We start from the raw sequence: 142,143 nt of genomic DNA, 5'->3' as shown, positions 1-142,143 counted from the left end.
CTGTAAAACGTCAAAAACATATGCAACATAAACTTAGGCAGGTAATCAGGACTGTGTAGGCTGCAGTGATAATAATGCCCACTGATTCAGTTCCTCTGTTGTTTATGTTTATGCTATGTCCTCCAGAGCACAGTCAGGATAACTCCTGAAGGACTCAACTGGATTTTCTTCTTTGCTGGAATCCTCCAGATTTGGTTTTGCACAGTTTACTTTCATCTTTGGATTTAATTCTTTTCTTTTTGTTTCCCCCCACAGTGGCATGACTTTACTTTTGGCAACCATCAAACTGTGATCTTCTCACCTTTTTAGACTTTTAGACGCCATGAGGTCATTTCAACAGTCATCTTTGAAACTTTCTCACTGTGCAGCATGAGACTGCTGTTTCAGAGCTGCGACCAAACACATCACCGCTATGCTTTCACGCTGGTCATCTTTTATCTTGGACATACAAAAATTGCACACTATACACCGGACATCATGCCAAAGTCCGCCTTAGAGCCAGGAAACAGCTTTGTTACAGGACGAAGGTGAAAGGTGATTCAATCACTTTGGTCAATTTAAAGATTCAGTGACATTTTTCCAAAAACTTAAATCCTAATTTCCAAACACTCAGTGTATGTTCAGCGCACTGTGCACTTGCAGGGCTGCCAGGCCTGTGTGACTAAACCAGCCAAATACCCAGAATTGTTTTCGGGAGGGAGCATTTCAGCATATTGTGTGTGCTTAGCCATGTTAGTGTGTGCGCTGATGTGGAATTGCTTTGGTAGAATTTGAGTATAAATACATGATATATTGTATAAGATGCTAAATTGATTCAACTTGCATCAGCTCACCAAAGCAGCCAATTTCCATGGGAAAACTGTGCACATACACAGCCAAAATTACAATATTTGACTGTTTCTGTGGCTCTTTGCTCAATGATGCTGGTGATGGTTTCATTCAGCAACATAAAATCACATGCTGAACACCTCTAAGAGCTAATTTAAGCTAGTGGTCTGTTAGTTCAGTCCCATTACACCCTCAGACATCTTTTTCTTTGCACTCTTTACTTTCACCTTTTGTTGTACATGATGAAAATTTAGCTAAGTTTATAATCTTGCTGATTTTGGCTTAAATATGACACCTTGTTATCCAGTTTTCTTAAAAAAAAAAAAAAAAAAAAAAAGCTAAAGCATTTACTGCAGGAAGCTCATTTAGATGTGAACACAAATTAATAATTTGAGTCCTTAATCAAGAAAAGTCATTTTTTACAATACGTTACTTAATCACTTGCTAGAAAAAGTAATTTGTTACGCAATCCGCTGTATGACGTCTGCGTTACTCATTGTCATTGTTGAAATTCATTGTCACATAATTGCCAGTCAACTATAAAAACCACACACAAATCTCTGAGGACAGAAACAATCTCTCTTTTAGTTTTTAAGCATGAACAATAAACTGACAACACAAAGCAAAGATCAAAATCAGCCACAAGAGACTTCAAAGTGTTCACCACAGTGATTCTCTTTTACCATTTTCCTCCACCTGTGCAAGGGAAGAAAAAAAAACCCCATTCTGCTGCCCTGCGTGCAGATAACTAAAGAACTGCTGCATTATTGTAACTGTAACATAAGTGCTGAATTTTGTGCAGTGACACATTACCGTGTTACTAATAAAATGTAATGTTACAGTCTTCAGTCACAATCTAAATTTCTCTATTTTCCTGTCATAAGTGCATTAATTTGACAGAAACAACAAACCGAAAATCATTAGCATGAAAAAGCTGTTAGCATCACCTGTGTAATGTGAACCCCGACTGCTCCCCCTGGTGGTGGGGATGTTTTACAGCCCAAATAACACAACCTCATCGGCTTAGCTTGGCTCATAACAAAACAATAAATTCTCACTTTATTTAAAAACGGCTTAATTCTGTGTCCAAATCATAGCTGGTATAAAAGATGAACATAGTGACTGTGATGTCATGATGTATGAAGCTATGAAGCCTCGAGCTTGGCGATGTCCACCTTGGTGTTTTGAAACCAAAGAGCGCACCATCATCGTCTGACTCTGAGAATGACCAACTTTTATGAAACTGACTTAATGCTCAATATGACCTGAAAGCAGACAGAAAAAAAGGCAGAGGCGTCTCTTTTCAGATGTGGAAGCTACATCCATCTTTTACCCTGCTTTTATTTACTCCAACAGAAGCAGTTTAACTGGCGACAACAGCTTTCTCTGTTCAAGGCTGTGGCTCTTCATCCTCTTAAAAGCATATATTCATGTTAAGTTAGCTTTGCACGGAGGAGTTACATGTTTGTGCTGGATTTCTCAGCACGGTATATGAACTGAGCAGTCATTGTGCCTTTCTTACTGTAACACGTCTAAACGTCTGCCGTGAGACGCTGCTGGTCGCATAAGAAAATAGGTGGCTGCTTTGTTTTGGTCTGTATAAAGGAGGAAAGTACTGGTTGTTTTCAGGCCCATGCAGGCCTCAGCATGGCTGAGGTGAGGCCAAGGTCATTAGGGTGGAGGTGCTGCAGTGCCATCCATCAGCTGCCAGGGCTCCAATTATGCAGCAGAGTCCTAACCAAGCGTGAGATGTCATTACACAGATGGAGCTCTAGAGGAGAGAGAGTGAGTCTGCATCTGTTTGTCTGTCAGGCTGCATCAGTGTTCATCTGTGTGTGTGTGTGTGTGTGTGTACACATTCATTATCTGAGGGAGGATAGCTGGAAACAGTCTTGTCTATAGTATTCTTTATGTGTGAACAGATGCTTCCAGCTGTGGGCTGGCATATGATAATCTGTGTTGCTTTTTAATGTCACCTGTGAATTCTTAACATGATAGATGAATCTACCTCTGCATTACTTACCGCGCAGTAAAGACGGTGCTCCACCAGGCTGTGTGTGCACAGTGTGTGGGCAGCTGTTGTCAACATTCAAACAGTGACAAGAGTTTGGTGTTTGGCAAACGTAAATCTCTGTGGACTTTCCGAGTCAGGCGTGAGCAACAGCAAAGTTAAACCAACGCCAACAATTAGCTTGCTGACAATGACGTTTTAAGGGATTACTCTGACACGCGTAAAGTCAAATTAAAAACAATGCTCCCCGACCTTCGTGGCTAAAAGGAAGTGTCTGTCTGTGATCTGTAGTGACCAGGTGAAGTAAGTTCACCTAAGTAAAATTATACAGTTACTTTAATATTTGTAATGTGTTTTTCCTTTTCCTCTTTTGATAGTGTCACTATATTAAACATTTTAAACTGTATATTTATGTATTACTTAATTATTTTACTTGTATAGCTGTAATATCTATCTATCTATCTATAGCTATATCTATATATATATGCATGTATATATATATATATATATATATATATATATATATATATATAATTATGCATGTTTTTTTGAACATGGCGCTTTTTAAAAAGTAGAATTTAACTGCCAAATTGCAAAGCAGTGTAATTACGGTCATACTATTTATTTACTTATTCAAATAATGTAACTATCAATGTTTCTATAGACCAGGGGTGGAGGAACTCCAGGCCACAAGGGCCGGTGTCCTACAGTTTTAGATCCAACACAGCTGATTTAAATGGCTAAATTACATCCTCAACATGTCTTGAAGTTCTCGTAAGGTCTGGAAATGAACTAATCATTTGACCCAGGGTGATATCTAAACCCTGCAGGACACCGGCCCTTGTGGCCTGGAGTTCCCGGCGCCTGCTATAGACTTTTATGGACAGTACAGTATATGTAGATGTATATGATGGGATAAGACCTTTATGTACACCAAAATCAAGGTGCCAGTTCCTCTAGTGGCCACTTGAGGCTGAGAAGATGGAAATAGCTTTGAAACCTTAGGATGAGTGTTTTCACCATCATCATCTTGGTTTCCAAAAATGGATGCGACGATGTCATGAGATGCTCATTAGCTAAAGAGGATATGACGGAACCTCCATCTCAAACCACAGCATAACCAAGACTTACAAAACAGATTTAATTTTGAATACATGACTTTTATATATAATAGGACCCAGAATGAGGGACTAAGCCCATAAACAGGTAAATGTCTACAGAGGTCCTATCAGAAAGCTGTTTTCCTATAAACTTCTATAGGACCAGAAGCCTTTTTGAAACCGCAACTATTGCCATCTGGTGGCCTTCAGACCAAACAGTGAGTGGAAGTGAAACTTAAAAATCCATGATGGGGCTCAAACTCCAGTGTGCTGGTCAAAATTTGTGTTTCTGGCTCGCACCAGTTGTTTCAGAGGGCAGGAACAAACAAACGATGTCACTGTTTGGTTACAGGACTTATTAGAGGGAAGGGAACAGTAATTGTGGAGGAACATAAAAATAGTCCAGTGGAAAATTCCCCACTGTGACTCTCAGGAGGCTCTGAGGCGACCAAACGCTGAAACAGAAACAGAAGATCAGAATTATCATAAAAAAAACTCGAAAAGGTTTTTACATCAGTGGAAAACACTCAGCTGTCTCCAGCATCAAACACCAAACTCCCACTTTCACCTCCTCACCAAAACTGACTCATAAACTTCTTCTAATTGCTGCTTTCAGCGTTTGAACTCGGCACCGTGAGCGCCCAGCGTCCTCATTATGAGAAGAGGTGAATTGTGGGTAGAATCTGCGGGTGGTTTGACAGCCCGCTGTGAGCGCTGATGTTTCAAAATGCGGGAAACAGGAGGAGGGAGACGAAAGAGAGGACGGACGAGATGGAACAAAAAAAAGAGATTAGAATTGGGGAAAAAAGCTGGCGAGGGCGAGGAGCGAGGAAAAAAAAGACGTGGGAAAGGAAGGAGATGACAGCGAGGGAATGGGGAGAGATTTGAGGAAACATACGGCAAAGATAGACAGAAACAAAGAGAGGAGAAGGAGGGGGGAGAGGAACTTTGGGAGGACGAGGTGGATAAAACTGAGAAGAAAACCAGGTGGAAAAATAAAGTGGTTGAAGAGAGTGGAGACAAAGTAAAGAAAAGTACAGGCAGGTGAGGAAATAAAAAAAAAAAGAGTAAATACATGGTGACTTAGAAATGGCCCTGCATGGTTTTCCAGTGATCATGTGTCTGGGAAGTTCTTACTTTGGAGTATTAACTAAGTTAACTTTCATCTCAATAGTCACCAGGACATTAAAATTGCATGTCTCTTCCTCTTTCAGGTGCTCCCTTGTCAGGGGTCGCCACAGCAGATCATCTGCCTCCATCTCACCCAATCACCAGCATCCTCTTCTTTCACACCAACCTCTGCATGAATCTTCTCTGTGGTCTCCCTCTTCTCCTCCTGCCCAGGTGCATCCTTTGTCCGATATACCCACCGTCCCTCCTCTGCACAAAACTGCATGCATGGAATAACAAGTCATATCTGTTAAAACAACCTCCTTAGAACGAATTAGCTGACTTTGACCCCTCCACACATGATGTTTTAAAAAGCTTTTTTTCCTCCCCGATAATCCGAGTACCATGTCTCTCTTCTATAATATCAGATAAAATGAGGTGATGACATTTATATCCAAAAAAAAGTGAAAGGTTGCTTTTACCGTGGCATCCAAATGTTCAGCAAAAAGACTTTTCTGGACATTCGGCAGAAATTCTTCCATGACTCAGTGACAAAAGGGGATACTGTGACCATAGTTCATATTTGGTCAGATACTGACTCGGTGACACTAATCTTTATACTTTTGTGACTGCACAGCTCTTCTGTGCAGCTGGGTTGAAAATGTGTTAGAATTTGTAGCTTTGAAGCGGATTTGAAGCACTGTCTGCTGTCTGTGTTTGTTTCCACTGGCCCAGCTTTGATTAAATATTTGGATTGTTTTTAGATTTTTATATTAGCCTCTTGTGTACTCTGCATTGTCTCTCCCCTGCAAAATTGCTTTAATGCTAAAGCAGAAGTGCCTGAAATGTCATTTTTTTTAATGGCCAGCAGAGGGCGACTCCATGGTTTGTAAAAAAAAAAAAAAAAAAGTGATTTGTATTGAAATCTACCAGAAAATCAATCTTTTGTATCCTTGGTCTGTGACTTCAGGAAACACTTTACCTATTGATTTATGGTCTCAATCAATAGTCTCAAGTCTTTTTGAATAAAGCATGACACTTATTTGTAAAACATGATCTCAATTAGAGTAAAAAAGCAGGATAATGTAGAGTATTTTTAAGGGCGGGCCTATCTTATAATCGATGAACTGCCACTGCACAGTGTCCCTCGACTTGTCAGTCAACTCTGCTCTGCCCTTTTGATTCCTAAGTTAAGACAAAAAGAGGGGGATGACAGAAAGACTCATGGGTGAGGTGCCTGTGGCTTTGTCCATCTTGTGCATACAGTGGGTGAGGGGGAGGGCAGCGAATCAGACGGGAGTTAAGTATTTCTTTAAATATACAACTCTCTGCAGTGACAAATGACAAGTCACCTGTTTGGATGTACGTTATTACTCTCCAGCTCTGCTCTCAGCTCTGCATGGGTTAGAAGTGGGACTGTGCGGGTACTGCAAGCTGCCTGGTGGCTGTTAAAATGCTGCTCAGGTCTGCAGCAGGCTGAGATCCAGTGAGACAGCCGGCAGCAAAAAGGCAGACAGCCTGAATCCCAAGCACTCATCCTGCCTGCCTCAACGGAAAACATCTTCATCCACACAGCTCAGCTGGCAGCAGGAATTTTGCAATCAGACTTTTTAGTTGGAGGCAAGATTATTGGAGGAAAGACAGGGCTGATGGGAAATGTGGTCTTAATTTAACCAAACACAACCAGCAACAATGCAGAGCGGCTCTTCGTCTTCTTCCGTAAAGGCCCGTGGTGTCTGCCACAGGCCTGCATATTTCTGCATAAATTAACTGATTTTTGGCTCATTTCTCCACTCGGCATCAAGTGTTTCACATAACTTGCTTGAGGGGGACCAGATCTTCCCAGTCATATGCAGTCATATGAAGAATTATTATTTCGTAGGCGTATTGTAATTGAATAAGAGGGAAAATATCTCCGGCGCTGTGTGAATTTTAGCTTCTTCTCCATGTGAAAGTGCCGTTAAAATGAAAAAGGTGAAATATGGGGGTTTCAGACTCCACCAGTGAGACATAACAATAAATAAACAGTCTTCTTTTGAAGTTGCACTCTCTTTTGAGTTTGAATTCGACTAATCGATCACAGAGTAATTTCCTGAGGTTGCTCTTTTACTCATCCAGTTGGCAAATCCCAAATAAGATGTGCTCTTAAAGCTGCTTCAGCCTGCCCAAAGTCGACTCTTTGAATACAGCGCATGGCAGTCTTACTTTTGACAGCAAACCTTCATTTATAGTCACAGTCTTTTGACTAAAACATCATATTTTAGGCATCCACATTTTTTAGTTTTTGTCACACGGTTTACAAAGCATCTCATTTTTGTTGACATCAAATGCAAAATGTGTCCATATGTGTTCTTTTCTCTAAGCGCTGACATTTTGATGCGTTTGCATGAAAAACAGGGAGCTACAGTTAGATTTCCTGGGGCGGATCACAAGTTAATACATTCTGATTGGGCATCATCTCTTTAGAATATTTTCACAGTTATCATGTTGTTTTTGTCAGAAAAAATCATAGTTGTGCGTTGGTCCTACAAAGACCCTACAGAGTGTTGTCCAGTGCAGCTGTTTTCCACCATCAGCAACTGGTCTGTGGGCTACTCTTGGGTTTTCTCTTGAGAGAAACTAAAGTTCTAACAGTGTAAGAAGTGAAAATCAATTGTTTAAACCAATGAAAAGGTGGCACCCACCTGGCTGAGCTGGCGCCGAAGGCTAGAATCCCCAGACCGTTTCCTGTGTGCCATTCCCGCTCAGCATTCAGCCTGTGCACAGCATCACCTGATTAGAGATAAACATTCTTTGTTTTTTGGGGAACTGTGTTATGGTCATTACTCAAGTCAACATGCAATCAGCTTTAACATCATTCTGAGTTCTTCACCAGCTTTGTGTTAGCATGCTGTCTTTTCTTTCCACGTTTTCATGATGTTCTCGATCTTTTGTGGAATAATGGTAAATGGTAAATTGCCTGTATTTGTATAGCGCTTTTACTTAGTCCCTGTGGACCCCAAAGCGCTTTACACTACGTTCAGTCATTCACCCATTCACACACACATTCACACACTGGTGATGGCAAGCTACATTGTAGCCACAGCTGCCCTGGGGCGCACTGACAGAGGCGAGGCTGCCGGACACTGGCGCCACCGGGCCCTCTGACCACCACCAGTAGGCAACGGGTGAAGTGTCTTGCCCAAGGACACAACGACCGAGACTGCTGGAGCCGGGGCTCCGCATGATAATAGTAAAATCATCATGCAAACCTGCACTGCAGTTTTAGACCACTCTATTATTTTTCTTCTCAATTTAACACAAGAACTCAAGTCAGCTGATTGTAACAAAAGAGTGCAGGAACAGAAAAGCATGTTTAATTTTTTTTATCCTCTTGTTATGCAAATAAGTGTAAAACGTGTTTGACTCAGGAGTGTAGTCTGTAACTGTAACTGTAATGTGTGTGTGATGTGACTGAAGCTCCTCCTTATCAAGCCGTTTCTCACTCAGTGCCATATCTGTTGTCCCTGATGGCTGATCTGTCCCTGTGCTGGAGTCTTGCTGTTAATCTCCTCATGTCTGGCTTTCCATGTACACATGTGGAACGTCGAGGAGGTCCCAGAGCACAGCCATGCCACCAAATATAAATTACAGCAGATGGAAATGCTGATCTTATTTTGACTCGCAGCCCTTGCTGATATTTTGGGGGGTGAGGAATTGAGCCAAATATTTCTAAATTATTCTTTTTCTGCTTTGCATATTTCCACTGACGGAGACCTCAGCGTATGTAGAAATCATCCGCAGACTGTGCAGCAATTTTTATGTGTTAACAAAGAAAACAGACATTTATAGATGCTTCAGAGTCTCTAATATGTTTTGATTTTTTTTGTGTTGCTTTGATTTTGTGCTTTGTTGAAATCCTTTATAGGGACTAAAATGAAAGGCATTAAGAAAACATCAAGCAAGGCTGTGAGTTCGGTTTCAGATCCAGTTACAACTGCTGTGTAAATCACTGCAGAAACCCAGCCTAATAAATTATTGTAATTTAGTGTAGTCATGACTATAAAAAGGTATGTCCCCTGCACTTCATGTCTTTGGAGAAGAGTAAGTGAAAATAAATCACTTTTAGTCAGAATTCTTTTTATCTTAAAAACAAAAACTTGAGTGGAGTCTGTTTCTCAGGCTTCACACAGCCCAGACAACCTCTTTAAATAATCCAGGGTGCTCGGGAGAATATGGCTGTAAGCATCCATAAAATAAGGCAGGGCAGCCTGCAGATTGCCTGAGAGCCAGAACTCAGGGCAACAAGAAAAGTTATACACTGAAGTTTCCATGCAAATTAAATTCTGATAGAAGTTTCAGAAAATCCTCAAAAGAAAGTGATAATTCATGTAAATACTGCTGTTGGTTAATTTAGATTACTTATAACGTCATTATTGTTCTAACAGTTAAGGAGGCTTTCAGTCTGTGCCAAAAGACTGAAGCAGGATTGTCAAACCAGTAATTATGGAAAGATCATATTTCACAGAAATATGGAATTTATGTTCATTTTATTGATTTACTTTGATTGTCCCAACTATTGTATTGTCATTGCACCCTGGCAACCACTCTCAACCAGGGAAAAAGTATTCCCAAAACAGCTGATGAGAGGCTGCCGGAGATTTTTGGTTGTTGCTGAGTGAAATCGGTTGAAAACAAATCGCTGCACCAAAAACCAATTTGTGATTGCTTTGGTCACTGGAAGATTGATGGGGTTGCCTGTAGTTTGCATCAAAGATGCCAACTTTTCTGCAAACACTTGCTAACTAACCGCCAAACAGTAGTGAAACTTAGAGTGATGCAAATTGGAATTGGACACTGTCTGCCTTCAAAGTAAAAGTTGTGTGTTACTGCTGAATCCTACATGTTTCAAACAGCATAAATGAACTTCTTCATTGTTCCACACATGCTTAGCGAGTAGTTCACAAGTATTTGCACAAAAGTCTTCCATTAAAACTATGGGCAACCGCACCAATCTTCTAGGTACCAGCAATCACAAGGAGGTTTTCTATGAAGCACAGTATACCACTGTGGTACCAGTTTGGCCTAATATAAGCTAGCAACCTCCAGCAACCACTTTCCAACTGCTTAGAGAATACACGTTTTCACTAGTGGCCAGAGGATGCTAGAGAGTCGCCAACTGGCGTCTAGGTCTGTGTGACTGAGGATAAAATGATGATTTTTGGAGCAGTAGTGAGAACACAACCTCCAGCTAATGACACATTTTGATATTAATGTTTCCAAAAGAATGCATTGTGATTAGTTGCGTTCATCAGTGCATCAGTGGAAATCAAAAGTCTACGCTTATAAATTAGACTGCAGACTTTGCCAAACTGTCTGAGAGTGACTGCAGACAGTCAGAGTTGGACCATAACTGTTTGGAGGCAGGTTGCCTCTAACCAGGTGACCCAATCATCTGATTGAAAGGGGTCATCCAGAGGTTGAGGTTGCCATTGTATAGGAAGAGTTGGACCTCCTCTAGTCGCATGAGTAACGGGGACCCAGCACCAATAAAATGAACTCTGCTCTGCTCAATATTCATTGTACCTCTGGATAAAGTGCCTCTAGTCAGAATAGATGTTATATCCCACAACTTAGACATTCACATTACTCACACTCTCATAACACATACATATAGGATCTTGGGGGTGGGCACGCTACACAGAATCCAAAAGACCATCAGGGTGTACAACCTCACCCCTGGCGCCGTTGCCCACCTCTCAATTTTAAATACATGTAGATATTGAGGGCTATCAGGAGGGGCTATGCGCTTACCTGCTGCTCTCTGGCAGGTAGCTCCATGCCCTCCTGGGTTTTAAATGTACCTTAGAACACACATGCATCAACACTACATATGAGCGGAGGGAGGGAGGTTTGGAGTCTTCACACACCCCCATTCTCTACGATCTGTTGGAGCGGGGGGGCTGGGAGGAGGAGTTGGCCGTCCGATTGGGGTCTGGATTGTGGGGCCTCCCTGCTGCTGCCGAGTCGGGGCGGTCTGCTTCTCTCCACCCCAGGGAAAAGGGTAACACCACCTGGGTCTGGGTGCAGTTTCCCCCTCCAGGGGCAAGGGTACCTAGACCTGGGGCTTAGAGTACGCTTGGGGAGTGTGATTGTGTGTACAGTGTCTATTTATGTCTGTCTCCACGTTGGGTGAGTGCTGAGTAATTGCATATGAGAGCATGAGGGTGGGAATGGATGTTTGTATCTGTGTGTGCCTGTATGTCTGTGTCTATAGGTCAGGTTGGGTATCAGACGCCACCTCTCTGGGGACATCTCAGGCCCTCCAAGGTATGGAGGCCCATCTCCCCCCACCACTTCCCCTGCCAGTGGCAGACGCCCTCAGACATCGGTGTGTTGGTGGTTCTTTGTGTCCAGGGATGGGCTTCCAGGTACATACCGGCTCACTCCTTGGTGGCTGCTTGTCGGGGCCTGGAGCCTGGGGCTCTCTCGGGCCACTTCAGGGGGTGGGGTGCCCTCAGCCTCTCGGCCTGGGGCTCGGTCACTCTGGAACAGCTGGCTGCCGGCGGAGCTCACGGGCACGTCACTGCAACCCCCCTGGCTTCTGCTCCGTGGCTGCTGAGTGACCCCTCATCTGGGGCTCTCCTCAGCTCTTTCTGGGATAGTGGCGCGGCTGCCCCTCTGTTGGTCTTCCTTGGTCTCTTGTGTTCTGAGGGTCTCTGGATGTCTGGAGTCTTGATCTCCTCCATACCTGCTTCATGCCCTGGAGGACGGGGCAGTGGCCCCCCACACCCTCTAGCAGATCATTACATGAAGGAACCTTTTAAAAACAAGCGCGTTCATGCTCACAGGTGTACACACGGGTGCTCACACACACAAACTACACCCTCTTTGGCTCCTACCTCAAAGCACACTGTGCGCTGTCGATCTTACATGCTGCACAATAATGTTTAATATTTAGTATTTACTGTTATATTCCCATAGATCATCGTGATGTTGTTTATTATGTTGCTCTTTTTTTTCTTCTCCTTGTTTTCTCTTTTTTCTTTCTCAACAGGTGATCCAGGTGATTGATATATGTATTTTTTGTCTGCTTATTCTGTTGGTTTTTGTTTTTTGCCCTTTATCCCCGTCCCTTTTCCCCGCTGTTTGTCTTTCCCTCTTTCTTTCTCCCCTTTCTTTCCCCAGTCAAGTCTGTCCCGTATTTAGCAAGTGAAAATAAAATAAAATAAACAATAAAAGGTGAATCAAATAGACCATTATGGCAAGGCTGCACTGTAAAAAAATCCTAATATAAAAGTACTTTACTGCATATTTTACAGTTTTGTTCTGTTCTTCTAGAATATCATTAAATTTACATAAATAGTCTGTGATTTCACATTTCAAATGTAAATTAACGTAAAATCACTGTAATGTAATAAAACATAATTTTCTTGTTTTTTAAATGTATTTGTCTGTACATATGCAAATGTATCATGATTTCACAAATATGTGTCCGTTATTTGAAAGATTGAACTGTTAAATTCAAATGTAATGCTATGGAAAAATATATAAAATGATTCTCATAAACTTTTTTAACATCAAATAATTATTGTTCTTGCTATCTGGGCGATCGTGGCTCAAGAGTTGGCAGTTTGCCTGGTAATCAGAAGGTTGTCGGTTCGAGTCCCGGCTCGGACACTCTCGGTCGTTGTGTCTTTGGTCAAGACACTTCATTTACTGGTGATGGCCAGAGGGGCCGATGGTGCGATATGGCAGCCTCACCTCTGTCCCAGGGCATGCAATCCATTATTACTTAAACCAACTGTTAACTGTATATTTCTGTACGTTTAAGTATTATTATTCATATTGCCACATTCATTGACCTTGTTTATAGGTAATTTCATTGTTTAATCACATTGACATGTTCCTAATTTAATGTTTAAAAGCACTTGAAAAAGGCAAAATCCCATGTAAAATTAGGGCAACAAACTCTATTGTCATTACTGAAAATAACTGTATTTTTATGAGAAAGTTATTTTCTGTTATTTTCTGGTATTATTTTGGCGCCCCAGCTGCCAGAATATTACTGTTTTTCTAGGATTTTTTTTTTTTAACAGTGTGGGATGGTCCATTTGGTAAAGTAAATCCGTTGGGCATCTTTCTTCACCTTTAGACAATAATTCTGATGGCAAAAGAGCCAAACGGGACAGGCAAAAAGAAAGAAAGAAAAAAAAAAGAATAGATGTTATAATTAGGCAATGAAAATGTGATGTGGGCATAGTAACACCAACAATTTATCACTATTTAATCAACGTTCCCAAAAACAATTGTGAACAAAACGAATGAATGTTTAAACTTAAAGACTTTTAACTTACAAACAATATGCTATTGCTATTTGGCTTGTGGTTTAATTGCTTAATCTTTAGTTTTTCAGTTAATTTTCTCGTTCAGTGAGAAAAATCTGGTTGGTTTTGGGCTTGAACAAGTGTATTAAAGCCAGGCTCCCTTCCATTCTACATCTGAGAGCCCTGGAATGCCTTTCTTCTCACAGAACTCTCTAATTCCTGCTCTCCACATTCTTTATACCACTTTGCCCAGTACGAGTTGGTTTTTCAGCTGAAGCTCCAGATTTCCTGCAATGTCCTTGATCTGTCTTGTTACAGTTCGCCAGGAAAGGGACACAGTTCTCAAATATTTTTTTTTTCTCAGGGCATATCAGTGGGGCACAGTCCACCAAACACTCTTTGATAACTCCCCATCAGAGAATGATTTACTGGTTTTTGTGATTTTGTGGGAAATCGCCAAGCTGGTCATGACTGCTTCTGAGTGTGTAAAGCTGAGTAAAAAGTCCTTGTTGCTTCTGCAGCTCTCCTGGAAAAGGTTCAGATGTCTACACGCAGCCTGCATCAGTCAAGTTCTTGTATTCCTTTGCATGTTTAGTCTCACAATGGCATTCAAACAAACTAAGCACACAGTTTTACCTTTAACTTACGTAAGTAAATAAACTGCTCAAAAAGGGACACATTGAAAACACATAAGATTTCAATGGGAAAAAAGTCATCCTCCAAATCTATACTGATATGGATTCAGCAATGTTAGGAACAAAAGGATGCTTCATCATTTGATGGAAATTAAAATTATACAGCAAAACCTTCTGCAATGACACGTATCGATGTGCCATTGTGGAGGAGTTGGGCTACTTATGTAACATCTGTAGGGTCCAGCTATCACCTCATGCTGCCAGTAGTGACCCTGATGCTAACCAAATGCAAAACTAGTGAAAAAAAACAGTCAGAAAAGATGAGGAGGGAAAAACTGATTAACAACCCCCTCTGCTACTTACTGCTACTGACCAGACCAGAATGTGAGGGAAAAAACATGCAGTCACCTTCAAAAATAAAAGGTACACTGTTAAAAAAAAAACATCTTAAAAAAATGGTAATATTCCGGCAGCTGGGGCCCCAAAATGCTACCGTAAAATAACAGAAAATAACTTTCTCTTAAAAATACAGTTATTTTCAGTAATGAAAATAGAGTTTGTTGCGCTAATGTTACATGGGATTCTGCCTTTTCCAAGTGCTTTTAGACATTAAATTAGGAACATTTTAACGTGATTAAACAATGAAATTACCTATAAACAAGGTCAATGAATGTGGCAATATGAATAATAATACTTAAATGTACAGAAATATACAGTTAACAGTTGGTTTAAATAATAATGGATTGCATGCCCTGGGACAGACTGACAGAGGAGAGGCTGCCATATCGCACCATCAGCCCCTCACCAGTGGGTGAAGTGTCTTGACCAAGGACACAACAACCGAGCGTGTCCGAGCCGGGGCTCGACCCAGCAACCTTCTGATCACAAGGTGAACTGCCAACTCTTGAGCCACGATCGCCCTAAACAGCAATGATAATAATACTTATGTGATGTAACACAAGCTCATATCATGTTATATATTTTTCCATAGCATTACATTTGAATTCAACAGTTCAATCTTTCAAATAACGAACACATATCTGTGAAATCATGATACATTTCTGAATGTATTTTTACAATCTAAATATGCATATGTACAAAAAAATATATTTAAAAAACAAGTAAATTGTGTTTTACTATATTTACAGTGATGTCATGTTATTTTACATTTGACATGTAAAATCACAGTCTACTTGTGTACATTTAATGATATTCTAGAAGAACAGTACAAAATTGTAAAATATGCAGTAAGATACTTTGACATTAATATTGTTTGGAACAGTGTACAAAGTTGTATTGTAGTTTCGAAGAAGTTTACAAAAAAGCACTAAGCCATTCTCTGATTTATTAAAGACTGTTTGGTGTCTGAAATGGGACAGACTCCATACTGATTTATGTTTGAATTCTGATTTCCCACTGAGCTCCTCGGGGAGAATGAAAGGGCCGGATGTGGTCCGGAGAGCGTCCGAGACCGCGGTCTGATCCAGTGTGACAGAGTCGTAATCAAACAGCGAGTGAAATCAAACGTCTGACTAATCTTTTGGGCAAATGTTCTTTAACTTATTCCACTGCTCACCCTCCTGCCTTCATTATACTTCAGCATGTGATTGTTTTTTGTGTATATAAGTAGGTGTATTTTCACAACTATTTCACAAACTGCCATGGGATTGTGTGTAATTCTTTCAGACTTTATAAAGCTCATTCAGAACAAATGTAGTCACCGTCGTCCTCGTAAGAAGCAAACTCTACTTCGTGTTGAAAGCTGGTGGAAGGTCATTCTAATGTCACAGATATACCGAAGGTCAGTGTAGTGAACATTAACCGTTCTACCAAAGCTGCACATCCTGGCCTTGTTTACATTTACGTACAATGATGTTAAAATTTTTATGTAATGATCAGCATTCATTTATTCATTACGTGTTTCATCCAGAAATCACAAGGCTTCTCAGTGTTGTGATGTTTCCCTTCATTTCTGGCAGCTTGAATGAATTCCTTCAGTAACATGGACAGCGCTGTCTCACTCTGTCTGTCTCTCACTTGTATTAAATGTTAATCAGCCTCCTGCAGACTCAGCTGCTCTCTCTGGATTTGTGTTTCTTAATTCAGCTCCAAAGCTTCTCCTCATTCTTTATGCAGAAGTCTTAGAGAAAAAAAACCCTGCAGAGAGACAAACCGCACTCCCAAATTACAACACAGAAAGACTGACAGAGAGCTATTCTTAGAAAAAATGTGAAGTGTGTCCCCGGGGAGTTACCAGCAGAAAGGTTGAAGGGTCATCCTCTGGGGAGGTTAAATGCTGTCAGTAAATTTTATGCTAATTTTGTCCACAATTACTGTAGATTTTTGACATTTCTTCAATACAGGTGCAATATGTGCCCTGAAGTGGTGCAAGAGCAAAGGTCAGAGGGTTGCACAAATCATTAAGATTCAAACCCCTAGGGTAGAAAACTATCCACATGCACATTTCATGCTAATTTCAGTGCTAATAGGTGATGGGAGATTGAAACCGACCGCAATAAAAATGCAAAGGCTAACTGGCATTAAAATCCATAAGAGGAAAATTAAAGCTGTATCAATAAATGTTTTTTCTACTTGGCTGCAGAAGAGCTGTAAAGCTCTCTGCTCTCTCATGTGTTGCAGAGTTGCACAAGCTGTCCTTTAGTATCCGGACGCACTGGGTTAAGGCAGGAATGAGACAGCACTCACTCCTAACTAAATAACATGGCATCGCATGTAAAAACACTGAGCTAGCTACATTTTTAAATATGCAGGGTTAACGCTGTTGGGGTAAACTGTAAACCAAATCTTGATCTTTTACCCATCGGCCACCAAGAGCACGAGTTTGGATGTATGAACTGCTAATTTCATCCAAACCAGAGATCTTGAGCCATGCACACGTTTATCTTAATGTTTCATCTTTACACTTAAACTATGTTTTAACTCACTGTTTAATTTAGTTTTCATGCTGTTTTGATAGATTTGGGCACCTGCTTTGTTAGGCTGAAGAAAAGATCATAGGGAAATACGCTTGGCCATCCACTTTATTAGGTACACCTTGCTAGTACCCCCTTTGGTTTCAGAGTTGCTTTAATTCTTCCTGACATGGATTCAGCAAAGTGCTGGAAACATTTCTCAGAGATTTTGATCCATGTTGACATGATAGTATCACACAGTTGCTGCACTGAACTCATTGTCATGTTCAGGAAACCAGTTTGAGATGATCTGAGTTCTGTGACATGCTGCTGGAAGCAGAAGATGGGTTCACTGTGGTCATAAATAGATGGACAAGGTCAGCAACAATACTCAGGTAGGCTGTGGCACTGAAATGATGCTCAGTTGGTACTAAAAGGCCCAAAGTATGCCAAAAAAATATCCCCCCACACATTACACCAGCCTGAACAGTTGATGCAAGGCAGGATGGATCCATGCTTTTACGCTATTAATGCCAAATTTCTGAGTCTACCATCTGAGTGTTGCAGCAGAAATCGAGATTCAGAGTCTGAGTAGCCTCAGCTTTCTGTTCTTAGCTGACAGGAGCGGCACGCAGCATCCTAGAGTCGGTTGTTTGGGAAAATCCTGCAGTTTTTAAAATACTCAGACCAATAACACCAGATGACGTTCAAAGTCTGAAAAATCACCTGTCTTCCCAATTCTGATGCTCGGTTTGAGCTTCAGCAGGTCATTCTGACCGTGTCTGCATACCCTAATAGACTGACTCGCTGAAAGGCACTTCAGTTATGCCACAAGAAAAATCAAGAATAACTCGTGGTATTGCACACAAACAAAAAGATGACATTTTTGTCGTAGTTGAATGAAATGGCACGAGAACTGGCCGCTTCACCAGCTAGTCTCTGACTGTGTCTGCTGCTTGGTGCTGAGCAGACAGTGTGCAGCAGGTTAATCAGAGCTTGTTTTCTGTAAACACCTCCTGCTGCTGGACTCAACAATCAATGTGCCTTAAAGCCCAAACCATGAGCCACCAGTTATTCTCTGAAATTAGTGGGAATGTCATACATGTCAAAAATTTTTGAAATTGTGGTTTGATGGTAAAAAGCAAGTTTGTCATCAGCTAATGTTCTCAATTATTTTTAGAAATTTTTTGATATATTTAAAAAAACAACAACAACAACAATAAAAAAACATTTATTTTGTGTACACTTAAGATGAGAGTCATGAAGAAAATGTATTTCTTTGCATTCAATCCCACGGTTTAACCATGCACACACACACACACACACACACACACACACACACTGTACTCTGTATGTGTGTCACAGCTCATATCAGAAGCCCTGTCGCCACGGGGAACCACAGTTTGATTGATGGCAGCCGCATTTACGCCATCAGCTTCCCTGTGAGAATCCAAAATGGCTGCCTGTTTCCACGGAGACAACAGACGTGCCCCCCTGCTAAGGAGATGAATGAAAATTCTCCGTCTTCCAGGAGAGGCAGACGGAGGGAGCGAAAGAAAGGGAGGTCACGGTTTTAGTCGATCTGTTTTATTGCGAAAGAAGCCGTCGTTAATGATGATGCATATGTTGGGAAGTCCTGGATGGTGTCCAGCTGTTCCGAAATCCATCACCGAGCTCGTGACGTCCTTCCTCTGCTTCTGTGTGATGTTCTGGCGTTTATGCAGTCCTGACCACTCAAGACGTTTAGACTACGAGTCAGATCCATACAGGATGTTATTATGTACACTTCAAGCTCTTTATCCAGCTCACATCCACAATCAGTTCAGACTCATCAGTTAACCTAACATGCATGTCTTTGGACTGTGGGAAAAAGCGCAGTGGAAACAGAAGCAGGCACAGGGAGAACACGGAAACTCCACACAGAAAGGCCCCAGACTGGATTCACAGCAGGAATCTTCCTGCTGGGAGGCAACAGTGCTAAATGCTGCACACTGTGCCACTCACAGTAACTTATAGAGTACTAAACTCTGTTACATCCAATGTAAAAGATGTCTTAGCTGATATAACTGTTCTTCAGCCGGGCTACCTGTGCTCCATCAACCTCATCAGCAACTGTATGAAAGGACCAGCTCCTGCTCCGAGTCTCTGCCAGTTCATCGGCCTCCTAAGTGTGGTAATCAGGCTCTTTTGTAACTCCTTTGTGAATGTACCGTCCTGTTCCTTTGTTTCCAGTGCCTCCCTGCTGGCTGAAGAAGTGCTTTCCTCCCCTCGTGAACCAGCCTGTTTCCTCTGAGCTGGTCAGCTTCCACCAAAATCCTGCTTCCCCGTCTGCCTGCTCACCCCCCATTGACAGACATCCCTCCGCATAATTCCCCCCGAGATCCAAGTGAGCATTCTGTTTCAGTTTCTTTTGCGGCAAAGGACAATTCTAGTGGATTAACTGAATAGACTCGTCTGGACTATCTCCTCTCTCCCAAAAGACCTTCATCTGCATCCCTCGCACCTCCCCCGGGTCCCCTTAGTGTCTCCCTCAGTTACCAATCTTCTTCTGGTGTTTGAACTTTACCAGTTATTTTTTCGGTTCTGAATATTGGTCTAACTGGCCTTTGACACCAGGTGTTTTTTTGAGCATTTATTTTCAATCCCTTATCTAAATGAATGCGGATAGAGCCTCAGCATTAGCATGACATAAAAATGGTCCAAAATATGGAGTCAAAAAGGATTGGCTCCTCAAAGGAGTCCCCTGAATAAATGCTACAATCTAACCGGAAAACATGAAAAAGTTAACTTGCCAACATACAGCTGAAAAAGTTGTAGCCCTCCTCTGTGCATGTGTGAGCGCAACAGCACAGTTGGCTAATAAGCTTTTTGGGGGTGAGGGTAGGGATGGGGTAACCACCATGTTTGCTGTTAGTAAATTTTCCAGATTTGCAGTGCAGGGTCTCAGCAACTATTGGAAATGAGACTGGATGCCCCCTGGAGTCTAGACTGGTGGTGATGGAGATGAGGAGGTGAAGACTTGGATGAGGCTCCCTGACCAGAGTGATCGGAATGAGGTGGAGATGGGGAGGAGGTCAGATACAGAATGAAAGAAGAACAATGAGGTTTAAAGTACTGGGAACAGAGGTTGATTGGCTTGCAGAAGGTGGCAAGAAAATTGTTGGACCACAGTGATGATGACAGAATTGAGTCTAACAGCGTGGCAAATGCTTAAGTGATGTAAAGAGCTCAAACACCCAGCAGGGCACAGATCTTGTACAGGTTTGCTTGAGCTTCATTTGATCAGTTTTATCTCTAGTCCATTTCCTCTGACCCGCAAAGGATATCCAGTTGTACAAAGTTAATGGAAAAGAAGAGTCACTTTATACAAAATGGTTATCATTTAACAAATTATGTAAAATAACAAAAAAACAACAACCAGATAATGCACAGGGTATGATTTCAGGTTCAGATCCACTCCTCATCAGTCACATTTCATTTAAAAACACGAAAACGCCGATGTTTAAAGATTCAGCTTGAGACCCTTAAAGCAGTGCCCAAGTCTTGTGATATAAACAAAAACCCAGCTTCACAGCCAAGTGGTTATTAGAGCAGGAATTTGGCTGGGGAGGAACACTGCAGGGACATAAACTTTTCCTAACCTAAAGTATAATAGCTTCTATAATAGCACATCAGGCTGTTGTGGAATTAAATGCATGAACATTAGATATAAGTCAACTAGCAACAGTGTGTTTGTGTCCAGACAAGCTCTCCTTTTATTTTTTATCTCAGCAAAAGAATTGAGAATAAGTAAACTGGAAACAAAAGAAAAACATATTGTGTATTGATTCTGTTCAATCAATAAAGACATTAAAAGATTTTCTTGTGTTTTGGATCATGTAAAATGGTGCTGTATCGTTTAAACTTCAGTTTTATATTGATTAAAATAAAACATGTCCAACATTTCAACATCCCTCTAGTTTTACTTCTTGTTCTTTGTTTTTTTGATGGCTTCGTCCCTGCAAAACATCCTTGAATGTGTAGGAAAAAGTTCATGAGAAATATTTAAAATAAAACAGTCAAGTAACTCCAACATTATCTGGGTCCTCTCCATGCCTAAAGGACAGAAATGCAGATGAAGGAAAACAAAAGACATAAAATCCATAAAAAAAACGCAAAAGGTGGGTTCGATTAACTGGGTAAGACCAGGTGAAAGTAACAAAGGCAATCATACAGATAGGATTTCATACACAGAACACAAGGAAAACAGGAAACAACTCAAACATCATATACTGAAACACGGAGACAGTGGAACGCTGACTGGAAAACACTGTGGAGGTTAGAATAAGGAATACAATTAAAACAGAAAGCAAAGAATTAATCAAAACAGGAATATAAAACTGAAAAGATGACTAAAAAATATAAAACTGACAACATGACCTGTCTCCATGATAAAATATCCACTTTCTAATAAACGTTTCTGCGGCTAAATTCTCTATAAACGCCTCAAAAACACACTCCCATGAGCTTATTATTATTCTTTGACAAGTCTTTTTTAAAGTAAGTAAATCTGTAATTTCTTATTCACACTGATATTTGCATCTCTGAGAAAAACCAGTGAAGAGGACTTCATCTCCATCGATACCTCCACCTTCTGTCAGTGGTGATTTTCGTGCTTCACTGATTGGCGATTCATCACCCGGCTGCTTCGCTTCCATCCCTCTTTCTCTCTCTCCTCCAGCACAGAGGCCGCGCAAGATAGGAAATGACCTACATAGCGTGGCGGCTCCCTCGCCTCGGCTGTCGTTTGCATTTCAAGGGGTGATGAATAATTTACACACACATGCACACACACGCTCGCAATTCCCAGACCTCCCCATCCGAACATTGAACGTACATCCCACCGCAACATGACAGGCCTCAATAACGTTAGATAACTGAATTCAAATATGGATCCGTGTGTGTGTGTATGTGTTATGGAGGAGGTGGTAAGCTCTTTGAGGAGGTGTTAGGAGGAGATGTGCGTGCAGGAGAGGGGCTGAGAGAGCTCAGGAACCACAGGTGAAACTTTCCGTCTGGAGTAGGAGCAGAAGACGAAGAAAGAGGGGGCGGCAAGAGAGGTGAAAAGTAGAAAGGAGGAAGAAGAGATGACAGGAGACGAGGGGCAAGAAGGAGAGGAAAGAGTTGGATGTGGCAGAGGAGGTAGTCATGCAGTTCAGATGTTTCTTTACTCATGGCTTGTTGTTTGAAAGACAGAAGTTTGGGGTGTTTGCACTGGTTTTGCAGACATTGTGGGGTCTATCCCCTGTTTGCTCTCACATTTTGGGGATGTGGGAACAAAAACAATCCCTACAATGAATGTAAAGATAATGTAAGTAATCATAAAATTAAAGCCATGGCTCTTTTTAGGTTATGGTCCAGTAGATGTTGTAGTTAACATTGAGGAAATAAAGGCAATCAATGTAATGTCCTATGAAGTGATAAAAACATGACTGTGTGTGAGCCAGCTGAGTGACCTACAGAGAGGACACCAAAGCCTGGTACTCGCCCCAAACAAACACAAGTATGATTGCACTTCTATATAAGTATGATGAGCCTTCATGTGTGATGCACTTCATGCCCTTTACCCCAAACTAAACCTGACTGTTTTCAGGTTCAAAGCCCTTAAACAACTCCTTCAGGATCGTCTAAGAATGAGGATCAGCCAGAAAACTGTTGAGGCTGATTAAGCCGATTGTTACAAATAAACTCAAATGCAAATCCAATAAAGATGACGGATTAAGTCTCACACTCTTTATTTAAGGAATCATTTAACAATGGAAGGGACAAAAGGTGAGCTTTCCAGGTCTCAGGGGAGTTCACCGAGGGAAAAGGAGAGTAGTTAGTCCTGGTGCGTGATTTCCAAAGTTTCCACAGAGACAAAAGGACACTGTGGACGAACTGGAGGGAATCCACTGGGGACTTCAGCAGGGAAGCACTGGGAACTAGGAGAAAGGGAATTAAGACAACAAAAAAGAGAGCAGTGTTTACCACACTTTGGGCGATATCTGATGGATACTGGATACAGAAGCCGGTTCTTTTGTGCTGTGGCTGATAAGGTTGATGATAACAGGTGGAATTCCTGAAGGACTGAAAACTCCAGACTCCAGCTGACTGCTGGACCAAACCTTCTGGAGGGCTCTTAGGAGTTGTTCATCGAGTTCTAGTAACAAACAGATCTGGTAGGGCATATGTGGGGTACACTCTGAGAGTAACAGGTTCTACGTCTGTTGTTATAGGCCACCAGGTCTTTGTATAACTACAGTGAGAGCTGAGTCTGTGTCCTTTGCACAAAGTCAAGCGTGTTTTGAGTGGGTCTTGGACTTTGTCATGATCACCCCTTGAATCCGATCATGTTTCTGATGTTCATGAACATGATCTCATGGTTTAATGGGGGCGGGGAGGCTCTCCATTTTTTGGGAACTTCAGATTATCATTCCGTGTTTCTGCAGATGATGTTATTCTATTGGTATGCTTCCTCATGCTTTTAAGTGGGCTTTCTTCTGATTGGCTGCCCCTCATAAACAGGGCGGTGGGCCTTTTGTGCTTATTGGCAGAACTACGCAGCTTGGATGGCCGTGCTTATCCTCTCTTACTGACATCATACAAGCCAAGAGTAAAAAAAAGACTCAAACTGAGCATTTAAAGCAGCCTGAAGTCTGAACTTCTGGCTTACAGAGATTACTTGTGAATAAACTGACCTCATTATTTGAAACTTGCTTGAGATGTGCATTCGCCAGTGTAACAGTGTGAACATATATATGCATGTATGGCCTTAAATAAAGAAAGAATAGGTCCCTTTTATTCAAATTTGACACAGATAAAGTTATTTTAAGGACCATTTTCAGGAGTAGATTAATCCACACTTGATTCACTATTGAGTTTTTGATGAATTGAATAAGAATAAAATCTATTGTGTTTTCACTGATGTATTTTTGAAGCTCTGATAGACTAAAAAAAAAAAACAATTCAGAATTTGCCTACATGTTAATTTTAAAACCTACACAGTATCAAGAGTTACCCTTTGAGTATTAAGAAAATAAAATTTGTTTAGCTATAAGGTGCGGGAGTGTCTATAGTGAGACACAGGGGTGTAATGTGGTGCTTTAAATCGCAGGAACAAACATGATTAACCCTCTAGTGGGTATGCGGTGGGTTATATTTAGGTATAAAGTGTGTTGGGCTTTATTTGAGGGTACATTGGTGTAATGGGAGGTGAATGGGGGGTATATGAGGTATAATGCTGTAATCAGTTCACTGCAGGAGGAAAACCAGTGGAGCTTATTAGCTTCTGCAGAGACAGAGAGAGAGCGCGCTCATGAGCCCGGCGCTCTCTCACAAGACTACTAATCCTGTGCAGCGAGAGCTTTAGGCTTTCAGATGTACACACACAGACACAGACACACACACACACACAGACACACATGTTGTATTTATATCACTGTGGAGACCTTCACCTGATATAGACACATTGGCAGTGTCCAATATATCTAATTATACCTCAGCATTTTCCTGATAACAGTTTATCAAATGCTAACATGAAACTGATATGAAATCAGCGATAGTGAGAGCCTTCAGAGGATTATCAGCTGAATCTGCAGCTTTACGGTGACTTTCAGTGCGCTGTTTGGCTGCCGGGGCCCTCAGCTTTACTGTTTTGGTTCACTGCTCTCAGAGCATCATTTCTGGCTGCAGCAGAAGCTTTGGTTGCTCCAAACAAACATGGCAACAAACAACAAAGCCTCCGAGTTGCGGGAGGTGGGCTGCAGTCAGAATGAGGATTTATTTATTAATTTTCACACAGAGTTCAGCTTCTGGTTTTGTCAGACCACCTTCTTTTAAATTAACCTTCAAAGACTTTACAGTTGTTTAATCCTGAATGTGTCTGTGGAACTCTTTATACACAAGATATGCACTGCATTGGAGATATGCACGTTAAAAGATAGGCTATGTGTATTTCTAGATATAGTTGACTGGACAGCTTTTATTTCAACAGTATTTATACACCAGTAAGTAAGTAAGTTATATCTTAAATACACGGTGAGATATTACATTACAATATATTAATATTATAATATTACAATACTAAAAACCTTAGTGCATAACTGCACAAATCCATCCTCAAAAGACACATCGTAGAATGTATTTTCTTCAAATCTAGATATGATTTGTTAGTGAATGGGTTCTGTGGACATCTATCCTAGTCTGCTGGGGAGAAGCCACAAAAATATGTATAAAAACAGGAACACACTGCGGCGAACAGTAAAAAAATAAATAAATGAATCAATAAAATCTGGTGCTTCTCTTTCCAACATCCAGGGCTTCCACTCTTCAGGAAACAGGAAGCAGGTAGGGAATATTTTCACAAATCCCTCACACCCTGCTTGCACACAGCCTTTTTCAACTCCTCCTCTCCAGCAGGCGGTACAGTCAACACATTCTCACTCGCAGCTCGTCAGATGGTGACGTTTGGTCAGAAGCCCATTCTGCTCACATTGTAACGCAGGAGTTACCCCCCTTTATTGTCACTGATCTCAAAAGTGAGCAACAACAAAAATCTGCCAAAGGCCACATTAGGAGAACTGTGTTGAGAACAATGCCACTGTCCCAGGTTCTTTTATGGTATTTGTTGAGTTCTGGTTTCTGTTCTGATTCAATTAAAATAGTTTGTTGTGTTTCTACATTCATGTTTTTCTGTTTTCTATGTTGTCTTCCATATTTAAACTTCCAGTTTTATTTTGATATTTTCTTTCCTTTTCCTTGCCTGTGTCCTTTATGCTCCTGTTGTTAATTTCAAGCACATCCACCCAATGCTGTTTGGACCAGTAAAGCTGATTCTGTTAATTTTAGTGAGTATTTGGGGCTTCTGGTCATGTTTCAGCTCTATTTGAGTGGTTAGCAGTTTAATCACAGAAACATTTCCCTGCTAAAATTCTCACATGGTTTCATTTCTATAACTGTTTGAAAAGATGAATAATTAATAGTATTTCACAAAGAGATATGCCTAGGATAAGAGAGACTTGCAAAAAATGAAAATGTTTCCTTTTTTTCTTACCAGTTAACGACCTGAAAACACCTCCGATTTATATTCTGACGTGCTGCAGGGGAATGCATTTGCAGATAGTCTAAACTTAAGCAGTAAAAAGTGATGCATGTCACAAATCAGTGACAGTTTCGCAGCTGCAGAATGAATGCTTATACTTTTAATACTGTATTTTTTTAGATGATACTTATGTACTTTATAATAATAGATTGCATTTACCTTCACCCCTCAAAGCGCTTTACAATACCACTATTCATTCACCAGTGAAGGCAAGCTACAGTTGTAGCCACAGCTGCCCTGGGCAGACTGACAGAGGCGAGGCTGCCATATCGCGCCATCGGCCCCTCTGGCCAACACCAGTAGGTGAAGTGTCTTGCCCAAGGACACAACGACCGAGACTGTCCGAGCCGGGGCTCGAACCGGGAACCTTCCGATTACAAGACGACCACCCAAGTCTTGAGCCACGATCGCCACGATCCTGACTTGAGCAGGATGCATATTGAGCAGGCTGTTTCTGTTGTAGCAATGTCACCTTGATTTCAACAGTGAAGTTATCATTACTGATGCAAATGATAAACAAAACTTAGGAAACAGGCATCAAGATGCAGTGAATCCCTATATATTATTAAACTATGTGAATAAAGTGCAGTTTTACAAGGCACAAAATTAATGATTGGGCGTATGGATTGATACAGCTAATCAATAAATGACTCGTGTAACCATATGGATGTGAAATCTTAAAGTTTAAGAGTCACCTCACTTCCTCTCCTGCCTTCCTCAGAGGCTGTGCTGCAGCTTTCTGGCTCTGCGTCTGGAAAGATGCAGCAGGGCAAAGTGCAGCGCTCGCCGCCCATACGTGCAGCTGGGGGAGCGCTCGTCGGCAGCCATCTTTATGTTCTTATCTTCCTCCCATACGCCCCCCCGCAGGCCAGGCTCAGCCCTGCTGTAATTGACTTTCTCCCACTGAGCCCAGTGGAGGCTTCAGGCTGCAGAGCTGCACTGAAAAACCTATTACACACTGCTGCACACCTACACACTGCAGACCTATAGAGAGGGAGAGGAGGGAGGGAGTGTGTGCCTGAATTCATCCAGAGGAGTCGACAGCGTGTGTCTTGGTACAGATCCAAACAGGTAGGAACGACAGAAATCTGATTAACCAGCTTAGATCAGTGTGAGGATGATGGATCTGTGTGTGTGCGAGTGTGTGCGAAGGTGTGTGTGTGTGTGTGCTTTCAGACAAACCCATCTGCAGAGGTCTGAAACTTGCTCAAGTTTGTGTGATCTATCAGAGTAAAAATCCTGTCTGCTTTTATTGTCAGAGTTATATGAAGAAAAAGTGCACTGCAGCCGATACCAGAGAACAAGGTCACCTTCTTCTGTTTTACTGTAAATTTTCATATTATTGATTCAGACAGTATTCAGGCGCCTTAACTTTTTGCACTTTGTGTTTGTGTTAGAGACTTCATTTACAATTCATAAAGATCAAGTGAAAGTATTACAAATAAAAATCTGAAATGTCTTATATTTACACCAGTACCTTGCTCGAGCACGTGATAGAAGCTTGTTTGGCAGCAGCTGTAAACGCTGCCAAGGAGGCTATCATAATGTCACCTTCTCATGCACCTGGGGACTGTTTCCACCACAACTGCTATGTTTAGGGTGTTTTTACACCTGCGGTGTTCGGTTGGTGCACTTCGTTTGTTTCGCAATTGGACCAAAACAACTAAACTCAGAGACGTTGGGGTGGTCTAAGTCCAGTTCCAAATGAACTCAACTGTGGTTTGTTTGTGAAAGAGGTGTCAAACAAAAGGCCTGGGGACCAAAATTGGCTATGCAAAGACTCCAATCTCACTGCAGAGCTTTGGAAAATGTAAAGGACGACATAGATTTTGGACTTTTAACGATATTTAAACTTTTGAAGCTTTCCCTACTGATAAAGACCAGTTTCACTGGTCCGGCCCACTTAAGATCAAAGTGGGCTGCATGTGGGCCATGACCTAAAATGAGTTTTACATGCCTGATTTATGGTGTGAACGTGATCAGACCGACCCAACTACCAGGTTTACGTTTCAGGTTTGAGCTAAACACCTTCCTGTAGCCACATATTCATTGATGTGCAAAGGTGAGCTAATGGGCTAACAGCTAGCTGTGAAATTAACGTATATTCTTCATGTTCTCCAATAATCCAGAACACAGACACTTCTTCCTGCATTTACTTGTTGATCTCAGCTCAGACACACCTGGCCAATTAGTGGACTTAACATTCTCACATGGTTTGAATTCACCTGGATTTTGTTCTATGTGTAAAGAAAACAAACCAGAGGAATAAAAACGACAGGTTCACAAAGTCGTCAGCTGATTTGGACCAGAGTAAATGGATTATAGATGTGAAAGTGCCTTTAGACAATTATTCTGACTGCATGGTGGATGGTGAGCAAGAAATGTTTTGGTGCATTAGTACATGACAGTAGACCTGGGAGACTTGAATTCAAGGTGCACTAGCACCCGGTGTGCTGCATTTGGGTTCAGAAATTGTGGAATCGTCTCCTGAAAACCTGCTGTTTGGTCTCCCATTTGCAGCTGAGGCACTTATGAGACAAAAGTTGGATCATTTTAACTCTGAAAATTGTCTTTTTATTAGTCATTTACATAATTAAAGCTGTGATGCTGTCAGTGAGGCTTGCAGCTAGCAAATGGGATCATAAAGTCATCAGGAAAGTTTTTACTGGGGTCATAAGTCAAGGGAACAGAAGTATTATTTTCCCATGGACTTTTAGAAAACTGGACAATCAGAGGAGTCGCCCCCTGCTGACCATTAGAAATCATCACGCCTATTTCTGCTACCTCTACATTGGTTCACTTTATAGAACCAGACGATATGTCCATCTTTTAGATAAAGTCCAGGGTCTTGACAATTTGGAGAGTGTTTCATTCTAGATAGCATTTATTTTTCTCCTTCAACAACATAATAAAGTTTGTGAAAAGAGAAAGGGGGCTGAAATCTTCCAGAATTCGCTTTAAGAGCTGGTATAAAAATAACAGTTGGTAGTCAAATAAATGCAAAAATCAATAAAAAAGCAATATAAAAAATGGGACCCTCACTCACTCTGCTGTATTTACACTGAGTTTCTTTTTAAACAGAAATATTTTCGAGCCTCTGCTTATTTCAAGTTGTTTTTTCTTTGCCTAAAGTCAACAAAACACAACTTCTTTTTTTAAATTAAAAATGTGCAGACCAGTAAAAGCTTGTCTGTGGGCATGAAGGTTAGAGGGAACATAAATATTCTGTAAGTGTTCATAATGAGGAATATTTCACAGCCAGACATTATGTTACATAACCCTGATTATGTGAAAGCAGCTGGCATCGAGGTCATTCTTGAGACTATTAGAGGAAGAGAGGAACTTGGAAAAAGGACTCCGAGGGAAACTTTTTGGGGTTTCAGCACTTAAATGAAGAAAATCCCAAGGTTTAGTCAATATATTGAATTAAATCCAGAATTTGTAAATGGAAAAGTTTTTTGGTGGAGGAGTTCCTCAGGTTGAGTGAATTAAACCCCTGTTAGGTAACTTTTTTGGATGGCTTCATTCTTGCATATTTCATTGTGAAAATGCACTGGAGGAGTCGATGGTCAAGCAGCTTTTTTGTTTTCCTGTTGGATTTTTGCAGCCTCTCCTTCATTTTTGGTGCTTTATTTTTTCAGACATCCTAATGAATACTTTCAGTTTACAGTTTCTCTCGGCTGCTTTGTCTCAACTCTCTAAACAATGTGTGAAATCCTTCACAGTTTGTTACTTGTGCACAAAACAAAGACCCTTTTCTCATTGTCAGTTGTTTGCCCAAATTTTTAAGCACAGTTGGGCAAATAACTAAGGACAACTGTCTGCACTGTTAACAAATATTGTTGGGATGTCTTTGTGAGAATGACAGAGCATGTTTCCTCTCTCCAAAATTCAGTCACTGGTCACTTTATTAGGTACATTACTCAACTGTTTAGCTGTTAATGCACTTATTTAATCACCCAGTCACATGACAGCAACTCAGCTCACTTGGACATGTAGACATGGTCAAGACGACCTGCTGAAGTTCAAACCCTGCATAAGAATTAGGAAGAATGAGAAGAAAACTGTGAACGTGGTGTGGTTGTTTGCGCCAGATGGGCCGAGATAGGTCTGAGTATTTCAGAAATTCCAGATCTCCTGGGATTTTCTCACACAATCACCTCTGAAAGAGGGAAAATATCAAATGAGCGGCAGTCCTCTAGGCAAAAGTCCTCTGGTCCCATTGATGTCAGAGGTTAAAGGAGAAGGGCCAGATCGCTTCAACATAGTGGTATTCTCTTGGCAGTATTGTTCAAATGAGACAGCCTACCTGAGTTTTGTTGCTGACCACGTCCATCATTATGTGGCTGCAGTCTACCAGTTTTCTGATGACTACTTTGAACACGATAATGCTCGATTTCACAAATCTCAGATCATCTCAAACTGGCTAAAGTGGCCAGCAAGTTGTTAGAGGAATGATGTCATTGCCTAAGTCATCAACAGTAGAATATTTCATCCAATTGTCATAACCTGCCCTCAGAGCCCAGAGTTTAAATGCATTTACAGACTTGTACCCACAGCAACAATTGAAACAGCAGAAATTTTCAGAGATAAACACGATGCTAAGGAAGGTAAGATCGATGGATAACCTCAGAATACATGAAGCAGAGCTGGAAAACTTTTGTTTAAACATTTTCTGAGAACATTACCATCTGTGTTTGATTAAAGTTTGGAACAGCAGGTTTTATTTTTGTTCCCAAACAATATTTGATGATAACCTTAACAATGTGTATCAGTGGTAAGATGGGAATAATTCAGAAATATCATTTAAGAAACCACAGCTATCAGCGCTGTCAGTTTTGAGGGTGAGGCTGAGGTGGAGCACCTGACGCGACTCAGTTCCCACTGATGCTGATGGTGATGCATTAGGACTACAGAGAAAAACAGAGGAAACTTTTCTCTTTTAAGAAAACTTTGCATAAAGAGAAGAAGGTTAATCACGCTTATGAGGATCTAAGCTGATTTGAGGATTTTACAGGAGCAGATGATACATCTCTGGGTCATAAAAGAGCCCAAACTATTTTTCCTGGCTATGTGGAGAAGGTTTTGAAACACCACTTACAGCACTTTCATTTTTTCTCCACTTTTACAATAATTTAATTTCAGTCTTTTAAAGCCTTTCATATGTCTTTTCATGGGGCCCCGTGTTTCTTTTTTATGTAAAGATTTAAACTAAAGGAGCTGAATGTGCTGCTCTGCAGAGAGACGCTGTGCTCTCTTGATGAGCTGCTTGAGCAGACGCGCTGCCCTGATGCTTTTTGCAGCTAAAGTTTTGAACTAAATAGAAACCTGGCCTCCATAATGTATGAGAGATCTCAAGAAACATTAAAGATTATAAAATAAAACTCAATACAAATAGAAAAGTTAAAGCTAACCTAATGCAAATTTCAGAATTGTTCTGATTATGAATCGTAGTAGTAGCAACATTAAACAGACGTTCTTAAAAGCAGCTGTATTAGTTCAAATCAGTGACACAACAGCTTAGATTTAAATTAGATGACTAAATAATTAAGGCACTATAAATGTTCTAGTCTAATTTAAAGGATAAAGTCTCATAGATCACACAGATTAACAAACGTGAACCTCATCATCTACAACAAGCCAACATTAAGGACTCCACCTGCTCTCTGATTAGGATAAATCTACAACAGGAGAAAAAAACCTTTTCTTCTACTGGCTGCTGCTTTCACTCACAGTGGGCTATCTTCCTGTGCCTCTATGTACCTTACCTCACATGTGTAAAAAGACATTTTTGGCAGCCGCTCTTTGTTGATTTTCTAACTTTTATTAGAGGTTATATGAATTTCCAGATTACTGCCCAAAGCAGAGTTCGAATATCGCTGGATCTTGTTCCAGGATCTTTGCTGGAACCACAGTAATGTGTGTGTTACACTGGACTGTTGTGATGGTCCTGGAAGTGAATCCTAAAATTTACCAAAGGAGCTATGTTTTAACCCTCATCATGAGCTCAGGGTGGAAGAATGAGGTCAATGAGTTTCCGCTGTGGGGTGGCTGAGTTTAGAGACTCTGATATTTGGAGGGAGCTTGGGGTAAAGATGCTGCTCCTTTGCATCCAGCTGAGGTGGTTGTAGTTTCTGATTGGGGTTCCTCTTCAGTGCCTTCTTTGGAAAGCTTTCAGGAAAAGCCCAATTGGATAGAGACCACCCCAGATAGACCCAGAATTCCCTGAAGATAGCCGACCTGCCGGCACAACCTAACTTGGAAGAGGGTGGATGGATGGATAGATGGAAATAGTAGATTATCGACTCCAACATTAAAGCCGTGGTTTGATGAAGTTGCAGAAATTGATCATCTGATGTTACAGTGAATTTCAATGTGCAGAGGTGCTTACTAATCACAGCCTGAATATTCCCCTGTTGGAATATTACAGAGACCCAGTGACTTTGACCCAGGGTCCTAGCTCCCCTGATCCTAATTTAATCAAACCTCCATCCACTTGGAATACACCAGCACATGTCTATCCATCTCCATGACTCATAGAAGCTTTTGGCAACATCCTCATGCCAGTCAGCACATGACACCCTTAGAGGTACTGTACCCATTCTCGTACAGCCCAGAGAGAGCACAATATTCAGTAGGTGGATTTCAGGTTTTGGCTTTAACAGCATCCATCCATTTTCCTAAATGAGCTTCATTAAGCTGATTTCTAATAACATAGTAGTTTCACAACATTCCCAATCCAAATGAACGATTATGTTCATAATACTGGGTCTGGGCAGTTGATCTTATGTCCGACTCAAGGGATTTATCTCCTCTTCTTTTAGCCAGTACCTCTCAACTGCTGGGTGGGCCATAGGGATGTGGATGCTCAGGGAAAACATATGAAGGAAAACTAAACTGAAATGCCCACTGATTAAAAGTTGTGGTGAGTAGGGTGTGGCATTTGAAATGGAGCTTGAAAAGCTTGCTTTAAGCTATCTTGCTTCTGATTGGCTGCCTCTGATAAACAGAAGGTTTGATTAGGAGGTGGGTCGGGCATTCAATGCTCACATATTATCATAACATATTAGCTCTCACTGACATCACACAGATCTAATTAAAGAAAAGAAAGCTTCTGGCTCATAGTAAGTATTTGTACACACTTAATCTCTGACATGTTTAATATCAGCATCCATCATTGTACCAATAAAAATCATAAAATATACACTTAAACTGCTTCTCTACCAATTAGAATTTGGCAGCAAATGGAGAGAAGAGGAGGCAGTACTGGGTGTACATGGAGGTTATGATGTAGGGCAGCTGCCGTGTTAGTGCCCATATGTGGCGAGCCGGTCGAGAAGTAAAAATTTGGCAAACAGCAGATTTCTGCAGTAATAACTGAACGATACAACAAAACCAGTCCAGCAAACACTGAAACTCTGCAGCAACATAAACTGTTGACTCCAGTAACTTCATAAGTCACAAACCATGGCAACAACAGCCGTATCCCAGTCGTGTCCAGGCACTCCCTAGTTTCCCCTGGAAACAGCCGTCTTATTTTCTCCTCTGTGCAGGATTTTTAGTAAATGCCACGCAGGTGAAAAGATGTTTTTCTTTCTGGTTTGCCACTGTTTTTACTTTGTGTTCTCTTATAAGTTGCAGTTCTTGGAAATTTCAAGGCCACTGTAAGTTTTAATATTTAGTCAAACTGACATCTTTAACAAGCATCGCAGGAACTGTTTCACAAGTTTCCAGAACTAAACCTTGAATCCAAAACTGAACTCTCCAAAAGAAGTCAAGGTAGAGAGAGCTGAGGAAGCAGAGACAGACACTGAGAGAGAGAGAGAGTGAGGGAGAGAGAGACCTGTGTGTTTCTTTTCTCAGGCTCAATGTTTTATTGAAAGGAGAGTCTAACTAGGTCAGCCTGTTCAAACCAAGCTCTCTCTTCCAGCCTCTCTCCCTCCATCTCTGTCCTCAGTTCACTCTGTCTGCTGTCAGAGCAGAGAGACGAGAGAGGGAAGAAGAAGGGATCACAGAGATGTGCAGGAGGACACGCAGCAATGGAGAGAAATACAATGATTCAGTTAAAAGACAAAGCGGTGGATCAGGGGAAAGGTGGGAAAAGAACAGAGTGGAAGTGAAAGTTTAAAAAATGGGAGGGAAGGAGGGAAGTTTAAAGGTGTGGGGGAATGAAAAGATGAGGTTAAAATAAAGAGAGAATTTAAAACTAAAGAACAAAGGTGGATTGGTGTGGTACTGCTTCCAGGAAATAGCCCGAGTGTCTAGTAGTGTCTAGCACTGAGCAAGCTTCTCCCTCCTCGTGATGTCTGTGGAGGCGAGGAAAGCAAACCGAAATGACTGACAGCTCAAGGGGAGATCAACAAGATGTTTTTGGTGTCTTAAACTTCATAAAAAAGGTCATGTTCAAATTCTACCATGCAGCTCTGAGCTAATTGGGTCTTTATACTAATACGCCAGCATGCATTTAAGGTTTATAAGCTCTATTTCTGCTACTGTTTTCGATATTTTTTAAGTTTTCACTCTTCTGCCACAAGGTAGCACAGGGCTATGCAACACTTTCAGCATAGCCCAGTGCCCAAACAGCATTACAGTTTCCATCGTTCATCATGTGACTCACACTGGCCACAGTGAGCATTGCCAAACCTGATTATTCCTAATTCCTGTTATTCCACTGCCCAGGAAGCCTATTGCTCCAAAGCTGGCTGTAGTTCATCTGAAGCTGAGTTTAGTTTTCACAAATACAGCATTGATTATTTTACAAATAATAAATAAATAGTGCTTTTCCTAATCCAAATGTTTAATCTATAAATTCAAACCTATGAAACAACTAAGGAAAGGAGAAATTAACAATTAAGCTAAATGTTCATACCAAACATGAATGTATTTTCTGAACTTTTAGTGTAATGAATGATTCATCCAAATATCCTTAGAACCAGTGTTTAGAGAAGCTGTCGCAATCCACCCCCACCCTTCATATCAGCCCAGATGCATTCAAAGGATGAGTTAGAATGAAATCTGTTTCCATAGGATGTAAAGTTTGTGTTTGCAGTAATTTTGTTTCTACTTTTTCTTCTCAGATTGGATTGAAAATGAGTTGTCAGTCATTTTATTTGAGTCCAGTAGCTTTTATAAGATAAGAGGTTTAATGCATTTGAAATCATGCAGGTAAGTAGAGGATGCATGTAGGACTCAAACTGGTACTCTGGTGCTGGCAATGAAATGCCCCCTTCAGCCTCCAAATGTGGCCCTGACTGCCTTTCAAAAAAGAAAAATGTACATATCAGTGTGTACATGGACACTTTGTTTTTGTTTTTTTTGTTTTTTACATATGGGGTGATCGTGGCTCAAGAGTTAGGAGTTCGCCTTGTAATCGGAAGGTTGCCGGTTCAAGCCCCGGCTTGGACAGTCTCGGTCGTTGTGTCCTTGGGCAAGACACTTCACCCGTTGCCTACTGGTGGTGGTCAGAGGGCCCGGTGGTGCCAGTGTCCGGCAGCCTCGCCTCTGTCAGTGCACCCCAGGGTGGCTGTGGCTACAATGTAGCTTGCCATCACCAGTGTGTGAATGGGTGGATGACTGGATATGTAAAGCGCTTTGGGGTCCTTAGGGACTATTAAAGCACTATATAAATACAGGCCATTTACATATGAAACCAATCTGATGAAAGAAAGCAGTGTCCAGAAACACATTTTAATAAAATAAAAGTCATGAATATTTTACAAACTGTTGCCAAAATACAGAAGAAAATACGTTAAATATTAAATCCTCCTGTCAGCAGATTTGTCTCTTGTTATTTCCCACTTATTTTCCAGCAAACATAATATACCTGTACTGTAGAATATCCAGAAACCACATATACAAGTTTTAATGCAAGCCTGCTCAACTTTGTGCTTACATAAATGCATTTAGACTCTTCTCAATTATAAATTTATATACAGAGAGAGCCTTAAAAAAATGTACAGCACTAGACAGCAGAAACATGATGAGCAACAGCTGTAAAAAGTGGTGCTCCTCCCAAGCCAACCCAGCATGCCATATCAGGTGTGGATAATTGGTGACTAAGGAATTAAGCCCATGCAACAACCACAGATTCTTGCAACTGCAAGGCAAGTAGAGGCTAAACAAAGAGCCGATATCCCACAGCATCTACTTTAGATGAGCTATAGGTCATTTATTTTAGCAGCCATCCTCTAAAATGACATTTGTTGAGCCTTGTCTTTTTGCCTCTTTGATGCACCAGGGAAGCAGTTCCACTGGACAGTCTGAGTGCTCATCCTCTGGAAAAGCTGCAACACATCTGTACCAAATAAAAGCTGGAGGAGGAGAAAAGGACACTTTCACAATGTGACACCCCAAAAGTTGTGTTAATGAACATTTTACTCTCAAAATAAAACTGCAGTGTGAGTAGTGGCCTACTCCAGCTACTACTAATGAAGAGAGTCTAACCTCTTTGTTCACACGGAGCTGAACAAAGGGAATTACACACTGACACATTTCAACGCCTATGGAGAGACTTTTGTCTGTGTGTGTGTGTGTGTGTGTGTGTGTGTGTGTGTGTCTGCAGGGTGCAAAAACAACACACACACACACACGCTCTCAGAGTCTACAGGCTTGAAATTAATTCAGAAAAAAAGCGAGTGAGAAGGAGGGATGAGGAGGTGGAGCGGTGGTGGTGAATGCATCGCTATCCTTGGAGCCTGCACGCGCGCGTGCACACATCATCGGGAGCGTCGCTGGGCTTGCGTGCGCGTCCTCGAGAAATAAAGAAAGGATCAGGAAGAAGGTGAGAGAGAGAGAGAGAGAGAGAGAGAGGTAAAGGCGCCGTCTTCTTCTTCTTCGCTCTCTGCTGCAGTGTCTGATTCTCCCTCCACCATCTTCATCAACATCATCATCCTCTTCTCCCTCCTCTCTGTCTGTCTGGCCCCCCCTTCTCCTCCTCCCCTCCTCCTCTTCCACCCCCTCCTCCTCCTCCTGTGAAGGCATGGCCAGATATCACAGCGACAAAAGAGAGAGACAGTGGTAGAGAGACCTTTTGAGAGAGAGAGAGAGAGTGAGAGTGAGGGAAGAAGGCTGCAGACTTTCAGACCTGAGAGGAAGAGGAGAGGAGGAAGAAGAGATAGAGGAGTCTCCATCTTCGCCATTTCAGTATGTTTTCCTTCTCTGAGGTTTCTCTCATTCTCGCTCTTTCTGCGGCTCCGGTTACGTTGAGCACACTGCTGTAATTTTCCTATAGTGTCACGCTCGCGTTGTTTCACAGCTCAGTTGTGTTGACAGTCCTCTTATTATTCCCGTTAGAGCGCGAGGCTGTGGAGTGTGTCTGTGCCGCTCTCCGTGCGCCTTCGCGGGGACATTGTCTCGCTGTGGCACCTCTGTAATCTCCCTGTAGTGAGTCAGTCATGCTTCTGTTGTTCCCATGATATTTTGCACATGTTTGTCATGTTGTGCGCTGTTTCTATGGTGCCGTGGCGCTTTGCCTCACTGTGCCTTTTGTCACGCGTTGTACTGACTTTAATATTCCTGTGATATTCCCATCGCAGCGCCACAGTGTGCTGTTTGAGCCGCTCAGCCTGTGGTGACCTTATGCCACCTCTTTGATTATGTTTATGCTCGTTGTCGTGCTCGTTTATGATTTCACTTTTATTGCTTAGAGATGTGAGTGAACAGACCCGGGGCTCCGTAACATCCCTGTAATATTTATGTAATGTTCCTACTGGGTGCCATGAAGCCTGTATTGTTCTGTATGGTGAGTGTATAGGATACCTCTGTAGGATATGATAATGTGGGTTGAGACCACTGTGTGTAATGTTGTTTATTCCTACTGGGTGACCAAGTGATCCTGTAATTTTCCTGTAATGATTCATGCAGAGCTGAAGTGAAGTCTGCGTTGACCTTTTGGAACCTTTAACATCTCTTTTTTCAATTTGACATGTTTGAACAATCTGCTTTTCCTCTCCATAAAATTAAGGTAAATTGCTCAAATCCTTAAGAGATTATTGACTTCTACGGTAAAAATAAAAAAGTAGTTACATTTTTAACACTTAAAGCAACTTAATGCTGCATTTTCGTTGTTAACTTTTAACAGCAGGCAAGAATGCAAAAAAGTCATACAATAACATAAAATACATGCTAAAATTGACTAATTTAGATTATGCGACAGCATCACATGAAACCTGGATTACTTTTAGACTTCATCATCCAACCCAACCATCAGTGGATTATATAGGAAAATCTGCCCTGGCTTATCTTCAGTCTGCTAGCAGTGCAGGAGCCTATGCTGAGGTTATTGTACATATTCATGTCGAACCCAGTGTGCAAATTAAAGTTGCTTAATTTTGAAAAAAGTGTTAGTACAGCCGTGGGAAATTACATCACTGAAACTCTTGAATAAGAACCACCTGATTTCCCTGCAGGGGGAAATTTTTGGGGGGATTGGAAGCTCCGAAGCAAAATCAGGGCATCTTTAACATTTATGACTCGTGTCTTTACTCAGATATTAACTCTTTTTGTTCTTCACCTAAAGTTTCAGGAACTTTCCCAGAATTAAGGTTCCTTCAGTGCATTTCCACACAAGGGTCAAATCCACAGGAAGATAAAGCAAATTAGCCTGCTGACACATCAAAGGTCTTTGCAAATCTGGACAGCAAAGCCAGTTCTTCATTGGTATGAACCCTCCCGTGCTTCCTGATTATCATCTGCTACAAACTACAAATAACAAAGAACCGGTATGCAGTTGAAAGTTTTCCCAAAAAACTGGGTGAATAAAATTGCTGTTAAAGGCGCTAACACAATCAGTCCATTCCCGACAGGTACAGTACACGTTTATGTTTCCCCTAGGACCAATTACTGGACCCCGAAGTAACCATGTGTTTCTTCTTAAGGTCCTCAAAATGCACATAGAACTTCTCAAGCAATAATATTTGTGCAGCTGTTTGGTGAAACAGAAAAAAGAAATATTATGATATAAAGTATTAACTTTATTGTTTCATTAAAATCAATATATATCCTTACAAGCTTCCTTCTTTTTCGTCTTGCATATCAGCAGCAGAGGTTTGCACACAAGAAGGTCCTGGACTTTGAATCTTCTGGAGGTCTTTGTGATTCTAAATTGGCCAAAGATGTTAAAAAGATAAAGAGTTGTGAGGTGAGCAAGGCTAGAAAAGTGCCTCACAAATGTCATTTCCACATGTATGAATGAATAATAAAAACTAAACTTGTAAAAGCCCCTGGGCCTAATTTTTCCTTTTTTAAAGGGTCCGTTTCTGTGCCGTCACATTAACGTGCAGAGTTCTTACCAGAAGTTCAACACCGGCCTCTGTAGGGAACCAACCCTGAGGGTGCAAATAAATACCCCCACTCCAGGGTACAAAGGCAGGTTGTTAATTAGGAAGTTCATAAGAAGGTTTTGTTGCCGTCATGAGCATCCGATCAGAATGCATTTAATTAATAAGCTATTAGATTATTATCCAGTGAACAAAGGTTTATTATCTGACTTAAAGTTAATTGCAGCCACGACGAGAAATATGAGAAAGATGCACACTGACTGCTAAATTGGAACCGCTGATGGTGTGAAGGTGAAAAAAGTGAGTGCCCTCAAATAAGGTGTGACAGGTGAATTCAATCAGGAAATGAGCAGGTGACAAAGGAACAGGAGAGCGAGTTAGTGATGAGGAAAGGATGCGAGGTGAAGAAAGTAAAGAAACATTAAAGCCTTTACTCAATTAGATAAATATAATATTCTACAAAAAAAACATGCACTAGCATAATGGAATGTAATTTAACAGATTATGTTTGTTTGTTCTTCTTCTGTAGTTTTCGTTGTTCTTATATGGATCTTATAGTTGGGGCTAAAGAAGCTAGAAATCTTCCCTGCAGCAGCACCTTAAAAAGTACTGCTCAATGTTGTTGTAACTACTGGGGAATCATTCTGGGGGTTAAATCAGTCTCACTGGAAATGGATTTAGACCTGGCTTCAGGTGGACTTGACCCTTGAAACTGGACAGGTGGCCTGCTGTCTGGACGTACAGTGTAGTCAGAGTCAGGGACAACATTCAAGCTTTTCCATGAATGAGTTCCGATTTAATGCAGGATTTCTTTAAACTGTCTGAGGTGTCCACCAGTGAATATAAAAGAGAGCTTTTGAGGTCAAAGGCAGGCCGTCTTAGCGTAGGATGAGTGTTTTCATAGACATCCTTTATATATAAAATATACTTTATTCCTTGTGTTTGTCTGGTCCCATTTAAAGCAGAAGCTCATAGTTTTGCATGGATAGCAAAGTGTCGAGACTGTAGTCTCGATCAGGCGTGAGGATTTTTGTCCAGTTTCCAGTGGCTTTATTCCCTAAATGTGTATTAAAAAAGAGAGACTCTCAGATGCTTCTATAGATGACGAAAGATTTTATAAATTTCATGTGAATGCGCTCTGCAAAGTAATGAAGTATTCTAGCTCAGGTGTTTGTTAAAGTTTATATTGTGCTTTTAAGTGAATCATTCGCTGCGTTAGCATCCGTTCCTGTGGAAGGTCCACCGCATGCTTTTTCTCCACTAACCGACCTTAAGTGGATTTAGGTTATAAAGCCCTCCAACAGCAAGTCGGCACACTATTCACGACAGTTTGTGACGATACGACTGTTTATGTCAAATATCAGGGAAACTCCACCTACTTATGAATTATGCGTCATTAGATTTTTGTGAAAAATGTCTTTGTTTTTAGATGATTTTGTGGCCTTTTTTAATGCATTTTTTGATTTTGTGTTTGAAGAGTGCTTTAAGTGTTGTTGCAGATGCTGAAAGTTGATAGTTTTCTAAAACTTGCTGCTGTCCTACCTGCTAATTTAGAGCGTGAGGTTGTGTAGGGTGAAAGGCCCAAAACTTTATTCACTTTTTCATCCTAAGACAGTATGCCTATGTCTGTATTCAGACATTTATGTCTATAGATGTCTGTATTTTCACCTTTTGTCATCATTACTGGGTGATCACAGTGTTCTTGGCTGAGCGAGCTTTGATCTTTGACCACGTCGCTGTTGTTTGTCGTATCGCTGTTGTCGGAGGGAATGAAGTGGACTTTAGTTCAGTGATGTCAAACTCGTGCTCCAACTCGGACAGACGGGAAATTTTCCGTCAAAAGGTTTAGGATCACGCTTCTCGTTGATCTCAGCATGTGGTTTTGCGTAAACGGTCTTCTTCTCTGCTGCGATGAAGAATGAGAAAAGACCTGACGAAATATAATCTTCCTGTCAGACCGGGTGTTGTGGCTCTGCATGAACCGTAGGAGATTTCTCTCCTGGCTGTTTTGCTGTGTAAACAAAGACACCAGGTGAACTCAGTTGAGAAGTAATGAAAGAAAAACTCCTTTATTTCCTGTCGGCTCTCTGCAGAGTCTGAGTCAGAGACAGGCCAGAGCCCGGCGATCGTTCATAACTGCAGAGGAAAATAAACCTGCCTCATCTCCGCAGCCCAGCACCACCTGTGTGTGACAGAGGATATTAAACACAGGTTCAGCTTACACTTGACCAGTCATAGCAGACTGCTGGTCACAGATAAATTCTCCATTCACACCTGTGGGTCTCTTCACATCACAGATAAAATCATTCCTGCTGCTGCTCTCCGTGCTCAACGAGCTGTTGTGTTTCAATTTGCAGCATTTGGGAAAGTTCAGCTCAGTTTCTTTACAGCCGGGATGAGGATGTCACTTTGAAGATCAGGCTGCCATTCACATTTGTTATGCTAAGCTTTTACTCAACAACTGACTTGCAAATCAGTGGTTGAATGCAGATTTACAGCAGTAAGGTGGGGGAAGTTGGAGGAATTTTGATTTTTGCAAACTACAGTTTACAACGTAGTGGTTTACACATTCATCTGACACATGAGAGATCTCGGGTTCAAGTCTTGGAGGAGACAAAAATGCCTGGGAGGGTTGTTTCGGTAAAAATCTGCCAAATCAAATATGTGGGTCCATCTGCTGTGGGATCCCCTCGTGAATAAGGGAGCAGCCAAAAGAAGTTTTAAACGATAGTTTGCAACATGAGAAAGTTTGGAACATTTCACCAAACAAACCAAAGCTATACTGGTTACCCAGACACGAAAGAGCTCAGTTATTTAAGAAACAAAGCATAATACTGTCACAAACTAATTTTTGGTAGTTATGACAACCAAAGGGAAACTTCCTGTGTTGGAAGTACCAAAAACTGCAATTCCTCTAATGGACACTTGAGGCTTCCTCCAGCAGCTCGTCAGTCTTCCTGACATCTAAATGTCCAACTTTAAAGCAGAAATAGACGAAAACTGTTCGGAGCTCCTCCTAGTTCCCCGTTCTTAACAGCTGAAACACCTCCTTCATTCATGTGTGTTTAGTTTATTAAGGCTTAATTTAGGGGCATGGATGCTGTAGCTTATTGGTGTATGGGCCTCACTTCCACTAATTTAAGTAAGTGAACTGCCGTGCAGGTAATTGTAATTGTAGCTGTTGCAAGTGAAATCCTGGGATTTAATTAGTCTGTCACTTAGTAATAATTAGCAGGCATTGTTGTATCGCTATGTCATTGTGAAGTTCGGAACTTCTTAAATCAACCCATTATATAATAAAAACTACAACTAATACCGGAACTAAAAAAAACAAAACAAAAAAGAACTTAAATGAGCTGAAATTTGATTTAAAACTAAAACTGCAGAATTCTTACAGTGGACGCTGCAGGTCAGCAGTCAGACTGCTCTCATTTTGGGAGTGTAAAATAATGCTGTTGTGTAGCAGCTAGTATGCCGTTGGTTATGGTATCAGTAAGATGGTGCAGTCAACCTGCAGTTTTTCAGTGTGAAGGATTACAGGGTGTGTTATAACCCAAACCATGATCTTTCTGCTTTGGCGCTGGTACAATTCCACCCAGAGACTTAAATTCCTATTGGGGTGGGGTCAGGAAAAGCATCCACAGAGCTACCAACTGTGGCAACTCCTTGTGGCAAAGGAGCAGCCGACAGTTGCTTTCTAGTAGCGACTGTGCAGGATTCAGCTGTCGAAAGCAGACATGAAGTCACGTTGCCTTGTGAAAATGTGATAGATGGCAGTACCACTTCGATCTCTGGGGTTCAAAACACTCTGCACCCACAGAGCTGATGAAGACTGGAGGAGAAGCTGAAATTAAATCTCAACAGGCCAAATGTTATAGCAAACTGTTCCCTGGTTATAAAGAACATCACATATCAGAATGTCGGTCGTCATGTCTGCAGACAGCTCAACAAATGAGGAAACACATGAGGTGGTCCAGGGGCAGCGCTTGATGTCATTTTAAGTGGGCCAAAATGGCTTTTCCTTCATAATGTAGGACATAGCGGCACAAAACATGACAAAATGAGCTCTTTTCTTCAAATTTCACTTCTTCTCTTATAGCCATCATGAAAGACTACGCATTCTTAACACATAGACATGCAGTGCCATTTCAGTAATGGTGTATGAACTGTAAACGAGTACAAAAATGACTTTAGCCAGCCTAAAACACCATCAACCCAAAAGATATGTTACAAGGAGCAACCCGATTGCTTTTATTGTTCTATCAGTGGCTCAAATAACGACACTGCTATCGCCATTTTACCTTTTTAGCCTTCGTTCATGTGGTGGATCTCTAAGTCATATCAACTTTGAGAAAAACTGGCCTAAACACAACCAGCAAGAGAAAGTGGGAATATAAGAATCAGCTAGTGGTAAAACCCAACATGTGATGCAAACTAAAGCCTCCTGGCTGGTGAACCTAACACTTCCAGCTCTCCAAAAACAGTTGTAGTATCTCTCCATGGCCAATATTTCTAGTTGGTGCACTAACACCAGAAGACGCCTTGTGTTTAACAAAGACAGAGGAAACATTATGTGATGCTCTGTGATTAGAACGCACTGGGTCTGTGCTGGAATTATAATTGACATCGTTCCCGGTTTCCAGAAAATTCCAGCTCAGGAAGAAAAGCACCTTACGAGACATTGGCGTGACACCGACATTTGCACGTTTACGTAACATCTGAACATCAGACAGTCTTTCTCTGTGATGTCACACTGTCAAGTCAGACCGACGCGACCTCGTCTGAACTGCCCGCCTGCATGTCTGTCCGTCCGTCTGTCTGTCTGCGGTTTATTAAATCTAAGCTGCTGCCAAGACTCCCATCAATCTGATTACCTCACTCTGATCAATGGAGGTCACACACACACACTCACACACGAACACACACGAACACACAGACACGATGCAGAAGGCTTCATCACAGTCTATTGTGGAGCCTCGAATGACTCATAGTGTAAAAATCACACACGCACACACACACTCTCTGGATAAGGACACACATTTTCGGTGATTCAGTGTGGGTAGATTCTGTTCTCCATGAAGAGTGTGTGTGTGTGTAAAATCATTCATGTTAGCAGACCGACAGCTGGTTTCTGTGGAGTCCGACTCAGAGCGTTGATTACTGGAAAACTTAGTAATATTTTTCCATCTTTTATGACCTCTGACCCCTGAAACATCTGTAATCCTATCTCACAGCTGGAGTCTGTCTGGCTGAAAAACTCAAATATCTTAATTGTTAGGCTTCCTTTCATAAAAAAGGTAAAAATGATTCAGAGAGTCACCTCAGATTCGGTTGGATGTTTTCTGTACCTTCACACACACACACACACACACACACACACACACACACACACACACACACACACACACACTAATTCAAGCAGGAGTAATGATTGTGGATCTCTGTAGCCACTCACGACCTGCTTTGTCTGCTTGTTACAGATCATTAAAGCTTCACACATTGACCGCATCCACTCATCATCCTGTCAGTCACTCAGCCCCGCCCCGCTGCTCTTTGCCACAGAGGTGAATGATGGGAGGTGGAGGAGTCGTTAGCGGCCAAATCTGTGTCTACATGATGAAAAATGACAATTCGATTGAGATTTGGCCACGTGAGCTGGTGTCTAACACATCGGTTTGTTGCTTTTAGAAGCAAAGTGTTGTTTTTGCTCCAGTAAACCTGCTGAAGGTTGGATAAGATTTCCTTACTTTTATTCATTTGTAATTTTTATTTACTTTAAACCTTTTGTCCTCTATTTAGTTTTTGTGGATGGGTTTCTTTGTTTCATTTGAGTGCTTGCTGTTCTAACAAATGTTTAGTTTCACTTCAGTTTGTAATAGTTTTAGTTTTTATATAATTTGCATAGTGTTTGTCAGACACGCCAGTTGTCAAATACCAGTCATGTAGACATCACAGCCTCAATAAACAGAAGCACCAAAACCTCCTCATGCTTGTTTTGTTGAAAGGCATCAGCCCAAACAGTTTTTTCTTCTTTATTTTTTTTAAATTTATAAGAATACTATATTTTTACATCTGAGTTTTATGTCAGTTAACAGAAACTTTTTTTTAAGGGTCCACCATCCCAACTTTGTCCAGCTCCTCCTAAGTAAAACAAACAAACAAACAAACAAACAAACACTATAATTTGACACTGAGTCACATTGTAATTAACTCTATGGAAATACCCGATCCAATACCAGTGTTTGATCAATAAGCCGAATTCCTCACTCTGTGGAAGAGACTGGGAATCATTCTCTGACGTTTAGGGCAAGGTTATTTTACTACAAGTACAACAATCGTTTTCCAAGAACAGGGCACCAGTTCAGCTCACTGGGTTAAATGGGCGACCCATACCTGGGTCCAAGTCTGCTTGGATACCATTTACTGAATGTCTTTCTTCCAGCTTTCCCCGTCTTGTCTCCGCTATCCTACCAAACAAAGACTAAAATGGTTGCAGTCATTGGAGCTCTTCAGTCGTGTTGACTTACTTAATCACAGTTTGTGTTTAAGCACAAAAAAATTGCAGACATACAAAGAGAAGCTGTTGGTGTAGCACAGCTGAAACGCCTCCAAACTGCTGCCACTTTGCTGTTAGGCTTCTCGATGATTTCTCTCTGTAGAAATCGCTGCATTGCTTCTGAGGTGCTGCAGTAAAAACACAGAACAGCATGAAAACTGAATTCGATAGATCGGGACATTGCCACAGATACTCAGCTCATCGGTGCATTGCAACCTATAGTGTAGTTTTATTGAACTACAATAACAGTAGATGTCACAATAAAATTCATTTTCACATATAAACAATTACAATAAACAAAGTTTATTTTTAGAAGTTTGGTCAGTCAGTCACCGTAATCAGGCAACTAACATGCGAGCAAGTTTGCATCATCGCTCTCTAGGCTCAGGTCAGTGCCAGTCTTTGATACTTTTTAGATAAAGTCATTAAACTACATTACACTCTGTAATGTGCAGTCTGTAATTACACTCTGTAATATAGTGTAATATCTCATATAGGGGCCATTATTTAAGCTGGTTCAGCTTTCATAGATTTGTTTCTGTCGCTGCAAGCCTCTTTGCAGCCCACATCAACTCCTCCATTTCATGCTACATTTGACTTATCTATGGTCACTGATGACTGCTCTCTCTTATTTGTTGGTCTTGGTCATGCCTTCCTCACTTTTTCATCTTTTCTTGTCTGAACACGTAAGTACTGGAAGTTTCAAAATAGAGCCAGGCTTTCAAATCCACCTTACTGCAGACAGAACTCCCGTCTTGCATCTTTTGGAGAGCAGTTCCTGCTCTAACATCCAAATTTGTGTTCATCAAAATTGACTTGATGCATGCTCAATCATCCAGGTAAGGAAGTCCCAAAAAGTTCATTCTGTTCATCTGGATGTAGGTGAAGAAGTCCCTTGGATGAGTGACGACTTGTTTCTCCCACTGAAAACAGTTCAGATGAACAGAATCAACTTTTTTGGGCATTAAAATGTTTAGCTTTGCTTCCTTTTTTATGTTCTGGAGTGTTCATTGTAAGAAGCACAAGTTACTGTACATGTTCTTTACACTCACGCTTATCTTGTTATTAAGAGCCAAAAAAAGCACAGTTCAAATGTGTACTTTGTTACTGGAAAACACAGCATAGAGTAATGATTCAGACTGACACTGCTGGACTGGGTTTGGAAGTAGTTTTGTTTCAGTAAAGTTGGAAGTTTAATGTCAGGGATCAAAACTTTGTGCTGAGCCTTAGCAGGAAGTAAGAGCCTTCCTTAATTCTTCCATATCCCTAAGTAAGCTTTAGAGAAGACTAAACCTCAAGTTATTTGAAAATGAAGATCCTGAATGTCCATCGAGCCAAATCCTTCCCGTTCAGTACATTACCCTGTGGAGTTTTTTCTGCATCCTTCAAGCCTCCTCCTCCACACGAACCTGAAAGAAATCGAGCTCATGTTACTGGAAAAAAATCCAGATATCGAGAAGCACGACTTGTTGCTCACAGTCATCCTGTTAAGGATTCATAGCATGTTAAGATGCTGACTTACATAAGAGTGCTGCGAGTTTCTTTGTGAGATGAAAGCAGGATTATAATATAGTGATCTGATGACTCACTGACACCCGTGAATTAATGTTGGCCTTTAGCCTTTTGGCATTTTACGACCTTCTGCTGTATCTCTTTTATCAGTTTTTCAGTTGTCTAACAGAAACAGACACATACCTGCATATCAGTGATTGACAACCGCTGCTGTATGGGATCATTTGAGGCCAAATTCAGCTTTTAAAACTGTGTCCGTGTGTGGATCTTCACAGTTATGAAGTGAATAATGTTTGACAGAAGCTGTTCCGAGGGCTGAGGAGGAGTTTTATCTCCTCTGAAGTGCTGACGTGACACCTCAGACCTGGTCATCTAACTGGAAGAAGGAGGAGGCCAGCGGGGTGTTTGTGTCCAGGCCTGAGGATATGAAACATGGCACTTCAGATTCCCACATTTACAGGAGGGCACATGGAGTGCAGCAGGGTTAATTATGGCCAGCACACCCTGCAGGAGAGTCAGGTCTTTGGCAAGCCCATGTGTGAAGTGGGCTCATGTATCCGTACATTTATGGAAAAAATTACGCCGAGGCAGAAAACTGCATTTATTTCCGAGCTGCACTTACCAAGAGCAAGCGTAACAGGCTTTTGTTCATATTTTGCGAGTTATAAAAGTGATTTTACTGAAAAAAAGTAGCTGGGAAATTATGAAAATAATAATGAGCTTCAGTCCTGTAAAAAGTCATTAAAATGACTCCACTGTGAACAGCAGCAGCAGAAAATGACTCTCACAGTATTTTTACTTCTTTTAAACTTAATTCTCCTGATTAGCCTCTCATACTTTTACTTAAATATCTCAAGAGCTCAACCTCACCTTGCAGCAGAGTGATTTTACGCTGTGATATTTGCCTCTCACGCGGCGCCGAACGCTTCTCGATCGACTCGAGAAGATCGTTTTTTGTTTGTTGTATTTCGCCGTTCGAGCTTTTGGATTCAGCTGTGACTGAACCCGCAGCTTCACAATGAGCTGCTGCTGCTCAGCCTCACTCTGTGATTGGTCAGAGGTTAATTGACGCGGCTAATCACCCGATCAGTCCAGTCTCCATGGAAACCAGAATGGAATGAGGGAGGTGATGAACGAGGAGTCGAGGCCTTCACACCAGGCTTAAATGCTGCAGCTTTTTTTTTTAATAGTGTCTGTTTACACCACAAACTGTACTGCAGTACTGTTTGTACACCAGTGTAACAGAGTGAGGGTCTGCTCTGTCCTTCGTATCAGCTGTCAGTCCTAATAGCATGAAAATATTTATCTCCAGCAGGCTGTGAGTGCAGAGGTTGAGTAAATGTGGTCGTCTTTTGTAGACACCACTTCAATATGAACTTAGCCAAAATTCAGAAAATACAATGGTTCAGGCGAATGAGCAGGTGGTTACGATGCAAATGAGAGCAGTGGATCTCTACTTGGCTTCTTGCTATCTTTCCTTTATTCCACTGTCTGTGTCAAAATCAAGACAAAATTCCTCAAAATAAACCTTAAAATAATAGAAATAGCATGGAGTGAAATACCTACACATAATGTAATCTGCTTATGCACAAGATGTTCTTTGACGTTAGCGTCCTAACGCATTGCCTGCTGATAGGAAATGATCCTGTTATTGCAGGTTTGTCAGACTCTGAGATCTTCTCGTTGGGACTTTTGTGTTCGCTGGCCTTTTCTCACTTCTTACAGAGTAACCCTGTTCGCTAACCGTTGCATCAGGGTACAGATGGTAAAGGAAAGCTTATGCATCCATGAGCCACAGAGAGCAGCTTGAACAAATGGCACTATCTGATGCCACAGGAATAATACGGACTGCAAATATAGCCCATTCCAATGCCTGGACGCCCTTTAGATAAGCAGAAGTTTTGGCATCTGCGCCTCGATGAACTGGAAACTCAATGCAGGGACACGACGGCCTCTTTTAACAAGCTACAAAATCCTCATTAGGAGGCTTGAAGTGTGGCGGTGGAGTAGGTTGCAAGTTCTTCACCTTCGACACCTCGGTTCCCGTCTCGTCGTTTTATTTTTCAGTCGCTTTGTTTTTTTCTCTTGATTTCACTCGCTGATATTTGAAAAAAATAAAAAAAGGGCTGGTCTCGCAAGTGAACTCGTTTTGGCGGATGTCCTGATTATCACAGGTTTAGACACAGAAATAAAAAGATTGTTACAATGAGTTAAGAAACTAATGTGAACACTGGCTTTATGGTACTTGATTATTATTGTTGTTAGACAACTTCTGGGACTGACTCTGACTCCGAGAGACACTGGCCATTATTTTTTATGCCTATGCAGGATTAATATGCTTTTAATTGCTGAGGACTGTCTTGCTGTGGACTACGACTGTATGGCTGCTCAATCAGGCTTTAAAATATGAAAAAAATAGAACAGTTCATTAAGATGTTCTGCAGAACTTTCATGCCAATCCATCAAACAGGTCCACTGATATTTTGGCAAGACCGTAAGTGGTCAAGCAGCTGCCATCGGCTCTAGACTCGCACGGCTCACATAAATAATATTTTATAGGTCACCAATAAAAGCAGTTTACATCTAGAATAATAAAAATATTCTGCCCTGATATGAAGACAAACACGAGGCAGCACTGCACCGCTCTCTCTCTGTTCATTTGTGCTGTTTGGTTTGTGCACTGCAGCATCACATCACACACCAGGTGTTTCTGTTTGTTGGGTTTGATAAAAGTTCTCTGCTGTAATAAAACACAGAGCTGCTGTCTGGCTCTGGCACAAACACACACCTCACCTGGCTGCCTGATCTGTGCGTGTGTGTGTGTGAGCTTGTTTGGACTCACAAACATTTGCCTGTGAGTGTTTGGATGTGTGCAGCAGATTCTCTGCTCCAGCCTGAAACTGGAGCAATTTTAGGGAGCGATGACAAATGATTTACAATCATTTTTAGGTATGAAAGTGGGTCCTCGGGTTGTTGAGTGATTTCCTGTCCGTCTGTCCATCCATCCATTTTCAGCTGCTTATCTGCAGTCGGGTCAAAGTGGCAGCAGACTAAGCAAATTAGTCCACACGTCCATCTTCCTGGCAATATCTTCCAGCTCCTCCTGGGTGATGTGGGCGGCGTTTCCAGGCCAGATGAGATAAATCATCTCTCCAGCGTGTTCGGGGTTGGTTCTGGAGTCTCCTACCAGTTGGTTGGGTCTGGAAATCCTCCAATGGAAGCCACCTAGGAGGCATCCTGAAACACGTAAATTGGCTCCTTTCTGTAGCTCCTCGCTGTGTGAGTCCAGCCACCCTGTGGAGGAAAATAATTTCAGCTGCTTGTACTTTCTGATCTTTCTTTCAGTCACTACTCAGAGCTCATGACCATAGCGGAGGACTGAAACATAGATCGAAAAGTTAAGCCCCTCCTTTGACATTTTTGAGCTTGAATTCCTTGTCTTCGGGTTGTTCTGTCGTTTTCTTTAATTGCTGGGAATTACTTTATACACTCTATGTGGAAGTAAGGGTGTCATTACAGCAGGATTTTTCCATTACTTGTATCAAAAATCCGTCAGCTTGGAGCAGAACCCTGGACTTCAAACATTTGGCTTCAAAGGTGGTCCCAACTTCAATTTTAAAGCACTTTTTTGTGGTACTGATTGATTTTCAGTCATACGCCAGGCATGTAAAACTCATCAGTTTTCAGCCCACTCCTGTGTACTTGAAGGGCCTCTATGGCTTCATTACACATACTACAGTTATTGTACAAAAACATCAGCTGATTCAGGTAACGTCACAGTCTCATTACCAGCTCAATCCAGGGTTTCCACCTGATCAGGGGTCTCTGGCTCCTCCCACCAGGGTGCTGAACAAATGCAGTTCATGTTATGGATACAGTAAACCACATGTTTCCTGCAGTACAAGGTTAGCATGCATACAACCCTCATAAATCTCTTTTGTGTGCATGCATGAATGCCACAACGTGACTGGTTCATGTGTTTCAAGGATCGGTTTTTGATTGGCTCGTTGGGGGACAGGCCATCTGTAAGTGCCATGCCTCTCCTTTTTAATGTCTATGACATTGCACCCCATGGTGTCTTGATATAGAAAGTAAATGATTTGATGGTGCTTGCTCCGCCTCCTTCATGATGTTCTTACATTGTATTGAACTTTGGCACAGTTTTGCTAAAAAAATAAGCCCGTCACAGATATAGTTATTAAGTGCTGCGATGGCTTTGACCTACAGGGCAATCTGCAGCCACCATTTCTTTTTAATGTGGTAACTTTAGATTGTTTTCAGGCAAAAAAAATAGTGTAACAAAAATGAGAACACCGGTACATAATGTACATTTCTGCTGTAACCCAAAAGTGCGTGAAACTCGAATGAATTTGTGTGCATTTGCAAGACTGTGTGTGTGTGTGAGGGTACACGCTTTATATTGAAGTGTGTTCCTCAGTATAGGGGAGCTCTGCATCATATTGTACCAGACAGGCAGAGTGCTGGACTGAATACTAAGCAGCAGGAAGCTCCTCTTCACACAGCGCCAATCCAGCCATATAGGACACAGTGACACATACACTCGCTGGCTGAGAGCTTCTATTTCTTTCCATTTTTCACTTCACTAATTCAGGTTGGTCTTTCATAGCAAAATTAATGAACATCTAAGAGGAGCACCGTATTATTACACGGTAATTACTACTCCATAGCTTAATATTGCTTATTATTAGACAACCAAACACATATGTTTGTATGCTCTTCTTGCAGGGGTTTCATGAACATTATGCATTTTCTAGCTAATAACCTTATTAAAACCACAAAATAGTGAAATGATGAAACTTTTTGTTCCAAAAAGGCTGCTGTTTTAAAATAATATACATTAGCAAACCTACAGTGTATCCCATGAAAACAACACACTCTTCCTTCCAGCTGAGTCTTTTCAAATGCCGTGTGACTTTCAGAAGTTTCTAAGAAAATGCAGCAAGTTCCTCATTTTCTAATGTAATTTTCCAACTTGGTGTCATTGTAAATGTTCCTATTTATACCATAGCTCTCAAAAAATACATTTCTAATGATTTCAAAAATGCCCTTCTTTTTGAAAATGTTTTTCCTCACTCACAAACGTCTATAACAGCCTTTCTTTCTCCATAATTTTACTCTCTTCACCAAAAATGATGCTATATGAAAAAATCCTGACTGAAATTTTTGAAAATTATCCAACAACATATCAGAATTTCCCCATTTTCCCAGGAAGTCTTTAATATTATCTCTTCTCTCCAAAAATATGATAAAATATAACTAAAAAAATCACAATTCAAATTAATTTTCAAAATGCTGTTCACCAAAATCTGTTTTCTTTCCAAACACAGTCTGTTCTGACTCCAGAATATACTGCAGTATACTCAAAATCTCCCTAATTTTTAGAAATGCTCTCACTTTTCAGAAATAAGAATAATTTATAATAAGTTAACTTTCTTCTTTTCCCCCTTTCCTAAAATGTTTTTTAAATGTTCTGATTTTTTTCAGAATTAAAAATCAGTTTCTACAAAATCTCCTCAATTCGTTGTTTTCAAAAATATTTTTCTTCTCCCTGTTATAAAGAAGTCCTTCATAAGTGTCCTCACTCAACAGAAGGCTTCTCTTATTTCAATAAGTCCTCTTTCCAACAAAATTTTCATTATCCTTGACTTATAACAATGCCCTTCCCCTTAAAACAAAAAAAAAGACCAAAACAAATTTTAGTTTCCCAAAATTTGACATTTTGTCTCATTCTTTTCTTATTTACCAAAACATGTTCTCAATTAAAAATACAAAAATATTACAACTTTCCTCACATATTTTAAAGTCTCGTCATAGTTTAGCATGTCCTTAATTTCTAAAAAAGCTCACACTTTCCACTTAATGTCTTTCATTCATGTCAATGCCAAAATGTCTTTAATTCCTCTTTTTACAGTATTTCTTTCATTCTTCTCGTTATAAAGACTTGCTGTTTAACAAGTCCAGATGTCCTCCCTTTTTCAATAATGTTTTCCTTTTCCCCAAAAAAATCACTGACTTCCCCTTCCTCTTATTATTCTATTTCACAAAAGTATTGTTATTTTGTCCCAGTTTTCCTCACTTTTCAAAACTACTTGTTATTTCCCCCTTCATTCTGTCTAAGAATATACCTCTACACAAATCTCCTCACTTTCCAGAAATGTCCTCGCAATCCTGAAAGTCCCCGTGTCCAAAACCTGAGCGCGTTCCTCAGAAAGACAAAGAGAACCAGAAAGAGGACGCAGCCTATAGAAATGCACATTCATAAAGACACAGTAGTGAGGTTAGCGCACCCTCTGCACGCGCTCAAACTCACATTAGTGTGCGCACATTAAGCGTGCAGCCCACTCAGTCGTATAGTTTCCAGGGAGGTGGAGGAATTTTTTTTTTTCGGCTCAGCTCTTCACAGCAGAGGGAGGGAAGACTGTGTTTGATGTAGGGCGCGTTGGAGCGCGCTCAGTGAAGTGGCGGCCTTAGATGCACCCAGCCTCGGTATGCTGTGGAAACATAATGGGAGCTGGTTGAGAGTTCAGGCGAGGCTGTCCAGAATTTACATTTATATTAAGGCTGCAAACCCCCCCGAGCTGCACTGCAGCCGAGGAGAGACACGCACTCGGAGCTGCTGTGTTCACGTCTTCATGATCAAACTGTTGTTTCACTCTTGTTTCGCTCCGTCTTATGTTGCTCTTTGCATTGAAAACCTCGCAGCAAGATTCTGTGGAGATTTTTGGGGGGCTCATTTCAGCCCAAGATGTGGTTTTTGCGTTGCTTAAAATGTCGAAAAGATGCAGTGCGTTGGTTCGGTTGGGATTTTACTGATCTCAGCGCTGCATTAATGGTTTTTTAACATTGCATCATATTTCACAGAAGAAGCACATTATGAGAATCTTAAACAGTGCCCTAAATCACTCCCAGTTTCATTTATCATAGTGTGTGCTATAGTCACACTATACTTTCTCTGGCATCTAAGTGGCCCTCAACAATTCCCACAGTGGACAAGTTAGTGTTGATGGCATGCACTCAGCTTTCTACTACCTATTTAAAAATGCAGTACATCATATAAGAGATTTCTTCCTTCGGCTGCTCCCTTTGAGGATCTCCAGAGCAGACCATCAGCCTTCATCTCACCCTGTCACACCAACCTCTGTATGTCCTCCTTCACTACGTCCATGGGTCTTCTCTGTGGTGCTCCTCACAACAAAATAAGATCATTAAAAGGTTTATGGCAAAGAACATCACCTAAAATGAATCTATTCTGATATTTAACTATATTTAACAATATACCTGTGCAATCATTGACCTGCTATGATGCACATGAAGATGAAACTAATGAGGAGAGGTAGTAGTTTTGTTACATAAAGGTTTAAAGGGTTCAATTTAATGGATTCAGACCAGATGAAATCTACTCGATTGGTAATAACAAGCATATTTTTCTTAATAATTAATAATTTCAATTCAATTTTATTTATTCAGCATGAAATCACAGCAACAGTCACCTCAAGGTGCTTTATAATCTAAGGTAGACCCTACAATAATACATACAGAGGAAAACCCAACAATCATATGACCCTCTATGAGCAAGCACTTTGGCGACAGTGAGAAGGAAAAACTCCCTTTTACCAGGAAGAAACCTCCGGCAGAACCAGGCTCAGGGAGGTGCGGCCATCTGCTGCGACCGTTTGAGGAGAGAGAAGGAAGACATGATAGAAGACATGCTGTGGAAAAGAGACAGAGATTATTAACAAGTATGATTCAGTGCAGAGAGGTCTATTAACAGATAGTGACTGAAGAAGAAATACTCAGTGCATCATGGGAATCCCATTATTCCCATTATTTCAATAAAACTATAAAAAATATATATATTTCAGTTGCATTTTACTTAAAATGTTTTTGCTTCAAGAATATTTTTATTCAGTGTGGAACAGGAAGTGGAAACAAGGGGGGCAAGCAAAAGTACCACATGTTCAAAACAGAGGGAGACAAAGTATATAAACATCAGAAACATGAGAAGGAATAACAAATCAAAACAGTGACCAAATTTGGTTTTACTGTCAAACCCTAACAGAATATATTTACTGTGAAAGTGTAAAAATAAAAAATAAATCTGTGGGTTAGTGTAGGACTTGAAACGTGATCTCTGGTGTGATCGATCTAATTATTCTTGCCTCTTGCCTCCGAAACGTGGAGTTTTGAGCCCTGCAAACTCTCAGCTTCGTCTACATGTGCAAAACTCAACAGATGTCGACGCGGCCTGATGAGAAATGTGTTGATGGGAAGGAATTCAAGCCTCGAAAACACATAAATACCACGACTGTTTCAGGAACACAAATGTCTGCCTGCAGACGCCGATGCCGACGTGTGCAAAGTCATTAGGAGAAGACCTTTCGTGCGCAGTTTCAAAGTGCTTTTCTTCTGCGGTAAAAACGGGGAGGCTCTGACCCTCTTTTAAAGGTGATCGATGTCGAGGCGTGGGGGAGTTTTGGGTTTTTGTTACTTGCTGACTAAAATGCTGCTTGTGCTCAGATGCTCCTTAGGAGTCATAGTTTTGTTATGCTTTTACATAGACTTGCACCTTTTTTAATCAAACGTGAAGGGAGATGCTCTTCTTTTATGCTGATAATTCAGTCAGGTATGTCTTTGAAGCGCGTTATCCTTCCAGGGGTAAGATTTCTGTGTAGATGGCCTTATTATCCATAATTTGCAGGTCATGCTACGGGTTTCTGAAATGTGTTTAGCAGTGACTTTCAAGGACCTCTCATGAGAAACACCTAATTGACTGGATGAATTAAATCTCACATTTGTAAATATCAGTGAAATGTTTAGACTGTATTTGGCACCAGTCTCTCAAGTCTTGAAATGTCATTAGGCTTCATAATTATACATTTCACAGAGACAATGAAGTTCGCCACCTTTCCGCACACAGTGTCTCGCTAAAGGAAACTACCTCAGAGCAAACAGCTGCAGACAACAAACTGGCAGCAGAACTGAGAAAGTGTTTTTTTTTTTTGCAGATCATGACTCTGGAAGATGGTGTCTGAGATTTGAATTTGAAGTCTAAAGCTACAGAACCAACAGCAGATACAGAGGTGCCACACTGAGCTACAGCCAGGTATCGTCACAACTCACTGGTGTTTCTATTCTTTTTGGCTCAAAGTATGGTGGTGGTTGCATTTTTATAGTTGATTTGTTCTGATCCTGGGACTAAAACCTCAAAAATTCTAATTCCAGCTGCAACCTGATGATAATCTCTGCAATTAAACCCTTTTTTGTGCACAAACTCTGGACAGTTTCAAGAGAGTCAGGTCAGGTGGGCTTTCCCTCACCTAGTATTCAGCAGGAAACAGGGAGCTCCAGAGCTAACGGGTTACAGACTGACTGATTAGTAAGTCTACAGGGGGTGTATGGTTGTAATGGCTTCAGTAGTCCATATAAAGAGTTGTTCAGAGTGGTTTCCAAGTGGTGGTTTAAGTGGTTTTATATCAGCCACATGAGAACAAAGAACCTAAACCGAAATCTTAAGATAGAGTAATGCATTAAATCCTTGCTGTAGTCGGTGATATCATTATTTGCAAACTTGTGCACTGGTGTGTTTGGGTTCCTCTGCAATCATAAGAAAAACTAAGCTGAACAACAGCTGAAACACAGGAAGGAGAGAAGAAATCAGGGCCGATTGAGTCTAAATGTTCAGCAGATGGTCACACCGCTGCACTATTACATTTTCTTTCAGGAGGTTTGGTCTTTGTGGTAGTTAATATACCTTAATGTGTTTACACAGACAGACCTATTAGGATTCTTGGGGTGCAGGCCAGGCTACAGTTTAGGCTGGGGTATGGAGCGACGCCGTAGCCTTTATCGCAGGTTTAATGCAGAACTATAAATCACGCATTCAGCTGTTTTACTGCAGAACTGTCTATATAAATTAAATATTACTTTAACATATCCACATTAGCTTTTTGTTTGCACTATTTAGTCTAAACAGTATCTGTCAGAGCTTCTGGAAACGTGGCTTTCCCGCTTGTAATTAATGACTTTGATGCTGATGTGAATGCTGCAAATGGGAATTAAAGTCCTCATGTCTCCAAGGACAGCTTAAAGCAGAGGTGGCACAGTGCCTCACGGAAATATGAACACAACTACTTCTGCCACTGCAGTTTCAGAAAGCTAACTTGTTTTCCCTCTGCAGATGGAGGTGAATGCAGTTGAAAAACGCCATCGAACACGATCCAAAGGAGTCAGAGGTATGTGTCTGTCCATCTGCCTGTCAGGTTTTACAAGGGTTTTTTTTTTTTGCCAGCGTGGCTCAAGATCGCTGAATGAATCACCATCCATTAGGAAAAAGCCAAATTAGACATCTAATATGTTAGCTGCTCCTGTCCCAAAACTTTTATTCACACAAATTTGAATGTAACAAATCTTTCAACATCTGTTCCTTGTGAAAAGCCTCCATGTCAAAGTGTCCCTGTGCAAGGTATTGAAATCCAAATTGCCTGTGATGCATCCATTGGAGTGTGATTGTGTGCATGATAAAGGACATATAATAAAGAGATGTATGAATGCATGTGTGTGTGTGTAAGCGGGTCAATGTGGCTTGTACCTTAGAAAGATCTCTAAGGGCTCAGTTAAGGTAGAAAAGCACAATGACGCCTGAAAGCAGGACCCAACCTGTTAACCTCTGCACACAGGATTAGGTTTAAATATCATTTTTAGCGTGGGTCGCTTGAAAAGCCTAAGTGACTCTATTATAAGGTTTCTCTTATAATCCTCGGTGACCTGTTGCATTATAAACGGTGAAGGTAAGTTTGTCTACAAGAGTAAAATTAGAAGATACCTTTCTAGTGATGTCCAGTTAGTAAATGTGGAAATTTTAACATATTTTACAGGTTGTATTTCTGCCTCCACTTCATGCTAACAACAGTGGGATCATCTGAAGCACAATTACAGTGGATGTGTTTATTATTGTTGGCTCGTGACTGTTGAAAGCGTTAACATTAATCTTTGTTGTTGTGTCCCTGTCTGCAGCCGCCGTGGAAGCAGTAACACAGGAGTTATTCAGGTAGGTAAACCTCTGCTGATCTCGTGCATCCATCACTGTACTGCTCTATTTTTTCCTTCTTTTTTTTTATTGCATTTTGGCTTTGTATTGAGGCAGCTAGCATTCATCAAAGAAAATATTACTGAGAGACTTTTCCTGTATAATCAGTTATATGTCATTTCGATCCATCATCTCGCAGTTCTTATTCTCAGGCCCACCACGTCTGCTGCTGGGGTCCAGCCTGTGAAATACAGGAATCGGCCTGATGCAGTGCACCAGATTTTTGAGCCTGAGCTGAGCTCGAAGGCGATAAATAAATACCGTCGGTCGCGTGTTAATTTGTCCAACGCTGTGTATTACACGAACAGCTAATTTAAATTAAATGCAGCCAGTAATTCATTAAATTTTGATGACTGACTAGAGAGAATCAGCAGCAGCTCCTGACAGTGAGTGCTGAATACCACTGCTACCTATATGTGTGTGTGTAAATGTGTGTGTGTGAGAAGGGCAGGTTTCTGCTTCACTTAATCTCATTTAGTAAAACTGACAAATATTGGTGTGTGCAGCAGATTATGGTCGAACCCGGTTTGATCCAGGTCAGCGCTTTACTGTAAACAACATGTCTTGCCTGTGCCGTGTGAGCCCGGAGCGAAGGAGCAGAAAACTCGGCGTGATTCACCCGGAATTTAAATCTGATGGGTGCTGGTGAGGGCCAGACATGGACAGGGCAAAGTCAGCAGTAAATCGTGGAAATGATTCACAGAGTAAATACTGCAAAATATTATAAGAACATCATGACCAATCACTTAAATGTGTTCGTCGGTTTTATTTTTTCATCACAGTCGCTGACTAATCTGACTAATCTTCGGGGATAAACATGTACGAATAAATTTGTCATTGCGGTGTGATGCGGCAGATTTGAGGGGGGGGGGGGCAAGTGAAATTAAAATTCTACCATGACTTAATTTAAATTGCTAAATAAATACATCACATCTGTCAGCTCAGTGGGAATCAGAGCTGCAGCTAATGCTGCACCACAGCGATGAATTTTAACTTTAGCTGCAGTAATTTCTGGGATGACTAATGAGTACAGCTAATGGTGGACATTTACAGTTCCCTGCGGATGGTGTTTTGGTGGCCCCCTTGAACTCTCTTCTGGTGTAACCATTGGGCTGCAATTTCAGCTTGTACCCAGGAAATGTCAACATTTGATGAGCACTCTGTGGGGACAAACTCTCGTCTAAATCCCGGTGTGCCTGATGTGTTTCTGGCTGCAGAAAACAAAAGGAAAAAAGCAAAAGTCATACCTGATTGTAATCTAGCTGTTATCCCCTTCAAGGTTGTCTCCTTTTGCAGTCCATTTCTGAGCCGAGAACATGTGCTTCCACGACGTGATTTGGATTTCCTTGTGTACATAAAAATGACCTTTAATTTTAAATTTAAGTTTGGGGAAGAGGACAAAGGGTGCATAACGTCACATGACCCTGACCTGATGTGTCGGATCAGTTTTGGTGTTTCTTATGCAAATTTCTTAACTTTGTTAGCGTTTTTTTGCATTAACTCAGATCACGCTCCTATTCTCATCTTAGAATGATGAAGCATAACTGAAATTTAAATAGGCAATGTCACACCTCTTATTCAGGTGTTTTCAGCCCCTTTGCCACACAGGTATAAAATCAAGAATCCAGCCACAGTCTGCGTTTACCAACTGTGAGAGAATGTGTGGTTGAAGTCGAGGGTGGTGCTTTAACATTACGCCAGCTCAATGTTTCATGATCAACTGATTTCTGTGTTATTAGCAAGTGGAAGCATTGCTGTGGCAACTCAGCTACAAAGCTGCAGATAATGTAAAGTTCCAGTGCAGGATTGGGGAGCGCCAACCTGCACAGAGCCTAAAAGTCACCAACGCTCTGCTGACTGAACAACTGCAGAGCTCTGAACCTCCTCTGCCATTAACATCAGCACAAATACTGTGTGCCGGGAGCTCTGTGGCCGAGCAGTTCCCTTGAGAAGAGCCTGCCAAACAGAAGAAGGCTGAATTGGATTGAGGAGATGAGCTGACTGAACTGACAGGATACGTAAAGTACAACTACAAGATAAAGAAGAATAGTTTTGAGGTATGAATCATGCATACTCCAAGAAAAGTATGGAGCTAGTATAACGAGTCCCCTTTATTTAATATTATAATGCACGACTGGATGTTTGGTGGAAAAAAAAACAGATTGGGTGAACATTTTTCTGTTTGTGTGTCTGCTTATCTGTGACATACTGATAGATGATAGGAGTGGGAAAGCAGTCATTTTCAGTCAACTTCAATCAGTGGATTTGAATAATTGCAAACAATAATCAGAGAAACAGAAGATCAGAGGCTGCAGATTTAAAGAAAGCCGTTGTATCGCGTCACATGACTGTGTCTAAACTTTAGCTCCGGGAGGTTTAGCACACAGCAAGCCTTTCAGTCTCACAATGAATCTAAAAAATGCTCTTCAGATGAGAGCGACTTGAAACTGTTTCAATAGTACTGGATGTCACTGTGCTGACATCAGTAAGACTGATTATTGCACTGTGATCGGGAGAATAATGCTGAAGTCAAAGGCATATTCAGCTGCTGTGGAAACAAGTGGAAATATCTCACCACAAAACAGAAACAACATTTTGTAAATTCAAACTCGGGCTCGTTAAGGTTAAGGTCTAAAGCGCTGATGCTTTAAAAAAAAAAAAAGTTTTACCATGTGTGTTTGGCTCTAACCACACACACACACACACACACACACACACACACACACACACACACACACACACACACACACACACACAAAGCTGTGCTGGGATCAATAATGCAGTGCTATCAGTCTCAGCTCCCACACCGGTTGATGAGCTGCCTCACCTTGAACAAACCATCTCTTTCTCCTCCTCTCCTCTTTCTCCTTCTATTCCTCCTCCATTTGGCTTTTTCCCCTTCTTCTTCACCTCTCCGTCACTCTCTTTTTGTCTTCCTACTTCTCATTTTCCCTCTCTTTTACTTCCACTCCTTGTTCCAGTTCCTCTCATTTACCTACCTGCAGTCCTACTCTTCTTCCTCCTCTTTAACCTCCTCCCCTCTGTTCTCCACCTCCTCTGCCTCTCTGCGCTCGTGAGCCTCACCTCTATTTTCGAGCAGCTCTCATTTTAGCCCGAGGTTGCAAAGCATATAGATCAGGTGATGTCGGGTGGGTGGAAGGGTGGGTGGAGCTCTGCGGTGCGGGGTCAGAGGTCCTGCTGGGTGTGGAGTCCCTGAAGGCAGGCGGCGTGATTTGGCTGCACAGTCTGCGTGTCTTCACTGCAAAGAGGTCTGAAAGCGTGACTCAGAGCTCGGGAGAAATCTACAGCCGTGATGCAGAAATAAAAAAAATAAATTAATAAATACATAAAGAGACAAAAACTATTAAAGCTGCTGCTGACAGATGAAAATGTTCCACATCTGTCTTAATGAACCAGAACAAATGCTGATAAAAAAAGATGCAAAACATAATCCAGGAAATCAAAATTGGATCACAGATGTGATTTTTAAGGTTTTGTCCAACAGCCTGTGCTTCACAGGGGTTTATGATGCTGCAAGGGAAGACTGATAATCATAAAGGGAACAAGTAGAGATGCACGTGTAAAGTAATCTGCAAACAGTGCATGCTTGTGTGTGGGTTTTTTCATGTAATGAGAAGACAAACAAACTAAATCCCTGGGACAAAAACATCATCTCCTCTTGCTGCGCTGCTTTGCTTCCAGCATGACTAACAACTTTACATCGCTCTGTCAAAGGCTGCTCTCTGACCCAAACACTCGCGCTTCTGTGATGTCCGCTGGATCCCTTAAATTTGAATTTCATTTTGGCAAAGAGGACAGTGTTGCACGGAGCCAAGTCTTGCAAAATTTCCTGCAAACTTCACATGAGGTCCATGCTGAAATCGCAGGTGCACGCGTGCAGGCGGTCTGAACGGGATATCCATGAACAAAAACAGCAGCCATAGAAGATGACTCTGAAAGTGATACTGTTAATTTAGATAGGGCACTTTCTTTTCTTTCAATGGGAGGAGTGGTCCAGTGGTTAGCACTGTTGCATCACAGTAACAGGGTCTGAATCCATCACGCTGGCTGCATGGAGTTTGCATGTTTCCCTGTGCTTGTGGGTTCTCACCAGCTCCTCTGGTTTTCTGCCCCACTCCAAAGACGCGTGTGTTAAGTTAACTGGTGATTCTAAATTTTGTAGGTGTGAACTGTGTTTGTCGTTAAGAGGATGGATGGATCCTTCTGGTCGGACCTTTTAAATAAGCTCATTTTTCAGCAGACAAGTCTGAGTCTGTGGAGTTTTTCTGTATCAAAACAGACCATTAGGTGCCGTGGGTCCCTAAGCATAACATTTCAAAGTAGACCTATTATGGTTTTCCTTATTTTCTGCTGCTACAATGGAAAACAAATATAGAAACCAAATAACAATCTGTTCAGGACATGAAACCCAAAGAAACCCACACCGTGAAAACAAAAAGTCCACTTCACAAAAACAGACAAATATATCAATCATTAAAAAAAATAATCCCATCCCACAAAAAAATCAGCAGAAGGAAGTTTTGACATGATTAGATCTATGAGTTACTTTTCCAAAAAGATTATCTGTTATCTTTTTGGTTCTTAAAGAACTGAGGTTCATTAATGAGGTTGATTTTCCTCTGTAGAAACAGCTTTGGTTCTAGTGGAATTTCCTTTGAGATAATTTTCTCATATGTCATGCTGAACTCTTTCCAAAAATTTTAATCTTTCTGTGAAGCATCTCAGTACAACTGTTATTAGTACATAAATATGTCTTTATTATAACGATTTAACTGGGTAGAAGGTACACTTGTTTGCGATAACCAGTTAAAATGTATTAATCCGTGCAAGCAATGAGCATGAACTGATTTTTGATCTGCTACTGAAATTTCAGTTTCCAAATCTTTTGTTGTAACCTCTCTCGGGAGACAGACACTATCTTTACTTTTAAGATTAGGCTTAAAACTTTACTTTTTGATAAAGCAGTTAGGGCTTCCTTAGTTAAAGTATGCTGCAGTAGGCCTAGGCTGTGGGGGATTACAATGATGCACTGAGTGTTTCTTTTTCAATCACTATATGTTTATACACCAATCTGCATTTAATTATTAGTTATTATTATCTCTGGCCTCAACCACAACTGGCTGTGGTAGATGGCTTCTCCTCCCTGAGCCTGGTTCTGCTGGCTTCTTCCTGTTAAAAGGGAGTTTTTCCTTCCTACTGTCCTCTGGTTGTTGGGGTTTCTCTGTATTATTGTACAGTCCTTATATTACAGTATAAAATGCCTTGAGGCAACTGTTATTGTGATTTGGTGCTATATAAAAAAATTAATTGAACCTCTTTGATGAGCAGGATGTAAGGTGATAATAAAACTCAAACATTCGTTTGTCATCAGTATTTCAGTCAGTTTTTCTGGGGGCCTAATAAGTGAATTATGCTTTTATGTACAATTGCTTGTATTTGATTGGCCAGCACTGCACAGTTTTGCTGGAAAAGGTCATCATATTGTGCTGAAGGAAAAAAAAATAACTGTTATCCTTGCATTTTTGGCTGAAGCCTTTTGTATTGGTGCCCCTGTGGATTAGAAATGAATGAAGAGGCTGAGTTGAAGCGCTGTTGTCTGTCTGATTGCCGACTGTAGGAATAATCCAATGAAAAGCAGGCAGTGGCCTTGAATTTAGAGGAACTACAATGGAGTCCAAGGGTGAAAAAAAAAAATCACAGATAGAGAGTCCAGATCACAACAAGCTAAATGTGGACAAATGTGGGATGTTACTAATGCTGAGTTTACACCAGCTTCACACGGTTGTGAGTAGTTTTCCATTTTTACCTTTTCTTTGTGCTAATGTCCACGTTATTCCCTTTAAATCTGTATAAATTGTGACTTTGTGGTAATTCACATTTACTCCCAGTTGGGCTGCTTTTTTCAACGTTCAAAAATAAAACTATGAAGACACTCAAAATACATTTCCTGTGCAACTTTTTCGCATTTACAGTTTTGAGGGATATCCCTCTAAAATTTCTCTAACTAGAAATATGTGTAAAAAAAAAATCAAAACAATTTTCAATTTTTCACAGTTTATTGCACTTTTTTGCAATTTATGTAGTTACTATAGACTTAATGCATACATATTATTAAAATTTGGGATATAATGGTTGTATTGATGTATAACAACTTGAAATACTCCCCAAAATGGCACTACAGCATGTAAAATTACACAGATGAGCTCATGCGGACTTGGTTCTATGGTAGGTCTTAAAGGGTTAAAATCCTTCTCTCTCTGTATTTAGTGTCGTTTTATCCCAGCGCTGGTCGGGTTGTCGCTTTCCTTCATTTTTTCACTTCTTTGTTGTAGAGGAACTATTCTCAGAAGACAAACCTTAGCTATGATCCTTCATATCTTGAGTCTGAAGGTGCAGGCAAGAATTAAAATTTTGCCTCCACCACAAATAAAACGCCTACGATTTCTCCTCTCCTACATGTTTTCCGTACTGCATATGTGTCTTTAGCCACATACATAAAATGTGGTCCAACTCGGCCACTGTATTCAACATGGTGGGACAACATGGCAGCTTCCACAAAGTGGTGCCCACACCTATGTGTTTTTAATGTATTAATTCTGAGTTTATGAGAGTGCTTCAGTTTATTACACACAAATCAGTCAATATTTATGTGTACAAGATTTTTTTCTATTAAGTAACCTCAAAAAATAACTCACTTTACCTTTAAAATGAACAAATTTCATGACCATTAGAGACTGCTTTGTGTACAGAAGTTACTGTCTCAGATTAAAACCCTTGTAAGTGTAGATGTAACAGGTAATACCATGCTTATAGGACCTAATAAGCATCTAATTAACGTGCATTAATCTGACTGTATGGTAACCTTTATGAGGATATTTTCTCTCGATACATCTCATAGATGCAAAAAATACTTACTGTTATGCACGTTTTAACAGTTATGTACACAAGGAGAACAGAAATACTAGGAGAAGATAAAAAAATCAGAAAAGCACATGTAAGAGCAAGTCGTAAGAAGCTATACAAGCTAAAAAAAAAACTACAGCTGGGCATGAATGATAGATATAAATATGCTGAACGTGCAGCCCTGGATGAACCTCAGTTGTCATTATATTTTGCGTGCTGGATTGAGATGGTCTGCGTGCGGTACAGGAAAATAAAATCGAGACTTGCTGGAGGACAGATGATGTGCTGCTTGGTTTTTTCTGACGATGTGTGTTTCCTTCTCAGCTGTCCCACCCCTGGCTGTGATGGCAGCGGTCATGTCAGCGGGAAGTACGCCAGACACCGCAGGTATGAGATGCTCGACATATTTTCTACAGTGTAAATGACGCTCTTAGATACTCTTAGAATAATGTTAGGTGTTGTAATATATTGTCATGTCAGTGTCTTTGAGCCGGCGCTGGTCTCTATTTTCCTTGTGCCTGAGATATGAAGCTGCTTTTAATGAAGCCCGCGCAGCCGAGGTCTGAGGGAGCTCTAAAATATGTCCTGTATATATGAGGATTGGGATATCGTCCTAATCAGCACACGTCATCGGCTCGGTCCTGCCGACATAATCATCTTTATTTAAGCTCTTAGAAAGGGCTTCACTCTGGACAGCAAATAAAAAAAAAAATCTGTTACAAGGTCCTTTAAATTGAGTATTCAAATAAAATGAAACTGATGACATGAAAAGTTGTAAGCTAAAAGACAATTTAAAGAAGGATATGACCTGAAATAAAGTGGAAAAAAATGAATATAGTCAGGGAAATACTTGCATAAATTTTCAACAGTCCGTTTTAAATAGGGGTTTAGGAGATGTTAATGACACCACCAGCTGGTTTCCTCCGTTTCAGAGCCCCGGAGCCTCGACTTCAAAGACCGCTGAGACAGATAAAACACCTCAGCCTGTGAATTGTAAACGACATACCGAGTTGTCTGGTATTACAAGGTCATGTAGCTGAGAGAGGAGGCTTGCTAGTGAGCCATCAACAGGAGCTTAAAGTGAAATCTTAAATGCACTAGTTTACTCAGGAACTAAGATCAATTTAGCAGCAGCTGAGAGAACGAGGAGGAAACATGTAATGGCAATTTTTTTTGACAACTTTTTGACTGCTTGCTTTTGCCAGTAAAGCTCATCAAGAAGTTGTTTTTGGTCCACATAAAACTCAAGGCTATTTTTTTGATTGACAAAGAGTAAACATTCATGTGTAATCAACTTCTTTACTTTTGCACCTCAGATGATTAGAATATACTGATAATTTGTCCAACACAAAAAGCATGAATGTTTTCTATTTTGGGTGTTGATTGGCTCTTAGGGTGTGTCACATCTGACATCTTTAGCATTCAGAATTCTTCCTGTTCAGGATTCTTTTAAAATGTCACTGAAAATCTTAAGCTAGATCACAATTGAAGATTTTTGCATGGTCTCTCACATGACCCAGTTACTAATGGACAGCACTGGCTCATTCTGGAGCCATTTGGGTAAATGTACACATACAGATGTGTGGGCTGTGGCATTTCAGTCTTGTGCGCCGCTATGGCACAATCCTGCCGTAACGATCAGGGTAAAATTGATTGCATTGGAAACAATAGCGTGAAATAACAGACCTTCGTTTGGATGGAGTGATCCTGTCTTTCACTGACATGTTTCGGTAATATGGCTTGGCAAAGACAGAGAATTTTTGGAAATATCTACCACTGACAGACTGTATTACCAAAGGCCAATTTATCATGGACAAGAACCCAGTGAGGGAATTTTTTGGATTCTCCTGAGATGGTGCATTAGGCAGCTGTGTTTTCTAAAATATTCAACCAATTTAAAAATGATGCGTTTAATAATCCGATGATCATTTGGCAAAAGGAACGTAGATACATTGTAACTATGTATTACATTTTATTTTTTCTCCCTCTAAACTTCATAGTAAATGGACCAGTTCTTATATGATGCTGTTCTGCTCTACTTGAGCACTTGGATACAACATGCCTCACACAATGGGGAAAACTTGGGGTTTAGTATCTTGCCAGGGATTGAACCACCAATTTTCTGATTAGTAGCTGACCTGCTCTAGCCATAGCTGCCCCCAACCTTACAGCACCTGGTATTTCCCAATGGTGTCCCGTCTGAGATCAGACAAGATCGGGCTTGCTTACACTTGATGTCCAGTGACATATGCTGGAAATGCAAAGCAGATACAGGAATATTTATACATTCCAGTCAATCTTGGCCACATAATCCAACAGTTGGAATTGTTGATCCTATGAGTAAGGAAAGACACATCCTCCTCAAACATAGAAGCTACATTAGAAATTATATTTAATGAAAAAAACATGTTGGCAAGAGATGATAACGGTATTAAAAAGCTCAGCAGATCTTTGGGATGGATTTTTATTGCCGTTTGAAGTTGTAAGACATGGTTGCTGCCTTCTTTGTATCTTTCTGTTTCTATGCCATTCCCCCCTCTTTCTTTCTGTATTCATGTACTTAAGTAAAATAATGGATACAAATTGTGTATTTGTAACAAAATACAGTAAGTTCATCACTTGGGAGGTAAGATAACAGGAAATATGACAATACAGGATTTAAACAGATAAAATGGAGAGAAGAGTGAGAAAGAATAACAAAAAAGTTACAGACTTTTCTTGGCTGTGGCTCACAGGCTTCAAACGTCTCACTCAGCAGCTGAGAAAACGAATCCTACCAACATTAAATGGGCTCATGTCACGGTTTCAGACCTCCTCGATCGGCAGGTCAAAGCCTTCATCTCAGTAAATTCGTCCCTCTGTCACAAGGCTGCAGATAGAAAAAAAAAACCCAATCTGGTGGAGTGTGGCGCTGCAAAGTCCTCAGGTCACATCGCTCGGGCTGCAGGACAGATGGTTTGTGCCTCAGATCTCTATCACCTCTGGAAATGGTGAATTACCAACAAAATTAGAGGAGCTCTAAAATTAAAAAAAAAGCATTAAAAACTTTTTTTTTCTTGCAAAAAAGACAAAAAAACAAAAACTGAGGAGGCTACGTATCCACAAACATAGAAGTGAAACAACATGAAACCACCAAACTTTTTCTGCACAAATCCTGGTAGAACGCGTATGAATTATAAAAACCAGGTGAAATATATATCAAAGCAAGTCTGCTGTATCTCCATTGAAGTAGACATGGATCACAGAGGTTTTCCCTCAAAGAAAATCTATTTGAAATCTGAATATGAGAATGAATATATATATATATCTATATATATATGTATCTATCTATCTATCTATCTATCTATCTATCTATCTATCTATCTATCTATCTATATATATACATACATACATTTATTATGAAATCCAAGCACTTGTTCAGATATTTTATGCTTATTTTGGAGTATGTCCAAAATAAGCATAAAATCTCTTTTTTAAGTGTAGGTGGTTGGTCTGTGTGTGCGTGGGGGAGGGTGGCATGCAGAGGGTGCACAGCTAAGGACAGCATTTCTTTAAAGCCTGGGGTAACAAAGAGATAATGAGGAGGGCACGATGGTGAATCGCTGGCAGGGCAGACGGATGGTGCAGCGAAGGGCACAGAGGAAACTCGGGAATTTCAGTGTTGGGCGAAGAAAGAGTCAAACAGGGGGGAAAAGAGTGTCAGTATAGGAAACACACACCTGTTTTTAAGAGATTTCATGTTGGTGAGATGACAAAGATGGGATTTGCTGTAGTAGTGCCCTTACATCCTTTTTTGTTGCTCTGGTTTTAGTGTTACTCCAAAAGTGTTTATTCAGGCTTAAGGAGTTGCGATGTCGATGCAGTTAAACTAGATTAACTCTATTTTGCTGTTGCTTGTTGGTAGTTCAGCTGCGTTCATAATTGCACAGTGATTCAGGTAGTTCAGTGAAAGGGAAAATATTTATTTATTTATTTATTTTATTTCACTGTTTTTTTTCTCTATGTAATTAAAGACTGTTTTATAACATTGCACTCTTTTTGTAATGATCCTGAGTGTGTGACATGGACCGCAAATGAAGGCTGCATGTAGTTTCTGGGTCTGAAAAGTGAAGTTGGGGCAGAAGTGGCAGTCATGTGTTATCCTTTATTGTTAATTTGACTCTAAATGGGATCGTAATTTACAAAACAACCATCTTTTTAGTTAGAAAATGAGATAATATTCTCATTGTCATCATTATCTTTTTACTGAAACCTTAAACCATTTGAGCATAAGGTTCATTTACCAAAGGTCTGCCTTTTATTTGGAACCAGAAACCTCACTCCCTGCTGCCCACTGGAAAAACTGCAGCTTGTGGTACTGCTATATTGTCTTGACTTTGCAGAACCAGAGGATTTGGCCTTCTTTGTATACAGTCTACTTTGTTCTGTCAAGAAAATTAGATTGGATTTTTTTTGGCAGCAGCAATAAGAAAAGAACCCACATTTTATTAATTAAATCAGTCAATAATATTATATATAATTTTCTTATCTCATGGACAGACTCCAGTACAGTGCTGGACTGCAGCAGGCGATGGCAGTCCTTGTTCTGCTCTGCAGCCTTGCTTAGTTACAAAGCAGTGGCAGCAGCTCTCCAGCTGCTTCAGGTTTTGGTTAGAGTGGACCTCCAGCTCACAGCGCATCTCAAAAGAACAAGGACTGCTGTTTCCAGCTGCAGTTCAAGATGGTGGGACTCGAGACAGCTGAATGACATTGAATGTGAAAAATTCACCAGCGTTCTTGTGCAAGACACGTTGCTGTTTCGTGAGGGACTGAATTTCAAAATAAGAACAATGGTATTGTCCACCAATCCTTCAGTTGTCATAACAGATAAAAATACAAATGAATTGCAAATTTTAATTTGGTGGCTGACAAACCCCCCCTAAGCAACCTGTCCAAGTACAGTGTGCATTAGAAACCCTGGAGTGTGCATGTATATCACTGTAGAGAATACTACATACCACAATGTGTTACATTAGTGTGCTGTTTATGTGCAGTTTGAGTTTCCCATGTGGAAGATTTTGTGTGTTTATATGGGATTTGTTGGCAGTAAGCTTTATCCCTTTGTCTCGTCTTATTCCCCAAACCCAACCTCCTGCTTTGAGGATCCATTCACAATTTCTCCCTATTTCTCCCTATTGTTCTGCTGGGATCAATAACTCCTTGAGGCAGAGACACAGTTAGTGCTTTCAGTGCTGCTGAATGAGTTTGGGGAGGAGACAGTCAGGTTCAGAGTCACTGTCTCTCTCCCTTTCTCCATGCTTCTGATTCTCCCTCCTTCCCCTACCTCTCTTTCTCTCTCTCTTTACCTCTCTCGCTTTCTCTCTGGAGGATGTCACCATGGCGACAGCACTGTGCGGATGCTGCAGTATGAGGACCAGGAGGGATGCAGCCTGTCTCCCATGGCAACTGCTAGTATACGATGTGAACATTGTGTCGCCCACACCACCTCCCCCCCACCAACTCCTTGTATCACTGTCACCACCCAGTCTCTTATAGATCTCCTCTGTCACCTCTGGCACCAGAGCTGGGGGCACTAATCCCACCGAGCCACACATGCTTGGATATAATTATCACACAGCTGCTGGTGTATTAACATAAGTAATAGCAAATGGAAAGCTGATTTTAATAAACAATAATTTATCCTCTTAATGGGGAAAATATATAAATGTTAGTCTCACCTTAGCAATGTTTAATAATAAATGAACCGCAGTCATGTTATAATGATTTCTGATTTTGCTGACAGGTGTTAATATATACGATTAAACTGAAGCTTGTGCTGATGCTTTAAGCTCAGATAGACTGACTGCAGGGTAAACTGAAATAAACTGACTCTCTTTGTTACTTTGGTAAGTCAGCGTGTTCATGTAGAGACAGTAAATCCCTCACAGGTGTCCTCAATGGAAAAAAAAGTGACTCTTGTACTTGTTTCACACCAACACTTGGTGTCAATGCTGGTTGGGGCCCAGTTCTCCCTTGGTGCTTTGAGAACCAGCAGGTTTAGTTTGAAGAAAATTATGGCAAGCAGAATCTTGTTGGATCCATCTGTTATTTATCGATGAATTGATTTTGACAGATTCAGCATTTTTTTGGCCAGTTTTGTATGAATCCATTTCAAGACTGTTAACGTGCATTACTTTGGTGGATTAGAGGTTTAAGAGCTGAATGAGAATACTCTCTAAATCGAATAATGGAAAATATTTTGGATTTTTAGGCATCTAGTCATTGACAGTAGTCGACTTGTATGTTCCCTTAAGGACTCTTGAAAGTCCACTTTGAGGAAAATGGACAAAAATTGGACACTAAGGAAAAAAATCTTCCCAATGGCTTCATAGAGACAGGTATTTCAGGTATCGTGATGTGGATGTAAAAATGTGTAAATGCAAGGTGTGCTTAAAGACAGGTATATATACTGCTAGTTGTCACACACAGACAATATAAAGCACTCCAGCTTTTGTTTCAGCCTTCCCATTCTGAGCTTTTTGGCCATTGGCATTTTATTTTACTGCTTTGAAAAAGACACTGCATGTTCATTTGCTATAGCAACTCGATGGCATGAGAGTTAAATCTTTAACTCTCTGCTTTAATGTCTGTTTGACTTTAAATAGGGCAGAAACCTAGACAGTGAACAACATGAGGAATTTAAAAAGACATTAAACTAGAGATTGAGACATAAACTCCTCAGAAAGGTGTTTAATTAAGTACATAATCAAGAGCAAACTATCAATTTTTTCTCACAGACTGCTGCACAATGTTACCTCTATTTGCAAATCGCCCCCTGCTGGCCATTAAAAAGACAATGAGACAAAAAGGAATGTCAGGTGTAACTTTAAGAGACCAGAATACACTGTTCCTTTCCATACAGAAAAATAATGCCCTGTAAACAATTGATAATCTACAGAAGTCCTCATAGAAATGATGACAAATATGTGGGTGTCTTTGTTAGGTACCTCCAGTCGTCCTCGTAGCCACAAAAATGGACTGCAGTTTGTGTCACAGAGGCAGTAACGGATTCTGGCTCTCCACAAAAAGAAAATAACAGAGAGTGTCCACTTAGACACAATAATGGATAAGCTGTCATGCAACACTGTCCACTGTTGCGTTGCATTCTTTATTAAAAAAAAATAAATAAAAAATCTGATGTTGGTTATTCTAAACTGCACCGAGATCCAGATCCTCATATAGATAACCAATAAATTATTAAGTGATTCAGCCCACAGTATGTATTCAATCATAATGCTTCAAGACTGCAGCACACCAGTTTAGAATGAAGAAAAAATGTGGTGTGTAAACCCACCCTCTCTCGTTCCCTCTCTCTCTCTCTCTCTCTCGCTCTCTTTTCCTCCACGTAATTACCATGCGTAGTCTCTCGCCCTTGTCTGCAGTGTTCCCTCGTTTCTGATCTGCTTTAATTACCACTGGAATTTTAATTGGCGGGAGACAGCAAGGTGGCCGAGGTCACACTTGCACACATGCACAGACAGGAAGGAAAGTTGGCAGCCTGACAGCCTATAAGGTAAAAGACGAAGGGATCATTTGAGGAGAAGCGTGTTTGCATGTGTGCGCGTGTCATCTTGAAGGAATATTTACTGCAGTGGTTTATAGTGAATGAGCAGCTTTTAATCACTGTGCTCGCTCTGTTCTCATTCTACACTCAAATCTGAGTGTTGCTGAAGTATTTATGCAAAGTATTTAGTAAATAAAGAATAAAATAATGGATGTCTTTTGTTTCCCAAACCAGTGATTTCATCATAGAAACATGATAATGCAATTTTATACATAATTTCTTGCAGACTAGACATAGATTCATCTGTATATTAATCTATATTAACTTTTAAGATGGTGGTAATTAAACAATTACTTGAAAAGCTGTCACATGACTCAGGCATCTTAATTAATCTACAGACCTCTGTCTCAAAAAATCTTGAAAAAGCAGTCATACAAGAGCCAACTGATGGCAGTTGATTCAGAATTCATCACAGTTCATGAACAGTCCTGAAAGACCTGAATTCAGTGTTTTATGCTGTTGACCATAATATTTTATTACAGCGATTAGAGCATGCTGTGTGTATTACAGGTACTGTGCTGCAGTGGTTTGCATCATATCTATCCAATAGACTCAATTTTATTCATGTAAATGGAGAGTCCTCTTCAGACACTAAGGTTACTTATGGCATTCCACAGGGTTCACTGCTAGGACCAATTCTGTTTACATTATACATGCTTCCCTTAGATAATAGTATTATAATAGTATACATTTTCATTGCTTTGCAGATGACACCCAACTCTATCTATCCATGAAGCCAGATAACACACACCAGTTAAACTGTAGGAATGGCTTAAAGATATAAAGACCTGGATGACCCTTAATTTCCTGCTTCTAAATTAAAATAAAACTGAGGTTATTGAACTCGGTCCTAAAAATCTTAGAAATATGGTGTCTAACAAGATGCTTGCTCTGGATAACATTACCTCCAGTAACACTGTGAGGAACCTTGGAGTCAATTTTGACCAGGTATGCCCTTCAATGCACATATTAAACAGATATGTAGGACTGCTTTGTTGCATTTCCACAATATCTCTGAAATTCGAAACATCATTTATCTGGGTAACTTTGAAAAACAAGTTAATGGATTTATTAATTCTAGGCTGGACTACTGTAATTCAACTTTATATTCTAATGGATAAAACAAGGGGGTAGAGAATTTGTGAGAAACAACTGCTAAATATCAAGATATTAAGGGATATAAGTGGGTTAAAGGGAACCTGTCATACAGTGATCTATTGAATATGACCAATACGAAGTCAAGCTCAGGCTTCACTGTTGAACATCAGTTACGGCAGAGGATGCTTTAAAACATGTATTGTTGAAACATTTATTCAAAGTTTCCCTGAATGTAACAAAGGGAAAAAAGGGACAGGTCACGTTCTTGTATACTTTCAGAAAGATTGGATTTGGCATTTTCATGGTGCTTTTAAGGACAGGCTGACGGTACACACCTACCTCTGCAGATTTTCCCTCTTTGTCACTTTTTTGAGAGCAAAAATTGGCTGAAGCTACAGCGGGAGATCCAGATTCAGCTGCCTGCTTTGTTTTTCCACCGTCAGAGTTTGAGTTTCAGACCGTTCTGGCAGCTCATATAAACAAACTGCAGATTGGAGAGCATCGGGTTAAGGTTATGTACACTGGTCTGAGGTCAGTGCATCAGAAACCTGTGCCAGCAGAGACAGAGTGCATCTGTTGTGTTAATGCTAATAAGCATACTACTGATGAGATGTTTCAGAACTAGCATGACTCTGACTCAATTTGGTAGAAAACAGTGTTTGCATGTGGGACTGTTTCAAATGTCTTCATTCATGTAGCCAGATGAAAAGAGACAGAAAAGCAAAGAAGTAAACAAACCCATTTTTTAATAGACTGCTCGTGATAAAATGAGCTCATTATCGCCTAATGAGGCTGATTCCTTCAAAAACTGTCTGTCTGACTCTTGGCCTCCTATTTTCATTCAGTTAGGAAGTGTAGCAGACAGAAGCACTATAATGTGCTAAGAGTTCGCAAGCTACAAATGTGTGTCACTACACCAATTATGGATTTTATCTGCTTTAATCAGATGATTGATGTCACTCAGGTCTATTTTCAGCAATTTTGTACACTCATTTGGTCACTTCTGAATGTTTCTTTTAGCATAACAGATTTACTTCTTGGTCTTCAGATTATAAGATAATAGGAAGCTACTTACTCCTGCTTGAGAAACAAAATATATGTAGTCAAATAAAGTCACTTTTATTTGTGCAGCTGTTTGCAAAACAGCAGGAGTTAACCCAAAATGCTTTCCAGCTGATTGTACAAAAGAAGCATACAGAATAGATAGTGACAGCACCGAATAGCTAGTGCTAAAGACTATGAAAGAAACGACAAGAGAAACATGACAACCACAAAATGTAAAAACCACAAAAACATGGTGGCAAATAGCGTAAATAAAGGAATACACTGCAAAACAAATCTGTACAAATATGTCCCGGTAAGTTTCCTTCTTTTCTTTTCTAAACAGTAGTGCATTATGTGCATTTCAAAGCAAAAAGGAAAAAAAAGAAATCATTATATGTAACTAAGTGTAAAGTAAAAGAAATCTTTAAAACTACAGATCAGTGAACTGTTTTAAGATAATGAAATTTACAGTATTTGATTTATTTATGTGTTCTTTTATACATTTTAACCACACATTTAATTTTACCGTTTAGGGAAACCTTTGTTAGAAGAAAATTACAAGGACATTTGTTTTTTTTTAACAGTGTAACTTACTAAATACATAAATAAATGTAAACAGAGTCCAGTAACTTAACAGAATAACATAAACTAAGTAAAAATAGATGGCTTTTAAGACCTAATTTAGTATTTTTAACACCTGGACTGGACTTTATGTGGGATGGCAGACTATTGCAGTGCCTGGGGGCAAGCACAGAGAAAGCATGGCCACTTTGGATACATGAGGACTGAGAAATGTTGGTGGGAGGATGACCTAAGAGACCTGGAAGCAGAACATATAGTCAGTACATCTGTAATATCATCACTGTGTTACTTATCTATGGAAAGCATATAGCAGCATTTTAAAATTATATATAATACAGTTTCATAACATTTTAAAACCATTAGTGTATTTCACTGCCAGCCTATGTAGTTCAGCCAAAACTTTCGGTACAATGTGTGTGTTGTCTTTTCTAAACTCTCAGAAAGTAAAAACTTATTGTATGACTTGTCATTAGTACTTATTTGTACCCTTGTTGTGTACCTGTGGTGACAAATTTTGTACAAACTTAATATTATGGTGCAAAAACTGATATTACAAAAAAAAAAAACTTCAAAATTTGACATTTTTGGCAGTGGTAGGGGTGCACCCATTATTATTACTATTAGTATTATTTTTATTTTTATTGTTCACACACTTAGAATTGGCATTTGTGCTGCAATTTTTTAGTCTTACTGTCACCACTTATCCTAACATGCATGTCATTTGACTGTGGGGGGAAACAAGAAGAAGAACGGAAAGAACTGAACCTGGAGCCTATTTGCTGCAATTCTGCACCACCTTGCTGCCAATGTACAAGACTAAAATAGAATTAAACTTAAATAACTTACAGTTTGTTCATGCATGTCTCTTACTGCTTCACCCTAAAATCTAGGATCTATGTACCTTTTACTACATAGAGTACATATTTAGTTACTTGGCCCTCAAAAAAGGTTCATATAGTTAACTTGAGGGCCAATATTTAGCCCTACAGAGTTTGCGTGTTTGTATCTGTAGGGCCAAAATTGGACTTTTACTATATCTATTTTTTTGACAGTACAGTGAAAAGCCTAGCACCTGGTTTTGAACCATTTCAATCAAGAAAGGTTTAAAATTAAAACAGTTTTAGATACTTTGCCTAAATATAATAAACGTTACACATATTTAGCGTTATTCTTTGATTCTTTCTTTGCGATCCGCATGTTGCCCAGGTGCCCTTCCCTACCTGACCCTCACCATTTATCCTGGCTTGGGAAGCGACTTGTTGCCCGCTGTGGCTGGGTTGCCGCTTTCTTTAGGGGTCTGTGGTGAACTCTAAAGGGAACCGCCAAGTAGAGGAAGAACATATGAAATGTCACATTTATTGTTGTTTTTATCATTAGGGAGATAAATATGCCTAAGGAGGGGTAGATTTTTGTTGTTGTAGCAGTTGCTGCTTGTTTGCATCACCCACGCTCGATCCCTCATTTCTCAAACTGGGATTTTTTGGCTTCGGTAGCAACAAAACCTAAATTCTAGGCTTCAAATCATCCCTTCGGAAAACGCAGAGGGATCACAGGAACACTATAGACGTGTTCTTTCTAGGTTAAGAAACTCTCTCTTAATGAGCTGCTTGCACTTTACTGCTTTAGGAAGGTTGCAGAATGATCTCTGAAAATTCCTGGGATGGTTTCTTCTTGGGCAATGATTTAGCAGTGAGTTCAGTAATATAGACCAACGTCGATAGGCACTTTCCTACATTGTTGTTGAGCCGGTGAAATTAAAAGAAGAAAGTCTTTTGTGCAGGTTTGTGCAACAAACACGCAGCGGTTTTTGTCAGAAAGACACAGCCACCTCCTCCATCTCGCCCTCCAAACATAAAATAAGCTCTTTCATATGGAAATGGACTAATTGATTTCCTAAAATCCACATTAAAGCCGTGTATAATTGTGCTCACTGTTTTGGAGCAATTAAAGCAGAATTTTCCCAACAGTTAATGACTATTATGGGATTTGCGTAATTGAGGCCCCGCTTGAATAAGCTTTGTTTGGGGGTTTTTTTCTCGCAGCAGATTCTGGGCCTCAGCAAGAGCGAGTGGAAATCCACTGCAGTGTCTTAACACATGAGCACACAGCAGTGGGAGTCACAGCTCTTTGACCTTTGAACCTGGTGCACACAAAGCCATTCAAACTCATGACCCTCACGACGTCCACACACATCACACGATTGGTTTATATGTTTCTTTGAGCTAAAAAGAAAGTTTTCAGGGCAAATCTGACTTCTCACTGTAATGTCACGTTTGGGGGAGATTTGGTAAAATGAGTGAGATGGCAATACGTTTTTAACAGTATATATTTATATATATTTTTTAATACTATATCCTTTGAAAAGGTCTTGGAATGCAGTATAAAGCTTTTTGCTCAAATAAGGAATGCCAACGTGTCCAAAAAAGCATTAGGTAATGCCAAAAAATCATTATAATATTATTTTTTAGTTGCTGAATTAGAGCAGGGCGATATGGCCAAAAACATTTATCACGATATATATTTGAAAATTTGCGATAACGATGTAACTGATGATATAATTGATGCGAGACAAAATACAACTCCACAGTTTTACTAGTGCAAAAAAAACCCATCCATTAATTTTCACTTAAACAAGCAGCTCTTTTTTATGTGCATTAAAGCTATATAAAAATTTAACAGTGCAAATGCAAATTCCTTGCTGAAAGTTTAACCAAAAGGCATTTCCAGTAGAAATGGGCTGACATATCCTGAGCATAACCATGTATAATATCCGCTGAAGTTAAAAAGAGGTGCTTTGCAACATTAAACTGCAGTGTGCCAAATAAAAAAGTCAAATACGTATTTTTCAGACCATAAGGTGCACGGGATTATAAAGCACATTAAGCGAAACAAAGCAGTCAGATAAATCAAACTTTATTCAACTCATTCTTCTTGCTTCCTCCACTTCTGTTTCATTGATTCATTAATGCTGTATTCTATCACAGCTGCTCTATTCCCATGTTGTTGCAGTATATTAATGACTGACCTCGTATTGTGGATGGATTATCTCAGTTGTTCTCCTGACTGAAGTTTGGTTCGTTTGCAGCATCCTGCCATGAGATTGCATTTGTCTGTAACCATCGGGAACCTTCACATTAACTTTTATCGAGTGGAAAAGTGTTAGCGTTCATCCTCCAGCTTCACTGTTTATGTTATGCTAACATAGCTGTGTCGCTAGCGATCACATAGCACATCATTATATACCACCTAGCCCAACTTCAGTAACCTTACAAACTTCACTGCTGTTTAGTTTCCTGGATGTTAAACTTCATAGTTACACCTGGTAAAGCAGCAATGCTGATCGTTTTATTAAAGACGAAAGAATTTAGTTTTTAACTCTCAGGCTACGTTCACACTGCAGGTCTTAATGCTCAATTCCGATTTTTTGATCAAATCCGATTTTTTTGTCTGCTTGTTCACACTACAAATAAAATGCGACAGCAAACGCACTCTAGTGTGAACGCTCAAAGCGGCCCGCATGCGCATAGGAAGATGTCACACACAACGCGCTCTGTTTAGACCCAGAGCAAACAACATTGTTTGACTGATGGCCCTTAATATAAAGACTTCGGACTTTACGTTTCCCAATTTTTGCTTTAAGTTCTTTTGTTATTTACATAATAATGTAGATAACCTAATAATTATCCTTATCGCTGTTTTAGAGAGGAGCGGTGCTTCAAAGGATAGTTGCAGATTTCTGTCAGAATCTGCAGATTATACAGTACAAATAAAATGTTCACGTTGTCTTCCCAACAGTTTCACTGACATCTACACTGGATGGCCAGGAAGCGTTCGCGATGTCTTCTCGGGCGCTTCCCCGGTGCTGATAATTGGCGTCTGTCTTGTGTCAGTGACGTAAAAGACGGATTTAATGCGACATGACAGTTCAAACAGCAGTCGCTTTCTAAAACATCGGATATGTATCAGATTCAGTACCACATACGAAAGTGACCCAGATCGGATTTGAAAATATTGGATTTGTGCCGTTCACACTGTCATACCGTGATCGGATATGGGTCCCATAGGGTCAAAAAAATCGGATTTGATGCGCTTTCGCCTGCAGTGTGAACGCAGCCTCAGTGATGCTTCAGTGTTCGTTTGACTTTGGGACCTGAAGCGGACGGAGTTCAGGAGCCAGATTACTCCCAGATTTATGAGCACCTTAGTCCGACAAATACGGCAATAACGACGGCCCGCTTGCATGTTCTACAAAAAAATGTGCTGTCACGATATTTCATTTTCTTATCGTTGCCTAACATGTACCGGTAATACCGGCCCAGCCCTATGCTGAATCCAAAGCAAGACTTTGCTTTGCTTAAATGTGTCATTGGTATTGTTTTCTTTCTTTTTTCATGCTTTAATTCCATAAATGCATGAATAAATAAATGTTGCACTGGTGCCTACACAGAGTAAGTAAGTAGTCTGAATACTTACGTGATTAAAAAGTCAAGATGCTGTTCATCTGTGTCCTGTGAGAGTAGACTAGACTTATCCAAGCAGGCCAAGGCTAAATATTCTTCTGACAATGAGACCCAGTGGATGATTCTCAGTCTGAACTGAACGTTTCATTCGTAATAAGTTCAAAGATGTATAGAGACACGAGGTATTACAGTTTAACATTTTTCCAAGGTAGATTTCTCTTGACTTTTTATATTTATGTTTTTTATATTTATTAAATTTCCAGTAGGATTTATGCGTTTCTGATTAGATTTTGCTGCTGGAGCAGTTTCTGTTACATAAATGTTGGTATGTTGCTCAGTGTGTTAAAACATTCATCTGAAGACTCCTCGTGCTGTTCACCTTACTAACAAACACTAAACATTTTATTAAAATTGTTTTCTACCTTTTTTGAATGTTTTTGTTTGCGCTCACTTGTTATCAATAGCATAATAACTTTTTGTGATAATAGCTTTTCCTAAATGCCGTGCAGACGTGTTCATGCCTACTGTACGTGCATGTATAATTTGTCTGTGGAGAGGTTCACAACAAAAAAGCAACGCAGTGTATTGTCAGGAAGGGAATGAAGGAGGTATGTGCTATTGCAGACAGCAACTCTTCAAGGCCAAAACACAAAGAACTCATTCATTCAGTCATATGTTATCTCACGGGAGCAGAGATGTGTGAAAAGCTTCCATCACAGATTTCAGAGAGAGGAGGAAGGATCCAAATGCAAGACACATAAAGCGGAGGAAACTTTACAGTAGACATATAATCAATTTCAATCTAAAAGACAAAGCAGCAATCATCAGTAATAACAACACAAATAAGCAGTTGTTCCTGTTTTTGGAGAGGCTAGAGGAATGTCTCTGTTTTGTTTACAAGCACATTTTCAAAATGAATTAATTGAGACATAAATTTATACCTAAAGTTTCTCAGCACAGTGTGAAAGGTAGGAATATTGCTCATCACAGGTATCTGAGTTGCACTTGCCCATCTTTGAAGCTTGTGCATCAAGCTATATGCTACACATATATAACAGAACATTCCTGATGATGTGACAGAATGAGGGAACAATGTGGTCAAAGCGATCAATATTACAGGACTCTTAGATTTAAACTCAGTATCACACGTCGACATCCACAACTTGAGCAGCTGCTGCAGCTGCCACTATACGGAGACAAATGAACTAAATCAGCATGCATCATATGATTAATAATGCTCTCTGCATTCATACTTTCAGTATTCTGCTTGTTAATGTTTTTAGAAAGTTTATATACCAACTGAACAGAACAGGTTACAAGGTCCCACCTTTTCAAACCCTGCTCGTTACAGAGTTTGATGTAGATACCAGTAATATTTAACATCCTTTCCAGATATGAGCCCGCGCTCTTGTAACTTAGTCAATAATTTACAATAATTAATATGGTGAAAAGCTTTTGATTTTGAGGAAGCACATAAATATAGTTGTGTTTTGTCTGTTAGACTTGTAAACATCTTATGTGCACAGTTAAACTATCTTTAAGTCAGACAGAGGTCATACTTATAAAACAAACACTTCTGACAAAAAGGCAAGAGGCACAAACAAAAAGAACATTAAGAATTACTCTTAAATTTCTCTAAGAGGAAATCAGGTGGTATTAATTATAAAAAACACACCTGCCTCCTGCATCCCTTCACCTTCATTTACAGTATGACTCTTCTGGATTCATATTTCATGGTAAATTTGGAAGTTTACCTGCTTCATCGGTATGAGAGGCCAAATACGAGCGCTCTGTCCGGCCAAACTGAGCTGATTATGGCTAAGTGCCGGTATGTGTTCTGGCTCAGCAGGATCAAATGTGTTTGTCAGATTTGGCTGTTTTTAAACGTATTTATCTTCTGAATCTGTTGCAGTTTACAGCGAAAGGGCAAACGATCAAAGAGTAAATAGGAGAGCAAAGATGGATACTGATCATGTGTGTGCCCTCTGTCCCACCTCAGCATCTACGGCTGCCCGCTGGCCAAGAAGAGGAAGGCTCTGGAAAAACAACCGCTGGAACCGGCTGCCAAGAGGAGGCCCTTCCTCACCTCCTGCCCGGGTGAGTTGGAGGAGGATGCTGGCAGCTATGGCAGCTATGGGAACGAAGCCATGGAGGTGGGGCAGGAGGGGAAGGAGCAAGGGGAGGTAGTTGAAGAGGACGAGGAAGAGGATGAAGGGGAGAGGGAAGGAGATGAAGAAGAAGAAGAAGACGGCGAGGTGGAAGACGAGTTCTCGGAGGACAACGAGGAGCAGGGAGAAGAAGAGGAGGAGGAAGAGGAAGAAGAGGAGATAGAGGTGGAGAGAACAGATACAGCAATGGAGGGTGAGCAGGTGGAGGAAGAGGAAGACGGGATGGATGAGGAAGAGGAGGAAGACGGCTATGACGAGGAGGACCAAGATGATGAGGGAGAGGAAGACGAGGAGGAAGAGGAGGAGCAGAGTCGTCAGCAGGGTGAGTGTGCGGTTTGTTACTTTAGTTGCTCGGATGAGAAAAAGATGAAGGACACGAGCCACGTGAGTTTTGCTTTGGTTCAGGCAGATTAAACGAGTTGCTTTTGCAGGAAGAAGAGTTTATCATTTCAGCAACCACGTGGCCTAATGTATGACTTCAGCTGTTCATCAGTTTGAGGCCTTCATTGTTGTGTTTTTCATTTCAAAATCTGCCAAATGTTTTCATTTAGTGACAGGTCGAGACTGCCTAACTGCCAAATGGTCTGACGGTCACGACCATTCAAAAACTACAGCATTGCCACACAGTGATTTTTGAGCCTCTGAATCTTTTAACAGTCTTAAGTACGTTATGTGATAAAATTTCCTAAATTCTAGAGAATTTGTTAAAATTTCAGGTAATAGTACAGGACACAATACAGGACACAGACAAAATATGTTTTCATAAAAGTGAACTTTTTTTAGGTTGAATGCAAAAGTCCACAAAAGAACACAGGCTTAAATTCATGAATAGCAAATGTGAACAAAGACTAGATCACGGAACAAACAGACAACTAACAGAGTGTAGACAGGTCTATATATACTCTAAGGGTAATCAGGAAAGTGGGAAGACACAGAGGAGGAGAGAAGAATACTCAAGGAAAAAGTCCATAACTAACACAAACACCTAACACACAGAAAACTAACAAAATCCACAAATAATAAATAACACCTAGGAAACTGTCGAGACTAGTGAAAAAGAGAAATCAAACCTTGAGGAATAGTTAAGCTCAAATACAAATAAAAATTCAAAAATACATGAAAGTCAAGAACCAAACTGATCATAAAAACACAAAAAGAATTCAAAATCCCAAAACTCAAAAAGCCTGCGTCCAAAACCCACAACCGTGATGTGAATTTAATTTATTTTTTTTAATTCGGTTTACTCTTTGTATATCTAATAATGATACTGACATCTTCCCACTTAGTTATGCAATGCACCACCATTTGTTTTTTAGTATTACACAGCTTTTCCAGTCCTTTGTTCCAACCTCTATAAAACACATTGCCTGTTTCAAAATGACAAAATGAGTTTATATTTGTAAAAACGCTGTGAAATTTTTCACATTCAACATCTGATGGGTTGTCCTTGTGCTCTTTTCAATTAAATATAGGACTTAAATGATTTTCAAATCACGACTTTCTCTCTTTATTTTAACACAGCGTCCTTACCCCTTTGGAAATAGGGTTGGAGAATAATCAACACTTGAGTCATTTAAAAAAAAAGGAATGTACAGCAGTGCCGTGCTGGCACTTAATTCATGAAGTGAACTGAAAATCAAGGTGGAGTGGCAGGTGGTTAAATGAAAAAGTACTGCAGTGAATAACTGAACCACTGCTGATGCATGGTTTATCAGTATAGCACATTTCAACAACGGTGAAATTCAAATTGCTTTACATAGAATACAAAAGGCCTTGGGGTAAAACAAGCAAAACGAGACAACACAGATAAAAAAAATTAAAAGGAAAAAAATTTGCAGTTTGGAGAAAAGCAACTTTTTGTTTTAATCAAAAACTGCAAGAGTTGATCCAGATGTCAAGTAGACAGAGATTGACAAGCTGCAGACTAAAGACACATACCGGGGAGTGAAAGACAGTAAGACACAGGTGAAGTCAAGATTATAATGATTATAGGAGAAGGAACAAAGGAGAAACCAAACAAGGAGAACCTTTAAAATAAAACAGAAAGTAAGTTAAAAAAGGAGAAAGAACAACCCAGAAAAACACAGAGAGCACATGGAAGGAAAAGACAGGCTCAGTATTATAACTAAGCTTAGAACAAAGCGACAGAAAGAACACATGGACTTGCTAAACAAATGCTGTAAACATTTGTTGTTGTTGCACTTTTCATGAAACCAGTGCTTCTGGCCGGGACATGTCTTCAGTGTTGTGTGCCAGATATTCTGCGAGCACTGCAGCTCGATCCGTAACGGGGCCACCGTGTTTGTGCAGATTCGTGGAACTTTTCCAACCTACAACACGTAAAGATGCCAAAAAGCTGTCGAATTAACAGATGGATAAACGCAGCAATGTTGCAGATATTCAGGTCTTGTTCTGTGTCGCGCTGATGTCCACTTTTGCATGCGGTTTGCAGAAGGAGAGGACTAAGTGATGAGCGCTGCTGAGGAGGGTTTGGTAGACCAGATGCTCTGCGCTCTCCCTCCCACCTCGCTTCCTCCTCTCCCCCCAAACACCCCCTGTGTCCTCAATCGCTTCTGACAGTGCCTCACGAATAAATGGGAGAGGAGCTCTGCTGAGTTATTAACTCCCTCCCTCCCCTCCTCGTTTGCCTCCTCGTCTCGGCGGACGTGTCACATGTGCTCTGCCTCGGTTTCTCCTCCTGAGGATATTTATGGCTCCTGAATCGGAGCACCTCACACGCCTCCCTTTTCAATTTCTCTGCTCTCATTCGCCGCCTCTGTCCCCAAAATCAACAGCGAGGCTTAGCGGAGAGAGCGACACTGCCGCGCACCGCTCTGGGTTGTATGTTTTTTGTGAGTAAACAGTGGATCATAATTGGGAGGGATGAAGATAATACGGGCGAGAATATAGCAGGAAGAAAAAAAAGAGTTCATCAGCACTGCTGACATGATTAGAGGATAAGGGTTTCATCTCCACTTCATCTGCAGGATTTTGATTCTATAAATGGACTGATAGTTGTGTTACCTGCAAAACAAATCACTTTCCCTCACATTTTTCACAAATTACCTGCTGTTTATGTTGAGTATAGTGTGGGTTATTGCTGGAAACTTTTCTTGGCTGCGTTGTGAGATTCCTAAACAGTATCAAAACAAAGAGATTTGTTTCTTGCTTTCCTGATTGCAGAGAACCACTACAAACCCGGTGGACAATCAAAGCTCATTCCAATTCAGAAGGACGACAACAACAACAGCTGTACCATCAGCGCCGGTAACGGGACCGGAGAGGAGTACGAGAACTACGACGAGCTGGTTGCCAAGTCACTTCTCAACCTTGGCAAGATCGCAGAGGATGCTGCCTACCAGGCCATGACCGAGTCCGAGATGAACAGCAACTCCTCCAACAGCGCCGGGGAAGACGATGACGATGAAGAGGACGACGGCAGCGAGCAGGGCGAGAGGAAGGGTGAGCTGAGCGTGGACTTGGACAGCGACGTGGTCAGGGAGACTGTGGACTCCCTGAAGCTTCTGGCGCAGGGTCACGGCGCCATGCTGCCTGAAGACGGCTACCCCGAAGACACCATGGTGAACGACGGCAGCCACGCAAATGGGCGGCCCGGCGTGGGAGTCAGGGGTCAGACTGAGGAGAGCGAGGAGGAGGTGTGTCTCAGTAGCCTAGAGTGTCTGAGGAATCAGTGCTTTGACCTGGCCCGGAAGCTGAGTGAGACTCAGCCGTCTGATCGTCCTGCCCACCACGTTCTCCACCACCAACTCCAAAACCCAGCAGACCAGCAGGGGGTGCACCTCCTGAACAGGTAGATAATCTCTTAAGAGTTCACAGATATGATTTTAAGATTAAATTAATATGCGCATTACCTCTGCCTGCCTTTGAAATATGTTGACCTCATTATTGAAACCTTTGGTCACGTTTAACATGAGCATCTACAAGTAAACAAGGAAAAACATAGTAGGTAGCCTTTAAAGATTACATAGATGGTCCTGATGGTACTTAAACATTACAGCAGTAATGCAGTAGTTCTTATGCAACCATGCAAGCATGGAAAGGTTAGAGGGCACTCTTCTTCCATAGACAACGGCAAACTAAAACTTGTAGTCCTTCTCATGCGTGTTTCTGTTCATAAATGGTGAGACAGAGATATCACTAGCAAAGAAAGCATAGATAAAAGTGCTTCCATGAATGGGTGAATGAGGCAAGTTGCATAAAGTGCTCTGAGTGCTCACAGTAGAAAAACGCCATAAAAGAACCGGTCCATTAAACATTTACTATCAGTAATGCATGAAGTGTGAGGATTTGCATAAACAGTGCAATGTAAAAAATGTTATGTTTTCAGTTTGGCCTGTCTCCCCCTTCAAGGCTGTCTTCCTGTGCATTTCTGGATCTCTTCCTGTATTCCTTTAATTCTTTGCCCTTGCAGCTGTCATGCTGGATCTCTTCCACTGACTCTAAATGCGAACTTTTAAGTTTAATTCCATTTTGATGCAAAGGACAAACCACAGGGATCTTGTGGGTAGCTTGGGTTTTGGGTGTGTAGGATAAAGCAAACTAAAGCACTACTCCTCGAAAATTTCAGACTATGCTATACTGAAAAATGAAAATTGCTGTTTGCTTTCTGAGCTGTAGCCTCAGACCCGGCTCTCATTTATAATGATGATCCTCAAAATAAAACTCAAGGTGATACAGAAGTCAGACGGTGAAGTATCAAATGTGTATCTGCAGGGGATCGTTCTGAAAATAATGCTCTGCATGGTCCAGAGGTGCACAAAGAGACAGCCTTGAAGGGGAGGTCACATTAATCAGTTTTTTGTGGGCATGGTCAGAAGACCTTTTGATTTATTTTTTATATTAGTCCTCCTTTTTAAATGTGAAAATGTACTTTCACAAACTTATTAAATATTACATTTTTATATTTATTAAACATTCAATTACAGGTTTCATTTGTAAGGTTGCAGGAGCTCCTTTTGACTCCTTTTAAAACATAACTTTATCCTTTTTAATATTTGATAACATTTTTTTACTTTGACTGTTGAGCATACATATAGGTAGCTTTGCTTCTTAAACCTCAAGGCAGCTCAGTCCAACAACAACAGTTCCTAAATTATTAGGAAAGTTTTTTTTTATAAAATCAAAACTGTAATAAAGTTTTTTGTAGAATACAGCTGAATTGGCAAAATTGTGACCCATCATTCAAGTTCATTTAGTTGAACAAGTTAGAAAGGAGATATAAAACATCCTTTTGATAACCTTTCCACATATTCGCATCTTTCGTGCAAACGCTCAGGTATGACAGCTGCCAGCAGGGTGCACAAGACGAGCCCCGGTCTCTGGAGCGCAGCTACTCCGACATGGTGAACTTAATGAAGCTGGAGGAGCAGCTAAGCCCGGCGTCCCGAGGCTACCCGACCAGCTGCAGCCAGGAGGGCGACGAGGACACCACATCTGTGGCCTCCGACCGCTCGGACGAGACCTTCGACATGGCTAAGGGAAACCTGTCGCTGCTGGAGAAGGCGATCGCACTGGAATCGGAGAGGGCAAAGGTCATGAGGGACCGGATGGCCTCGGAGCACGCGATGCCCCGTCGGGATCACCACCACCATCATCATCGCGGCCACGGCGAGCACAGCCCAAGGCTGAGTAGCGCTGCAGAGGAGCGCAGGTCCAGGATGCAGCAGGATGGGTTGAAGAGGGCATACTACCCTAAAGGTAGGCAAGAAAAAACCCACACACTGACCCTGTCTGTATTATTATCGATCTGCGCTCGGCAAACTTGGAAAACTATACTGTAGTATATGTTGATTTTCCATGTTCCATGTGTCAGGTCTGTTAAGTAGTTTGGAGCCAACTTAAGGATATCTTTTAGGTGTTACTGCTGTTTCGACTTCCAGCGTAAGATGTTGTGTAACACGTTTAAATTGGAAACATTCCTTCATGTTCACGAGGAGTCTTTTCTTCATTCACACTGTCCTGCATCTGGTTTTTCATGCCAGGACTATTTTTACCACAAAAGCCTGGACACTGAGAAGCGAATTTAGTTCAGTCAGTCCTCTGTAGCTCGACACGATCACGCTGCATCTGATCAAAATAACTTCCTAAAAGAAATGTGGCTTTAATTCAGCAGTAAAGCTTATATGTGATGGTAATGAATAGGATTCATTATGTAGTGGTTTTACTTCCATGTTTCCTCTTTTACTTAAAACTGCTGTTTTGCTCTTTGTTCTACAGTAAGTTTATCTGCTGTGTATGTATGTAAGCACTTTGTGGCTCCTGTCTGAGAAATAGATATTGCTTGCATTCCTGCTTCTTCTAACCTATTACTATATTCACAAAGTTGTCAAATGATCATGCTTCTCTTTAAATTCTGCCAGTTTCCCATCACCTTTTCACATCACATTTAACCATAGCCATATTTAACTCAAAAATGTTGACCCCGGGTCAGCAGAGAGGGAGTTTATCTTGTCTGTCTGACTTATTGAAACCCTCAGTACAGCGGCAGCCAGGGGCTATTAGTGCTGCAGCAGGAAAAAAATAATACATAAAAGTAACTTTAATGTCTTTTCCTCCCTGATTTGAGCATTTCTACGGACACTGTTGGACTGAATGAGTTTTCTGACCTCTGGGCTTGGTTAAAATCCCGCTGTGTTATTTCAGAAATGTTGTACATGGCTGCAGACGAGGTAATGGGCACTCATTTTCTGCATTCAGGGCTATACACAATTTTGTTTTTTTTTATTTTGCAGATGCATGGTTTTCCACTGACAGCAGCTTATGTTGTTAAAATAGGCCGGTGTGGGAACATCAGACGGCCAGCTTGTCAGGCATGAGTAATGGCAATCTGCACGGCCCGTTAGAAGAGCAAATCTCATCTGTGGGACGCTATCTGCGGCCTATTTCTCCAAATCCACTCATATACAACCCCACCACCACTGGTAGGGAGTCTGCACTGTGCAGTTATCATCCTCACTACAGACTCAGATGGGCTTCAGACTGTTTCATTAGCACAGAGAGAGTCTTTGTTAACCCATAAGAAGGTGTTATTAGTCCAAAGGAAGGCTTTTATTATGATGTCTGGATCTGTGCAAGGACAGCAGACCTATCTCTCGCTTCACCTATTCAGCCTGATATTGTGGTTTCTTGTTGGGAGGGGGCCTATTTTGTTCTGTTTGTCCCGACTTAGTCAGTGATTTGTAGCATGCACACCCAAGTGAATCTCATCCGTGCTTGCTAGCTGAGGTAATGAGTTATCTATGTAGGAGGATGATGCTTAATTCTGCATGATAAGCTCTGATTGATCAATTGTTTCTTGAACCAAATGAAGCAGCCATCAGTGGGTCCAATATCACACCTACAGTGTTTGCCTTGCTAAACAAATCTGAGTTGTGGGTGGTTTTTAAGAACCAGGCTACTGGCCAAATCCATGAGCCATATATGGTCCGTGTTCAGTCCTTTCATGGCCAAAAACTGCTCCGACACTTGGACGCCGATTACCTGTTGACTCAATTCCACCTCCGTCTAATTTTCGCTGCCCCTTGTCTTCACAGACTCTTCCAGGGGAGAGAAGAAGGAGAGCAAGTGTCCGACTCCAGGCTGTGATGGAACCGGTCATGTGACGGGGCTGTACCCGCATCACCGCAGCCTTTCTGGGTGTCCCCACAAAGATCGTGTCCCACCTGAGAGTAGGTCCCTCTGCTTGCATGTTGTGCTGCATTGACAACACAAACTCAGTAGCAGTCTGACAAGTCATTTCACCCAGAGCGGTATTTCAGTCTTTTGGTGCGGGTGGTGGTTTTAAGTGTGCAGACATTTCTCAAAGCGCTCTGGAGGCAGGAATCACCTTATTGGTTGAGTAAAACCTCAGATGACAAGGACACATTTACTGAATCTCCAAACCGTGGCCTGAATAATAAAAGGTACTTTTATAATTATGCAGTTCGTTTTTAATGTTCTGCTCTATAAAAAGGTTTTCTTGAAAATCCTGAAAAATGATCAAATCACTGAACAAAACATTCTTGGCTACATCAGAAGCACTGAAATATCGTCGTAGCCTAAAATGTCTTTGTAGATGCTCAATCACCCAGGCCACAGTGGTCTTAAAGCTGGACTTGAAGGCAGTTGGACTTCTTTTCAACTTCATAAAGACATCTCACCATTTCTCAGAGAGGTGTCTGAACATACAGTGGAGTCCCAAGTATTTAATATTAGTCACACTTTGGCTCATAAGAGGATGAATTACGTACATGATGACAGGAGAGGTCAGCAACTCTCAGGGTTGCTGACGGTAACCATAGACCATAGGTAACAGTGACCAATGTTTATCCCATAATAACTTGTAATGATAAGAAATGGTGACAAAGAGTCTGCAAAACCAACATGGTATCAAAAGAAATCCAATAATGAGTCTAATTCTTAAATTTAGTTAAAAAGAAGTAAAAAGATTCTCTGCGTCTGCTATTCACTGCCACATATTTGTAATACAACATGAATAATGAATTCTAGTTTGTTTGATGCTTGATGTGACTACAAAGTTGGCAATAAAGGTAGCTGCGCTTCAGTATCACAAACCCCTTTTTTCTGTTGTGTTACATTAACGATTGAGCTGAATCGTGTTTATTTAGCTGCGCACTTTGAGGTTTTACTCATGCAGTCAGATCATTTCTGCCTCTCTGAGAGTTATATAGAACTGAGAGCACAAAAAAAATTTCATGTCAGACATCTACCCCACAAATTTGCCCTTTAATATCTTAGAAAAACAAAATCCCATGTCTCTGGGACCAAATGGAAATAATTTACTGTTTTTGTTTAGTTTTGCTTCTAATTTGAGGAGATTTAAGGAATAAATGCTGACTTCAAATGACTTGTTAGATGGATTGTATCACAGTTAAAGTCGGACAGTGCTGGCAGTGTTGGCTGTTCACCATCATGCATCTGTCCTGCATGAGTCTGCATTTGTGTTCTGTCGTGTTGGACGTGTTAGATAATCTGGGTTTGTCTTTGTTATGATCACGAAGATTTGTGAACGTCTTGTCTAATCATCATGCGCGACTGAGCTTGCTTAACATATGTTTGATCAACCGAGAAGGTAGGCCTTGATTGCTGCCAAACATTATCAAGGTTTTTGAGTTTCAAAACCAACTGAGCTTTAAATGTTTATATATATATATTAATGTAAATTTCATTTCTAGCTGTTAGAAAGTCTCTAAAAAAAGTATCTTAATTATCTAAAGCAAACATACTGCAGTGCTGTTGTGGACACAAAGCTGCTTCTGTTCATACTCATGTTTACTGTGGCACCAGAAATAGTATTATCTTTCTTTTTTTTGGCTCAATTTTGTGAACTGCTTTACTTTCTTTTCATTCTCCTCATCGCGTCTGCCTGAAGTCTTGTTTTGATTTCTGTGTCGCTGTTGTAACGTGAACAGCATGAAGAATCAGTTTGATCAACCTGCTGACTAAAAAACCTGAAAAAAAGACCTACATGAAATTACTTCCAACCATCTAAGCCTGCTTGAAGCATGCTCACTGAACTCACAGGTACAACATTACATTAGTTTAGATGAGACTTCATTCACCCTGGTGGAACAATTGAACACATAGACTGTATAAAAGGTCGATAAGACATCAACAGTTTGTTAGTCATCAGTGATGCATGCCTAGAGACTGGTCAGTGACCCTCTAGTACCTAACGGTCACTAAGAGAAAAAAAAAAGGATATTCCCAAAGCTGTTTGGGAAGTGGATGCTGGAGTTTGCAGGCTGTAGCTAAGTAAAAAGGATGCAAAGAAGGTGCTGCACCAAAAACCTTCTTGCTTTGGCTATTTGCAGAGTACCACATTCACCCACAGTTTGAATGAAAGATGCCAAGTCTGCAAACACTCAAAACTGAAACTGAAACTCAAAAATGTGTGATGCAAACTGGAGACAAAGACCATTTCATGCCTTACTGCTGAAATCAACACATTTCACAATGTGCAACTTTTGCTCTGAAGGTGGATGTTCTCTGTTTCCAGTTTTAATCACAGTTTTTTACAATTTCCCAACATTTAGCGATTAGTTGGGGAAGGCTTGTAGATAAATTGGCGATCAGAAGGTTTTCAGTGTGGCACCTTATACCTCTTTGTAACAAATTTCACCCAGCAACATCCAGCTATCTTGACCAGCCACCCGTCAACCGGTAGGGGAATACACATTTTCTAGGCCTGCATGACTGGGCCTCAGCAGTCAGTTTCACAGTGACTAGCAGGAACCACTGACAGCAACTGAGCCAATCAGAATACTCATTTGTCCCTAGCGACCGGTGGTTTCCAGGTGGTTGCCAAGCAGTCTCTTGTCCTCTGTGAACGAGGCCTGTTCAGAAGCCTTGCGCTGAACATTTTGGCTTTTAGCACCGTGTTGTTTTGAGACCAGACACGGTGAGAGAGGACCGTATTTGATCTGTCAATCACAAGTGAGCCCTTCTGTAAATCATGCCCCGTTTTATCATTCTGCCTATTTTGTGATTTGTAAGTTAGTCTGATATATAAAACAAAAAGAAAAATGCAGCAAAAAAATTCAGCCTGAACCTCCCAAATGAGACTTCATATCCTTTTTTATATAGAGCTTATCTTCTGTATACAATAAGGTAAAAATGACAAAAAGAAATACCTGCATGGAGAATACAGAAAGATATTCAGACATACAGGTAATATCTAGAAACTGTATATGAAGATTATACATATTTAAAAAAAACGATCTGAAACAGAATTTTAAACCTTCATTTATTACCAGACACATTCCTCTTCCTCCTGCGGAGTCATCAGCCGTCCTTAACAGTGCATGACGAACTACTGCATCCAGTACAGTCTCAACTCATGAAATTTCATGACATGACCGCAGTGATCAAAAGGCAAATGAGAGCTGTGTTTCCTCAGTAGGAAGGGAATACTTGGGGCAATCATAACTACAAACGGAGAGCAGTTTAGAGGAAAGTTAGTGGGGAAAAAGGCAAAAAACACAACACATTTACCTTAATCTTTAATGATTTTTGTGACAAAATAAGCCCCATGAGGAGGCATGTTTCTTAAACCGATGCAAAACATGAAGCACAGCTGAATCTGAGGCGGCTACAAGGCAAACAAAGAGGAGAACTGACGACTTCCTGCTGTTGACGCACTTTGTCTTAGCGTTCGTGCCCGTTTTGTGAAGTTTCTTGCCCACTGTCGCATCAGTCGTGCAGCTGTAATCTGTGCATGCCTAACCGTCGAGCTGAACACCCGTTAACTCTCCTGTCTGCTCCTAACCCTGGCTGTCTTTCTCACCTTTTCCTCTCTGTCAAAGTCCTTGCCATGTATGAAAATGTTTTAAAGTGCCCTACTCCTGGCTGCTCTGGACGGGGTCATGTCAATAGCAACAGGAACTCGCATCGCAGGTGAGTGAGTGGCCTTTAGCCGGGCCGCTATCAGCTGATCCACACCTCCATCGTACAGATATCGTCAGTGTGTGTGTGGTTTCAGGAGCACATCTCCAGTCAAACTACTTGCTGATGCTTAGGTCCCGTACACCATAAACTTTGACATGTTTGCTTTGGCTGAAAGGATTCTGAAAACTCATAACATGAAATATTACTTATTTTTATTTTTGTTTATTATTATCATTTGTTAGTGTGCAATACGTAAGAAACATTTACAAAGAAACAGGGATTTAAGTAGGAACTGGTAACTTATAGTTAATGGTATGATAAGAATGGCCTTAATTCTTTGGAAAGTTAAAAACATGAAGTTTTTACATTACATTACTGTACCCCATACACCACACACTTACAGAAACATTGGTTTTATCAGCATTTGACCAGCATTTCTGAACAAGTCCACAGACTGGGCATCATTAATCGCTACAGGGGGTTTGGTCATGGACCCCTGCTGTTAGCTAAACCCTAACAGAAATACTGGAAACTAAGAATCAAAGTCTAACCACAGCATAAGTTAAAAAATAGTCACAACACTAAATTGCCTCTGCAGAAGTGTTCATTACTTATAAAAAGTAAGTATATAAGTGAATAAAAACACAAGTATGTGCAACTTTACTCCTCAGTATGAAGAAAAAAAGTATAGATAACATAATCTAAGTAAATAAACTTCAGTGTTCCCTCTGTGTGGTTCACATAGTCCAAAAACTTGGAAGTTATGATGACTGGTAACTCTAAATCACCCCTAGGCGTGAATGTGAGTCTGATTGGTTGTCTGTGCGGTTATTAAAAATAGCTCTCTGATTGACTGGGTCACCCCACCCCTCTCCTAGTATAAGCTGATTTTGGCTCCACCACCCACACAACTCACTACAGGGTAAGAAGATGTAGCTAACAGATGGATGGAAGTATCAAAGTCCTAAATGCTGGAGTGCAAGTGAAACTCAAGTTATAAATAAGTATTTCAGGTTTTGGACGCACATTATGAAACACAAAAATGTGTTGAAAATCCAGGATTAAAAACTGTGTTAATGCACATGCTGCTCAATTTCACCTGTAGTCTGTATATAAAAGATGGACAGAGCTCCTGTGACATCACCCACTTGTTTATAAAGTGCTATTCTGGGGCTTTGCTGACTCTTTCAAGCTGTTGGGTGGCTGTTGTTGACTGTTTGGTGCTATATAAAAAAAATTGAAATGAGACTTTGTTATTAGCTAGCTTGGTCCTCAGAGTCCTTATAATTCTTCTTCTAGACTTTAATATTAACAACTTTATTTATAAAGAATAGAAGAAAGTACAAAAGTACTTTAGTACAGTACAGTCCAGAATTACACCTCCTAAAGGGATTATTAACTCTGTTTGCAACATGTATGCCCAAAATGTATAAAAAAGTAAATGAAACACGTAAAAATTAATGAATTACAAATCAAAATAACTAAATGAACACATTCTTGGTCTTGATGCTACACTCAGAAAGCAAAGGGCTATAATAAATTGTATTTATAAGTATAGCAAATTCCTGGCTTAGGCTTTTTTCACCCATTTTAGAAACCTGAATATGGAATTTAATATTTTTTTATTTATTTTAATATAATGGAGGAGATTTAGTAAAGCAGAATTTACATTTGATTATATTTAGTTACGGTGATGATGATGATGATGATGATGATGATGACGATGATAATATTGTTGACCAGGAGTTCCGTTTTTCAGTATTACTCCAGACTCGATCAGGTGCATCCAAAGGCTGGAGACACAGATATCTTCAGTTGCAGACTATTAAAATTAAAGAACGTCTCTCACAAACTTTTGGAAGTGTTTCTTATTATCTAATTGTTAGTGGGTTATATTATTTGTCATGTGTTATAAATGCTTCAGAAAGCACTAACAGCACAAGCATCATCATGAGGTCCAGTTGAGTGAGTCCTTACCTGTCGCTCAGGGCAGAAACATCCAAAATAAGACAAAACTTTAAGTGTTAAAAAAAACATTAAAAGAGTCAACCTTTGTAGAGTTGATTTAAAGGGAGAAAAATGCTAGAAAGAACAAACCCAGTTTTTGTAGCTGCCTGTAAACATGGACATTTTAACATGGGAGGTTATGGGGATTGAACTAATTTTGGGGGGCAGCCTCAAGTGGCCATTAGGGGAACTGCAGCTTTTTGGCAAGGTGGTTTCATTTCTCATTTCTGGATGCTTCTGGTTGGTTATTGCTTTGTCCTTAAAACTTCAGAAATATAAATTAGTGCTCAAAATAATTGTAGAATGTGAAATCACAATTAGTTTTTGTGTGTTTTACCTGCCACTGTGGGAGTTTTTCTCTGAACAAGAACAGTTTGCCAAAACAGTTTTGGCTTTTAACTCAACTCTGGCACCAAAAAAAGTCAAATTTTCTTTCAGCAGCATGCAAAATGTTGTAATGTATTCCGGTTTAGGTGGAATTGTGGAGAAGGGACTGGAGAAGGAGAACCTGCATCACATCAGCAGTTCAGCTGTTTAACAGGCACAGCAGAGCATGAAGTGCAGGCAGCACACATATGCACACACACACGCACGCACACACACACACACACACACACAGATACATACTTTTGAATTATGTAAAGTGATTTGCTCACACATACGTGGAGCTTTAGATGACACACTGTTTCATTCGCACACAGCCTGACACACACACACACACACACAGTCAGACACTTACAAATTAGCTCACAGACAGCAGCACACGTGTGCTGGCAGACAGAATACACACACACACACTCAGACGTGGCTGCAGGGTGTGTTATGTAGCACAGCTCCACTGGGAAAGGAAACAAAGCACTAGCTAGCTAGCTTAGCTACTGTTAGCCACCAGCTTTCATGTCTGGCAGTCACCATGGAAACGCCTTCATAGCAGCAGCAGCAGTAGCGGGCACTGCCGTGCTGATCTGTCACACACTACTCACACAGTAGCCCTGCCATGCTTTAAAACAAGTGTGTGTGTGTGTGTGTGTGCGTGCGTGCGTGTGTACTAACGACGTTTCATAGCCTCTGTGGGTATGAAGCAATTAGGAAAAGCCCAAAGTGGCAGGAGGGAGAAGCCACATCCCCAGCCAATCAGCTTCTCCTTTACCCCTGTTTGCACCACATGAGGGTCAGCAAGTCACACATTTTAATGACTGGTACATCTCAGAAGTACACAGGATGGAATTTTCGGTCCAACATCACAAATTTTCTTCTGTTTATTGCAATTTTAATTTGTTTTTAAAGAAATTTGATTGTTATGATTGTTGATAAAATTTAATTATTTTTCTCAGAAGACCAAAAGCAGCTGCTTAATGAATGTAATCTAATCTATCACACAATCAGTCAATCACTGCAGCGGCCGATGAGCAGGATTAGATTTGTGTTTCTGCTTCCTGTGAGGTTACACTTGGTTAGGGATGAAAAACAAATTTAATGATTAAAAAGGGAGAAGGTGTTACCTTTTAACACTTATCACTGGGAGTTGGTGTGAAGTGACAGTTTTGTTAAGTGGAAGTGTCTTGTGGGACAGATAACCACAAACTCTCCCGAATAACTGGAGAAAACTGTGTGTGTGTGTTGTTAGTAAAGAGGCATCCGCTAAGAACTAATAATTTAGTCACTTATTCAAGCAAGTATTCAGTTGCTGTATAAAGAGTCACGGGAGTAGATCCAGATCCAGATACAAAAACTGTAACAAAACAAATTTCCCACGTGTGGGACTAATAAAGGTTATCTTATTTTATCTTATCTTATCTTAAACTCTAAAGAGCCTGACGTAGAGTGACCAACGAAATAAAGACAAAGATTCTGGCACATATGGAACATGTTATTAAGGCTGCGAGGAAGTTTGAATTGGTTCATGAAAGAAATATCATCAGTTACGCTCAGTTTGGAGCTTTGCATGCAAATCAATTCACAACTTTTATGAAATTTTTTTTTCTGTATTTTTGATATTCTGTCTATCTCCATTAAAATTAAACTACCACAGGGAATATAAACAGTTAATTTCTTTGTAAGTGAGCAAACTTTAAAATTCAGCAAGGGATCAAATAGTAATTTTCCTCACCACCATATATAACTTAATAAACACACATAAAGTATGCAGGTTAGAGGTTTTGCCGGTGATCGTGTGAAGGAAAAATATGCCAAATCTGAGCTGCTGTTCTGTCAGCTAATCATCTTTGATTATTAGTTGTTTAGTCACTTTTGTAAATTTGATCCAGTCAAATATGTGAAATGGGAGGACAATAAAGAGATAAAAAATGCTCTCACCTGGTCATTTTCATACCCTCACTTAGTTTCTAGTCTCCACTTTTACTAGCCTCACATTAGTGTTTTGGCCATCACTATGTTGATGTTTTTGGAGCGAGAGAGTAGACTGCTAGGACATCAAAGAATGCATAGACAAAGATACCCGGTCATAGCTAGTGCTAATGAACAGCCCAATAAAACAGGAAAATTTATTTTCTTGCAATTTCCAAACTACAACTTATTTAAACAGCACAACCACAGGCAAGAGGCCTGCTCTTATATGAAACTGTAAACATTCTGCTTTCATGGCTGAAGTTGGACATTGATGTGGGAGTGGACTATAGACTAACTTTTCGAGCCAGCCTCAGGTGGACATTAGCTGAATCTCAGTTTTGCACTGGCTTCATTTTCAGCCTAGGATTTTGCAGTTTGAGTGATGTACAGAAGCAGGAGTCACAAACATGTCTGTCTGTAAATTTAAGCAATACCTATTTAGAAAAAAGTCACACAGAAAGTCAACTGGTAAACCAGTTTGTCATCTGGAAAGCAAGTCATAAAGTCAACACAAAGTAGGCCATTTTTAAATCCATAATTCATTTTGAACTGCTGGTACTGACAGCTGAACTGCTCTTCATTGAGAGCCAGATGCTGCATGTGTGTGTGCGTGTGTTGGTACAGTGTGTAACCAGGCCGTGTGCTGTCTCCCCCCTCCCTAATCCTTCAGTCTGTCCGGCTGTCCCATCGCTGCTGCAGAGAAGATGGCGAAGGTCCACGAGAAGACTCACTCAACTGACAGCGGCAGTAAGACCAATCAGGCGTCAGACCGTGTCCTCAGGTACCGCCCACTTCAGTACAGTAAAGCAGCATATTTTGAATTCTGATAGGTTAGCAAGGGATGCCGAATAGCTCACTGAACTCTGAATATGGTATGTTATGGAAGCAGTTGTTTTTCCTTTGCTTTTTCTTAAATCGGGGATGTTGAATGGTGCAATGAAATTCCCACACATACAGCTCCAGATCATATCAGACATAAGGAACTGGGGATGCAGAACAACTAGTAATCCTCCTTATATCTAGGTGCAGTTTAGGTCACTAGCACATTCAACCACATGTGCGACTAGTTCAGATATGCTGGGAATTTCGGAATCCAAAAGTATCCTGTGAATAATTAGCAAACACAAACAAAAAATTTTATTAGTTGTTGTAACACTCTTAAATCAAATCTATGGCAGCTTGATTTAGTGTATTTTGTGATTTTATTTATCTCTGCATATTAAATCTACACTAAAAGTTTGCACTTATTTTGATGGAGGGCATCTCGCACCACCTTAAATGATTGGGGCAACCTTAATAGTGTCTTTAAGCTTGAGACTCGCAAAATATTCCATAACAAAGAAAACCTTCATTGTTTTCTATTTGATGATGCCAAATGGTGTAACAATTTCCTGGTATATTTCTGAGTTGTAAGGCAATCTGGGAATATATGTTGCCTTTCTTAAACAGAATGTACTGAAAGCTGAAAGGATGTCAGTTAGCAAATAAATAAAAAGCTGGGATTAAATATTCTTCCACATAAGAGAAACTCACCATCTTCTTTCACTAATTACCATTCGAACAAGTCACTTTTTTTAGGGATGCTCAATGGTGCAGCCAATTTTTTTAGCATAAAGTTAAATAACACAGACCTCATGTTATTGGTTCTTTGAAAAAACAAAACAAAATATAAAAAAAAAATCCACTTTTTTAATCCGAAGTAGGGATGCTAAATGGTGCAGTGAAGTTCGATCCCAGCCTTATTTACCCTCTGGCTGCCTTTCAGACCAATGTGTTTTGTGAAGCAGCTGGAGATTCCTGAGTATGGCTACAAAAACAATGTTCCCACCAGCACGCCACGATCCAACTTGGCGAAGGAGCTGGAGAAATACTCCAAGACCAGCTATGACTATGGCGGCTATGATGCCCAACACGGCAGCTACGGAAAGAGAGGTCTGACAACCAAGTCCCACCACCACGGGCGAGACACCTCCCCGAAGGGATACGATGGTGAGAAGAATTAACATACACCATTGCAAATCATAGTTCCCACATTTAGATCATGTGACAACAATTTATCGTATATTTTGATTGGTGATTTGCGTCTTTTGTTTGCACGGGGTCTGATGTTCTTCTTACCTTTTGAAGAATATTGGAAATATTTATTTGAGTTAATGATGGATCCATGTGTCTAAAAATGTAATTATAGGTAAATTCAAAAATCACCTTAAAAACCATGGTCAGGCTTATTGTGATTCCTTTGTTTTGTTTGTTTGTTTGAAAGGAAAAAGAAACCTTCCAGATCCCACTCTTAGGGATTACTATTCATTTTCCTGTTCTGAGGAGAACATTTTGCATCCGATGTTAAAAGCATTATAACGTGCACAACGACACATGCTCTGTGCTGCTTGTCTTCTCTTTGTTGTAGAGCTAAAAACACTGATGTTTTCGGCCTCTCCACATGGCTGGAGCAGAGTTATGGAAATGCCAAGCTAAGAGCCTGCCTCCTCTGAGCAGAGGATGGAGGGATGGAGGGAGGGAGGGAGGGAGGAGGTACAGATGGAGGGATTGTGAAACAGGAGAGAGATAATGGAGGCGAGCCCTGTTTCTTTGGCTGGGAGCCATTAGTGAGAAGCAGGCAGGAGGGAGATTTTTAGACGAGGTGTCTGAGCTCCCCTCTGTCACGACTCCCTCCCTGCCTCCCTCCTTTCCACCATTCTTCCCTCCATCAGCATCGTTCCAGCCTGCCGAGGCCGGATTCACCATCACGCAGCGTCTTTCTCTGGCTTTGCCCAAACATCTGTTTCTCTGTCTTATGTTGAATGACTCTATGTCTCCCTATTTAACGCATAAGGCTGGTGTTCATATATGTTTTCTAGCTGGCAGCAAATCCTTTAAACAGACCAAAAATGGCCTCTAAATACTTTCCTTATTGTTCCTGTGGGTCCATTTTTACGTACTGAAGATACAAATATTGTAAGTAGTTACTTTTTTAAAAAAAAAAAAAAGGTCAGTTACTTTCTTGGACAGCTGGGGACAGCAAATGTTAATCACAAAGAAGGAAATGCTGCAGTTCTTAGAATTTGTTCCAAATAAGAATCAGATGTAGACATCCACTCCAAAGCATTTTCAATTCAGTGCTGAGGCAGGAACAGACTTAAGATATGTTATCTTGATTTACGAGCTCTGATTTTGGCAAAGTGACCAAAAAAGTTGAACAACTTCATCAATCTCAAGCACTGAGCTTGTTTGAATTTTAGTTTGGAGTGGATTCTTGTTCTGGTCAATTCATTGTTTCCCCACTTAATCCTAGAAAGCCTTAAATTTCAATCTGTTTCTCTCGCTCTTTCCCCCCACCAATCTGTCTTTTTTTATTGCATATTCTTAAAAGCTAGAGGATCCCTCTGCAATTTTAAACCCCGTGCAAAAAACCCATCTGCTGAACAGCTTGGCCAAAAGCCAGCATCAGCCTAACAAACCAGCCATACTTGTGTGCACCCCTGCAGCTAAGCGCTACTGTAAGACGTCCAGCCCAGCCAGCAGTACGACCAGCAGCTACGCTCCCAGCAGCAGCAGCAGCCTGAGCTGTGGAGGAGGAGGAGGTGGAGGAGGAGGGGGAGGCGGTGGAGGTGGAAGCAGCGCCAGCAGCACCTGCAGTAAGAGTAGCTTCGACTACACCCACGACATGGAGGCGGCCCACATGGCGGCCACGGCCATCCTTAACTTGTCGACACGGTGCCGGGAGCTCCCGCACGCTCTGGGAGGGAAACCCCAGGACCTGCTGACACAGGTAATCTGAGGCGGTGCAAGTAAAAATGGGATGCCTGCCTTATTACATCACATTCTTAAACAATGGCAGGAGTGGGGAAAAATAAGACAAGGCAGCTTTGTCTAGAGAGCGCAACTCAGAGAGGAGCATTAGGAAGACATATCTAAATGTAATTATGCCTAAAATTGTTCATATCCGTGACGAATTTTGGGGTTTTAAGTTATATTATTGACAGATCAAATTTATTCTCGTACCATTTCATAAAAAAGGTGACATAAGGCTATAAGAAGAACATTCAAACTGATGTTCGATATTTTTAACAATTTGTATGATTATATTTGACTGATTTCCAAAAAAAATCTCATGTCCAGAATTATTCATACTCTTTCTCTGTAGCCAGTGGTATAAATGCCTTTATTTGTAGCTACAGCCTCCAAGCACTTTATGCAGTTGAATATGTTTCTGCACATCTCCACAAGGATTTCGGCCCAATCCTCTTTAGTGAACTTCTCCAGGTCCTCAAGGTTTGAGGGTTTCTTTGCCATGATCTTGGTCTTTAGTTCTCTCCAGAAATTCTAACCGGGTTCAGGTCAGTGCGCTGGCTTGGCCACTCCAAAATATTCAGATTGTTGTCCGCAAATTGTTCCTTGACTAATTTAGCCATATGTTTTTGGACTGTAATCTGGTTAGACGGTCCATTGCTGCCCAAGAGTGCTGGATGAATGCCGGTCCAGTTTAATGATTCCTTCAACTTTTAAAAGGTTCATCTGGGTCCATCTGTGGAAAAGTGACCCCAGACCGTGATGTTCCTGCCTCAGTGTTTGACCAGTGAGACTGTGTTTTCTGGGTGAATGTTTCACATTCTTTCGCCAAACAAAAGCCACATCTCTGTGCCTGAAGAGTTCCCTTCTGACCATAACACTGACAACCAAAATCGTAGCTCTGTCACGGAGCTACAGAAACTAGATGAGCTTGTGTTTGCCTGTGTTGGAGGACTGTCCATGAAAAGCCCCCTTGGATAGTGTTTGCTGCTGTATCTTCTTGAAATCTGTGTTCTGGTGTTGCTCAGATTTTGTAGAATAGTCTTAGTTGTGATTTGTGGGTTACTGCTGACCATAACACACTTCTTCCCAGATGGCGTGTAACTTTGGGCTTTGTCTTCAGGTTCTTGACTGTGTGGATTATCTTGTTCTTGTTAATAATGCTCTGTGGGTACAGGGACCTGGAATCATTTGGAAATGGCTTTGTAGCCCATGGCATCCTTGACAACAATCAAAATACGTGACCGGAGCTCCTCACTTAGTTCTTACTCATAGCACATTCTAGTGCTGACCATGAACTGGCAGCATTTTTACCAACTCCCCTCAGCTTCTCGGCTTCTGGACTTTTCTAGAAATCGACATGGATTTCTTGCCTACCATTGCTGAAAATACCTAAAATACCTACACTGTAAAGAAACAATAATCCCAATACCGGCAGGTGAAGAGTATGAATAATTTTGGACAACATGTACAAATTATTATAAGTATTAGTATTTTTATTCTTATGCCCATTGTGTAAAATCAACATGCATCTGGAACATTCTATCACAACTACAATAAACTGAATAAAGGCAAAATTTCACCAGCTGAGCTTTCATGTAAAAGATAGTTTTTCACAGGAGTACGAATAATTATGGGCATTACTGTTGATACAAATAGAATAAAATCATTTAGGGTAGCATATAGTAAGATAACAGTTAGAGTGCAGTGATAGTAAAAGTAAAGGTGCAAAAAAAGAAACAAATCAAAAGTAGTAGAAAAGCAGAGGTTTGCACAGTGACATGAGTCACATTTAAGCATCACCTGCAAGTCTAAAGGAAATGTAACTGGATGCCAGTGGAGCAGGAGTTTAGTATGGAGAAGGATATACACAGGTCTTCTGGTTTGGCAGCAGCTTTTTGAATGACCTGAAGACTGAAAACATTTAAAACCTCTGTGACCGAGACTATGTGTATACTAGCCTGTAACCTCCTGAGAGCTTGTTAGAAATGATCAAATAAACTTTTTGAAAAAAAAGTAACAATAAACACATAAAAAAAATAAGCCCTCTGAATACCTCACCAGTATTCAGATTCCTTTGCTCTTCAGAGTCCGGTTGGCGATCTGGATGACAGTGGGGCGGTGGATGTGGCTGGTCAGCCAGGTGGCCCTGAGGGCAGCGGGACAGTGTTAACCCCCCTGCAGCCGATGTCTCCCCAGCGGCAGGCTCTGCTCAGCAGCCGCTGCTACCAGCTGAGCGACACCGACTGCTGGGACCTGCCCGTTGACTGCAACAAGATCAAACGTCTGGGAGACGAGCAGGACCACAAAGAGGTAACGGGAAGGTCTATACTGTGCAGCACTTACAGAGCTTAGAATGAGCATTATGAGAATGAGGTTAAATACAACATGCTGTTATTACAGTTTATATAGTTAATGAATACATTATTATACATACAAACAACAAAGTTTAACTCTGACATCATACTTTTACTTCTAGAGCTTATCATTTGGATGTTATGAACAAAACTACTATAATATAAAATATAATATTTAATACAACACAATATAATATAAATATAATATAAAAGCACATTAACACCTAAATGTTCATAGTTAGAATACATTTCTGTGATGACAATGTTTCCAGAAATGATCATTATTATTATTTTTTTTTTTGGTATGCGTTCAATCTAAAATGTTTTATTTGCAGTACTGTTCGAATGTGTGTTTTTGGTGCTGTTTGTCTGCCTGCAAGGTTTTTCAAAATCTGCCAAATGAAATTTCAAGAAACTTGGTTGAAAAGAAGAGCACTGACAAAGCACATCTAAAGGTATTTCATTAAAATAGGTCATGGGCCTTGGTGGAAGGTGTTTTTGTAGTTATCTGAAAGTTTCCTATAAATACTGACTTTTTATTATAGGGCGGTTAAAAAGTCCTGACACTGTTGAGTTTATTTTCTGTTAGTGTTTTCTCACAAAAGGTCTCCTGATTCACTGATATCTTTAAATAGACTTTGATGCCCTTTTACAACTTGATGCTTTTTATTATTTTACTTTTTAGAGTAGCTTTGCATAAGTCACAGATCAAAATGAGCCTTATAGCCTTGTTCTAGCTTTTTTCATAGCCTCTATGAAAAAAGCATGTTTAGCTCCTTCCCCTAGCCTTCCCTGAGGTGGAATAGTGGAATAAAATCGATGGGTGGATGCAAATTCAGATATTTCTCTACAAATAGTGACACAGTGTAGTATGGTGATTAAATGATACTGCATCTGTGACATCTGCTTGCAGTCGAAAGTGGTCACCTAGAGGTTGAGTGTGCAACACCCTGAGGCTCTGTAGTAGCTGTGGCGAAGAAATACTTACAAACACAAGGAGGTTTACTAGTGCGCCTTTGCCATTAGATGACCATATAAGGATACCCCCTCCCAATGACATCATACAGAGCCAAGAGTAGAAAAAAAAAGTTTGAAACTAGGTGTTTAGAGCAGTCGAAATCCTGAGCTTTCAGCTCAAAGGGACTACTTGCACATACACTGACCTCATCATTTCAAACTTTGGCCATGTTTAAAATGGGCATTCAACACTTTGGCAGTATGTATATGACAGAAAATAAGGAACAAATTCAGCCTTTGTTAAAACTTTGTAAGCTTGTTGTAGATATTGAGGTGACCTGCTGTGCACTGACTTACAGACTAAATTACTGAAGCAACTCATTTAAATTTATGTGACTTGTAGGAAATAAATAATTAGATTTATTTGTATTTTGTATTTATACTTCGTTCAAAGAGCCTTCATCGGAAATTATAAACCAGTTATGAGGAATTTGCTGGCCGTCAAAATAAGTGTTATCTGAAGTTCTGCAAAATACTTTTCAGAATCACTGATCCCATTAGCAGCATCTACACTAAATATTTGAAATCTGAACACATTAAAATTACTGATTTAAATGCAGCAAAGAAGACTAGAGTTTGGTGTGTTTAGTACTGCGGCAGATTATTACACAGCTTGCAGGACTCGTCCTTACAGGAGGTTCTGCACCACTTTAAGTAGTTTATATTCAAACTTAGCTCAGCAGGGAGCAGATTAATATTTACATTGACACAAACTAATGTAGAGAGTAATTTCTGTACTACAGTATGCTTGATTAAAACTTAAAATATTTAATGATATGGGGGCAGAGACACCTTGAATTTTTTATTTTAGGATTAAGGTGACAAGTGCTTTGAATAAGTAACCCGAAGAGGTGGAAGTTAAATATTTTTTAGGCCACGCTAAAGCTCTAAATGTTGCTCTTGCTGCACTCTCTGCCCTTACAGTTATGATTAAGGGTTTTAAGCACTTGATTTAAGATTTATTTAGGGCCCTAATCGTGCAAAGTAAGGATAATTTCAAGCATGAAATTGAGAGATTTAAGGAACCCAGAGTTTATATTATGTGTTCATGCATAGATTAGAAGATGATCGGGGTTTATAAGCTGTTAAAAGGGAATCCTTATTCTGCGGTGCAAAGCAGAAAGGGCCATAGAGAAGTTCTGGGCTTATTTTTTGCGAGGGCGTACTTCTGGTTGCCGGTTGTTACGCATAATTTTTGCATCACTTTACATACGCAAGAGGAAATTTTGTGAGTTTGGAAGGGTTTATTATGTTTGCATGCACTTCTTCACCAACCCAAGGCATTGAAATGGCACAGAACGATGGTGCTTGCCAAAATTGTACATCGCCGCTCAGTTCCTCCTGTTTTCCCCTCACCCTGGAGCCACCAAACAGAAACAGTTCAACAAAAGAATAATAAAGAAAGACCGCTGAAGAGAGAGATTGCAAAATCATATAAAAGAAGAAACACCATGTCTCACACAAGAGACTTACAGCGAAGTGTATGAGTGAAAACAAAGAAACAGAGCTTTATTGCTGTTAGCTGCTGAGTTACCTCAGTGATGTTATTCTGCCAAAGCATAAGTAATTTAAACTGTTGAGCTGTCTTTTTTTAAGCCTTTAAATAACACTTTATAGTAACCATCACATATAAACTGTAATCGTTAATAAAACATTAATAAGTAATTATTTAGTTATTATTTTTTTTAAATAGATATTGCACAATGCATCAATTTTTTAAAATATTATTTTTGGTGATAAAAGTTTCATTCGTAATTCTCAGGGCATCAAATGTTGTTTGTGTTGCCGTTCTTATAATAATGTGTCTATTTTGGTGAATCTTTGACATGCAAAGAGCAGATGAGGAGGACAGAAAATCAGACACAAGAACGGGATAAAGAATAAGTTAAACTTTCAAAATAAAACGCATTTTTTTAAATGTTATTTAGAAACAAAATTTACTTTATTGTTAAACATGTCAGAGAAGTCCAATTTATTGATCTGAGTTTTGGCCTGGCAGCTGTGTCAGAGCACCTGTTACTGAAGATGGCCACGCCCCTAACTCCATTATATAGTTGGATGAATTAAATTTAAAAAAAAAAAAAAGAGGGGGAAAGATACTTATTTCTGCTGTAAAGTTGGTAAACATGCGAGTCTGGGGAATGATACGCTTTCAGAGTCAGCCTCAAGTGGCCATTAGAGGAACTGCAGTTTTGGTGCCTCTGCACTGGCTTCGTTTTTTAGCTCTGGAGGTTACTGCTTGGTCAGCAGAAACTGGGTCTTTTATTTTGAAAATGTACTTTTTTTTTTATCCAGCTCCTTTGTGTGGTCTCCTAAAAATAAGTAAATAAAAAAGCAAGATCTGACTATTCTAAGCAAGTCAGCATCTAATATATAATCCAATATCTATAATATTAGATATGTTAAATATCTCAATATCTAATAAAAATCTGTATCAAATATGGAGTAAAATACGACTTCAATAGGAATATGACTTTTACTTCTTCTTTCACCCCTTTACATAACAGGTAATCCTTATAAAATAATTTCAGGCTCACACGCAGCGCCACTTTTCACTTATTCTGCTACTGCATTGGATTTTTTTGTTGGCTGTAAAAACCTGTAAAGTTTAATTAATAATCCACTCTCCATTTATGAAGATTGTTGTTATTGTGTTACCAGTCTTTAATAAACTACTGTGAAATTAACTTTATATTACATACATAAAAGGGAAGTCGTTCGTGCTGCGGAGATGCAATAGATCAGAGAAAATCTTACAATGTGGCACGGAACAAAAGGATCAATCGGCTTTAGTCTTTTAGAACAAAAAGTTGTGATACAATACAAGCATAAATAGGGTTACAGCTATTCATCACAGCCGTTACAGTCCATCCACGTTGTCGGTGCACTGCAACACTAATCTAAGATCTAAGTGAACAGAGACAAAATAAGTTTGATAAATGGGTTTTAATCTAAAGTTTCTGGGGAGTAAAAGTCAAGAATTTCCATTTTTATCTCATGCAAGTTCAAATTTCTCTGTGCAGTTTGATAAATAACCCTGGCTGATAGGGTGGATGCCGACAGGCTTTCCGGAAGGCTCAGTGCGCTCCCATGTGGCCAGAGGCAGCACTGCATCGTTCAGACTAAATGAACGCTTCAGGAGCTCGCACACGATGCATTAAAATACTGAATTACAGCACTAATACATAAGTAAAACACGATAGATCATCGGCACGCTTTAAATCCTCACAGATCTGATATCACACAGAGCAACCCATGCAGCAAATTGCTACATTTGCCTCGTTGGATTTAGAGCGCTGGAGTGAAAGGTTTTAATCAGGAGAGTAATTGCGTTTGTTAATGAAGCACGACATTGCAGAGGAGGCCGGAGCCCAGAGCGAGGCGTCTGATGGGATTTTCTCCAGACAGTCCACAACGATTTCTGCTCCCGACTGAGGAGGTGTGATGTGTGGACTGCAGAGCAGACTGCAGTGTTCTTAGAGCCACAAAAGCTTTTTGTTCACCAACTGCTGCAGAAAGAAGCTCGACCTGGTTAACAAGCAGAGAGACACGCCTCCGACACCTGTGCTGGGAACACATTTATCTGGAAATGATCTGGCAACCAGTACAGATCTGCTCATTATGACCAGAACTTCAGGGACGCTAAATCGATATGACTCATACAGCTACATTAAAAAGGGACTTAAACGCTATAAATCAGGCTCTTCTTATTAGTTATTCGTATACACATAAATGCCAAAGCACTCGATTTATGTCCACAATAATTCCCTGGTATGTTTATAATTTTTTTCTTAAAATTAAATTTATATCAATATGTTTAAAAGTATTCCACCACACAGAGAAAAAAACATAATATATATACATAAAGCACAACTATATAACAAACCTGGAGGTACATTTAGGCTGTTTATATGTAAACAGCCTAAATGTATTTTTTTAGACCTTATGCTTCGTAGCTCTCCGGGCACTGACACACTAGGCTGATTCAGGTTTATGAGGTTCTAAAAAAAGGTCAAATGTTTTCTAAAACACTGATTATAATGCACTTTTTTAGATTTATAAGCAAAGATCTATATACCAAATACATTCTCGAGGATTATAGAACATTTTTTAAACTTAATGTAGGGAAACACTCCATATTTTATTCAACTCATGTAGAATGAATCAGGTTTACTTCTGAATTTTTGAGATAAATGTGTTGTGTGTAACTAATGTGAGAATGGTTCCTAGTCATTTTTTTCTCTCCTAATCCTGGTTTTAACTGTTTTATATATAACACACAACATTTGTACATGTTGTAATCTGCACATTTTTATAAGTTAGCCTTTAAAAACTTTTTGATTGTAACACTTTGGATAATGCCTAAAATGTTTTCACTTTGTGACATATTGAATTTTCAACATAATATGAGATGAAGCCCTGTTGTGGGTTAAAATCAGCTAAACTACAGTGGAGGGTAATATTCTTACTTACGGCAGGAAGCTTACACATATGAATGACAATAGCACATATTCTGTGAGATGACATAAAAGCTTTTTATACATTCTGATATTAAATTCACAAACTTAATGTCTGACTTTTTAATGTTATTTCTTTACATATAACCCTCTTCGTTTGCATCTGTAATTATTTTTTATTTCGGTAAATTAAAATGTTCTTTTGATTCTGACTTTTTAATTTATTTTAATTACTTCTAAAGTTGTTATGGAACACAAATTAATTTAATATATCATAGCAGTGTCTTCAGACATGAGGAATGTCTAATTAATGTTACAGGAAATTTAACCACTGTTTCACTGAGGATAACATTATCTTTGACTAAGGAAAACCTAACATTACCTGATAATGCATGCTGTTTTCACATAACCTTATTGTCTCCTGTGTTTGAAATGGGAATGTGTTGTGAAGTTTGTGTAAATTTGTAAACGATGAGCTTTTAGTGACGCGCTGTAGTCGGCTTATTTCTCGTCCTTACACCAGAGCGACGAGCTGGATCCCTTCCAGGAGCTGCTGGACGAGCAGCACTACCCGGCCGAGGTGACCATGCCTAGCCCCAAACACCACAAATACCTACCCTGCAAGGAGAGCAAGAAGGAGCTCATCACGTAAGTCGTACCTCTAATCCGACTGCTGCACGCTGTTGCCCAGCAGCCTCTGAGCCAAACACTCCCACGTTCAGGTCAAAGGATGGCGAGAAACCCTCAGTCAAAGGCAGCTGAAGTTCACTATGCGCTATATGTCACTTCACTTTCCTGTCTCATTAAATTGATGGTGCAGCAGTCTTACAAAAGTACACAGATATAGACATAACCCCGAAACATCAGCAGACAGCAAAGACAAACAGGACGAGTCGGAAGCGGGAAAGAAACTAATTAGCAACCTTGTAAATTTAGAAAGGGAGATCGGCACATTAGTGCACGTTTTAGTCTCGATGGTGTTTCTGATCTCGTTGAGAGGCTTCATCAGATGTGACACAGGCGTTCGCACCATCTTTTGTCGCCAGCTGCTGAAGAGCCAATAAGACAAATGCTAACAGCTCAGGATGAGTAATGACAGAAATTCACAGGCCAAAAGAAAAAAAAATAGTTCTCATCATTTTTTATTGATTTATTGCTTTTTCCCCTCACTGTAGCTCAATAAGTGCAGACACTTCACAGCGCATACATATCAGGAGATGTGTGTGATATAAACAGCTAACTGTGGAGGAGCTTACTTTGAGCCTTATGGGGGATCACTTCTTTGCTATGCACAGCATGTGTCCTGATCGAGCCTTTTCTTTGGGGTTTGGGCAACTGGCCAAATTGTTTTTACTTTCATCAGCTTGTGTCACGGGCGCTCGTGCAAGCAAATAAAATCTGAAACTCTTGACTATGAGGCAGGCGTCTGAGTTATCGGAGGGTCAGACATCAAAATCATCCCAGAGCAGTTTCCCTTAATTGATCTGGTTAATTACTTTGAAGACTGCATAACAACCAACAAACAAAATAACTAAGACTTCAGGCTGTGAATTTTTTGCATGAGTGAAGCAGGATTCATGTGAGGACAGAGGAAATCTCTGTTATGCGTGTTTAGCCTAATCATTCCCTTACAGAGGCTTATCACTTCTGCGCTGCGAAGTTTACATTTTACTTCTGCTTAGATGTTATTTGACCTGTTTCAGCAACTTCAAGTTTCTTTCAATTCAAACATTTTAAAGAAAAAATGTAATTCTCATAGAGATTTTAGTATTTCCACACTTTGGATTGTAAAATGTGGAAACATGGTACATAGAGGTCACCTGACACCTGGGAAGGGATCTTAAGACTCCACTGTAGGTAGCAGACAGTCTGTGTTGTAAGCCACCTCCTCTGTTCAGTGATGGACATTCACAGTGGACATCGACGGTCTCTTTTACCCTGCTTTCAAACCATCTGGCTTCCCGTCCAAAATGTGAACACTGGCATCTTCAAAAGACTGAACAGCTTAACCCATAGTATAAAACTACATGTAATCAGATTACTTTCATTCAGAATTTGGGGCACATTTTGGCTGTTACTCCTGACTCATCATGTTTGGTGTGAAGAATAGTGTTTTGTCCCAAATCCCGATCTTTTTCCTAAACCAGTTACTTCAAAAAAATTAATCAGCCATCAGTTAACATAACACCATCAAGAAAGAGGACTTCTATCTATGACGTGTATGTTGGCTGCAGTGTTTTGTACACTGACCGTAAGGCTGTTGTTTTCCAAACATGAATGTAATTCCAACGGGAGGTTCATGAGGTGGTGGAGGATTCTAATTTAGAGATACACCACAAATGATGCCCTTTCTTCTTGTTCCTTGTAATCAAACTTCTTTAGCGGAAGGTGTTTGGTCTTTGGGAAGAAGGGTGTTTATCGTATCCAAGTCCTTTTTCTTGTGCTTTTGTGTGCTGTTTTTGTAACCAAATAGTTGAACTTAAACCCAACTAATGAGTTAGAAATGAAACAAACTGTAAAACTCAAAGTTCTAAAGGAAGCGCAAATCTTGGTATCCTGGCTAGTAAGCCTTTGGCTTATTGAGTTCATTTATCCAGGTAAAGGTCTTACAGTATAGTGAGAAGCTCAGCAGTCAAACTCCTGTAAGCGACTACTTGGCAACAGTAGTGAGGAAGAACTCCCCTTTAACAGGAAGAGACCCCAGATTTAGTGGAGCAACCAGAGGAAATCACAAACAATAAGCAGGACAAAACACAAAACACAAAATACAAAACAAGACAAACATTAACAACACATGGCGTGAGTGGCGCAGTGCTGCCACAATGCTGGTGATGAGTTTCGCCAGCACCACCAGCTTGTAGGTCTGTAAAACAGGATGTTTATCTCACAGTGGCCAATGTTCCTGCAGCCAGTCCAACAAGGCACCGGTGCTAAAAAAAAAAGGAAAAATAACCCTTGTGTGTAACGGTGAGACACGGCCGTCATTGGAGAAAACCACATTATGTGTCACCCTGGGATGAGAGCATGTTTGTAAAACTGTCGGTGGTGTTAAAGTAATAGTGGCTCTTCTCCTCCTGCAGGTTGTCAAGCTGTCAGCTGGCCGACAAGAACATCCGCGGGATGATGACCACTAACTCACAAGAACTCAAGTGAGTCAACAGGATCAGTGTATCACTGGTGTGTTGTTCTCAGCAGAGTGGAAAGTGTGGGAAGGAAAGAATGTTTAAAATAACGACTGCTGTCCATTCAGTGTCCTTTCATTTTAAAGTGTGTAACTTTTAGTATGGTTGGATTTAGAGCCCGCTCTCCTCTGGTTCATCCGTGATCAGTTTTCCTAAAACCATTTCTTCCTGTCTATGATGCTTTGGGTACCACTCTAATGTGTTACTGTAATTGATTTGTGAGAACTCTGAGTGTCTGATGTCAGACATTCACGGAAAAAGAAAACATACTTGTGGATGTAGCCTTACTTTTGTTTGTCGACACAGGAACCATTATGTAATAATACAGTTGTTTGATCTCGTATTTACTCCTCAGGTGTCCAACGCCTGGCTGTGACGGATCTGGACACATCACTGGAAACTACGCCTCCCACAGGAGGTATATTCGTAAAGAGTATAATATACAACTCTGTGCATGAAATCACAGACAAACAAACAGCAACAGTAAACCATGCTTCACTGAACGTACATGTTTTAAATAATGTTCTGTTCTGCAGTCTGTCCGGTTGTCCACGAGCCAAGAAAAGTGGCATAAAAATCCTCCACAGCAAAGAGGACAAAGACGATCAGGAGCCAATCAAGTAAGGAGATATTTTGGAGATATGTCAAAGCCTTAATGTTGAGAATATTGGGAAGTGTCAGGTCCAAGATTAAAAGTAAACCCGAGCAATATCAGGGGCAAAGACAGTGCCACTCAAAAAACTATCAAAGCTCTGTCATTGAGACATTTAAAGATCTGACTATATTCAAGGTTGTGCATTCATGTAAAGTTAATGCACTCCTTAAATAATGTCCTATGGTGTATGAAACAGTTTTTTCCATATTCTATCAGCCTTATCCCTGGTGTTGTTAAACTGTCTGAGACAAAGCAAAGAACAAGTAAAGAAAAACAGATTTCAGACCAGTAAATGAGATGTTGTTCATAGATTTTATGTAAGGTCCACAAATACAGGGCTTAGGTGTCCTGTTTTTGGATCCTACCACTATATTAAAGCTTATAGAACAATAACAGCGCTTTAGAAAAGCAAATTCTAGTTTCTCTTACAAGTTTTTTGTTGCTGTTGGTTTTATTCATGCTCGTCAGCAAAGAAACCCCCAAACTTTTGGTCATCTTTAAAAATCCTCCTTTAAATCTTTATGTTCCTCTCTTAAATATAAAATAATTATTTTAAGGCAGATATTGGATTTTAAGAGAATAAACCTTTGAAACGACAACTTGCCAAAAAATACAAGAAGTCAGAGAGAACAAAACATTTAGTGATGTCAGACTCTGAGGGGGGCATTCTTTGGGTTGTGCAGGTTTGTTGGTGAGGTCGGTGGGATTGGAATCTGGGGACTTTGGAGGTGTTGTGGAGGATTGCTGCACATGCTAATAGATGTTAGAATAGATATTATAGATATATTATTATAGAATTAAAATAACAGGTTAAAATGTTGCTGTATATTTTAAACAGGTAGGACAGGATTCTCATCTTTTGACAGACGATGCACCGAAGTACAACTTTTCTAGAGAAAAGAGAGAATGTGCATCAGTTAAACTTTTCAAATCATCAGCAAGGAGGAAGGACTGGCTTGTTTCGTTGCCTCTTAAAAGCACATTTCAGGTGCCTTTATTATGCATTTTTTTGCATCAAGGTCAAAGCACTTTGTTAATGACAGGTTCATCCATCATCTCTCTCTTAAAATGCTGCCTATGTAGACTGACCTTTCTAACTTTTGCGAAGAATATTGCAAAAGCGGGGAGCCGCGGTCAGCGCTGCACTCCACCTCCGGCTCCCAGCAGACCAAGTCCAATAAAGGTTAGCGCTAGTGAGCCTTTGACATTTGTGTTAAAGCAGAGCCATAATGCTAAGCCAATACGACCTTGTGAATAATCTAAAGTTCAGCTGGTGTCAGTCTGTAGCCAGCTGCCGCCGCCGCCTCTGTTCCATCCACCATCATCATTAACAGTAGAATCATAATTAAGCTTAACCTGAGCTCGGCTGGGGAGCGGCCTGTGGACGCTCGGCTCATTCTAATCAGCCCAAATGTCACAGCGAAGGGCGTTTTGGGATGCAGGAGGCAGAGCCGAGTGTCTGGAAGCTGAGGAGGTGATAGGCGTTTGTCTTGCTCATCGTTACGCTGCTGTGGCCTTGAGGCCTTGGAAGGGTGGGGGAGGATTGTAGATGAGGAAGTGAGTCGTGACTCAATGTCCTCCCCACTTCATCAAGAGTCCTACGGAGTGCTGTGGACAATTTCAGAAGCAAGTACCAATTGTTTTTCATCTCTGTGCTCATGTTTCTGTCCAGCTGATCAAAGAGCTGATGATGGTTAGCATGGATGGCCACGTTAGTCTTTTCTTAAACTAAAGCTCTTTGGAGGTGACAAGACTTCACTTCAGGTTAGAACTGTGGAGTGTTTTTTTTTTTTTTGAAAAGCAAACTGAGACCTTTATACTTGTTTCTCAGGTGTCCAGTGCCGGGTTGTGATGGTCAGGGTCATGTGACGGGGAAGTACGCTTCTCATCGCAGTGCATCAGGCTGCCCCCTTGCGGCAAAGAGGCAAAAGGACAGCTACGTCAATGGCTCGCAGTTTGTCTGGAAATCTGGCAAGACAGATGGCATGACCTGCCCGACCCCAGGCTGTGATGGCTCAGGGCACGTCAGCGGGAGCTTCCTGACCCACCGGAGGTAAGATCTTTCTTACTTTAAACAAAGTTTGTCATCAGTTCCAACTTTTTATACAATTTATACAATCTTGGGGTTAAATAATGGCCAATGTTCAGGTCCTCTCCTCCTGCTGTACATGCTGCTGGTTTTTGGTAACCATTTTTCAAATAAGGCAGCGATTTGTATGACGTTATCTGTACAAAAATAAGCTAACATAGATACATTTTTTAACTTGGAGAAACATTTGGTGTGTTATGTTTATTTTTTTTTTCCAGTCTCTCCGGTTGTCCCCGCGCCACCTCAGCCATGAAGAAAGCCAGGATGAGTGGCGTGGAAATGTTGACAATCAAGCAAAGAGCAAGCAAAGGTCAGAGCTCAAGAAACAGAAGAAGCTTTAACCTAAGTGAATTATTTAATCTGAAAGAGTGAAAAAAAAACTAATTTCCTTATATTAGACATTTTACATGTGATAAAATGCGGTAATGTTGCTTTGACCGTTAAGTCGGGGGAGATGGATTTTTTTGTTTTTTTTTGTTTCAGGTATCGAGAACGATGAAGAAATCAAACAGCTGGATGAAGAAATCAAAGATCTGAATGAGTCCAACAGTCAAGTGGAGTCAGACATGATAAAACTGAGGACACAAGTAAGATGGTCTCTGTTTGTTAATGTAGCATTAATACAAATAAATAAGTAAGACACTAGTTGGGTAAGAAACTAGACTCTCCTGTCATAGACAGAGATAAAAATATCCAGTAGAAATGTTTTTGTCACATTATTTGACAAAAACATTTCTACTCAATATTTGAATTATTTGATTATTTGAAGATGATGCTGTTTTTTTAAGTTCATGAAAACCTTCAATGTTTTCTTTTTCTTCTAATAATTTTTGCATAGAATAAATTTTGCACCTTAACTGCACTCGGACTTTTAATCTGAAAGGGTTAGAGTAACTTTTGGCATTCATAAAAAATACTTTTATAAGGAAACCCTGCCCTCAGCAGCCATCTTGCTAATGCTTGGTAACACGTGCTAAGTTCTCTTCAACCTTTTTAGGAGGTTGAAGAGAACTTCTTTAAGTTTATTGAAGATCAATGTTAGTTCTAAAAAATGTTTAGAATTGAAGAAGCCTCTTGGCTGAGAGCTGCCTTCTTTTTAAAATCCCAAGATGAAGGAAGATGCAGATGTTATGTGACTTGGATGACTGAGAACCTGCACGGACATAACATCTGCATCTTCCTTCATCTGCAAGACTTTCCTTCTTTACCTGACAGATGTGCATGTGTCCAATGCAATGGGTTTAATCTGCCACCTTTGAGTACAACAATCCGTGCGATCTTTCAGCTAATGGTCAGTCAGTGCAATTACCAATAGCAGGTGGGCATCGTGGGTTTTCAAGGAGGCTCCCTAAACCAGCTCCAGTAGTGCAAATACAAGTGCTGTGTGCTACATGGGAGAGAGGACATCTGTGGGCAATATGCTGACTCAGTTCTCCCAAAATTGTCCGAAGTTAATGTTGGTTGATTGTATGCACGCTTCCTAGCCACTTTTCTAATGTCACTATTAACACAAAAGGTCTCCTACTAATTTATTTCCTCATCCGGTAGATAACCACTATGGAGACCAACCTGAAGTCCATCGAGGAGGAGAACAAGGTGATCGAGCAGCAGAATGACTCCCTGCTGCACGAGCTGGCTAACCTCAGCCAGTCGCTCATCAACAGCCTAGCTAACATCCAGCTTCCACACATGGTAAGAAAAAAATCATCTGTGGCATTAAGAAGTAAACCTAGGGTGACTAATAATGTGACAAGTATTCTTTTACCACAAACATAAGCTTCCTTAACGTGTAATTTAAATATCTAGAGACTTATAAATGTCAATTAAATATTTGAAATTTTGAATTTACTGGTTTGAAAATCTTATATGTTTAACATCAGTATACAACATGCTTTAAATACAAAGACAAATATAAATAATTGCATCTCAGAACAAATATACAGCAGTTTTAGAGCAGAGTTAGGTTTTTTAGCAATTTAAAGTGGATCTTGGTTTTATTCATGGACTTTGCATGTGTCACAGTTAAAAAAATTCCCCTTATAAACAGAAGGTTTTAAGACCAGGTGGGTGGGGCTTCTGTGCATGAGATGACCATATTTGGGTATCTCCACTATCTGACATCATGCAGAGCCAAGACTAGAAAAAACAACTGTCTGAAACTGAGTTTTTAGAGCAGTGAGAGTGTAGTAAAGCCTAAAACCAGCATGCATTATCAGATGAGTGTTTTTTTTTTTAAATTTATGCAAGAGCAAAAACTTCCAAATGGACTGAAATGTAAAGTAAATCTATGTATTTTTTCTATGGTCTTTGTCTGACATGACCTGTTATATCTGTTACAGTTTGTGTAAGAAAATTTTATGATTGTGTTTTGAGTTTTTGTTGGAGGCTTTTCTGTTTCACGTGTTGTAAATGAAATGTAGATCTGAGGCCAGCTGTTCATGATTTCAACCCAGGGATTTTTAAAAAATCTTCTCCAGCTTCTTCCCCCCTTAGCAACACTCAGGTTTTTCTTCATCTGCTTCTTTCTGTTCTCCACCTTCTTCTTCTTTTTTTTCCTCCCAGCAGTTCATGCTGTGCTTCTCCTGTGCTTTGAAACGCCTCACAGATTTTCACATAAAGAAACGGCCCCGTTGTTTTCTTTCTTTTGTTGTTGCTTTTTTGTTTTTGGATGACTTTCAGTGAAGTTGCTCATGGCTGTTTTAACGTCATGTTGTCTCAGTGTTGGAAGAAGACTGGGGCTAATTGGATAATCTCTTAAAGCAGTAAAAACCAGAGTTGCTTGATAACTGGACTCTCTGCTTCCTTTCCTTCTTCCTTTAATGGGCGGGAATGCTTCATATCACACTGTAAGAAAAATATCCGCCTTAACAAGGAATTCTCAGAAAGACGCGATTTCATTACCAAAAAAATACTGAACTGAATCCAAAGTTCTGTTCACACTGCAGGACTGAAAATTTTTGATTCTATTTTAGCTCGCAGTGTAAGAGTTTTTTCTCTCAGTTGTCTCTTTATTGTTGGCATTTTATACCTTTTTCAGTTTGTTCTGACTTTAAAATTATTCCGAAACTGGAAGCTTGCTGCAGTCTGAACAGAGCTGGAGGGTGAAAAGACTTGTTAAGGTGGACATTGTGTTTTTTTCACTCCTCGGTGTAGCTTATGAAGCTTTGTGACCGCCGCTGTGTGTCTAGCGGGCTAATAGACTTCTCTGTACACCCTCTCCTGTAGAGACCGCTGCCACAGAAAGAGGCCCCAGTAAAGCATAACTGCTGTTTACAGATGCCTCCCAGAGTAAGAGATCCATTTATCCTTTATCCAATTATCCTTCTCTTCTGCACTGTCATCCCCCCTTCCTATAATTCCTGTAGCTCACTGTGGCATAGGCACATCCTAGCTATCCATTTATCCTGCAGCTTTTTGTTGATAGTGACATCAACTGTAGATTACCGCTTTTCCTCTTTATGACAAAAAATATATTGAGAAGCTTTAAATCAAATTTAGCCTCAGCAGAGAGTGTGAGAAATTCTCCTGCTTTGTTATTTCTGACTGCACTGAAATGCTGAAATCATAGATAGATCATTAGATAACATGACATTAACTGCAATCCTGCGCCTTTTTCCAGTTTCATCAACTTGAGAACGAGAAAAATTTTATAAAATAGACTTAATATTTTTTTCACTTACCTATAAACTGACCCTATAAAATCATCAGGAAAGTACTTATAAAGGTAAAATCCCCTTGACTACTTTATGAAGTCTAAATGTAAACATAGGTATCGCCCCCTGGTGGCCAGTAAAAAGAAAGTTGGTTTACGCTTCTTTTTTTCAATCCCAGAAGCCAAGTCCTGCTTTTTATGGTGTCTATAGTCGAAAGGTATGAGTATTATTTGGTGGGCACATACACTGAAACCAGATTCACACACATCTTTTAACTGTTTTCAGTCCATTAAACGACTCCTGTCAGTCCCATAGATTTGCCCGCAGGCAGCCTCTTCCATCAACTAGTAAGCTCAGTAGTCTATTATCACCTCATTTATTGGTGGTCATGTCACTGGGTTATTTTTTTATCCTAGTGATTACAGTGGATGATAACAGTCTTCTGGCATACTAGTATTAAAGGTAGGTTGCCTAAGATCTAAATTGACTTATTAATTGAAGAGCATACGTAACTGAAATCTTTCTCAGCCCATTAAATGGACAATAGAAATCACCGGTTGGAGACCTCTTAGTGGGCTCAGTTGATCGCTTCATTTAAGGATTACAATGATCAGTGATTAGAATGGATGATAACAACCTTCCTGGCTCCTCTTAGTACAGGAGGGCATCTAATGGGGGTATTATGACCAGTCATGACCATTAAAGAGGCCAATAACAATGAAAGTGTGTGAATCATTTAACTTGAGACGTGGATATTTGACTTTTATGTGCCAATTAAAGACGGATCATTGGCTTTTTGAGGCTCTGGACTCAAATTCCTTGATTGGCTGAGTCAGTGTGAAGTTAGCAGAATGCAATGACAGCAGTGCAGTTAAGTGCAGGGCAACTGGCAACATAGTCATTTGTATTACTGTTCCTTAAAACTTATAAATGGCAAGTATTAAAATGAGGTCAGTGAAGACCTCAAAGGCTATAGTGACACTATAACATAATGTGACATTTGGGGTGCGCAATCATCAAATAACCCACCAAAATTCCTGAAGCCAAAGCTGCACTCACTCGGAGAAGTACTTGAACCACCAAAACTCCCAGTTGGCAAACATGACTTTCCAGTTATGTCTTTCCCATCTGCTCATTAGCATCCCATTAGTTTTTATCATCACAATTTTGTCTCCATGTGCTAAACATTAACCTTTCATATACCCACCAGCTAACCATCTCTCACCTGGTTTTTGCATGGTTTATACATCAAATATCGTACATTTACTTTTTAGAAAGGGAGTATTTTAGTGAAGCCATGCTTTCCCGATGGTGTCCCTTCCTCCCCCTTCCGCCCGCCTGTCTTCCAAATCCCCCCCGTGTCTGAGTGAAAATAAACCGCCACCTTTATCCCACCTGATTGTGTCTACATGGGTTTCTTTCCCCTCACAGGAACCAATGAATGAACAGAACTTTGACACTTATGTGAGTACACTGACAGACATGTACACCCACCAGGACCAGTACCAGAGCCCGGAGAACAAGGCGCTGCTGGAGAACATCAAACAGGCCGTGCAGGGCATCCAGGTTTAACTCTGACTGAGGCCGGAACAACAAATGCAAAGCAAAAGCAACAAACAGGGGAAAAAAAGTGGAAATAGAAGGGAGTGGGTTGTTTTTTGCTGCTGTAATCTATCATTAGTTCTTTAATTTCTTCTGCGGTAATGCTCTCAACTCCATGGGTATCTCTTTTTTTATTATGTTGATTGTTGTTGCCTTGCTTTGAAAAAAAAAGGTTTTAAATGAACATTCACGTTTTGTACATTTTCATATGACCTAATATAATGTGATGTACTGTTTATAGCTGCTAATGTATGCACATTCTAGTGTATATGTATGTATTTATTTATTGTAAGCTTGAATCATTTTTTATTTTAATGCGATTTTTTTTCATACATCAGAAAAAAAAAATACAAACTGGGCGTCACGGGTTTAACAGGGAGCAGAGCGGCGACTGGAACATGAAGAGCAACCACTTCTGAAAAGCTTCTCACGAGCTTGGAAGTTGCTCATTAATTCTTTTTTTTTTTCCTCTTAATGTCTGGAAGCAGACACTAATGTAAATCTTTAGCAATTATGAGAAGAAGCAATGCTATGAGCAAGAAGATTTCAAACATCACGACACGGAAACTTTCTGGTGTAAAATCCCATCATCCCCTTCGGAGTTGTTCCGTTTCAAAGCTGTCCTGTTCCGCGGCCCGCTTTTTCTTTGTTCGTGGGAGGGAGTGCGAGTGGAAAGACCAATGGCTGCAGAAAATATAGGAGACAATCTGCCATTGTGAATTTATTTCAAATCATCAACCTCGACTAGCTAATAGGACAACGTGTCAGCAATATTGGTATGATAATATTAAAGCGTTTGTTTAGATATGGGATGCAATCTATATGAAAAAAAAGTTGTTTGGGTATATGCAATTTCTTATGAATAAAACTAGCAAAGAGCTGATAGATCTTTTTACTAACTATAAATGTATTGCGTTTTGTATAAACCTTTTACTACAATCATGTTTTAGGAATCTGACACGGGTGAGAGGACTTTGGTTCTGTCATGTTCGACTTTGCACAGGGACACCTTTGTTTCCATGTTTTGATGTTTTTATTGCCCGTTAAGAGGCACTTAGCAGGCAAACGGATCTGTAGATATGACTTTTCTTTCTCGAGGCTGACGGCTCCGCTGGACTAACAGGGTCAAAGTTCCCATCCTTCATTGTATATTGCACTCGTTCTGTAGAAAACGTCTTTCCAGTCATGCATCTTGTTGTCTGAGCCACAATGGGACATGATGCCAGACGACGTGATGACCAAGCACCGCTTTTCTTTTTTTCTTTTTTAAGTCTTTGTAATTGAAAAAGATGAATGAAAACTAGAGCCAGCAGTCGTGACGTCTGTGCACTGAATTTACCGACTGAGTATTTGATCTGAATCGGCCTTACTGATGACATTCGGTCTGAAATCACAGTACTGATGGAACATGTTTTCTCAACACCGTCGATCATGCATGCACTTTATTGGAGTATGTTAAAGTATTATCACGTGGTAAATGAAGCAAAAACTGTACAGCGAGTTTGTGGAAACTGACTTTGATAAGACTTTGTGCTGGAGATGCCTGTTGGAAAGCAACTTGAAGCAAATTTCACTGAGTTGATTTAATTAAGGGAAAACTCCCCCTGTGGTCTCTCCCCAGTCTCCTTCATTTCACAGTCCAAGATTTAGCAGAAGAAAACGTCTTCACAGTCAAACTTTTGTCTGAAACATCACAGTTCAGGATCTCTTCTTTGGTATGCAGACACATTCTAAAACGTGTTTGCATTGGATAATAAGACAATAATAATTTTTTAATATGCCTGCCATCTTTTCCAAAATATGGTGTCAACAGAGTGGAAAACTGTAGTGCCCTTTTATTTTCTGCATAGACATTGTAAGATGACTCCTGGAGCACTTAACCTCCTGAGACTTGGGCTCATGTTTGGGTTGCTTGGGATGTAACAGGCCTGTGTTGGGCAGAATGGTGTGCGGTTCCAAAATGAGTTCCAAAATATTTGGATCTTTTAAAGGAAAAATTCACATATGTTTTCTGTGTGTACATAAAAACATGATTGTATGTTGTAAGCCGATTACAACCCCCAATGTTTGCAGAAGATTAATTCAACCGAGTGTAACTTTAGGTTACCCACTAACAACGCTAAAACAAGCATAAATCAAACCTAATTCTTTTTAGAACCAGTTAATATGATGGGAAACTGTGTAGGCAATGCAAAATATTTAAACATTTGCACATGTGATGGGCTTCTCTGCATACACTGACTGATATATTACTGTAAAGCCACTCTGGACCAAATTAAGACACGAACAGTATCACTGTATATGATCCAGGAGCCTCGTGAGAATCTAAGGTGGAAACGTTTGAGTATATTTTTAAAATATATTTGTTTGAAATTGTAATACATGGATAGAGACAAATTTTGGAACTTGCACTATACAGCTTAGTAATAGCAGTTATACAGTTAAAGTGATGAAAGGGTGAAATTTTCCTCACTTATACAAGCATAAAAGTTCAATTTAATGTTTTAAAGGAAAGCAATTTATTGGATTGTTTCTAAATGATACATAATTACACCACCATAATTACCAGCAGAAACACTTGATACAGCTGGTAGCCATATGAAAGTTTTTAGACAAGGGGTACTAATGAAAACTGATACTTCAAAGTACAGAAATGTTGATAAATCTTTTATGGAAACTAAACTGCATTTCTGTGTAATCAGGTGCAGCTGATATATTTAAACCAGCTTGTCTAGATATGAATATAAATGAGGGGAAAAGATTTACTTGTGTAAAAAACTACAAATTGTCTCATCATACAAAAATACATTTTTTAATGTATTTTTTTTCTTAATTTTTCCACACAAGGGAGAAACAAACTGCAAAGGGGGGAGTTTTCTTTTAAGACTTCTTTGGACATTTACTGCAAAGTCTCATTCCCTGACTTTTACATCTTCGTCCAGAACTTGGCGTCTGCAGCTTCCTGCCAGTAAACTTCTGCGTTAGATAGACTGACAGCTTGTATTTTTTATTTAGTCAGTTATTCTTACTGATAACAAAGGAAATGGGAGTAAAAGCACAATTCTGCCATTTAAAGACAGTCGATAGACTAGATATTGTAATAACAGATGTAAAAGCTAAACTGTAACTATTTACATAGAGAATCTCAACACTAACATGTGACACGCTAGAATGCAAAAGAAAATCCATATGAATATTTGTGAAATCATCAATTTATGAAGATGATCGTTTCTTTTCAGCAGTGCACAGATAAGGGGTTTTTATACAACATTCATTTTCTCTCCTTTTACCCCTTTTTCTCTGTTACTTGCAAAACTTTCGACAGCAGTTTTCTTACCACATGGCATGGGTTTCTGTTGATATTTTTGCTGTATGTTTAAGGTCATGAGTTGCTATGTGATATTTTAATTTGACTTGTGAAGTTTGTACAATTTTTATCATGCTGGTGTTGGCATCTCTTGCTCTGAATAAATCTTGTGTTGCAACACTGATTATAACCTTCACTTTGTTTGTCATTTTTAAAGCTGACAGTTAGTTATGTTAATAGTGTGCAGTCAGCAGACATTTAGTGATTTTTATTATTTATACACCAATGAAAAGAGATCCAGTTGCCCAGTTATCTTTGTAACTGAAAAATAGAAGATACACCAATTTGCCAAAACATTAAAACCACTATGATGTAGGAAAAAGGAAAATGCAAGGATCTGTGTGACCTTGACAAATGGTAGTTTGAGTCTGAGACCATCTCCAATAAAGCAAGCCTTCCCAGGATGCACTGGCTAGTACTAGTTTCAGTACCAAAAGTAGTTCAGGGATATCTACCTGGGTACTGGTGAACTCATTAGAGTTAAGGCTGGGTTTTTGTGTTAGCCACATCCTAGACAAGCATATTTAAAATTTTTATTTGGTTTAGGTGGGCAAAAATTCTATAAAGAGGGGTGCACATTAAATCGACCCAATCCCTAACTCTAAGTCCTAGGTAGTTTATTGATGGACTTAACAGAAATGGGATAGCATACACAGCTTCTGCAGCTGGTCAGGATCTTACACTGAGCTATCTACTACTGGTGGCACCTACAAGCACGTTAGTGTTTGATCTGAACCAGTTATTTACTACAGGTTACCAATACCTTACTAGTACCAGATTGGATCCCTTTTGTCTTGAGAGCTGCCTTAGTTCTTCATGGCACAGTTTCAACAGGGTGCTGAAAACAATCCTCTGTGATTTATGTCCATATTGATGTGATAGCATCACACACTTTTTGCAGCAAAGTCATTACCATGATCAATTAACCAGTTTGAAACCAACTTTCTGACATGGTGCATTATCCTGCTGGAAGTTGCCATCAGAGATGGGTATACTGTTCATACAGGAATTAATATGGTCAGCAAAGATACTCAGGTAAGCTGTAACATTTAAAGGATACCCAAAGTTTGGAAGAAAATATCCCCCATGCCATCACACCAATAACACTATCCTGAAACACTGATAGAGAGCAGGATAGAGCCAAGCTTTCATGTTGTTGACCCTACCTTCTGAATGTCAGCAGAAATTGACTCTCATCAGACCTGGTAATGTTCTTCCAGTCTTCTGATTCTCCAGTTTGGTGAGCCTGGGCGAATTCTAGCCTCAGTTTTTTGTTCTTAACTGAAATGAGTGGTACTCTTCTCCTGCTGTAGTTCATCTACTTCAAGGTTGAACATGGTCTTCTGCATACCTTGGTTGTAAGTACTTATTATTTGAGTTTCTGATGCTTTCCTATAAGCTCAAAGCAGTCTGGCTGTTATCCTCTGGTATCAAGATAAGATAAGATAAGATAAGATAAGATAAGATAAGATAAGATAAACCTTTATTAGTCCCACACGTGGGAAATTTGTTAGGTTATGGCAGAAAGTGGACAGTACAAAGTTACAAGCAGCAAAAATTAAGAAAAAAAGGAACAGAATAAGATAAAATAGAATAACATACTATATAAAACAGAACAAGATGCTGTATACAATAGAATAAAATACTATATAAATTGAATAAAATACTATGTTGCACTGGAAAATTATACTTAGCAGTATCACACATAAGGGAGACTAGGCAAAGGCTATTGTGGTGTATTGAATGTGTGTGTGTGTGCATCTGTCTGCGCGTGTATGGTCATCTGCAAAGTCTTTGTTGTAGAGTCTGACAGCAGTTGGAAGGAAAGACCTGTGGAATCTCTCCGTCCCACATTGTTGGTGCTGTAGCCTGCCACTGAAGGAGCTGCTCAGTGCCATCAGAGTCTCCTGCATGGGGTGGGAGATGTTGTCCAACAGGGATGACAGCTTAGCCTCCATTCTCCGGTCACTCACCACGTCCACTGGGTCCAGGGGGCATCCTAGAACAGAGCCTGCCCCATGGATTTGCCTGTTCAGTCTCTTTCTGTCCCCAGCAGAGATGGTGCTGCCCCAGCAACAAGGCAGAATTGCTGTTTAGTATAAAATAGAATAGAATGCCTTTATTGTCACTATACAGATGTACAATGAGATACAGAGCATCTCCTACTCAGTGCAAACATGTGGGAGAAGAAAGGAGGGTGAGGTGCACAGTTTCTGCAGCACTATATACATATGAACACACACTCCCCGTTGATGTATAAGGGGGCTAAGTCAATGCTGTGCCTCCTGAAGTCGACAGTGACCTCTTTGGTTTTCTTGATGTTCAGTGCCAGGTTGTTCTCTGAACACCATGCTGCCAACTTCAGGACTTCCTCTCTGTAGGCTGCCTTGTCTCCCTTTGAGATGAGTCCGACTACTGTCAGCAAACTTGATGATGATGAGGTTGTTGTTGTGGGTCAAATTGCAGCCATTGGTATAGATGAGAGGGCTCTGGATATGTTCTACTTTTTTGGCCACTCTCCATTAACCCTAGAGATGGTTGTGTGGGGAAATCTGAGCAGTTTGTGAGATCTGCTCAGATTAATAAGGCTCTCGGAGGAGGCGGACTCATCTTTCACCCTCTCCCTCCCTTATCTTCCCTGCTGCTGCTTCTATGTCTTTGTCTAGTCTTGTCTAACCCTCAAAGAGTTTCTCAGTCTTGTTCTCTAGAACCTAAAGAATTATGGATTTGATAAACTGGTCCCATAACGAAACTGACACCTTCCTGGGCTGGGGAGAGCCCGATTGTCCTGCGGAGATGTTTGCTGCCGGATACTCGATGGTTGGTTGCGTTGTGTGTCTGGCGACACTCTCGATGGAGGACATTGAACGACATCTACCAATTCGGAACCACGATAACAGAGTTCTGGCTGATTGGAGATGGCTCGGACCTGGCTTATCAAAGAACAAGAAGCGGCTACAGCTGTTCAAAATCCCATAAGACTGGCCGACGTGATAGACGATAGGCAGGACTGTGAGCACTCAGATTGTGTTTTGAACGCAATATGGATAAGATCTAGGAGAAGCTCATGGCTCTGCAATATGGATAACATCTTGGAGAAGAAGAACGGGAATTGAGAGAATTGGTGACCAGTGACGGACATTAGACCAACTGTAAAAATTGGATGCAGTTGTTCGCACTAAACCCAAACATTCAACATTGTCATGTACTGATATATGGCTATGTCTTAATGTGATGACTTTTGAACCGGATGTTGTTGTCCGGAAGGAGGCCCCGTTAAGTGGCTAGTTGTCAGATCAACAGTATTCAATAAAGCAAGAGAAAGACCGTGCTTTATGTCCTGATTTAATTCAGAGTGCTCAGCCTAATTCAGTAATAACGTGGGCACACAACAAACATCTTCACTCATGCGGCTATCCCACTGGCGCCAGCTGAAGGCCTGCAAAGGTCGAAGCTGACTGGAACAACAAAAATTCTCCATGATAACAGGATTGTTGTCAGAACTCTTTGTCCCTCCTTCAAGGCCATCTGGGTCCACTGGAGACTGTTGACCTTGGCTTAACCGGGCGTGGTGTCACTTTCTCTCAGCTGAACACGGAATATACACACACACACACGCACGAAACAAGTACACTGATACTATCACCCTCCCTCCCCCGAATCCAACGCCTCCTCCCATGCTTGCCTCCCATCCGATGTGGACAGCGGATCAGCTGGAGGCACGATCGAAGATTGCAGCGGTCCCAGATCCAGCTGTACACACTGGAATATTCTCCCATGTTGCTTGTCTGTGTGTTATTGTGTTATAGTGTATTGATATCTGTGCATTCCTGGATTATCCTTTTGTGTTACACATTTCGATGTGTTTTTTTCCCTTGCTACCTAGCCTAACCTGTCTCCCCAATGTGATGTTTGTGTATTGTATGTACGGTCGTCAAGGTTGTGAACTGCAACTGACAAATAAAGGCTATCTCATCTCATCTCATCTCAAATCTGCATATTGCCTGTCTAGCACCAACAACAATGCTACTTTCAAAGTCACATATGTCACTTTTTTATGAAGTTTGAACTTCAGCAGGCTGGTTTGAATGTCTACATGTCTAAACAAACAAACTGTGATATGTGAATAAAGCTTTAAAAAGAAATTAAATCCATAAATACATCTAAAACCGCCAGTCCGGGGAGCACGACCAATTGTCCGGTAGAGGGCGCACATTTGGCGCCAACATGCAGTATCGCAATCGGTGGCCTGCGTTGTTGTACTTCCGGGTGAAAACATGTCTATTTCCGGCGTGGAAGACGACACAAACAAACCAGTCGTGCTGTGGCGGGTTTTTATTCCCCGTGTGCTAACGGTTACAAACGGGCTGCGGATGTGCGCTTTGTCCGGTCGGTGTGTTGAGGCTGGGCGGTGAAGAGACGATTACCATGGTGAAGTGTGTCGTCTCTGGGTGTCCGAACCGCATGGTAAATGTTAGCCGGGGGCTCTTCAACAGACCCAAGAAGAGGTTCTTCAACTTCCCCCAGGACCCTGCGCGTGTCCAGGTAGGGTCAAAAGACTTTGCGAGTTACAACATATTTACAAGCTACATGTGTGAATAACGACCGTTAGCATCGCTTATATATGATTTCTATCGGCTAACATGACGCTAACATGATGCCATTTAAACAGCTGCTGTTTAAATAACCCTGATGACATGTGTTAGCTCATTTACTACACAGCTGGAGTAAATAGGAAGCCATTTCCAAAACATGGAATCAGCTGTGCTGTTTACGATATTTAAAAGTAGTTTGGCCAATAGACGAGTTAATACTTTTTTCTTTTTATTTCTACCAGATAAATGCAGTTTTAATCATAAATAACTACCAGATCAAAAATACTTTGGTCATGTATCACAATATCTGTGATGTAGTGAAAACCCAGCCAGTCAAACTAGAGATCAATAAAGACTAACTGTGTAACTGTGTTCAGGTGTGGCTTGCAGCACTGAGGGAGACAGAGAAGCAGGACTCTGCAGAGCAGCATCTAATCTGTGAAGACCACTTCCTACCAGAGGACATCTCAGATGAAGGCGTCAGCAGTGACGCCATTCCCATAATGCCCCCCTGCCTTGACGGAGCCCTGGGTCTGCTTAGTCAATGGGGGGCCGAGTCGTCCGAGGAGGAGGATCAGTGGGCTGCTGGAGGAGGTGGTGGTGGTGGTGGTGGTGGTGGTGAGGAGGAGGAGGAGGAGGAGGAAGAGGAGGAGGAAGTTAATGTTCCTGTTATACCTTTTGCACAAAGACCTACTCCACATAAGCAGGTAAGAAAATGGCTATCTCTACATTTCTTTGTGTGATGTAAAGTAAGGTCCAGTTCACAGCTGGTTGCTGTTCCCTGTATAGAGTCATACAGGGTCTGTCTGTAAGTGCCAAGTTTGCCAGTTTTGTTTGGGTTTTTTTTTTTTTTTTCTTTTTTTCATGGTTGCTGGTTTGAAAGCCCTCCAGCACATTGTCTGCACTAATGTGGAATCACTAACCAAATTACACAAATCAGTAAACACATGTTAAATACATAAAGGCCTCGACCTGTGATTTGGGAGTGAGAATACTGGAATGTATTTGGCCTCCAGTACCACTGTGAGGAACTTTGGAGTAATTCTTGACCAAATTATGCCCTTAGTTGAGTGGGGGGATAAAGGGATGTCACGTTGATGCATTTTTTTTAAGTTAAAAACTTTTTTTTGTTTTGATTTTCTTCTACTTCTCAGTTCCAAACTAAGGCTGCCACGATTAGTCGACTAGTCACGATTAGGTCGACTATCAAAATCGTCGACGACTGATTTAATAGTCGACGCGTCGTTTGAAGCTTTGTAGGATTTAAGAGTGTAATAACGGACTGAAACAGAAGATGGCAGCACTGCATGTACAAGGATGCCAGCTGCCGTTAAACTCCGAAGAAGAAGAAGAAGCAGTGTCCCAGAATTCATAGCGCGGCCCTGCTCAGTTTTCAACAATGGCGGCAGCTAGTTAGTTTTAATATTACTCTTATTATTCTTTCTGGGTCACAAAATAAACGTTTAACATATTTTCAGGCGAGAATGTAGCTGTGTAAACCTCAAATATCTGCTCAGTTTATCAAGACACCGCATATTTTCAAAAGCGCTCCGGCGTTTTCGGAGACGTCTGTTACCCACTAGCTCGATAGCTACCCGGGGGCAAGGCTCACTAGAGCCCGTGAGAACACCGGACTCCCGGCAAATCGTTTTCAAACCCACCACCGTCTTTCGCTACTCAGGTTAAATATATATCTGTCACTTGGATAACTTAAAAATGTTATTGTTTGGCCTTTTTTTAGTATTTTATTTGTTCCTGAGTAAATCGGTTTGGCTGAGATTAAAGTCATAGTTTATGCACGGCTAAATAAACGTCAAGCAGACAACTGATTATTGTGAGATGTTCGAGAATATACTCCGGTGTCCCGTTATATTTTAGATAGCAAGGAGTTTATTAAACTTCACCGAAACAATCTGCAAATCTCATTAAATTTAATAAACTATCATCTTGTCTTTATTTTTAGTTAGCACATACCCTAAACACTTAAAGCTGTAAGCTAATGATAGTTATATAAGAGCAGATGCATGCTGGATGCATGATCTGATTAGTCGACTAATCGCAAAAATAATCGGTGACTAGTCGACTATCAAAATAATCGTTTGTGGCAGCCCTATTCCAAAACTAGTGACTTACTGAATATATATTTTTTTTTACATTGAAGACATAACTGAGTGTATAAGCAGTTACAATATTGTTTAATTTATTAACCACAGTGTTTGAAAACATGTATTTAAAAAAATCAGCTTGTAATTGATTGTTTGTTTTTTTTGTGTGTTAATCCTAATTCTTACTTTTTGGTGTGAATAAGTTGGCTTTTTAACACTTTTTGGTGGACATGAAACCATCCTGACTTTGATCTGCTTTGTTTTCACTTTTTGAACTCGAGGAACCAGATGCCAAGACGGATTTAGGAACAAGAAGGTAAAAAACAAAAAACAAACCCAAAATGCCTTTTTTTTTTTTTTTGCTTTCTTACTACATTTTACAAATGGCAGACAACTTAACAATAAATGACAAATGAATTTAGTTTTTTTTTTTTCTTCAATCTTTCTTTCCAGGGAAATCCTCAGTCATTTGAAAGAGATGATACAGACCAGGATATCCACCCGACAAGGTGCATCCTTCTTTTATATTTACTATTTATTCAGATTTATTTATTAGGGTTAGGTTAGGGTAGATTTGAAATACGGAGAAGTAGCGGACAAGATCGAGTAAATGTTCAGCCAGCCAACTGGAGACTCACGGCTTGGGACTTTAACAGCCACGTGGAGTGTAGTCCTAACCTGTGCTGTGTTTGCAACATCTTTTAGTGGATAACATAGAAAGATGTAGATTTAAGATGGTTTTTATCCCCTTGCTCCACCTTTATCTGAGTGTCATGTTGGTTTCAGATGTGTCTCTGGGAGTTTTGACGGTGCGTTTCCTGGAGCTTCTGCTGATGTCGCCCGATGGCTCAATCGACCTCCGGGAGGTGATGAAAACACTGCAAACCCGCAGGCGGCGAGTTTATGACATCACCAACGTCCTGGAGGGCTTCAGCTTCATTGAGAAGCAGACAGCCAATAAGGTTAAGTGGATGTGAGTGAGCAAAAGTTAATTTCTTACTGTTGAGTTTTGAATACTTTGTGTGTTTAATGTTAAACGCTAACAAAATACATTTTTTGACAGTAGGTCTTTGTGGGTCTTCATGAACATCTCTTGGGTTTCTATCAGTAGAAAGAGGTTGCTTAAAGATGTTTTTTGAAAAAAAAATTCAACTTAAGGTCCTGTGTGCTGTCTGTGTAACACAGTGTAACAGTAAACTTGTCGTCTGTCCAGAGGAAGCTGTCCAATCTCCAGCTTTCTGCCAAAGAGCAGGCAGAAGTTCCAGAGAGAGCTGGAGAACCTGAAGCTGGTGGAGGACACACTTGACAGCCTCATCAAAAGCTGCGCCCAGCAGCTGTTTGACATGACTGACGAGTGCCAGAACGCTCTATATCCTTATGCATTTCTATCAGGGACTCAGGACAGTTTGAACAGAAGTAATGAAAACAATGCTCTCCTGAATGTAAGCCATGATTTAACCACGTCAAAGTTTTTTCTTTCTCAAAATTAGCCTAAAAACAAGTCAGTTTGCATGACTGGGCCATTTATAGTAAATGTAAAAAGTTTTTTTGCCAATTTGAATGGAAATTAATGTAAATGTTCTATGTTTAAAAAAAAAAAAAAAAAAATGTTATGCTTGAGTAAACAAAACTCCAAGAGAGCTGAGACTCCTCTGGCTTTGTGTAAAACTTCTGAGCACCAAAACTTCTTCTCTTCATGCATGAAAAAACCTGCAGTTTAATTAAATGCCACTTGGTGTCACACCTGCTGATACAGAAACAGCCCCTGGTTTGCAGAGTTTGCCTTCAAGATTATAAGAATACAATTATAATTGTATTCTTATTATAATTCCATATTTGTGCTTCCACTGCCCCCTTGTGGCCATTACATTAGTTACTGCAGGTTAAATGAGAGAAAATCTATCAATGATTTACTCTAGCTGCACATCTGAGAGCGTCACTCTTTACACTCTATAAAGATTAAAATGTCACTTTTGGCATTGGCATGAAAAGAAACCGTGAGGTCTAAAATCACCCTTTAATAACTGTTAAGTGAATAGAAGATAGTTTTCTTTAACTGTCCTCCTGCACATTGGCCTACGTGACCCATGAGGACATCAGCCGGCTCGAAGCTTTCCAGGAGCAGACGGTGATCGTCGTCAAAGCTCCAGAGGAAACCAAACTGGAGGTTCCTGCACCGACAGAGGTAAAACAACATAAAAATACTAAAATATCACAGACTAGGATAAAGTTCATTTTCAGGATGATCTGGTCTCTTTTATCTGAGTTCAACTCCAATAAATGTAGCATGATTAAAATAGTGTGTAAAATAATCATTGTTTTTGTTGTTTTTCAAAACCTGATGATAAATTTTTCTAAACATGCGCTGAAACTCAGGTTACATTCATGCATGTGTGTTGGTGCAGGACAGCATCCAGGTCCACTTGAAGGGGGGGAGAGGTCCCATCAGGATGATGACTTGCGATATCGGGACAGGTGAAGCTGTGACAGAAGAGATGAGTGGCTGCTTTGTGACACTGGAGGAAAGCCGGATAAAGACGACCACACTGCACAGAGGTAACAGAAAAAAACAGAGTAACACAGGGTGATAAAACCTGAGGTTTTAGTAACTGAACTGGTTCAGGTTGATATTTAGACTGTTTAGTGTTGAGCTACACACCGTGTATAAATGAGCTCAGTGCAGATGACCATCAGGACCTGTATTTATCATTGCCAGTGGGTTTATTATGTCACTAGTTTTTATACCTACATATTTAACTGTGGAGTGTACTTCAAAGAGAGATCAGTGGGTTAGTGAGGCATGTTGAGCCTAAAGTCAGAGCTTTTAGGGTCACATTATTGGCTCTTTTACTAGCTAGATCACCATGGTAACTTATGCCGATTACATAAACCTGTCTGGATCAAGTTATGTTCCGTTTCCATTTAAAGTCAGCCAGTCACGCCTGTTTTACTTTCAGTATGCCTTAAGTGCCATTTAGACATGCAGCCTATTGAGCCGTACTTTACTGGCATTACTAAAGTTGAGCCTTTCTGTCCATCATTAAAGTTTCAGAGCTCCAATGTGCAGCTGATCTGTTACAACAATAAATGGGAGCACTCAGTAATAAATATATTCAATTCGGACATCACAAATGTGTCTGACAGAAGCAGGCGGCTCTCAGTTGATCCATTTTCCTCTTAAGAATGAAGTGATGCATCAAAGTTGTCCTAAAGCAGAAAGCCTGAGTCACCAGAATGTCGATAACCACCATTGTGATGCATGAAATATTTGACTGAGATTTTAGGTTTTGTCAAAGCAGCTAACATAAACAAAGCTTGGATATGTTAAACTTGCTTCGTAGTATACCCCTCTGATGGAGGATGCATCAGGAAGGCCCCTTCCTCCTCATGAGCCTCTGCACTAGATTGAATAACATTTCAGTGAAAGCAGTGGGCCAGGAACAATAAACATGATCAGATCTCAGTGTGCTCAGAAAGCTTGATTATGTAAAAAGCTCTCTCTAAATGACTTCGAGCATATTTTTGCACTTGGGTTCTGCAGTTTCTTTTATGGGTGAGCATAAACACTAAACGTAACTCAGCTGATGTTTGTAGTCTGAATTCATGGTTGTGGTGCTGTTGTTGCTGTTGCAGAGACCTCGATTCCACAGAGTCCCACAGAGTCCCACACAGAGCACGTAGCTACCAGCTGATCTCCAGAAGATATCGTCTGATTTCAGGGTTCAGCACAAAGAATTTGAAAGCATTAACAGAAACTGCAAAACATTTCTGAAAACGGTTTTGACTGGAAAGATCCAGAAATGAACTGTCAGCTGAACGTCATCAGCTGAGTCCTGGCATGATGGGGACTTTATTTATGGATCATTTGGCACCACTTTTCACGTAACCGATGTGGATGAGGACCGTTTAACCCGGATGTTTGGAGATTCATTTTTGTATGAAAGACTTTGGGGGGAATTGAGCTGCTGAGCCTCCGTTCTGCAGATGAGTGCAGAGATTCTGGAGGCCTTGTAATACACATAACAGTTATTTACTGACGAACATTTGCTGTAAAATATTTTACTTCTTTGTATTTTGTGTTTGTATCAGTGTTTATGTCCTGATATTTGAGTATTTTCATCTTGGTTTGAACTTTCATTTAGAAACGCACCTCCAAGATGCTGTAATGAATAAAAATGAACTTGTATAAAGATGAGGAGATGGCTCATTTCTTTCACCAGCAGCTGAAACGATTTAAATATGTGAATTTTGTGACCTCTGACCTTTTCTTCTCTCTGATGAGGTGTGTCAGAAAAGAGAAATGAGTAAGTGTAACCAAAGGCCTTATGGTTAATTCTTGTGTTTGTTCAATCGAAATCTGCTGATCAATGTATTTAAAAAGATTCATAAAGAACTCCAAAATAACTTTTGAATGAAGATGCCTGTTTCCGTGTGAAAAGTGGAGAAGTTTTTGTAGATTTGATGAAGTAAAATGAATGAATTGCAGACATGAATTAGCAGTTCCTTTTAGCAGTTCCTTTTAGCACCTGCACAGGTGATTCATGAGACAAAAATAAATGAAAAAAAACTTTCTGAAATCGACATCTTTTAAATAAACGAATCGCCTTTTTGAGTGTCTAAGCTTGTGCATCCATCAAATCGGACTTTCTGCTGTAAAATACTACAGTCAGGTGAGCCCTCATCACTTCACAGGTCAGTAGAGGTGTTGCCACATTATACATATATTATTTCTGAACTGTAGTCAAAGTAGGTGACGCAATCGTTGGTTAATTATTCAGGCTGATCCACACTCTGTTCATGGTAACTGTTTCTCATCTTACTGTGCAGCTTGTTTTTCCAACTACAGTCTGCTCAAATGACTTTTTCATATAACTATAATTCATAGTTCTAAATCAAGGCCAGACTCTGATGGTTTTTCTGGCAGGTCTTGTGCGTTTCAGCAGGGATGTGTACGTGGGCAGCAGCATCACAGTAGCATGGTCGGATGAGCTGATGCACCGTTGCATGGTAGGCCCCGCGCGCATTGGTGTAAACTTTATCCAGGCAGTAATCCCCTCTGGTTGGAAAGTTCACGTGTTGATGGAATTTGAAGAAAACTGACTTGAGATTTGCGTGGCTGAAGTCGCCAGCTACAACAAAAAAAACCTTCCGGGTGTGCAGTCTGGAGCTCGTTGATAGCTTGAGACAGCTCTGCTTGTGCCAAGTTAGCATTCCGCAGTCTATTTACACCTACAGGCCAGTGGACACTCTTTCAATGATGAGGATGTACACATCCTGGACAGGGAGGAATGCTGGTTTGAGTGAGGAGTCAAGGAGGCCATTTACGTGAAAAGGGAAAGAGCGTCTCTGAATGGAGGAGGAGGGGGCCTAGGGGTAGATCTTTCACCATCTTACAATGCTGTGATTGCAGCCATTCCCCAACTCTCTGTGAATGGGACTCATGTCCACTGAACAGTGGTCAATGATCAATGGTCTTTGATCAATGGTCATGACAATTTGCATATTAATGACCAAGGAACTGACTACACAGACCATTGTTCATTCAGTGGGCTGGTTTCAGCTGAGACTGAAGAAGTCACTTGAATGAGTGAAAAAACGTTTCTCCCACTGAAAACGTTACATCCAGATGAACAGAATCAACCTTTTGGGACAACCACAGAAGCTTACTTTGATGCAAACATGTAGCACAGCACACAATATACTCTGGTGCAGACATGAACACGGACAGCTGGAGACCCTATGGCTGAGTTGTCATTCCTGGTAAACGCTGGTAAAAACTAAGAAAGTTGAAGCATTGATTCAACTTTTTTACTCAAGTAAAAGTGAAAAGGTACAGACTCTGCAATGTACTCGACATAAGAAAGCAAAAAGTAGTTTTTTGATTAGTTTCTGATATGATGTCATCATATTCCATTGACCGTGTTGAATTTGAACGGAGTTGTTCTTTAACTTCTCTGGAGTCTTGAAACAGTTTGAAACGAAGCTCTGCACAGATGTTGAGTAGATGAGCCAGAGGAGGATGAGAATTTCCTATAAAATATCAAAGAGGATTTTTAATAAATTTTTGATAAAATGTGAGCATATTCCTTAGAGCTTGTTGAATTTCAACATAATTGTCCTATAGTTTCACATTATAGTGGTTTGAAATGAAACACATGTATAGTAGACAAGTCAGAGGAGAGGAGGAATCTGTTGAGAATTTCATGTCAGTTATTAAAGTTTTTTTAATGAACTCTTGATATGATCTTTCCATGTTACATTAAATGGATTTAAGCACAAGTGTTTGTTATTTACACAGTAATCCTGCAGTGATTCAAAATGTAACTTGGCACAGATATTGTGTGGGTGTTACAGGAGAGGAATGTGTTGAGAATGTCATGTTAACCACCAAGGAATATTTTCTCAGCGATGGTACAAAAAATGCACAGATCATTTTGTTGCCAATTTGATTGACTTTGTTCAGTCAGTCGAATTGTCTTTGTACAGTGTACCTCTCTCTACCTGCTATACTGTTTTCTTTTTATTGAGCTGGATTCAGTGAGGTTGAGAGAAAGATGAGTTTCTCACCTAGAGGAAAGATGTACAGCTTTTTGTGCCAGCGGCCACTCAGGATGATACTGATACTAATAGAATATTATGGTCAACAGTTTCGACGCTGCACTGAGGACAAGCACAGAGATGAGTCCACTGTCAGAGGCCATAAGAAGATCATTTGTGACCTTCACTAAAGCTGTTTCTGTGCTGTGATGAGCTCTGAAACCTGACTGAAACTCTTCAAATAAGCCATTCCTCTGTTTATGTCCTATGTCTAATACTAAAAGTTATTGATTATAGTCTTCCATCCAAACGCTGACAAAGATGAGCTGTAAGGGGCCAGCACAGAGCAGCAACCTGAAGATGAGGTGGGATTACGTATGTTTGCAGCTGCAGAAAACATGGCAGACCACTGTCCATCTGCCCCATCAGCACACTGCAATAAAAGAATGAGGAAGCTGGCCGAGAACTTCTACTCCTGATGTGCACTTGACATCCAGAGGACGACTAGAAAGAGACCGAGTCATGTAGAATGTTTTAATCTAGATCACGTGGCTGTGTTTTGTAGCACTCCGAACTTTTGTCTGATTAGCCACAGATATAATGTCTGAAGGCATTACTCATCTTAATGTGGAGATTCATTTGAATATGCACTGTCTGATGTGCATTAAATCATTTCACTGTTTGGCATTTCACTATTCAAAATTAAAATAATTAATTGTTGTCTGAAAATAATATTGTTATGAAGGCTAGATGCATTTCCAGGAGTGGGGAGCTTTTTTTTTCTTTGCCAAGGTCTTTAATCTTGAAAACTGCATGGCACACTGACAGGCAGAAAAGACCATTCGTTGAAAATATCAATTCTGGGGATCTGGAACACGGAAAGTAGAATATCTAAACAAATGGAACCAGCTAACCTCAAACACCGGTTATACTTTGAGTGTCTCCAGTGTTTTTTCAGCACCGGTTTATACACACATACAGAAAGACATTACTATGACATCCACTTCAAATTGAACTACAGGGTGATGCTATGATACATGATATTGAGACACACAATTCTAATCTTATATGACATTCTTAGCAAATTTACAGCAAATAAAACAAAGCACAAATTCAGAGTTTTTTTTATTTTAAATTTTTATTTTATTTTGTTTTATGGTTTGGCGCTGTTTCTGAACTCCAAATGTCCTGTTGTAATTGGACATTTTGATTTAGGAAACAGCACCAAACTCCAACAACACTTCCCTCATGGTGGTTTATAATGTAAGGTCAAGACCCTACAATAATGCACAAAAACTCCAACCCCCTAGAGCAAGCACTTTGGCGACAGTGGGAAGGAAAAACTCTCTTTTAAAAGAGAGAAACCTCCGGCACACCCAGGCTCTGGGATGAGGTGGCCATCTGCCTCGGCCAGTTGGTGATGAGGGAAGGAAGTTAGGAGAAGAGTGTTTCTTTTTAACCACTCTGGTTTGAAAATTTAATTTAGATGCCCAATCTAAATGAATATTTTAACCCCATTTAAGAGTTTTGTCACATAATTACATGCACGTGTCAGTTCAATTTTAGCGTGCACACGAGAAAGCCCTAAAGATGATGACACAGCAGCCAGGGAGGCAGAAGAACAGCACATCAAGAAGGCCCTGAGTAAATGTGGTTATCCCAGCTGGACTTTTGTCAAAGCTGGGAAGGCACCTAAAGAAAGCTCCAGCCGATCCAGGAGAGAAGGACAACCGCTGCCCAGGCGAAAACCTGTAGTGATCCCATATGTGTCAGGAGTATCGGAACAGTTGAGACGCATTTTTTCTAAACACCAGGTCTCTGTGGTTTTTAAACCCCAAAAATACGCTGCGCCAAAAACTGATCCACCCCAAGGATCGGGTCCCCCGACACAAACAGAGTAACATAGTGTACGCTGTTAAGTGCCAGGAGGATTGCCAGGATTTATACATCGGGGAAACCAAACAACCTCTAGCGAAGCGGATGGCACAACACAGAAGAGCAACCTCATCAGGCCAGGACTCTGCAGTCTATTTACACCTACAGGCCAGTGGACACTCTTTCAACGATGAGGATGTACACATCCTGGACAGGGAGGAACGCTGGTTTGAGCGCGGAGTCATGGAGGCCATTTACGTGAAAAGGGAAAGACCATCTCTGAATCGAGGAGGGGGCCTAAGGGTACATCTTTCGCCATCTTACAATGCTGTGATTGCAGCCATTCCCCAACTCTCTGTGAATGGTACTCATGGCCATTGATCAGTGTTCTTTGATCAGTGGGTTTTGGTCAGTGATTGTTGATCAATGGTCATGGGAATTTGCATAATTATGATTAAGGAACTGACCTCACAGCCCATTGTTCCTCAGTGGGCTGGTTTCAGTCATTATGCAAATGTACTGTTTATAAGGTTTGGGGAAACCTGCAGTCAGCTGAGACTGAAGAAGTCACTTGGATGAGTGACGAAACGTTTCTCCCACAAAATGCTACGTCCAGATGAACAGATTCAACTTTTGGAGATTTACTTTCCTGGATGACTGAGAATGCATCAAGACCCCCTAAAGATGATGTTTTGTCTCCTCAGTTTGGCATGTTTTTTGAAGGTTGCCATGATTAGTTTGTCAACCAATGAGTTGCTTGACCTCAGTATTGAAGGAGGCCACGTTTCTTGGAGTTCAGTGTATATTGTCAGGCTGAGTTGTTCAATGTTCTCCAAGGACATTCTGTAGTTTTTGGACACAATTTTGCTCCACATCTTACCGTTAAGCCTCTGTATAGTAAACTCAACTATATCTGGATCTGCTGACTTATTTCTTTGGTTCATAGTGTGCATTACCACATCTTCAATGACATTTTTCACCACTTCCTTGTACTCTTCCCTGTTTTTAGACACACTGAGTACTCTTCGTGGTAATGCAAACAGGTGTTTGGTGAAGGTTGGGACAGTAAAGTTATCAAGCTGTTCCCTCAGATTAAAAATCAAATACTTTTCCTTGCAGTTGTGTGCTACGCAAAGATCCTTGAGAATGGCCTTGTCTAGATTTTTCAGCCGTTTTGGGGACAGATCCAAATGTTTCATTGTTTCAATTTCAGGCCAGATTTTCTGAATCAGGCGATCGCTGATGCAGTCGGGAGTGAGGCGCTCTGTGAAGAGCTTGTATTTAGAGGAGACTTTTTCTATGGCCTGTGAAACCACCAACTGGATCAGTCTGTTCACACACAACTTATCCTGCATTTTCAGTGTTTTCTCCCATGGTGATATTTCAGCCTTTGTCTCCTGTATTTGGTTGATCTCATCTGTGCTCAGATACATCTGGAGGATGTATCTCTCTGGGGTTACCATTTCTACTGTCGCTGTCTTTGCCTCCTCTAATTCTTTTGTCTGCTCGTCCATGTTTTTTCTGCATTTCTTTTGTGTCCTTCACCACTTTCTGCTCCTCCAGGACTTTCTTATTTTCTTCCTCCAGGACTTTCTTCTCCTGCTCCAGATTCTCTCTGTGTGTTTTCTCATTCCACAGAGTTTCTTTCAGAGAGGCCTCATGTTTCTGAAGCTGTGCGAGCTCAGCAGACAGACTTTCCTTCTCCTGTTTGAGGATCAGGATTTTGCTGTCCCTCTGCTGAAGCTGCTGTTTCAGACGTTTCATCTCAAGGTCAAAGGTGATGATCTTTTCCTGATCTGAACAAGTCTCTTCCTCTTTTGCTTCTCCAGCTTGGATCTTATATTGTTCCAGCTTAGTACGCATCATTGAAATTTGGGCCATCAGCTGTTTGATTTGCTCTCTGGCTGTCTTTGAATCCTCTTTTAAAGGTCTATTTTCAGACAGAGCTTTTAGGAAGGCTTTTCTAACCTTAATAAGGTCGTCCAGTGTACTCTTTGGCAGAGTGCACACAAATTTTGGTTTCTCGCGTGTCTGAAGCTGTGCGAGCTCAGCAGACAGACTTTTCTTCTCCTGTTTGAGGATCAGGATTTCGCTGTCCCTCTGCTGAAGCTGCTGTTTCAGATGGTTCATCTCAAGGTCAAAGGTGATGATCTTTTCCTGACCTGAGATGAAAACACAACAAGTCTGATCCCCTTTTTCGTTGCTGGCGCTGCTCATTTCCACTTTGCATGACACTGATTCATCAGTGAGTTCTCCAGCTTGGATCTCATACTGGTCCAGCTTGGCATGCATCAGTGAAATTTTGGCCATCAGCTGTTTGATTTGCTGTCTGGCTGTCTTTGTATCCTCTCTTAAAAGTTGATTTTCAGAGAGAGTGTTTTGGAAGGTTTTCCTAACCTGAATAAGGTTGTCCAGTGCACTTTTTGGCAGAGTGCACACAAATTCTGGTTTTGCTTTTTGGTTGCTCATTTCTGACATTTACAATAATGCACAAAAACTCCAACCCCCTAGAGCAAGTACTTTGACAATAGTGGGAAGGAAAAAGTCACTTTTAAAAGAGAAAAACCTCCGGCACACCCAGGCTCTGGGATGAGGTGGCCATCTGCGTCGGCCAGTTGGTGATGAGGGAAGGAAGTTGGGAGAAGAGTGTTTCTTTTTAACCACTCTGGTTTGAAAATTTAATTTAGATGCCCAATCTAAATGAATATTTTAAGCCCATTTAAGAGTTTTGTCACACAATTACATGC

General features: G+C 40.5%; 3 protein-coding genes and 1 long non-coding RNA gene across 14 annotated transcripts; 2 read left to right on the top strand and 2 right to left on the bottom strand.

The window, feature by feature from the left end:
* Nucleotides 1-36,677: 36,677 nt before the first annotated feature.
* Nucleotides 36,678-124,420, top strand: myt1la (myelin transcription factor 1-like, a). Of its 11 annotated transcripts, XM_025898835.1 has the most exons (25): nt 36,829-37,165; nt 37,316-37,405; nt 56,395-56,492; nt 57,567-57,621; nt 58,403-58,436; nt 65,724-65,786; nt 82,186-82,676; nt 85,538-86,165; nt 87,651-88,072; nt 89,908-90,042; nt 93,679-93,769; nt 98,787-98,897; nt 99,882-100,105; nt 101,602-101,885; nt 103,970-104,218; nt 110,233-110,384; nt 112,817-112,885; nt 113,274-113,336; nt 113,455-113,538; nt 115,405-115,626; nt 115,881-115,972; nt 116,146-116,249; nt 117,211-117,354; nt 118,888-118,950; nt 120,747-124,420. In XM_025898835.1, the coding sequence occupies exons 4-25, from the start codon at nt 57,567-57,569 to the stop codon at nt 120,885-120,887; spliced, it is 3,921 nt and encodes a 1,306-aa protein (XP_025754620.1). In that variant the 5' UTR covers nt 36,829-37,165; nt 37,316-37,405; nt 56,395-56,492; the 3' UTR covers nt 120,888-124,420. The 11 variants fall into 11 exon arrangements, with proteins under 11 accessions (XP_025754621.1, XP_019201827.1, XP_019201824.1 ...); XM_025898836.1 differs by lacking the exons at nt 36,829-37,165; nt 37,316-37,405 and adding an exon at nt 36,678-36,803; XM_019346282.2 differs by lacking the exon at nt 37,316-37,405 and having other exon boundaries at nt 36,828-37,165; nt 99,948-100,105.
* LOC112842404 (uncharacterized) lies at nt 44,785-48,415 on the bottom strand. Its single transcript, XR_003214157.1, has 3 exons — nt 48,239-48,415; nt 47,218-47,785; nt 44,785-45,984 (listed from the first exon to the last, which is right to left on the bottom strand). It is a non-coding gene; the product is annotated as an uncharacterized LOC112842404 (long non-coding RNA).
* Nucleotides 124,421-128,553: 4,133 nt separating the features above from the next.
* On the top strand, nt 128,554-135,179 carry e2f6 (E2F transcription factor 6). Its single transcript, XM_019346327.2, has 10 exons — nt 128,554-128,829; nt 129,257-129,482; nt 129,513-129,586; nt 131,266-131,300; nt 131,438-131,493; nt 131,771-131,957; nt 132,198-132,353; nt 133,055-133,169; nt 133,390-133,540; nt 134,618-135,179. The coding sequence occupies exons 1-10, from the start codon at nt 128,713-128,715 to the stop codon at nt 134,674-134,676; spliced, it is 1,176 nt and encodes a 391-aa protein (XP_019201872.1). The 5' UTR covers nt 128,554-128,712; the 3' UTR covers nt 134,677-135,179.
* A 4,899-nt stretch (nt 135,180-140,078) lies between these two features.
* LOC112842389 (uncharacterized) lies at nt 140,079-141,888 on the bottom strand. Its single transcript, XM_025898765.1, has 2 exons — nt 141,476-141,888; nt 140,079-141,109 (listed from the first exon to the last, which is right to left on the bottom strand). The coding sequence occupies exons 1-2, from the start codon at nt 141,872-141,874 to the stop codon at nt 140,810-140,812; spliced, it is 699 nt and encodes a 232-aa protein (XP_025754550.1). The 5' UTR covers nt 141,875-141,888; the 3' UTR covers nt 140,079-140,809.
* Nucleotides 141,889-142,143: the final 255 nt, after the last annotated feature.

Source organism: Oreochromis niloticus, linkage group LG15, assembly GCF_001858045.2.
Source record: "Oreochromis niloticus isolate F11D_XX linkage group LG15, O_niloticus_UMD_NMBU, whole genome shotgun sequence".
Taxonomy (NCBI): domain Eukaryota; kingdom Metazoa; phylum Chordata; class Actinopteri; order Cichliformes; family Cichlidae; genus Oreochromis; species Oreochromis niloticus.
This window is presented reverse-complemented; position numbering and strand designations above follow the sequence as displayed.

Excerpts from the sequence above, each read along its gene's own strand:
- myt1la (XM_025898836.1), top strand. The coding sequence starts at position 57,567 with ATGGAGGTGAATGCAGTTGAAAAACGCCATCGAACACGATCCAAAGGA. Across the intron at positions 100,106-101,601 it reads CTCCCCGAAGGGATACGATG|CTAAGCGCTACTGTAAGACG; the intron begins GTGAGAAGAATT and ends GCACCCCTGCAG. Across the intron at positions 118,951-120,746 it reads GTTTACAGATGCCTCCCAGA|GAACCAATGAATGAACAGAA; the intron begins GTAAGAGATCCA and ends TTCCCCTCACAG.
- e2f6 (XM_019346327.2), top strand. The coding sequence starts at position 128,713 with ATGGTGAAGTGTGTCGTCTCTGGGTGTCCGAACCGCATGGTAAATGTT. Across the intron at positions 133,170-133,389 it reads AGGTTCCTGCACCGACAGAG|GACAGCATCCAGGTCCACTT; the intron begins GTAAAACAACAT and ends GTGTTGGTGCAG. Across the intron at positions 133,541-134,617 it reads GACGACCACACTGCACAGAG|AGACCTCGATTCCACAGAGT; the intron begins GTAACAGAAAAA and ends TTGCTGTTGCAG.
- LOC112842389 (XM_025898765.1), bottom strand. The coding sequence starts at position 141,874 with ATGTCAGAAATGAGCAACCAAAAAGCAAAACCAGAATTTGTGTGCACT. Across the intron at positions 141,110-141,475 it reads GGGACAGCGAAATCCTGATC|CTCAAACAGGAGAAGGAAAG; the intron begins CTCAAACAGGAG and ends AAAATCCTGATC.